General features: G+C 41.2%; 17 protein-coding genes across 17 annotated transcripts; 7 read left to right on the top strand and 10 right to left on the bottom strand.

Moving 5' to 3' along the window:
• Positions 1 to 2,509: 2,509 nt before the first annotated feature.
• MELLADRAFT_86303 (uncharacterized protein) lies at positions 2,510 to 3,277 on the bottom strand (the record flags this gene model as incomplete). The annotated part of the gene is made up of 4 exons (XM_007409767.1): positions 2,510 to 2,531; positions 2,595 to 2,620; positions 2,665 to 2,677; positions 2,739 to 3,277. 4 exons carry the CDS (start codon positions 3,275 to 3,277, stop codon positions 2,510 to 2,512), a joined length of 600 nt encoding a protein of 199 aa, XP_007409829.1.
• A 5,384-nt stretch (positions 3,278 to 8,661) lies between these two features.
• Positions 8,662 to 10,955, bottom strand: MELLADRAFT_86302 (uncharacterized protein; the record flags this gene model as incomplete). Its single annotated transcript, XM_007409766.1, has 4 exons — positions 8,662 to 8,672; positions 8,773 to 9,228; positions 9,290 to 10,286; positions 10,353 to 10,955. The coding sequence occupies 4 exons, from the start codon at positions 10,953 to 10,955 to the stop codon at positions 8,662 to 8,664; spliced, it is 2,067 nt and encodes a 688-aa protein (XP_007409828.1).
• Positions 10,956 to 12,832: 1,877 nt separating this feature from the next.
• MELLADRAFT_86301 (uncharacterized protein) lies at positions 12,833 to 13,833 on the top strand (the record flags this gene model as incomplete). The annotated part of the gene is made up of 2 exons (XM_007409808.1): positions 12,833 to 13,588; positions 13,660 to 13,833. 2 exons carry the CDS (start codon positions 12,833 to 12,835, stop codon positions 13,831 to 13,833), a joined length of 930 nt encoding a protein of 309 aa, XP_007409870.1.
• A 949-nt stretch (positions 13,834 to 14,782) lies between these two features.
• Positions 14,783 to 16,629, bottom strand: MELLADRAFT_63088 (uncharacterized protein; the record flags this gene model as incomplete). Its single annotated transcript, XM_007409765.1, has 3 exons — positions 14,783 to 15,463; positions 15,908 to 16,288; positions 16,366 to 16,629. The coding sequence occupies 3 exons, from the start codon at positions 16,627 to 16,629 to the stop codon at positions 14,783 to 14,785; spliced, it is 1,326 nt and encodes a 441-aa protein (XP_007409827.1).
• Positions 16,630 to 28,437: 11,808 nt separating this feature from the next.
• Positions 28,438 to 29,282, top strand: MELLADRAFT_74800 (uncharacterized protein; the record flags this gene model as incomplete). The annotated part of the gene is made up of 4 exons (XM_007409809.1): positions 28,438 to 28,556; positions 28,633 to 28,669; positions 28,743 to 28,805; positions 28,895 to 29,282. 4 exons carry the CDS (start codon positions 28,514 to 28,516, stop codon positions 28,989 to 28,991), a joined length of 240 nt encoding a protein of 79 aa, XP_007409871.1.
• A 2,509-nt stretch (positions 29,283 to 31,791) lies between these two features.
• Positions 31,792 to 32,522, bottom strand: MELLADRAFT_35888 (uncharacterized protein; the record flags this gene model as incomplete). Its single annotated transcript, XM_007409764.1, has 3 exons — positions 31,792 to 32,009; positions 32,100 to 32,396; positions 32,480 to 32,522. Coding segments are annotated over 3 exons (558 nt in total), but the record flags the coding sequence as incomplete, so codon positions are not given.
• Positions 32,523 to 33,059: 537 nt separating this feature from the next.
• On the top strand, positions 33,060 to 34,538 carry MELLADRAFT_106395 (uncharacterized protein; the record flags this gene model as incomplete). The annotated part of the gene is made up of 7 exons (XM_007409810.1): positions 33,060 to 33,084; positions 33,190 to 33,318; positions 33,419 to 33,500; positions 33,630 to 33,795; positions 33,898 to 34,182; positions 34,269 to 34,396; positions 34,484 to 34,538. The coding sequence occupies 7 exons, from the start codon at positions 33,060 to 33,062 to the stop codon at positions 34,536 to 34,538; spliced, it is 870 nt and encodes a 289-aa protein (XP_007409872.1).
• Positions 34,539 to 35,288: 750 nt separating this feature from the next.
• On the bottom strand, positions 35,289 to 38,791 carry MELLADRAFT_86297 (uncharacterized protein; the record flags this gene model as incomplete). Its single annotated transcript, XM_007409763.1, has 5 exons — positions 35,289 to 35,679; positions 35,788 to 35,917; positions 35,994 to 36,312; positions 36,403 to 38,602; positions 38,673 to 38,791. The coding sequence occupies 5 exons, from the start codon at positions 38,789 to 38,791 to the stop codon at positions 35,289 to 35,291; spliced, it is 3,159 nt and encodes a 1,052-aa protein (XP_007409825.1).
• Positions 38,792 to 39,832: 1,041 nt separating this feature from the next.
• Positions 39,833 to 41,541, top strand: MELLADRAFT_86296 (uncharacterized protein; the record flags this gene model as incomplete). The annotated part of the gene is made up of 5 exons (XM_007409811.1): positions 39,833 to 39,889; positions 39,963 to 40,560; positions 40,609 to 41,223; positions 41,306 to 41,472; positions 41,527 to 41,541. 5 exons carry the CDS (start codon positions 39,833 to 39,835, stop codon positions 41,539 to 41,541), a joined length of 1,452 nt encoding a protein of 483 aa, XP_007409873.1.
• Positions 41,542 to 42,286: 745 nt separating this feature from the next.
• Positions 42,287 to 48,628, bottom strand: MELLADRAFT_86295 (uncharacterized protein; the record flags this gene model as incomplete). The annotated part of the gene is made up of 15 exons (XM_007409762.1): positions 42,287 to 42,358; positions 42,436 to 42,450; positions 42,543 to 42,590; positions 42,665 to 42,734; positions 42,824 to 42,935; positions 43,010 to 43,295; positions 43,365 to 43,800; positions 43,880 to 43,938; positions 44,000 to 44,221; positions 44,288 to 44,476; positions 44,552 to 45,841; positions 45,925 to 48,015; positions 48,087 to 48,105; positions 48,178 to 48,217; positions 48,328 to 48,628. The coding sequence occupies 15 exons, from the start codon at positions 48,626 to 48,628 to the stop codon at positions 42,287 to 42,289; spliced, it is 5,250 nt and encodes a 1,749-aa protein (XP_007409824.1).
• Positions 48,629 to 51,612: 2,984 nt separating this feature from the next.
• On the bottom strand, positions 51,613 to 52,003 carry MELLADRAFT_124416 (uncharacterized protein; the record flags this gene model as incomplete). The annotated part of the gene is made up of 2 exons (XM_007409761.1): positions 51,613 to 51,903; positions 52,001 to 52,003. The coding sequence occupies 2 exons, from the start codon at positions 52,001 to 52,003 to the stop codon at positions 51,613 to 51,615; spliced, it is 294 nt and encodes a 97-aa protein (XP_007409823.1).
• Positions 52,004 to 53,686: 1,683 nt separating this feature from the next.
• Positions 53,687 to 55,140, top strand: MELLADRAFT_43398 (uncharacterized protein; the record flags this gene model as incomplete). The annotated part of the gene is made up of 6 exons (XM_007409812.1): positions 53,687 to 53,771; positions 53,834 to 53,937; positions 54,009 to 54,089; positions 54,152 to 54,226; positions 54,300 to 54,703; positions 54,766 to 55,140. The coding sequence occupies 5 exons, from the start codon at positions 53,856 to 53,858 to the stop codon at positions 54,895 to 54,897; spliced, it is 774 nt and encodes a 257-aa protein (XP_007409874.1).
• Positions 55,141 to 59,718: 4,578 nt separating this feature from the next.
• Positions 59,719 to 60,543, bottom strand: MELLADRAFT_106390 (uncharacterized protein; the record flags this gene model as incomplete). Its single annotated transcript, XM_007409760.1, has 3 exons — positions 59,719 to 59,823; positions 59,921 to 60,017; positions 60,140 to 60,543. 3 exons carry the CDS (start codon positions 60,541 to 60,543, stop codon positions 59,719 to 59,721), a joined length of 606 nt encoding a protein of 201 aa, XP_007409822.1.
• A 10,156-nt stretch (positions 60,544 to 70,699) lies between these two features.
• On the bottom strand, positions 70,700 to 72,897 carry MELLADRAFT_48318 (uncharacterized protein; the record flags this gene model as incomplete). Its single annotated transcript, XM_007409759.1, has 8 exons — positions 70,700 to 70,889; positions 70,971 to 71,433; positions 71,520 to 71,859; positions 71,941 to 72,035; positions 72,116 to 72,284; positions 72,367 to 72,611; positions 72,689 to 72,740; positions 72,829 to 72,897. The coding sequence occupies 8 exons, from the start codon at positions 72,845 to 72,847 to the stop codon at positions 70,845 to 70,847; spliced, it is 1,428 nt and encodes a 475-aa protein (XP_007409821.1).
• A 5,152-nt stretch (positions 72,898 to 78,049) lies between these two features.
• MELLADRAFT_63079 (uncharacterized protein) lies at positions 78,050 to 78,911 on the bottom strand (the record flags this gene model as incomplete). The annotated part of the gene is made up of 3 exons (XM_007409758.1): positions 78,050 to 78,196; positions 78,278 to 78,792; positions 78,872 to 78,911. 3 exons carry the CDS (start codon positions 78,909 to 78,911, stop codon positions 78,050 to 78,052), a joined length of 702 nt encoding a protein of 233 aa, XP_007409820.1.
• A 4,101-nt stretch (positions 78,912 to 83,012) lies between these two features.
• Positions 83,013 to 86,180, top strand: MELLADRAFT_63078 (uncharacterized protein; the record flags this gene model as incomplete). The annotated part of the gene is made up of 7 exons (XM_007409813.1): positions 83,013 to 83,288; positions 83,378 to 83,545; positions 83,618 to 83,802; positions 83,863 to 85,191; positions 85,269 to 85,284; positions 85,518 to 85,601; positions 85,671 to 86,180. 7 exons carry the CDS (start codon positions 83,013 to 83,015, stop codon positions 86,178 to 86,180), a joined length of 2,568 nt encoding a protein of 855 aa, XP_007409875.1.
• An 895-nt stretch (positions 86,181 to 87,075) lies between these two features.
• On the top strand, positions 87,076 to 90,682 carry MELLADRAFT_86289 (uncharacterized protein; the record flags this gene model as incomplete). The annotated part of the gene is made up of 11 exons (XM_007409814.1): positions 87,076 to 87,132; positions 87,194 to 87,204; positions 87,269 to 87,293; positions 87,359 to 87,577; positions 87,638 to 87,698; positions 87,765 to 87,829; positions 87,890 to 88,160; positions 88,230 to 88,270; positions 88,350 to 88,556; positions 88,638 to 89,009; positions 89,069 to 90,682. The coding sequence occupies 11 exons, from the start codon at positions 87,076 to 87,078 to the stop codon at positions 90,680 to 90,682; spliced, it is 2,943 nt and encodes a 980-aa protein (XP_007409876.1).
• Positions 90,683 to 103,921: the final 13,239 nt, after the last annotated feature.

Raw genomic sequence — 103,921 nt, 5'->3', positions numbered from 1 at the left:
CACCCTTGTGAACCATGGGCTGTGGATGCGGATACTCAAGAAGGTATTCAAGCATACATGATAAGGAGTCGCTGCAAAGAAGAGTTACGCAGGTTGACCAAGGAGGCAAGACAAACTGTCAAGTGGGCTCTTGAATATCAGGGACGCCTGGACAACTTGGCAAAAGAGATTGGAGAAGGAAGTAAGATAGGCTTCTTTGAGTAAATCATATATCACGTGCCTGAACTGACCAACCTCTGCAAATCAGATCTTGCTTCTTGGGCCAGGAATATGGAGATGATGCGTGCTTTGCATCATTCCCTGCTTAGGCAGGCTTGTAGACTATGGTTACTTTGGAACCCTCACATAAGGATCCTTATAGCACGAACATCTACCCCTGAAGGATTTGAACAGCGTAAAGAGGATGATGAGCTGCTTTTTGCACAGTGGCAAGACATGATGGCAAGTTGTATAAGGAGTTGGGAGGAGCATGTAGGTAGGACTTTGGTGGCGGTGGATGAGGATGGGGCCTTGGGAGATGCTGAGGCAGTTGGAGATGTGATGGAGGTACCTGAAATGGATGATGATGATGATGAGGAGGAGGAGGAGGAGGAAGCTGAAGAAGAAAATTGGTGATACATGTTGTTTACAGCTTTGATATGTATGCCTTGCAATGACACATCTGTTTTCTGGTGTGTCACAACTATGTGTCACACTGCACAACTATCTGTCACTGTGACACACCATTGTGGCATTGTGACACAGCATTGTGACATTGTGACACATAGTGTTGTTGTGTGACACAAGATTGTGTCATTGTGACACATAGTCGTGCCGTGTGACACAAGATTGTGTCATTGTGACACATAGTCGTGCCGTGTGACACAAGATTGTGTCATTGTGACACACAGTTGTGCCGTGTGACACAAGATTGTGTCATTGTGACACATAGCTGTGCGGTGTGACACAAGATTGTGCCTAGCCGTGACACTAGATTGCATTTCCATGCCACACTAGGACCATTTAATCACATGTAGGTAGCCATGTGCCACATAGGTTGCTTGTATTATACACAAGCACACATATGTGTCATACAGCTCTGCTTGCGTGTCACCCAAGCACACATGTGTGTTTGTGTGACACACATGTGTGTTTGTGTGACACACATGTGTGTTTGTGTGACACAAATGTGTGTTTGTGTGACACACATGTGTGCTCACGTGACACACCTGAACACCTGATGCGGATTTCTTGTATATTTGCACATCAGTTTTTTCTTACGTGCTACCACCAGTTGAACATATACCCTTGTAGGCCCAGCTAGACAAATGGGGCTTTATGTAGCTCGCCAAAATACTCAAGAATGAAATGTAAATAACACAGAATCTTCATTCACATAACAATATACTTTGCAAAATAAAATGAAAAATACAAGACAAGATATTCATTATCAACGTCTGTCTTAATATTTAGCCTTCCTCCTCACCCTCTTCTCCTAGGCCAGATTGATCCTCCGGAGTAGATTCAGAGGGAGAGGTAGGTTCTTCTGACTCAGCTTTGACTACTTTGACTACTTTGTAATTTCCATCCAGTATATCTTGGGTCCAAAGTTTGTATGTGGCAAGTGACATCTTCTCAAAAGGTTTCTTGAGAATATCATCAGTCATTTTGCTCTCAAGGGTCCTCTCTACTTTGAGTCTTACATCACCTGAGAATGAACGTGCAGCAATAGTTAGGTGTGAATTTGAAGTCTTTGGATGACAATCCCGCATTGTCAAGGGAGGCTTCAGGTGAGCAGCTTGAGGTGATGGATGCAGCTTTAGTATCATGCATTGAAAGAGGGATATCAATTATAAAATACTTACTAACAAGGCCATTTAGGGTAGAAGTCAGGCGCATCTTGATGAGGTCACTAGATTGTGGGGTCTTCTTTTCAATTACTGTAGGTTTCTCGGCCTTGATTGTCTCCCGAACAAAAATTTCAAGAAGGTGTTTTTGACCGGAAATATGAAGCCAATCTTCACATGATGAGGTTTCATTCTCCCAGTGGGCCTTGTCATTGCGGGTTTGAGGGTTCCATGAGCAAGCCATGAGGTGGTACTGAACTCCATAGCGTATGTTGATAGTTTGTAACTTGAAAAGTTGAGAAATTGATGTTGATTAGCAAAGAATTGAAGTTTATCGTCTGAATAGGAATGAATAGAATGAAATACAAGGACTTACATCATTGTCAATGCGGTCAATCTCCTTGATGCCTTTGTTTTGATTTTTAGTTGGAAGATCAGGCCCAAACTTTCCCTTTCCCAAGTCTTTTGCAACCCGGTCAAGATTGATATTCTCCTTGCAGATTGGTAAGTATTTAGTGATCTCTTCACCGGTCAGTGTAGCTGAGCCTGCCTCTTCAGGAAGTGGGTTTCCGCAGGCAAGGTTTCCAAGTTTATAGAAGATATCTTCGTTGTAGATATCCTTGCAGTTGGATGATAAATTAGTCCAAAAATATCCAAGGTGCTGGTTACGGTCACCAAAACCCTCAGATTGGTTTCGGGGTGGCACTTAGGAGGAAGAGTGGATTAGTTAGTTGTGTGGCACGTGAGTCTGAATGAGTAATGACTTACTTTTTGTACAAGTCGTACTCTCCAGGCTGTACTTCAGGAAAGTTTGATATATTGATCTTTTTGTACGTACACTTGCTTCATGCCTAGGAAAAAGAGCTTGCATTAGTTGTATGATCAAATGATGTTCAAGGATACCTCACCCACAGGAACTCGTTGACTGTGTTCTCACTACAGTGTGCCATCAATGCAAACAATTTTTTCATACGTCGGTACCACATTTGAACATTTTTGAGCTCGGTTTGGATGTTAGTTGGGATCCAATTTGAAGTTTTGCGGTCTTTGTCTGCAAGCAATTCATCAATGGCAGCTTCATCGAGATCACACTCTTTGTAGTTCTGCAGAGTGACACGGTGGGGATCAATATCAGAAGGATTCTGGGGTTTGTCAAAGCGGCTGGGTTTGATAGGTAGGTCGATTTGTTTTTTCCGAGTGATTCGAGTACGTTTGATGGGAGGGGTTTTGGGTTGTTTGTCTTCCTCATCGTCCTCCTGATCGACTTCATCTTCATCTTCATCATCTTCCTCTTCATCAGCATCAGAGTCATCACTGGAAAGCCTTGAAATGGCTGGGCCTGTGGTTTTCTTTTGGGTTAATCGTTTGGAAGTGCGGTGTTGAGTCGGTTTGGGTTGAGTTTTGGCAGCAGGAGATGCTAAAGTGCGTTTGCGGGTCCCACGAGTTGGCATTTTATAGGATGAATGTTTGGTGAGAGTCTGTAAGGACGATGAGTGATGTTGATGGGATCGATCGAGGGTTTTTAGTGTTTGAAAGTTAAGAGAAAGTTAAGTTTTGGGTTGTGTGGGGGTTCGACTTGTTTGAGTGAACTGAAACACACGTAGATGTTATTGTACACATGTAGATAGATGTTGTACTTAGGTTGGAATTAGGCTTTGGTGGCCGACGTAACAGTGTCAGTCATGTATGTAGCTGGCCCATGGTGTGCGGTTGTGTATAGATGCTGTGAGAGGTGTGTGTGGTTGGTGTGAGGTGTGTGTGGTTGATGTGTATGATGTCATGAAGATGAAGTGTAGACCGGTACACTACACCAAATGTAATCTTTACCGGGCGGTAAAGAAAACTACTGACGTAGAAAAGTCCTGAGGCAACAGGAAGCGAGCTAAAATTCTGAAAAAATATGCACCTTGTTCCTAGATGTTGGGGCGTCATGATGAGTATTTTTTTGTATTTTACACGCAGATATTGGTTTATGTACTAACAATAAACGCTGAAAATCATCAAAAACTCACATGTAACAATACCTGAAATTTGGGTCATGAGTATGAAGACAATATTTTGTGGTCTAAAAACTTCAATAACTTTTGCAATTCTGCTCCAAATATCTCGATTTTTGGTTCATTCAAAAGCTGAACTATTCTCCTTCACACTTCATAATCTTAGTAAGGTGCTATCTAGTCATTTAAACACTCTACATATGTTCAAACAGTTCTGCATGAATAGCTCTGTAGGATCTTTTTTAGACCAGCTACAGATGTGATGTCTCAATGAAAAATGTAGAGGAAAGGCTCACCTTTTTAATGCACTTCAAATCGAGTGATTTGATTCAGAACTGCAAAAGTTATTGATGTTTGAAGATTCCAAAATCCTGTCTTCAAAGTCAAGGGCCAAATTTCAGGTATTGTTACAGGTGGGTTTTTGAGGATTCTCAGCCTTTATTGTTAGTACATGAACCAATATCTGTGTGTAAAATACAAATAAATACTCGTCATGACGCCCCAACATCTAGGAACAAGGTGCATATTTTTTCAGATTTTTAGCTCTCTTCCTGTTGCCTCAGGACTTTTCTATGTCAGTAGTTTTCTTTACCGCCCGGTAAATATGACATTTTGTGTAGTGGTATCTTGGGCCAAAGTAGCAAATGTGTCACATTTGTGTCACAGTGCTATGAGAAAGTGTGGCACACGTGTGTGCCATGTGTGGTATGTGTGAGCAGTGATCCTTGTGTCCCTTTGGGGTTTATGACATTTTTATGTGGCACAGTTGGGTGGAAACACAACAATAGGCCTCTTGGTATGTGTAGTTCCAGTGTGCGTTTAAGTTCTGAGCCTTGTTCAGCAAGGAGGATTGAACTTGTACCGCTGCGAGGGTGGCTTCAGATGCATCTGAGACATCTCAAATGCATCTGCCGCTTGTATACGGAGCCGCTCCGAGGATACGGTACACGTTTTCCTCGGTACGGGTCCGAAGTACCGAGGTTTACGAGGTGGAAGATACCACGCTTCTCAAGCTTTGTCAGCCAAGCAGCCGCATTTTCAGTTCCGCTGCCGTCTCTGGATTTTTTGAGCTGCGCTCCTGCGCATAGCGCTGCGATTGCCCGTCTCGCAGCTCAAGTGCCAGATTTGGGTGAAGCGAGGTTCGGCAGCGCAGCCCGCTGAAGCGCCTGCAGCGCGACGAAGCGCTGCTGTACCAGTGTTGCTTAGGAGAATGGACGTGGTGAAAAAAAACAAAAAGAAACACGATCAATTTTGTATTCTCACAGCTAGTGAAAGCATTTACGGTACTCAAAGCTGTGCATAGTTTCGTGTGTATAGTTTTTTTGGCCCGAATATACTTTTTTTCGCAACTATACACGACCTGGGCAAAGTATATTTTGGCAAACTTAACCAAGTCCCTCGCCAAAGGCCCGAGCCCCAGCGAGGGACTTACCACTTATAACGGAATCCTCGCGTGAGAAGTGAGCTGTATTTGCTCCAAATTCTCTACATCTCTTTATTTATTTTTCCTCTCAACAAACATGCCTTGAGACAAAAGAAAAGAATGACGGCAAGGGTCCATTACATATGTTCCAATTGCAACCTCCTCCGTATCTCTGCTGGAACTTGATATGGAAGACGTTGACTGGATCTGATGTCCTAAAGTCAGATTTAACCGCTGCGGCGGCAGAATGAGGCAATTTGAAAAACAAATCTACGAACCACAAAGCCAAACAAAAAGCCAAACTGCAGTTTGACGCGCCCAAAATTTTCACAAAGTACCACTCACCAAAGTATTCACAAAGTACCACTTCACTTATTTGTCAGGTCTCTCTTCAGCCTCTCCCTTCATTGTTTGTCGTTGTCGTCAAAACTTCCATCAGCTATATCAAAATGCTTACTCGAACTCGCAGCCAGACTAAGGCCCTTCAAGCCATCAAGGACTCTCCCACCTCAGGGGTGTCTCACAATACTGTGACCCCGGCCCCTATTGGCCAGCTTGGTACTGCTAGTGTCACGGAACAAGCACTGGAGGCTCGTAGGGTCTTCCAAGAAAAATTCAAGTGCCCTGCGCGGCCACTCCAGATTGATGTGGTGGTTAGCCTCTTGAATAAGAAGACAACTTTCCTGATTGCCGGCACTGGTTATGGAAAGAGCCGCATACCCGAACTTTATTGCAAATTGTATACTGATGGCATAGTAGTTATAATCTGCCCTTTGGAGTCCCTCGGTGACGACCAGGTCAGTGATCATGATGTGTCCGCTCTTTGATTGGACAAGTGCTGAAATCAATGCGGCTCAATTATAGGTTCTTGAAAAGAATCTTGTCCAGGAGTCAGCAATCAACTTGACCTCGAAATCTATTTCAAAGGAAGCTATAAGTGACATATTGAAAGGAAAATATCGCTACATTTATGTTGTCAGTATAATAAAGGCATATGTTTCCCAATATTACAAGTAACTGACATCTCAATCTCATTTCAGAGTCCCGAGATACTCCTCACAAGCCAACTATTCGAGCAGTTATGGCAGAATCCGGTATTCCAGAGGAGATTGATCCTGAAGGTGGTCGATAAGGCCCACATGATCTACTCATGGGGCTTGGTTGAATCGGGAAAGGCAAAGACCACTGTCAGTCATCTGAAGGTACAGGACAAAGGAGCTTTTCGACCTCACTATGGCAAACTTGCCCGCCGATTCTTGGCGACAGACGACGTTCCTTTGCTCTTAATGACCGCCACATGTCCCCCGCAGCAAGTCGATGCAATTATGGAAAATCTGAAGTATAAAAAGGAGGACGTACAATTTTATTACGGGGAACTAGTCCGACCTGAACTCCGACTCATTCGACGAACATTCAAGCGGCCGCTTAATCCCTCGCTTTGAGGACTCTTTGCCAATGAATCACTTGTACCCACTGCTTCCATACCTCCAACGCTGATCTACGCTGGTACACAAAATGCAACACTGGAATATCTTCGAATCATTTCTGCACCGCGTGGCCGGTTAGCCCTTGCGTCTGATGGCTTAAATTCATTTGGTCGCCGTTACCATGCTTCCACAGGTGCTTTTGATAAGGTCCAAACTGTCAAAGACTTCCTTGAAGAAAGTCTAGCAGTCATCTGCTGTACCCTCGCGTTGGGACTGGGCCAGAATTGGCATCGTGTGCGCCGGGTTGTGGTTGTTGGCCGTCAGGATCCTGCAAATTTGATACAAATGATTGGACGGGCTGGACGTGATCGCCGACGAGGTCTTGGCCTCATGTTAGTTGAGTCTCGCAGGACACGAGCAAAAAATACTCCGTCAGACTAGGACCCTGGAAAGCCCCGATATACCCTCCTAATGGAAATCCCGAAATTTTCCCCTCCTACCTACACAAATTTCGCCGGTTTTCACAAAAAAAACTCGGATTCCTACCTGTTGACAAAGGACCATTTTTTTTTTCGGAGAAAGGTCCCAATATTCCTTCCATCTGCATAAGGACCCTCAAAATCTGTGTTTTTGGGCGTTTCAGAGCAATTAGACATCTTGATTTTTTTTCCGGAAAAACTTGTATATTTTTTTGGGAATTTGGTAGAAGAATCACAAGAGTTGAAGTCGTTGAGAGAGAAATAGACTAGTGAGTAGTATAGCTATGTAGTGTTATGTAGTTGAGTTTTAAAAAAAACGAGTAATTCAATTCCTGGCCAGCCACTGGAGGGACTGTGTTTCCAGTTCCTGGCCAGCCACTGCAGTCGGTCCACTGCTGTAACAGGTAAAAACATCAAAGTGAATCTCTACACATGAGGGAGATCAGGGTCTGAGAATTCAATATCAAGAAGTAGAAAAAGAGCAGTCAAACGTTTCAGAAAAGGGACTAAAGAGACTGGTATTTTTTTGAATTTGGGAGAGATGAAGCGAAACAACTTGAAGAAATAACACAAAATCAAATCTCTAGATAAGGTGGAGAGAAATAAAAACCAAGTTAGATATTACAATTCAAGTATAGCTTATTTTTTTCTAGCTTTAGCGTGTTCAACAGCAAGTTGTTCGAGAATTGCCTTGATGTACTGTTTCTGGCTCATAGCCTTTAACATAGCACGATAAGCTTGAGGAATCCATATGGTGTTAGCCTCGGGTTCAGTAATATTCATTGATGAGGTGGGGGGAAACACATAGTGAATATCTGCTATATCAAGATGCGAGAATATGAGGCGATTTGGAAAGTTTTCTTCAAAACTACACGCTCCAGGATTCCCTTTATACATGTAAAGCTGGGTAGATGCATATGAGAGCTTAGATCGAGTGGACGATTTGGTGATCCACTCGTGCTTACCATTCTGGTAAATGTAGAGAGCACAGATCTTACCCAAAAAAAGCATCTAAAACGAATCAAGAGTACATTAAATGATCAGAGTCGGCAGCTTCATATTTGAAACAGGGGATGACATACATTGTTTTTTATAACCACAACAAACTTGTTTACTTCAAGTGGATTGTCTTCTGATACATTGCCACTTGTATAAAGTGTTTGTGTTGCGATGTCGAGAGTTGTTGATGTATTTTTTGCAATCCAATTGAGGTCAAGCTTTACATGAATGTTCCATCGATGTAAGCGATCCAGAGCCTTGTCCATCTGCTCAGAGTTTTTCAGCATGATGGCTACCAATTTACTACATGTCCGAGGGTCCAATTTGGTGGCTCCATTTGCATCGGCGTGATCAGAAGCCACAGGATCCTGGTGGTTGTTTTTTTTCTTTTGTTCATTACCTTTTCCTTTTGCTGCTTCACTATCATGACGCTCGCGGATTGATACAAGCACATCGGGGTCCAAAGCTTCTGATTCATTGAGCAGGCTCACAGCTTTTTCAGTTGTCCAATCAGATTGGGTCTTCGAGACACATGGATTTGATACTTTTGATGTAGATTCCGAACAAATGATACAAGAGATATTAGACCCAAGTTGCTGACTTATATGTAAAAAAACCCACCATCTTTATTCAAGAGGTTTGCAATCAAGATCCGAGTTGCTGAAAATTCACGTCTCTCAGTGCCTTCATAGTTCAATTCCAAAGCCGCCAGTTCTGATTTGAGTCGCTGGTGATCCTCAACACTGTGAGCTGCCTCCGAGATTGAATCTCGGATAGCAGTTTCATCCAATGGTACTTCATAGGTTACCTCATACCTCTTGGTGACACTGATCGAGGTATCAGTTTCTTCAGCTTGTGATTCTGAAGAGTCATCGAGTTGAGGTGAAGGTGGTATATCGATTACATCAGGAAGGTTGACATTACACTTCTCAATCCCAACAAATTTAATTAGGCTTGCAGCCCGTGTTTTTGCAATATCTATGAGTGATCGTAACTGAAGGTCATTTGGAAAACACTTCAAACCTGACACAACCTCGTCAGATTTGAGAAAGAAATCCTGAAACGCGTTCTGATAGCCTGAAAAGTTTAGAATCAAAGATAAGCCTATAGCATATTTATTGTGATAACTCGCACTTACCAGAATGTATGTGTTCAGACTTTGGCATCTTTACTTTTCCTTCTACAATATGCTTGGCAACTGTATGAATCTTTGGTGCGTTTTGATGCGCGTCTAAGACAGTGAAATTGGGCATAATAATCCTCATCCAACCAAATATATGTTCACACGCCTCGGTCCCGTGTTTCCAAAACATGAGAGGAACATCTGGGTAGTATTCCCTATGTGCGATGATCAATGCAAGAAGTGATGTAGCCATCTGCTTCATGATCTTGAAGCTTTGCCGTGAGATACCATTTTTATCGAGCAAAATGAATCCTTTAGTCTCAGATTGTCGATCCTCAAGATATTCATACCACGCTTCCAAGAAAAAAAAACTTGTGAACGCAGAGATGACTCGATCAGGGATATTAGCTGTTCGACTGAGCCATGAATCACATAGCTCGCCTAATACAAACAGGTATATTGAAAGGCCTGTACATTCCGGATGTTCAAGAGCCAATTGAAGTGTTTCCGAGGAGAAGACTCGATATGCTCGGCCATCATCCTGCTTGTCGGTGTTGAAGACATCTTTTATGTATAGCGTAGAATTGTCACTTTGAACGATTTTGGCAAGTTGAGGAATTCCAACATGATAGCAACCAAAGCTGATGAATCGGGCACCAGACAACAATTGATTGGCAGCAGTCTTTCGAGCGTGTTTTGGGTCCTGGACCATAACCACAGGGTGTAGTTTTTGGCCCAATAACGGGATCTGAATGTGAAGATTATGAGCTGGTGCTTTGAATTCAAGGTATTTGGTGGCGGAATCATGTAGCATCTTTTGAGCGGAAATCTCAGTAGCAGCACCATCAGACCCAATTGAGAGGACATTGAATCCTGCCTTCTGACTGAGCTCGATGAATTTCTTATGTAGATCTAATATATCGCTGGCTGTCTGCTTGTCTATACTTGCAATTAAAGCAACTACATATGTGGGTACACCAGGTAGAGGGACTTGGATGGTATATGCTCGTATCTATTGATTCAAAGACATGCTCAGTGAAGATGACAAAACTGGGACATAAAGTTACATATGACTAACCTTTGAACACATGCGGTTCTCTTTGATGATAGAACTCACTAACTCCTTGAGCTCATCAGTTGACTCAAAAGGAATGCTTCCTCCTTGAGCACCCACAAGCATTCCATTTGAAACACATAACGACTTGACACAAACAGTTTCATCGGTTCCAACAGCCACAGGTCCAGTATAGCCAAGTTTTTGAAGGTGATCAAAGACGTGATCAAAGTTCTCACTGGCGAGTCCATCAACAAGCTTCAGACCAAGCTTGGAGCGTATCATGCGTTGACTTCTTGTAGTCCTACCAGCATAAGTCTGCATGAAGAGTCTGTAACCTTGAGGGCTGATAGCAGCGAGTGTAGTGCTGAAATTATCGAATGCTGGTTCAATACATGTTCCGGTGAGGCCTTTCCCGTTGGATTCCCTCTCCATTCGAATACTGACAGCCTTGACAAGTCCCTTGAAAGCATCCATATCGTCGAAAGCACCATTTCGAGCATGAGCTGCAAATTTAGACCAGAACAATTGGTCGTCCTCTGCTTTTGAGGCCTTTTCTAGGGTGATTGTAACATCATCGACTTCAAAAAACCGACGGCGAGTGCTCTGAAATCCGTCGGCTTCCATGAAAGCCTTTCGTGTATACTTAATGTCGTCTCCTTGCGCATAATTTGTACTAATTGCCGCACGTAGTGAATTATCTTGGCGAACACTATCACATTCTTTACATACAACTAAATCAATGCCTTTCTGCTCAGGAACCTCACGTAAGCACGATGTGGAATGAATAGCTTCAACTCCTTCGTGGCGCTTGATCATCCAAGTAGCACTCGATTGTAAAGTACGTGCCAGTTGTGATTGCTGATTTTTATTGAGGTTTTGCTCAGATGCAGTACCAAACAGTTCTTCACAGACAACGTGACGAGGTGGACCACCATGATAGATGTTGGGACTAGAGCGGATGCAATCGATGATACGGTATTCAGAGTCTCGTGGCCAGCTATCATCGGTAAGACCAACACAAGGTACCATGATGGTTGGTCGCTTTTCAGGTCTAGGTGGTGGGGTCCAATCGGCCGGCCGTTTCGAAAAGAAGCTTGTTACCGGGAGTTGTGTTCTTTGCTTTTTGCTCAAGTCCTTACATCGGTCTGGAGTCAGATTAAAAGCTTCAGTGGAATCTCAAGATATCCTCAGCATAAGAGTGTATACGTACTTGAATTCCAGTGATCCACTGCACTCGCTTTACGCCGCTTAAGCATCACCACAGGTGGCGAACCACAGTGACATTTCAATAATACATCATCTCCACGTTCTTCAAATGTACATCCACTACATAAGACACTGCCAGTCTTGTTGGGGCAAAGACAGATCACCTCTTCAACTTTGAATGCTGACTTTTTTCGACCAACACTAATGCTGGTTGTTGGCTTTTCAGAATCTTCTTTCGATGAACCCGCACCCGTTTGCTTTGATGCATCCTTTGATTTAGTCTTGCCTTTTTTTTTGATCTCCTTGGATATGTTGGTACGATCACAGTTGGATGTTTCGTCCTCTAGATCGTTGGTCAAGTCGATCTCGATCCGTTTCGAGTTATCTAAAGGGCTTGTTTTATCCATATCTATACTTTAGACTTTGTTGTAGCTGAAAAATTGCGGAAAAGGTTGTTATAACGCGAGATATAGTAATTGTGTCTAATATCAACGAAAACTATCAAGATCAAACAAAAAAAATGTTGTGATCGAGCAGAATCAAGCTGTTTCAGCAACTTTCAGGCCATTTCAAATGTTTGGACTCGGTTGAAACTGGTTGAAACAACCTTCTTGCTGACCCATGCCAGACTGTCAGACATCTCGATTTCAATGACCATCAACTGTCATAATATGACATTTTTCCACACCCTTTTACATAAAAATGTGTAAAAAATTGTCTTACCTGAGCTTCGAACTCAATACTATCATGATTGGTATCTATACACAATAACATCGGGTTTCATTGTGACTCGATGATCATTGCTACTCACCTTATGTATTGAAGTGGGTAGGCTGGTGGCCCTGAGAACCCTCTCTCCTACCTAATGTGTAAGAAACCTAATTTTTTTTTCCACACTTTTTGACATATTCCTACATACAAAATAAGGCTCCTGTGTGACTTTTTTTTTCAAATTTTTAGAATTCCTACACAGAACATAAGGACCATTTTTACCCAAAAAGGCCAATTCCTACATACCCAATTAGGCGGGTATATAGGGGCTTTCCAGGGTCCTGTCAGACTTTCAGACTCGGAAAATCATGTCTGATGATGATCGCATGGATGCGATTTCGATCACTCCAGTCTGCCTTCGAGTGGCACTAGCGGTAGATCTCAAGTGAGTAACCCACTCTTTTTTGTCAGAAAGATTGGTAACTATTACTCACAATCACTCACTATCTAGGCACGGATGGATACCTTTGGATGAAGCTGAACCTGAGTTCAAGACCGAGTCAGCTCGTCAGCTGGCTGAGGGAATGCGTAGGTGCGACTGCTCGAACTGCTGTCCAGAGGAGGCAGAGGATCTTTGGCTTCTTCAGCCTCACATAACGAATGAAAACTATGACGAAGTCCTTGCAATGAACCTCACCGAGCTCACAAAGATGCTAGCCGAAGTTCCTCCGGTTCCAAATGGTCAAGGAAGTGTTACTTCATGGGTGCCAAAGCGTGTTGAGAAGAACGATCCAATTCTAACTCATCCACCTGCTTTAAAATTAGTGGACCTACAGAAAGCCTTGTCGGGTCTATTTTATCAAACGTTCACCGATACTTGTGATATAACACCCGATGATATCTTTCCTTCATCTTTGGCTTGGAAGATCGCTAAGAACATTGGGTCTTTAGATGAACCAAAGTTCTTTGAGCAAATTTTAAGTTCTGAAGTCATCAAAAATCAGTACCAAGTTTTACTCGACAGCATCAAGATTCATCAGGCAAACTCTTTACCTCGCGACTCTCAAGAAGGTGATCTCAGCGTCAAAGTCAAAAAAACTCGGCGCTCTAAACCCAAGCGATGGGTCCCTCAATCAGTTGAAGGCGCGAGATTGGAGAAAGAACGAGCGGCAGCGAAGAAGGTTGAAAAGGCCGCCATCAAAGCGCAGAAAGAGCATGACAAGGATGCCTCTCAAGCTAACCGCTCCAACAAACGCACACGAGGTAACAAATCCAATGGCAAAAAAGATGAAAAGGTGACCAAAAAGAAAAGAGCTAACCCCTCCAAAACTGGATTAGAGGTGAGTGTTGTTTTTATTGCTAGCATGTATATACATATTAACATGAATATGATTGGTCGGATTCACATCAGCACAACCTCAACTCTCAAGGTGATAGCTCTTCCCTTGGCCAGACTGTTACTCCTCAGATTCATCATCATCCTCCTCCCCATCTTCACCGTCCTCTTCATCACCTGCCAACACCAAGTTTGGACCGCCCCATCGAAATCGAGAACCTTGACCCACGGCTTTTTCAGCACGAGTGATGCGGATCATTGCTTTAACACCCTCGGCAAAGACATTTGAAACTGGGCGGGACTGCTGAGCATTAGAACTTTCAGCAAGTTTGTTTCGGGCATACCGTAAGAAATTTTTCATCGACTCGGTTGTGACTTTGTTTGGGTTGTTCTGGAATGATAGATTGTTTCCTGAACGAATCTTCAACTGCTGGATAAGTACTCGGAGCTGATAGTAAAAAGAATTCAAAGAAGTTGTAACATCCAATGCAAATCATTAATGCCTAGTCATTTTCTTTCACAATTTCTCATAAGAAAATATGACTCACCAGTGGGATATTTGAAGAGAATCTGTACATTAGTCGGTTTATATCTGTCCCATTCCCCTGAAGTACCCAAAAATTAGCCAATACACGCTGAGAAGTGTAAAAACAAAGAATACTTACTGTACTATTATATACGTGTTTGAGCCAGCAATTATTTATTTCTAAGAACTCATCCACAGCTAACCAGTGGTTTTGACGATTGTTTGAGGGGATCAATAACATGTGCTTCACTACATGAGCGAGTTTACTTGGTAGGTCATGTTCAAGCAACAGCACCATGCGAGGTAGATGGCGTGAATAATGTATCAATCCAGTGATGCCTTGTGACATTATTGACCACCGCTTCCACATCAGCATAAGACGACCTATATCTCCAGCCCGAGTTGCATTGTGAGCCTCCATCACGGTCGCGAAGTCTCGTAGGCGGTACAGTAGGTTGAGGCGATTGGTATCATTGTTATCGCGGGCTAATTTGAATGCCGAGGGAGAAAAGAATCTCTTCCAAACTTCTTCAAGGAAACTTGCACACTCGTCGCTGTTGGATAAGTCTATCGAGTCAATAGAACCCAACACTTCACTAGATTGGGACGATTTGTCAGTGTGAAAAAGGCCAAATGTGAAACTTGAGATATATGTAAGCAATAAAGAGATACTCACGTCAATGCAAATACAAGTGATGCATCATGCATCTTTTTGGTCATCATCATCAAGCTATTAAAGTCTTGTTGTGATGGATGTTTTGCACTTCCTCCCAAAGACTCAGCAGTGCGCCATGCGCCAGTATCTTGCCCGTTAGTCGAATCGCCCCAATGAACTGAGTTCAAAGCCTTGCACATGTTCCATGTGGCATGCGCAGGCCCAAAGACGGTGAGCAGCCAGCGCAGGGAGTCGGCTTGATTGCCGGAAGGAAATCGCTTGCGACGTAAGCTTTCAACCAGCTCATTAGATCCAACGTCTCCCTCAGCAACTAGCAGAGTTTCCGCAAACGACTTGGCATCAACACCGATCTGAGCAAGAACTTGTTCCAGTACACGAGAAACACCATCGGCCGACGAATCCGGTGCATCCATCAAGCGTAAGAAGAAGATGTTGGGTTGATACATTTCAATTGGATCAATAGGTGGAGGCTGAGTCTGCAAATTCGCGAGCTTCACAGTCTTACCCCCCGGAAGGTGTTCAGCATAGGTCTTCAATGCAGTCGCTAATTGGGCTAGGATGACAGACTTCCAATGCGATAGTTGTTCAGTGGTGGGAATGAACATTGAAATATCAACTGGTTTTCCTTCAGCATCACCCATGGCCTTCTCAAATGCCTTGAAATCGACATCCTCGGCCTCTACGCCTTCCAAGATAGCAGGAGGAGGAACATGAAAGAAACCCCAGGTCCCATGAAAAGTCTGACTCGCGGTTTCCATTCTAGTATTGTGGACGCGTAAATGGATATCAATGTTGTCGAAACAGAGAAAAGGTCGAATGACATGGTTTTTTTTGAATATCTCCATCATACGGTTTGATTGTAAGATGCGCAAATGCTCCATCAACCTGAGCGAAGTGTCTCGCGACACGGTAAGAGCCAGAGAGTGTAGAAAGTCATGGACGCGGCAGCTCACACCACCTGCAACAAAGGTGACTCCATTCAACACCTGCATTGCATTGCTGCGTCTATTACATGCAAAAGCCAGCATTGAACAGATGGCCAGCGGAATCTAGGAAAAATTCAAACACATGGTTAGTGTTTTGATATCAAAAGAAAAGTCAATACATGAATTGTAGCTTACCGCCCTCAGCTTGTGCTCTCTTAAGCCAGCAGCCCGCTTGGGGATATACACAAGGTTATCAAGTGATTGAATCACACCTTCATCTGCTGAGCTACCTAGGAGAGTAGAGTCAGAAGACACAGTGTTCGAGGAGATATCTTGGGTATCAACCTCCACCACGTTTTCCAAACCCTCGGCGGCGATATCTGGGATGTCCAATGCGACACGTAGCTTCCTTTGAATCAGCTCGTGCAAGAAGCTCATGGAGCTCCTGACTTGACGCTCGCGATGTTCTTCAGCCTCTTGACTAAAAAAATCTTCATTGATCGAGTTCGAGTTGACATACGCGCCCTGTGGGTAGGGGCCCACTCGCATGTTTTGGCCTTCAACAATGCTCGAAGCCTGTCAATCATGGAAATCAAAATCAACTATCTCATCAAACAATAATGGGATATATAGCCTGGTGAGGAAAAACAAACCTCATCTAGAATAAATTCTTTCCAGCCAGCTTCACCCTCTGGACTCCCAATGAGCACGTCCCGAAAACCCCGCAGTATATCTACCGTACCTGACAAGCCCACGCCGGCTCTGATGAGTCTGCAACGAAATACCAAGTCAGGATGCTTGGATGTAAAAAATCCGTGCATAAATTTCTTGGGTGTGAGGCCGAGCTCGTGGATTTGCTCGCAGATAGTAACAATCTGTGCGCCCACGTTAGCAGTAGGGATATTTTCTGGGTTCATATTCACACATGGATTTAAGTGAAGTTGATGTGATGCTGAGAATGTTGTGAGTATTCTACGTATGAATGGAATTATGATCTATAAGAGAATTTGGAACTATAAGGGAATTTAGATCTGAGAAGAGAATAGTTTATCTTTGAAGATATATGGATCTATGAAGGGGATAGGTATCCTATAATCAGAAAACAAATCTATGGTGTGAGGATGGAAATGTATCTGAGCTATAAGTACTCGCTCTGAAGACCACCCAAATCGAATTGGTGTTCTGCTGGTGTAAACAGATGGATATGACCTGTGATGATGAAACATTAATCTGACTCATACAAATCCAACCAAGCCTGGCTCGCAGCGTAACAAAGAACGCGCAGCGCGGCGAAGCGCTGCGCCAGGCGCTGCCGCTTAACTACCTGGATAGTCAAAGTCACGTGCGCAGCGTCTTTCGCTTCGGATTTGGGGTTGAGCTTTTTTTAACTACGCTCCCAGCTACTGGAGCCGGGTCAGCCAACTATCTTCAACCACACGCTATTTGCCAGCCACAAATAAATCAAATCACATAATCGTGATCAATCTACTCAATCCGACACCCTTCTAGACTACAACGGTCAACCCCCTTTTCTCTCTCACTTCATTCTACCGTGCAACAAACCGACAGCTTCAACCATTGAATGATGTTGATTTAAGATAGAGAAGTCTCATGATCATTGAGTTGATCGTAAAATCAAACACTTAGAGATACAGTCAGTTTCTTTACTTTCTCAAAAAAAGAATTGATTGAAAACCTCACTTGAACTGATTCCATCTCTTGATTTTCCAAATTAAACAAACTAAAGGGATATGAAGTGACTGAAGATCAGAATGCGGAAAAAATCAAGTGGAATAGTAGAGTAATAACCCTCTCCCCCTCACAAAATGAAGACCACAAAAAAAAGTTTCTTTAACTCAAACTGATCTCTGATCGACGTTTCTCTTCACCAAAACAAATGGATGATTCGACTTTAACAGTCGAACAGTTTTAACTTTTGTTGCACAACCACCTGATACAGATGAAAGGATCTATCTATTTTATACAGATGAAACAACATTGGGAATTAAAATCATGAGAAAGTAAGTAAATCGTTCACAACACCTCAGAAAACCCCCTTCAAGATGCACCTTCCAATAACAAACCCATTAACTAAATCTGCATGAATTCCTTTTGATTTCTTGTTTTTTATTCTATTCAAGTTTAATGCTGTATTAGACAAGCGAAAAATCGAAACTGTGATTTTGATCTATGCATCAGCAATGACCTCATCAGCCAATAAAGTGATAGTTTCAATGGCACAACGATTCACATCAGGAGCTTTCCAAGAAGCAGAGGTGTTGATCTTCACTTTTTCAATCACCTTGTTTTTAAGTTGATGAACAAGAAGCAGAGGTGTTGATCTTCACTTTTTCAATCACCTTGTTTTTAAGTTGATGAACAGTAACAATCTTAATCTTTATGATCATCGATACCAGCTATTGAATCATCTCGAATTTGATTAAGTGTTCAATCTTGTATTCATCTGAACTATTCAAGTGGATCGATAACATCTCTACAACCTTTTTAACCCAACTGCTTTCTTAATTGAACTTCTTGTAAAATACTTGCAGCTGAATTTGAACCTAAATCATGTAGTACACTTGTTATCTTTCTATTCAAGGCGACTTAATGTCATGCTAGTTCATTACAATATTTATACTTCAAACCACTTGTGCGCGACCATTTTTTCTTTTTTCTCAAAGTGATGGTGAAAAGGAAAAAATGTTTTTTTTGCCTGAAACGCTGCGAAACGGTGCGGAGGACAACTGCGCTTTCAGCTACTAAATCCGCAGAAAATCCTGCCCCCGCTTACGCTAAAGTTACCCATCTTGCCTCCCCTCAAATAAAGTTACGCTGCTAATTTAAGTGTTTTCAGCGCTGCGCAGCGCTGCGAGCCAGGCTTGATCCAACCCATCGATATTTGACACGCACTATGAACTTCCATCAACCCATCATCAAGCTATAGTGCATCTACTTGAAGAAGATGTTTTGTGATCATCAATGAAGTATTGGATCCAATCTTTGCGATCTGAAATCATTAAGCTCAAACAAAGTGTGATTATGAACTTCCATCGTGCTATTACAATTCAGACATATTCTTGGTAGTCATCAATCAACGTGATAAGTCTAGGATTGATTATTTCCAATCTGTCTCAGAAAACTCAAATATACACTTGCATCATTCTATCGTCGTGTGTTAGTGAGCAACATTCAAACAGATGTTTATGTTTTGTAGCCATTGACTTGGGATTGAAATCGTTCATTCCCAAACTCCGGGAGCAATTCCGGTAGTCTGGATTACTTCCTGGGTGGACGCGTTGGAAACTGCAGTTTTGCTAAAAACGTCTTTCCGACCATTTCCGACCACCTGCATTTTAGCCAAACGTGCCAAACCTATCGCTAGAACACGCAGCAAATACAGGTAGCATGTACAGGTTTCGAACGGAGAAAACATGGAGCAAGGATTAGAGGCTAGCTTCAGATAGACAATACATACGGAGGAGGTTGCAATTGGAACATATGTAATGGACCCTTGCCGTCATTCTTTTCTTTTGTCTCAAGGCATGTTTGTTGAGAGGAAAAATAAATAAAGAGATGTAGAGAATTTGGAGCAAATACAGCTCACTTCTCACGCGAGGATTCCGTTATAAGCGGTAAGTCCCTCGCTGGGGCTCGGGCCTTTGGCAAGGGACTTGGTTAAGTTTGATATTTTGGTTGACAGTTTAGCCACCAGAATCTGATCAACAAACGCAGATATACATATGGGGAGCTCAAAGCTATGTAGTTTTTTTGCCCAAATATACTTTTTTTTCCCCGCCAAAAAAAAAGTATATTTGGGCAAAAAAAACTATACACACAAAACTATACACAGCTTTGAGTACCGTAATTACTTACCAGTGACACAAGCTGTGACAGTAATGCCCAGCCGCACTGAAAGGTCTCTGGATTTTGTTTTCTCAAGTTTGGTCGGTATGAATAGCACTTAAAACAATTTTAAAGCACACATCAGCTAATCAACCTTCCCAAAAGCATTTAGCTTCTACTGGTTCACTACCTCCTTGTGAATCAGAAATTTGATACCAACTTCTAGAGAATTTGATGCGACTACTAGTTTGGGTTACTAATTTCCTTGGTCTTGGATTGGTCGTGCATATGAAGATTTTTAAGATTGGCATCATACTGTGGGTCTTCAAATGTATCACTTGAGTTCGGACCTCTTACTTCAGTAGGATTCTTTCAACATTAAATCATTGACAATCGAGAATAAATTTGTTCTTGGCCTGTTTACTTTGCTTTCTTTGATAGAAAAAATGTTCTTGAATTCATACAAACAGACAAAAGAAGCAATCAATATCGTATCTGTGATTGGAATGTTCGGCAAAGAATATCAATAAATTCATGTTTACGTACCTTCATCGGATGGCGAAGCAAAACCCTGAATGACCAAAAAGAAGCAAAGAGGCCAGTGAAGGTCCACAAGCTGTAACATTGTGTCTCTCACACTGTTCTCTCACAGCCCAACGGATAGGGGCGTGTGACTTGAACTGTCAGACAGCCAGTCAGACGTAAACTGCCCTGCGGTGCTGTGCTGTGCAAAACTCACGCCTCACCTTACATAGGAGAGTATTCGAAGGGCAGTGGACTTGGCGAGCATATGTGAGCGCGAGCAAAGGTGAGCTATCCCGGACTGCATCGCAGTCGGTACATCCCCGTACATCACAATTTCAATTACCTCTTTGGTCTGCATAAATCCATGACCTCCCATTCCGGATAATGAAACCCATCAAGTATCGCGTAACATCCACCTACGTACCGAAAGAGGATGTAAGCGTTCCAAAGGATCACATCACCACAGTTCATCCTCAATCACAAACTACACTGCTCGATCACATGGACGCCTTATTCCAAGATCAAAACATAACACACCCCATACGATATGATGATCCCTACAAATACAAACGATACGTTTTGATTTTGTCTTATATTCCAAGTGATATTAAGCAAATCTCAATGCCCAATAAACGAAGTGCGCCATACATTGATAGCAAATATCTACGACCTCTGTTCCCACTTCAACCATTACCTATTCGAATAGAAGCTCCCAATCCCACTGGATTGATCTGCCAATCTGAAAAGTGCCGATTCCGACCGGAACATTCAACCAAGTATTGGAACCCAACACGACAAACACCACAGAATCCGTTGATAGGTATAAGTGTGAGGAGCCTATTATGTTTATTTGCGGGGAATCAACAATATACTCATATTCTTCACACCTTTGCTCCAGTGTCAATTCGACAAGGGTTACTACCGATCATTTCCCAAGGACCTCTTCCGATCTAAGGTCGCTCTAATTAACCAAGCTCTTAGGACAAATCCACAGCAGTCAGCCATCCAACGACAAATATTCAAAGACCACCAACTTGCAATGCAGCTAAATCAGATCGACGGTCCTCCAGCCCCTCTTACACCTCCTGCGACTCAAAAACAGAAGAGTGACAAGTCTAAATCACCATGCAAAGGTGTTGATGGCCAATTTGCGCCATCACATAACCGACGCAAGAATAACAGCTGCAAAGCTGGGGCGTGCTCTGCGGTGAGTTCAATTGTTTTACATGATCGAAGCTATATTGCTGCTGACCAACGCATCGTTTAACTACTATTGTTTAGTGCTGTGATACGCTAAACCCACACCATTGTGTCGCACACACGGCCGCGCGCAAGAAGCGCAAGTCAAACGAGGAAGGACCCAGTATCAACAACGGCCAGGACCTCCTCACCAACACGGAAGATACTCATACTCAACACGCACCACTAGTCACTAGAGACATTTCCCGTCGAATCTGTGGTATTACTGAGAATCAAAAATTCATTGACCTTGAACTAGAGAAGCAAGCCAAGGATCGCGTCCGAGAACAACAAGACTTACAGGCCAACGGTAATGTGACTATTTACTTGTGGACCACCACCGTAAGGGCCTATCAAACTATCTACAATCCATGTGCTCGACTGACTTGCTGGTTATTTATTACCACAGGCCAAGCCTCTCATGATACGAACCAATGTGCCAGGATGGCCTGACTTTGCGATTGTAGACTCAGAAGAGATCAGAGAGTTGATTAAGGAGGTACTTGGTGAGGGTTGGAAAGGCCTATTAAAAGTATGGAATGAACAAGAAAATGATTGGGTATGACACCACCTTTCACCTCCTTTCACATTCTACATTCTGAGGCGCCAACTCCATCACTGATTATATGTTCTGGTTTTCAATTAGGCTAACATCACAATGTCATATAGGGAGCGGTATCCTCTCGACACTCGTAAATTGCTCGTCATATTGCCAGGTATTGAACCTGCCACTTGTTCTGATATGGAAACTCATTTAAAATCATTAGTCAAAGCCACAATATCGGACTTAATGGATACCCGACCCTTGCTGCCCTGGCTCGATCAGAAAAAAACTGCATCAAACACAACCACAAAGATTGTGGAAACGGGTCGTATGAGGCAGTCCAGAATGGCTGACGTGATCGAAGTTTTGACCTCCGACGAGGAAGATGACCTTGACGAAACCAGGACTCACGGTGACACCAATCCCAAAAACCCCAGTGGCCATCTCACACCAACCCCTAGGCCTACCAACGATACCAATATCCTTAATCATCTTCCCCAACAGCCACAACTACCCCTTGCCAAACTCAAACGACCCAGGGTCTCGTCGGTGGGCTCCGACGACGAAGCAGAGTCATGGCCGACCGGGGTTACCATGAAACTCATGGTAGATTTCCTACATGAGTCCAATAAGACTACCGTAACCGGTGGCTGGAAGAGAGTATTTGGGAAATCGCACGAGAACCAGTTCCATTACTCAACAGCAACTAAGTATCGACGTTGGCTGGAAGGCATTGACAGTGATGAGTTAGCTGAGTATGTCGAAATCAATAAAAATCACACCGTTAAACAAGGCAAGGAGCGATTCTCAAGTGAATGGAAATCAGGCGATCGGCGATTTGCAGAACGTGAAGCAGCTCAGGAGGCCAAGAAGCGCAACACTAAGATGATCAAATTATGATAATTTCCATCTACTTTCTTGTTATTATTTTGGGTGTTAAACCCACTATGTTTCTTTCTTTAACTGATATTGAATATAATTGTAAATATATGCACACTGTTTTTTTTACTTCCTATTAGTTCTTGTCTGCTTGCAATGATATCTACTGAGTATTTCTTATCTTCGACTTGCACCCAAATAAATCTGAGGGTCAAAATCTACAACCACAGATATATATGTCTTTGCTTACATATACAAAAAATGAATTCAACTGTCAAACAGGTTTGACGATATCTCATCTAACATGATTTACAAAAACCTCGTAATACAAAGAACGAGTTCTGCAAATAACAACATGGAAAAATATCTTTCAAATAAACTCTTGAGCAACCAAGTATGAAATCATTCCTCTCGCAAAATGGAGACATCTGAGGATGTGAGTAGTTCACAGATGTAGTTACACTCGTGGTCCCAACCAAAGTGGAAAAACGCCATTTCAGTCGTGGTGTCACCTGCTTTATCACTGTCCATGTGTAAACAACCCATCAGATGAAGTGACATCACAATGAATGCAAAAGATAGATGATTCACCTTTTGTTACAGCACGTAACGTTTGAGATGGTACCTTCGATGTCACAGTCGATTTGGCTGACTAATGTTTTACCAAGACTGGCATCATATGCGTAATGAATCAAAGCATGGATCAAGTCTTTCCACAGGTCGGATTTTGGGGCTTGCATTATGAATTTGTATTCAAATACATAGCGCTCATTATGTGGGTCAGTTGGCTTTCCACAGAATAACCACACCGGTTCGCCTTCACGCAACGGACCTATTCTTTGCAAAAGTGTTGCTTCTTGAACCTGAGTTGCAAAAACTGATAATACTTAGTTTGAATGACACACAACAGGAAAGGTGTTTAATAAATAGATCATACCTTGAGACCTCTAGCTTTTGAATACAACTCTCCTAAGTTTTTGGCGTCATCATTCTCAGCTTCAAGATGAAATAGCCATAAGTCACGAAGCTGATCTTGGAACATTTGCAAACTGCTAGCTACAAAAACATTGGCCTGGGCCAGGCTTAGTACTTGCGAGCGGCCAGAACTATTACTTAGGTGCCAGTTGGCATGAAATTTGGACGTTAGGTATTTAGACATGTCGCCCACTTCCAATTCCAACTTCCTAGCTACCCATTGATGATCTCTGTGACCCGCACTGACTGGGTCTCCAAACTTATATAAAACCAGCGAGCTAGAGTAACCAGTAAAGTCTTGCGGGTCATATATGACTGGCTTGAGAGGGGAAAAACTTGGCAAGGCGTAGATGAATGCCGCTTCTTTCTTCCAAAGATCCTCCCTCAAAAAGTTCTTATCACGATCTGGTGACATATAGATAAGCATATCTGAATTGAGCTGGGTCTGTCGTGAAATATACAAGTGAATACAAAAAGGAACTTAACTATGATTGGCATGAAGACAGTGATTTATGTGATCGGATTTTTTTCTATGTTCAGTGGAAACTACGCACTCACACATTCAACATGTTATAACAGCGCAAGCATGTCAGCGAGTTGCAGGACGTGGTGACAACGTAAGAGGCCACTTGAACCAAATCTAACTCAACTTGTCTCGTTGTGACTGGGATTATTGGTGTGAACGTCCTGTATTCCATGTTTGGTGGCAACTATTTACATTGATCACAAATTTCAGAACCATGTCAGTTAAGAGTGAAAAATTAGTAAAGTGCAAAAGAAGGACGATGGAGAGGATGTCAGTACAACAGTTAAAATTACTAAACTGATCGATTTCAACAGGTGAGTAGTATTCTTTTCTTTGATCGTGAAATCAGTGTTGGGGGTGGGAGTAGACATATGTGTATGTGTCTCGGTAGCCGATGAAGACTCAGGGTCTTTGGGTCTTATCACGTCGTCTTCGCTTGAGACGAAGGCCCGATCAAATGTACGAGCCAATAAATCTTCTGCCCCTTCCACGGTTTCCGATACATGGGTGATATCAGTCAGCACTCCACCTAGTACACTAGTTGGTGGAGTGGAAGGTTCAGGTTTTTTTGAAGATTGTGTGCGAATGGGCATAGCGATTAAGGTGATCTATTCAAACAATAAGAGGAGTTATCATAAAATGCTGTCAGCAAGATTCAATTTTTTTCAACGTGTGGTTTGAAAATGAAACAGCGGTAAAGAATGTAAAATGACCTGGGCTAGTCGAGGTACGTGGGTGGAAATGATTTGTTTATTTGGTATTAGTCATATTCTTATTGGCCATACGAGTATGTCCAAGAATAAGACCAATACCCGATTGCGTGGCACACTCATTCGGGTCTATAATGATATCATGATGATATCATTATTTACAATGATAATGGACCCTTGGTATATTGCACGCAATTGGTGGATGGTCAAATTATAAATCTGAGTCGCCTGCCGGGTGTGTTTTGAGTCGCCTGCCGGGTGTGTTTGCGAATGTGTGGCGAGTAAATCATTTGACCTGGTTCATATTGTTAGTTTCGCTAAATATATAGATGTACCTGAAGTGGTGAAGCGCACTTGGTTTAAGAGAGAATATAACTTATTACTTGGTTTGTTCAATAATTTTTTTGAAAATTAATTGAACTTTGAGAATTTTGATCAAAGTAAAGTAATCAAAAATTAAATTAGCTATGATGTTATTATATTATTATGAGAGAAACGAGCATACAAGAGGTTTAAGTAATAGTTAAAGTATTATGGAAATTTATATTATATGATTTATAAATTGTAAATTTAATCGTTAAAAATTCATGTAGATGAGGGCCAGACACAATCATCAAAGGCAATTAAATTCATTGGCTTACAATGCCTCTGTTTTGAACAGTATATTACCAAAAAAGCTCACATTAGGGCGAGAAGATATCTTTGCACAAGTGCGGAGATTATGGAGCCTTATCATTTCCTCAATAAAAAAATTATACTTTACGGGATGCATATTGCGGCATATGGACGCAAATCGACCAAACCAAGCGTTCACTATTTCCGCAGCAGAAGAGTTGAATCTCCAGCTGCCATCGGGTCGCTTGAGTTGAGGGAAAAGAGAGGGGTCGTTGTTGGCACGGCACATTGCATGTGTTGTTTTGTGTGACTTCATATGAAATGCGTCCACAGGTAGGATGGTATTTCGAAAGGCGTGAGTGTCTTCAACACTGGAACGGATATGAGAATGCAAGCCACAAGCGTTATCATAGAATATAACTTGTGGCATCTCATCGGGGAATACCTCTCTAATCCAGTCCTGTGACAAATGATGCAACCATATGAGGCCAAATTGGATTGAAAGTCTAAACAGAGACCTCACCAAACTCACTTTGACTTTGGTGACCGACTCAGATTTGAAAAATGTCTTTCGAGCCATGATTATACCACAAGTTGAAACCATCAACTGTTCGTTGTGGGTTTTGCACCGAGAGATCATGATTGTTGGTATTTTACCTTCTCCGCCATCGCGAGCGCCTTCATGTTCTCGCTCCTCCACTTCTGCGTACATCAAATCTTCTTGTGTCATCTTAATCTCTCCTGTCTCGGCAGAAAGCATAACACTTGGATCGAGGGCAATTCGAGTATTGGTTCTATTATAACGCCTTGGTAGACCAAAAAATGTGGTGTTTCGTTCTTTAAAAGCTTCGTGTGCTTCTGCATGTTCTGGTAGGTGACATGTATCTTTTCCTTTTGCTTTGGGTAAGATACAAGGCTGACAGCAGCACACATTGCCAAGAGAGCGCTTGTGTGCTGGGCAGAATCTATCATTAACCTTGTCGAGCGGTTGATCACAATAGTTTAACAAACTATTCGGATTAAGTAAATTCAATTGTGTTTCTGATGCGCTGCAACACCAGTGACCCACTGTAACGCCATCAGTCACCACCGATCGTATTACTGAATGTAGAATTCAGAGATGATCAGCATGAAAGTCGTTCTCATTACTGGTGTGTTGAAACATCAAATGTCTTACTTTTCGCGTCTGGTGTTCCTGGTATTGGTTTGTAATCAGTACATAGTGAGCAAATGTGAGCTTTATATATTGTACCCTCCTCTTGTACCCAACGCTTGTGTCGCTTCATGGCTTCATGAAATCGCCGGTCATCAGAACCCTCGGCATCACTCTTCAAACGGACACCACGTTTGTTGGTCATTCTCAACAATCGGTCTATATCTAATCCTAAAGAGCATACGGTCTCGCTGAGGCTTCGTTTGTATCGACTTTTTTGAAAGTCGTTTGCGTAGGTGGTGTTGGATTTCGCGTTTGTGTCGTTGTAGGAGATCGTCAGATTATGTACTGACACCCTGGTAGACGCAAACATCAAATTCGGTATCATGGTATGATGAGATGTGGAGGTGAGAAGTACTTACACTGCCGAGCTTTGAATATTACTGAAATAGTCACATAGCTTGTGGCTCATGAAAAAATGTTGAGTGACTTGGAAGTACTCTACTGGCTGGCCTTCGGCTGGTGTGTAGTATTCTCTTTGCTTTTTGCGTCAAACATAACATGGCGTATAAGTGGAGTTGCATTCTGAAAAGGCTATCATCAGCAAACATTCAACATATTATGTTAAATGCATCTATGCTTACTATGGCAGTAACTTGAAAATGATTGGACGGTTTCAATCCCATTTATGTCGAATAGATATCCATACACTTGGCGACGCATCTGTAGTTGAATTGCGTTGCCAGCTTTAGTTTTGCACGAAAAGCAATTCTTGGTCGGTGGTTGAAATGTGCGTTCAGGTATTACCAGCGCTCCTTTGGGTCTTTTTGGCGAAGGAATCCCGTGCGAAGAGAATTGAGAGGCATCATACAGGCATGAGGGCAGGCTATTGAGTGTGAAATACCACAATGATGCCCATGTATCACTGGGCTGAGCTGAGTCGAGACAGGTCTTCAGGAATTCAATCGGCACTTGCGTCGGTCCAGTGCCATATACGCCACCCGTCCTCTTTAGGAAATCGGCAGACAGGTTCGTGAATGCCACAAGTTGACTTAGTGTTAGTGTCGAGTATGTCCTGGGGTCTAAGGTTGTTAGGCGGTCAACCAACTCGCGAAGAAGCATGTGATTGTTGGTAAGTATTCAATGTGATGAAGTATAGGTTGTTGGTGTTGCAAAATGAAAAAATTTGCTACATAGAACTCTCCTGCTGAGGTCATATTGCATAGAACGTCACATTTTTGGGTTCTGCTGATGCGCACGCACGGGGAGCGTTCACGGTCGCGAACCCATTTACGGGTGGATTCAGCAGTAGTTTCATCATACATGCATTAATCGAATACGGGTGCCTCCAGACCTCGTACGTCTGATTATGAGTCTGAGGGTAAATGTGGATTTCATGGGTGGAGAGTTATGGATGTAGATGGGTCAGACTTTAGATCGTGTGATTTGCATTTGTCGTACAGCTGTCCCAATACGCTATTGCAATTTCACACGTTTACAGTCTAGGTGACGTGTGACTTTGTGAAAGATGAGCGTTTTCCAAAAGTAGTGCTCGCCTGTGCTCTGCTATACTACGCTCGCGCGGTTTCTTTACCCTTCGAATTCTCTGTTACATAGAGGCTCTCGGATTCCATGAAGCACTGGATTCTCTGCCTTGAGTCAAGAAACTCATAAGAACCCCGGCCAACTTGCCTTTCATCCTCCGCATCACCCATCTCAACAATCAGATCTCACCAATAAAATTTCATCTTTAAAAACAAGTTTTCTTATTACGCTTCATAGCAATACTATGCGATTCATACAATTACTCATGATTGCTTGTGCCCTAACTGGTCAGTTGACTCATGATTCCTGATATGTAATTTACTTCTTCCTTCATACCTACCTCTCTCCCCATCTACTTGACAGGCACCGTCCTCACCTCGCCAGCCCAAAAGGACACAATGTGAGTGAACTCTTGGCATATATAACTGTTTCTATATGCTCAATTGTGTCATATTGGGCTATACAATTGACAGTAGTACCGGCAACACCATCCTGCAATCAAGAGCAACGGCGGTCCTAGGACTCGGAAAGAGAACGTAAGTCGAGGTTGTATGACTATTCATGAGTTTAACATTGCCTCTAAATTCTTTGACTGATGTGAACATTGTTTCCCATCTACATATAGGGACGACGAGAGCGACAACTGCGCCGACTGTGATCCAGCTGCATGTGTAACTGCCGCTTTCAAGGCCTATTGTGCTAGTAAAGGTTGTGGTTGCTAATTGACGTGGATGAACTGAGACCACAGCGTATTTATAACATTGCCCAGAGATCTTGTGAAGGTACACCTGCCTTTTGTTCCCATGCTTTCTGCACCAGAAGCTTTTTCCAATATCCATCTCGCGCATCTGTTTGTTTTTGGTTTCTTGGATCTTGCTCTCGTACTTTTACAGTCTGGTCTTCCTCAGAGCTCGATATGATCCCGTCCAATTGCTCTTGTTGTTTTGATCTCTTTGCTTCCTGTTTGCTTGACTCTGGTCGCTGTTCCTATGATCTCATATACTTGTGGACATCTTCTGAAACTTCAAGAATTTCATGAAACATCAAGAACTTTTGTTCGATTTTTTTGTCCATACTTTTGATTAGCCAAAAGATCAAAAATCTGTGACGGATTTGTGGTGGAATTTCGATGCTGTGAGAAAAAATCAAAGTTGCGTGACAGAATAGTGACGGCATTTAATTTATAGGCTTTATTATTCTAAGAAATTGATTTTGAGAAGCTGTGGATTGAGGTATGTATCTCAAAAGTCCTCTTAGCACCTCATCAAGTCAAGAACTGTACGATCACGTGGATTTCAAAGTTCCTTGAACCGATCTTTGTCTTTGATGTTGCGCACCATTGAGCATCAGATTGTGGCATCAAATGAGATGTTCCCCGTACGGGAAACCCCGTCTCTACCGCGCACTTCGAGAATAAAACGCGGCCATACTAACCGATATACTATATGAGGACTGTGTCAATTGAATCTCTAATCATTATTAAGTACCACTTTTCACAAATCCAAATTGAAACACATAAATCCTCACCGCAACAGGAAACTCCTACCTACAATCGTATTGTTATTGTTCTCAAAAAGACCAACATTTAAGGATCTGGATATATGAGTCCTTTTCAATAGTTCATCACGATCATAGGTGTCTAGTCTGCTGAAAGAGTAGAGCAGAAAACTTCAATTGATGCTCAAGCTAAATAGATAGAGTTGCAAACCTTTATAGGACCAACTCCATGATGAATTTCATATCCAATCACTCTACGTTCAAGTCATGTTAAGCTTATATATAATAGGTTATGTTTGAGTAGAGGAGTCCTTATACACGAGCCAGTCGCCAACCCCCGTGGAGTATCACATGATTCTGAGTTATACTTTCAGATCACCTTCTCTGATCTTTGATATCAGAGAAGCTCATAACAAATCAGATGAAAAAAAACTTGAAGAAACAGAAGATTCACTAAGCTATGAACATATCTTCAAACCATCAAACTATACAAAGATGAAAAACTTACCAACAAGCTGAGAAAGGTAAAAAGATACAGAAATGTAATTGTAAGGTAGATATGATCAAAAGATTATTGTAAACAAAGAACACTGGAATTCACTTAATGCTCCACTGGATCATGTTTCATACTTTTTTTCATATGATCATAACAGTTTTGTATACTAGCTCATGGGAATCTCTTGCTTCAAACTACTAGAACATGCATTGATTGAGAAATGAACCTTATAAATCCAATAAAATATTGTCACTCTCCATAGAAGAAATTGCAAGATGAAAGAAAAGTAAAGACCAATCGTACGAATTTTTCAAATGTAAACAAAACTGACTCTTTATGCATAACTTGAACTTTTTCATATTTTTTAAATCCCTTGAACCTCTTAAAAAGAATCGAACTACATAATTAATCATCAAAAAACAAAAAAACAAAAACAAACAAACCAACCGAAATATCATTCCGAATTTTCTTTTCTTTTTTATATTTTTTTTATACCTTTCTCCTAAATATGTACACATCTGTATCATAGATTTTGTTTTCATCAAACTTTTCAACTTGTTCATCTTCTCAAGCTCTACACAACTGTTCCATAAAAGACAAGATCAGATTTACAAATGAAACATATATATAGTCTTTTCCATATCATCTTCCGACAGATCGAACCAAAAGATTTTAGTCTCATCACAACAACAAAAATGATAAATCATTTAAACCATACTAAAAGAGATTCATGATCAATCAGATGCATCACTCATATCCATTGATCCTTCTCGATCACTCTCAATAGATTTAGACCGACGAGACCTTAAAGGAATTGAAGAAGACCGACTTCTAATCCTAGACCGATCCCGACTTTCTACCGAATCAGATCGACTTTTAACTCTAGACGATCGACGATTCTTTTCGACCGGTGAATCACTTCTTTCTCTAGACCTTCGACGCGATTCGTTGACATTGACTGATGAAGGAGGACTGTTAACTCTAGATGTAGTTCGAGTAGGTTCTGATTGATGAATGGCACGGAAACCAGGTGGTGGTGGTGTATTAGAGGAATGTTTGGATTTTTTTCTAGGTGATTGTCGGTCAGAATCGATGGATCGAGATCGAGAGATCGATCGAGCTCGAGCTTCACGTCTTGGAGGAGGTGATCTTGAGTCTTGACGTCTGCGCGGTGGTGAACGAGAGAGTGATCGACTAGGTCGTCTTCGACGAGGTGGTGAACGTGAACGTGATCGTGATCGTGATACACTACGTCTTCGCGAAGGTCGATACACATCTGGTTCATTGCCACGATACCGATGATGACGAGGTGGTGGTGGTGGAGGTGAACCAGAAGGAGTTCGACTACGAGGCCGTCTTCTATCATCATCCGAATTTCTTCTTCCACGATGATGACCACCCCCACCCAAAACAGGTTGAATCCGATCCACCAAAGGATGAACAGGCCGACGATTAGTTTTCTCTTGATCTAAAAGTGATCGACGTCTCTCTGCTTCTTCACGTCTAGCTTTCATTTCTTTTTGAATAGCTTCTTGATGTTTTTCACGTTCTTGACGTGATTCTTTTTGTGCTGAGATTCGGATGGCTCTTTCTTGATCTCTCTTTTCTCTTTCTTCTATTGCTTGTTGTTTTTTTTGTAATTGGATCTCTTTATTAAACGCTTCTCCTTCTACATAATTCGATTTTACTCCCATTGCTAATCGAAATTTATCATTCTCTTTAGCTTTCAATGCTGCTAATTCGTGTGCTGATTTTCAAACAAAAACAAAAACAATCATATTAGAAAACCTACCAAAAATTCAAAGAAGATCATAAGAAAAAAAACCCGAGAACAAACTTTGATGAGGTTTTAAAGTTAATTTTTCTTTAGTTTGATCTTCAGATAATAATTTATTTCTTAATTCATTAACTTGAATTTCAATTAAACTTTCATCTAATCCATCTTCTTCAAGTGTGATTTGTAATTCTACACATTTATTTTCGATTCGACGTTTTCGATCATGTTCCAAGATCGAATCATCTGGTTTTCGATGTTTAAATGATGAATCTTGATCATACTTTGGTCTAGATTGGATAGAATGTGAATCTCTTGATTGGATATTTGATAAATTTCTTTGTACATGACCAGAGGTTCCTGATCATTAAGGAATCGTATTGTGAGATCAGTTGGATGGGTCTTGATCGATATAAAGGATCGTTTTGGTGTAAATTACTAACCTGAACCACGAGGAGTAGTAAGTCCGATATTGTTATAAGACATCTTGAGGTTCTATTGAGAGTTGGTTCGTTATCAGTTGGAGTGAGATTGGTTGATGTTGAATTGGCAAATCGAACACTCAAATGTCAGAATCACCTAAATTAAAACACCTTGGCTTAAAATTTAGAGCTTAAGCTTAAGCACTCCATTAATTCTTCACAACTGTTGGCATTTTCTTTTGCATCTTGGATCAAGCATCAAGTTAATATTGATGCATGATAGCCTTCATCAAAAGATACTTTTCATCCACTTTCTATATATCAATACCTCTTGAATTCTGTTTCTGAATAATTTGACCAAAATGCATGCTTTGAAGCCAGCCCTTGGACCGGGACCGGGGGACCCAGACCCGGTCCGAGGTTTCTCCAGGCACCGCATATCATCGGGTTATCAATCCATAAAATCCAAATTTTGATTTCCCAAAAAATACCAAACCTTGCACTCAAAAGTTACCCTCAAACGCTCCAAAGAAGAAAAAAGAAAAACCAACAAATTTCACTCAAGAACCCATCATCACAAAAGAAATATCAAATCAACCTAATGCGTTATGCAGTGTTAGTTTGTGGTAAGTCAACATTCACTCAAAACTTACCAAAAAGAAAATTCAATCAAAAAATCCAACAATAATTATGATTTTATTTTATTTTTGATTGGATTTGGATGAATATAGGACCAGCAGGATCAGGAAAATCAACTTTCACATCTTCATTAATCACACATGCTCAAACCCTCGGCCGAACTTTACATTTATTTAACCTAGATCCAGCTGCTGAAGAATTCGAATATGAACCATCGATTGGTAAGAAAAACGAAAAAAACTAAACAAATCTTCTTTGTATAAATAAAACTGATTTTTCTTTTTTTTTTCTTTCTTTTTGGGGGGGGTGGGGGTTTTGAAGATATTCGAGATTTGATTTCTTTAGAAGATGTTATGGAAGAACTTGAGTTTGGTCCGAATGGTGGATTAGTTTATTGTTTTGAGTAAGTCAAAAAAAATCTCTCTATCTTCTTTTTTTTCATTCATCACTAATTCTTTCAATCATCACTAATTCTCTTTGTTTTTTTTCCATTTTTTTGGTTTTTTCTTCCATTTTTTTTTGGTTCTTTTAGGTATCTTTTAAACAATTTAGATTGGTTACAAGAAAACTTAAATAGTTATGACGAAGATTACCTAATCATCGATTGTCCAGGTCAAATCGAACTCTACACCCACTTTAATCTTATACAAAAAATCGTTCAAGTCTTAATGGGTCAATTCGATTTTAGATTATGTGCAGTTAAGCAAAACGAAAATCTCAAACTTCAAAAAAAACAATTTTTCAATGTACTTACGAATGTTTTTGTTTTGTTTTTGTTTTGATGGTTCGGTTTTCCTTAGACATATTTACTAGAATCAAACTTCATCTCAGACCGACCTAAATTCTTCTCAGGTGTACTATCCGCAACCTCAGCCATGATAAACCTAGAAATCCCTCACATCAACTTGTTATCGAAAATGGATTTAATCAAATCAGGTAGATCATCCGGTTCTGGTAGTATAGACCAAATCGGTCCCAAAGAATTACAAAGATATCTTGATCCTGATCCTGATTTACTAATCAATGAACTTAATTCGAAAACTAATCCAAAGTTTCATACACTTAATCAAGCCATTAGTCAACTAGTAAGTCTTTCCCAGTTTCCCTTTCAAAAACCCATACTTTTTTGGCTCATGGTTTTGGATTTCGAATTCGGGTCGTTTGATAATAGATTCAAGACTTTAATATGGTCTCTTTTCTTCCATTAGACGTAACAGATGAAGAAAGTTTAAGTACGATCTTAAGTCATATAGATAATTCAATGCAATATGGTGAACATGAAGAACCAAAAGAACCAAAGTACAAACCCCTTTCATCATTCGTTCTTTTCCTGGATCTTAAATCTAACGACTTTCTTTGTTTTTTTGTCTTTTTTCTTCTTCTTAGGGATCTTGAAGGTGATGGATGTGAAGTTGAAGTTGAAGAAGTAGATTCAAATTAATCAATCTATCATCAAACTTTATACCTTACTTAAATCTTGCACAGAAAAAGTTTTTAGGTCTTGTTTCCACTTTTGCTTTGGCTTTTTTTTTCAATGATACATTTGGAGGTGGTGTAATACCATCTTACTTTCAATCACCTTTTCTTTCCTTCTGCTCATTTCTTTTTTCCTTTACCATACTTTTTCGTTTTACATATGTAATACATGTATCCTTCAATCTAATATGCCCAAACTTTACGGATTATAATCTCACTGCAGCTTAATGAGTCGTAAGAAAATCAAGAGTCAGACTGTAAGCTCAACATGATATCATGCTTGGTGCCGTACGAAACAAGTACCATAAATGAGGTCACAAGTATGATATGAAAATTTCAACACCTTGCATTTGACTTTTTCAAATCACAATGACCTTATTCAGCCCCAACACAAGGTGGATTTTATGATTGCGACGTAGGAAGTCTATTCCATCTCACCTATTCCAACAATTCCTCATTACCTGGGTTTGATTATGCTCAACTTCAATTACAACATTTCAAATTCACCAACAGCTCAAGGACATAGCTTTTTCTGATCAAGTTTGAATTTAATGTTTGTTTTACATCACCAAAACCATTGCTATACATACCAATCTCAACCCTTTAAAATAAACACACACACACCAACTTTACACAAAACACTGAACCAAACAAAAATAACAACAGACCATCAACAAACCTTAAAAATCTAAAAAACCCCACGATTATCCAAGTTTTAATAAACCTCCAAAACATATCTTTCCTGATCCTTTAACCTTTCCAAAACGTCCATCCCAAGAATCCTCAACCCCTCTACCTCTTCCTCTTCCCTTTCCCTTTCCCTTTCCCTTTCCTCCCTTTCTTTCTTCAATTCCGTAACGATCCCATTCAATAAAACTTGATAAACTTCTCCAACTGGCCAAACCGGACCACACAAATAAAAATGTCCATTAGATTTCATCAAGTATTGGATAATCAAATCTTGATCTAATCTCATTAAATCTTGAATATATTCTTTTTTTCGTAAAACTTTGGGTTCTTTCGATAGATCTGGTTCGAGATCACGTGTGAATGAGAGTCTTGAATGAGTAATGATTCCTTGTGATAAATATTCTTCAATTTCATCACTAAACATCCAAAACGCCAAAACCAAAATCACTAAATTAATTCAATCACAAGAAACTTGGTCTTTTTTTTATGGTCATATAAAGTAAAGAAAACAAAAACACACTTACCCATAAAGAAATTCCGAAACCTTTGAACGTGAACCAAAGTAATACAAAACCGGACCAATCTCAAGTCCAAGCACATGACGTTGAAAAGCTCTTTCTTGAAGAAAAGCTCTAAAAGGTGCCATTCCAGTACCTACAAAAAAACCACTCTTCCATCATCAAATTCATTCGAACAAAATCAAAGAATTCAAATCAAAACAAAAACTAACCTAAACCTGCTAAAATAATAGGTTGACAAACTTCTTTAGGTAATCTCATAACCGATTCCTTCAAACAAACCAACACCGAATCCCCAATTTTCAACTGATTCAAATACCCAGTACATAACCCAATCCTTTCAACCTCTTCATGACCCCCACCACTACCACGAAAAGAAGTTTTCCAATTAACTTCCACAATACATAAATCAAGAATCTCAGGTTGATAATGATACGAACTAGCAATCGAATAATGTCTAGGCCTAATCCTCGGGACCATGTCCACCAAATCATCAAACCCAAACAACGGATCCAAACTCTTTGCATATTTCTTCATCACATCAATATAATTTAATTTATTCAACTCAGTTAATTTCTTGTAAGTCGATTGTCCCAAAGAAGAACCAATAAACTTACAAACCTTTTGTTCATCTTTGTTCGTAAGTTTTTTAGATAACTTATCAAAAAACAATTGATTAGGTTTTCCAAACAAATCTAATACTTGTTGAAACGATTTAAAGATCGTCATATACTGATTCCTTTGTGGTTCAGATTCATTTCCAAACCTCATTTCAATCACTTGATCTTCTGAAAACTTTAACCATTTAATAAACGATCTAATTTCAATTTCATCAATATTCCAAGCATAAATCCCAACCGCATCTCCAACTGAGTATCGTAACTCACTGCTTTGAAGACTTAATGATAAATGAAATACGTTTCGATCATACTCTTGTGGGGTTAATCTTTTGTTTTCAATCACTTTTAGTAAGTATGTTGGGTCGGTTAGGTCTGATCTGGTGACGAAATTCGTTTGATAAAATTCGGGAAACATGATTTGTTTCTTTAGGAGGTTGGACGTCATGGGGTTTGGCAATAAGGGGTTTTGGGGGCGGGATGTGATGGGTTGGGTTGAGGGGTTTAAGATCTCTTCTGGTTTGTTAGGAAGTTTTTTGAGGCTGGGAAGCTCATTCGAGTCTTCTGGTTGCCAAAGATCTGGGATTTGAATAATTCGGATCTGGCTTCGTACTTTAGCAACCAATTCTTGAGTGATCATCTTGTTGGTTTCTTCTTTTCCATGTTGGGTTCGGATTCTTTGAAAGATTTCTTCATCATTCAATTCATTAAATAATAAAACCATCACCCCAATTTCAACCACAACATCTTTTCCACAACCTAAACTTTCAACCCATTTCAATTCACATACTTTTCCATTTCCTATATCTTGATGATTCGAATACGTTTTCCATAACTTATACCGTGTTTGAAGATCAAGTTTGGTTTTTTTAAAATCGGTTGAATGGCTTGATATAAATAAAATGTTTGTGGTCGGTTCGATTTTCGTAAATAAGTCATACGTTTTGTTGATCTGTTTGAAATTCTCAATAACTAATAAAGTAGGTGAACAAGTTTGAATGATCGATTTCATACTTATATCATCCTGATTATTTGAAATATATAACGAATGACGTCTGATCGAGTTCGAATCAGAAGAATTATCGTATTCATTTAAGATTAGATTAGATTGAGTACTTGAAGCAATTCGGTTCGAAAGATGAGGTGGGTTGTGAGTGGTTGAAGGAAGAAGATCCCAAAAAATGATAAGTTTTTCAGCTTGATCGAGCCTTCTTGGAAACCCTTTAATCTTTGACCCATGAATGTTTAAATCGGTTTGGATTTGTTCAATCCATTTTAACGAATCAAGTTGATCCGTCTTCAAAAAAGGTAAAATATCAACTCCTTCAAGTCTTTTATGATCCGATTTTCCTTTAGAAATTAAATTGAATAACAAATCAGAAGAAGTTGAAAAGATTCTAATAGTTTGAGTACTTGGTGGTAAAGCTTTCAAAAACCAATCGAATGACCATGGTTTGAAAACTTTGATTTCGATTAATCCAAGTTTTTGTTTGATTTCTTGGGGTAGTAATCTTTGGATCGTATGTTTTAGTTGGGATGAAGTAAAAGAGTTGAAGAGGATGTATAGATCTGTGGGGGATTCTGAACCAGTGTATCGGAAGTAAGGATTGAATGATTCATTAGAGGAATGGGTTTCGGGTGAGAATATAAAAAGTGATTTATCCAAGATCTCTTTGATTGAGTGTGGATTAGATTTATGAATGTTTATCCATTGTTCAAGTTCATCAGTCAAAGCTGAAGTGGAACCACTTGATTGGATGGTTTGATTTTGATTTTGATTTTGATTTGGTTTAATAGATTGAATACTTTCAGTTTGATCATAAACATGTAAAAGATGACATCCTAATTTACCCAAGACATAAGAAAACTTGATAAGATTAGATTTATTTAATTGATGACCTGAAAAATAAATAACACATGAGTTTCCAAGATTTAGATGATTGATTGATTGATAAAAGTTGAGGATAGCAATCGAATGTTCTTGAGATTGGGTTTGAGAATTTAATGGAAGATGAAGATGGATTGGAATCGGATGAATGGTGTTAGAATTGATGATTAGATCTATAAAATCAGATTGTAAGTATTCAAATTCAATTAAGGATGAGAAATGAATCGAAATCGGTTTATATCCAATATCACTTCCAGCATTTGGTTGGCAAGATTGTAAATAGGAACTAAGAAGACTAGAAATTGATTCTGTTTGACTAATAGTAAGATATCAAGCATTAGCAAAGTAGTCTTCTGATCAGATTGATTTATTAAGGAATTACTTACTAATCTAAATACCAAAGTTGATGTTCTGGATCAGATTCAGTTGTTCTTGATTGAGAATCAGAACCCAAAATAAAACTAGTCAAACTGTTTTCATGAATCTGTTTAATAAATTCCATCATCAATCTAATGTTAATGTGCTTAATGATATCTAATCAAGGTAGAATTGTAGAAACAACAATCCAAAGTCATCGAGTGCAGAGTGCAGACTCTAGAAACCATGTTGAGATTGAAGGTTTTTAAAAAGTGAAGATGATTTGTCATCATCCATCACATCATCCTAATCCAGAATGACTAAAGACAACTTTCATCTGACTGATTTCGAATCGATGACGCAATTTGGTAAAAATAGCTTCTAATCACCGACTCCAATCGGTACCCCCCCGGATTCCATCACGGACTAAACCCCGTCACGCTCACAACACGCAGAGGCAACTTCAGATCAATTATTCAACAAAATGGTCAGCAGCCAGTAAAATCAGAATACGCTCTTAGCCACTCTGAGTCTCGTATGTACACGGAAATTGATGAGTTCAAATTGCAAAAAACCTTTAACGGTCTACATCATCGAGTCAGCTGTTCTTTCTTGACCTTAAAGGATTCCATACGCTTCACACCAATATGTCCATGCTTCATATTTATGATCTGTCAATCTGAAAGTAGAAAGCCTAAGGAATTAAACCCCAAGCTTCTGTAAGGGGCACTATCCACAGGGGCCAAAATCGATGCTCACAACTATGTGAGCGTTGTAGACTTTCCTGAAGTCTCCAAAAAAGATTCATTTTGTTTCAGAATCATTCAATTCATGAGTTTGTTTGTGTTCAGGCAATCAAGCTGTTTTGCTCAGATTTTGCTTGGTATTGCTGGAGAATGCTCATTTTCTTCTTGGATGAGCATTCTTTGGGCTCAGTCTCTGAGATGAGTATTCAGGATCCGCTCATGAGGCATACTCAGATTTTTAGGTTCTATCTACATTCATTAGCTCCTTTCAGCAACAAGCCATCCGACATTCCGAAGTACCACATGTCTACCACCAGATTTCGGAGATTTTAAAGTTTACATGTCACCACTCGAGTAAGATCAGAGCGATTGCGCTACGATATTGTCAGGATCTCATTATTGCATTTCCCACTTTGTTGTGTAAATTCGAAACTGTTCGTGACATGTTGGAGATGTTAACCTTATTGCGATTATCTTGCGAAGGGGAATATGAACATGAGGTGAGTTTTCTAAGATTAACATCATTGTGTAATTATGAAGTGACCAATGTACTGAACCATTTTGACCTATTAGTATACGTCGGTTTATACTTTTCATTCAGCAAGCGCAAACTTGACGATCGAGCTCACAGATGATTATGCGGTACGACATGACACGTTGAATGATTTGAACAAAGCCATCATGTATTGGCTTTTGATAGTAATTGCTCAAGCGCCTCTTGAGATGCAGAGCATCTTTCAAAGATATTTAGATGCAGTTTCTTCTAATGATGCATTAAGATCGATTGGACAGGTGGAAATGGGAAAATCGGTAGCACTGGAGTTAGCCAAAACGCTTCCACCTACCTCAACCGTTTCACATTTCCCATCATGGGGTAATTGTAAAGCGGATTTAGCCAACGATCTTGCTAGATCTTTCTCAAGTCGAATGCTTTACAATGGTGAAGCTACACATCTGTCTTCTTTGCCTGAGGTAGAGTTTAAGTCTAGTCTTGCTGAAATCAAGAAGAATTTACATGAAATCAATGATCAAATCAATTCTGGATTGAAAAAAATGACGATTGAAGATTTGAGTAGTGTTCTTTATAAAGCTGGATCTCATGTTCTAGCCGATTCGAGACCTGATTTAGATTTACTTTTCCATATCGTTTCAATCCCGATCAAAGTTTTCAGTCCTTTATCAATCTCACTTGGACTTGAGCTTTGGACTTGATTAATAGATGTTAAACCTGAGGTAGAAATCAAACTGATGACTGAAGTGATCAATATGTGGGCTTGGACCTTACGTAGACGCAAGGGACTCTTCTCTAGTGCTTGTGATTTGATTAATCCACTCAATCAATCGATCCAATTCACCCCAACTGATCGAGAAGAGATGAAACCTCGACATAATACTGTTAAAAGGATGTTAAAACCACATCACATCCTTTTAGATTTTGTTTTAAGTCGATTTCAAGCTGCAAGATATCAAAATCGAACCTTGGTTTTAATTACAAGCAGACTTTTGAAAAATACGCTTTCGAATGTGAAGCATTGGTCAACTCATCCACTTTCAAGAGAATTGCGGATTAGATTGATAATCTTTGGATTTAGTCTTTGTCAAGGTAGTAGAATGGAAGATAATGTTGAATGCAATTTAAGAGAAGTTTGTTATCTTGCTGGATTGGATTGGTTTAAATTAACACCTAGTTTTAATTTCGGTTCCAATCGATTACAACATGAATCTGAATTAAGATTGTTACAGGATTTATTGGCTATGGTGATTGTTGATAAACCTGTGAATGCTCATCATCTTAGTAGTCTTGATCCTGGTACTAAATTAAATCGATTACCAGGTTGATATGAAGTTTCTCATTTATGACTTTTGAATAGGGTTTTTTGTTGGATATTGAATATGTTTTCTTTGGTTTGATGTAGGTCAAACTAGTGCTACGGTGGCTTCTTTATGTCATTCCGATCGAAATCATTTATTTCAACTTTTATTAGAGAATGAAATTATTCGATTAATGGCTTGGCAAAACCCATTAAGTGATGTGAAAAGAGGCAAAAATGTAGAATCTATAATTTCTAAAGCAACAGGAGAGGTAAAGCAAAGCCTGACTTCATACGATTTTTTTCGCTTTTATCTGTTTTCAAAGGGACAAAGCTGCTAAATCAATTGATTTGATTTTTCTTTATCATAGATTAGATGGAGACAAATTGTACAAACAGCTTGGTCAATTGATCCAGAATTGATGATTAGATTAATGGAAAGATTCAAGTATCCTTATAAGTCAGCACTGTCGGGACGTCCCAGGTGCCCTTATTCTCAAAACAGTTTAGGGTTGGTGTTATAAAACCCAACACGGGGCTAGCTTGACAAAAGCCCAGCCTGCCTGCATGCATCAAGGGATGCCGCTGAGGATGAGCTGAGGGGCTTAGATTAAGTGAGCAGATGGGCCAGCCCTCCCTCAGGCTTCTTTGCTAAGGACTGTTGCCTGAGGGAGGGCTGGCCCATCTCCTCAGTTTCTGTTGATCACATAATGAGCCGAAAAGCAGAAAGAAAAGGGAAACAAATGGAAAACAAATGGAAAACAAATGGGAACAAAACAGGAAAATTTCAACGCTCACATAGTTGTGAGCATCAAGTTTTGCCCCTGTGATCTCAAGTGTTAATGTTAAGCTATTTCCAAAAAAAGGGAAAATCGTCTTAAACCAAGCCATAGAGACTCAAACAGATCCAATCCAAAAGTTCAATAGTAAAATACACACTAATTTTTCAACTACCTATAATATCCATGATGATTATAATAAAACTAAATGTACAAACAAACAAACTGTAAAAATATCATACACTCGCAAAGAAAAAAAAACCAATAATCAAGTAAGAGCTTCCCACTTCTTTTCACTCAACATCATCTACTCTGTTGAAGGCACTGGTACAACAGAAGCAATATACGCTGCAATCCTTAAAAAGTATTGTTCGATAAACTGCGGAAGTTCAGAGTAGGCCATGATCAGTTTTTTTCGTAGAGACGAGATCATAATTATAAGGGATTCAAACTCACTGAGCTCATCCACCACTATCAAACACACAAACAAAAGTTTAAACACATCAGCTAATATCCTTCATCTCTTACCCTGATGATCAATGAAAAAAAAATTGAACCCTTACCTCATGTTCCGAATTATGATCAGTAACAAGATTATGAGCTAATTCGTGCTACAAGTTCAAAATCAAAGGTCAATGAAACTTTCCTACATCCTTTCAAGTATCTCATGGATATTGAAACTTACTGCAAAACTTGAGAATGTTCCAATCAATGCATCTGCAAGAATTCCCTTTTTCACGTGATCATCATACCATCTAAAAGATTCAATAAGAAATATCATGTTAAGATATGATCGTCTCGTGTGCTTTGACTTGTTTCAATTCATGGAAGTCAAACAACTTACGCTAAGTAATATCGAAGGTTGAAAAACAAGCTTCCATTCTTATTGAATGCAATCACCGGTCCTTCGAGATCATAAAAGACATGTAAACTACGAGGATCGATATCGAAAACCTCTACAGAGAGACGTACAGATTCGATAGATCAGCCTATAGACTCAAAAGATCAGTCTGATCACACCACAACATACCTCCTACAGGTTTGATGACCTTTTCTACATAACGTGTCAAAGCATCTCCATACTCCATCATCACCATCTCACCACTACTCACTTGTCTTGATACATAAAATCGTAATCCACCAACGGTTGTCAAGAAAGATAAATCTTCTCTTGCTCCACTCGGATCACAATAAGATTGTTCAGATTCTTTAACAGGTTTGGTGTCTGGTTTACTTCGAATGTCATTGTTCGTATCCGGTCGAGAAACATTGATGGCTTTGATCAAATTAGATCGAATGTCTGACATGGGTGTGGCCTGTGGAGATGTAAAGTTTGATGTCAAGCAGACTGCTTTGGATGTTTAAACTTGATATAGGGGACAAACCTGTGATGGGGGTGGAAGTAAAGATTTCGGCCGGGGTCCTTCGAGAGAGGGCGGATGAGGGGAAGATTCGCCAGCCAGCGGACTATTTGGTTTAGAGCTCGTTGTTTCATTATTGAGAAGTTTTCGTCTTAATGAACTGAACAAACCACTATGTTGAGGTGATATCTCAGGTACAGGAGGTGCAACAGGCTTTTTCTTATATGCGCCATGTTGGAATTTCTCAGATACTCGTTTGAGATGATCCTCCTTTTCTGATAGTAAAGCTTGTCTAATAAAATCTGGATCTGCATCCGGAAACTTTCTTTCAAGTTCTTGAGATTGAGTCTCAAGTTTATCGGGAGTTAGTTCATTCGCACTATCCAATTGCATTTGTAACTTTTGCTCTCGTAATCTTTGTTGATTAGCTTCACGTTCGGCCTTTCGAGCGTTGATGATACTAAACCAAGAGATCAGCATGATGTAAGTTTTTCAGAAAGTGTGTGGCGTCGGCGAGAATGTATATCTGTGAAACGTACCGATCCACATTCACTCCTCGCCTTTTTAAATTCTTCAGACTAGTCTGCAATATGGTCATCTGGCGAAAGACACTCAAATTTAGCTACATAGATATGTAAAGTAAGCCAAGACAAACGTACGAAGAACAAAGAGTCGCTAAGCTTTTGGTGAGCTAATATATGCTTGCAGACAGTGCTCGCAAGCTCGAACCAGTCGATTTCAGTCTTCCGAGCAAGGTAAATGACCATACTGTTTCTGTTTTCCATTGAAGCTGTAGCAGTAGCTTGTAAAACACTCGAGTGTTTGGTGCCAAGATAAATGAGGTCTCTCTGAAGAGCGAGGTGTTCGACTTGTTTGACCACCTATATCGACTAAAGTCAGCATCGAAGTGTGATGATAACAATGAGATCACGAAAGAGACAAATTACCAGATTCCGTTTCATCCACTCTGCGTCCCTAATCACATCATTACGAACTCCTTGACGCTCATACAGGAATAAATGACATCGCTCAATGATCAACTGACGCATCTCTCGGGTACGTTCATTCTCTGGATTGACACCCTCTATGTGAAACTTTTCCTTCAAGATCTTGGTCAGACGTGAGGCACCAAGAGACTGTTCAAAATCAATTGTCAACAAAGCTTGTCAATATAATTCTACCGGAGAATGATACACATCTCATCGGCTTACTTCGGCTAGATGTTCAAAGACCTCTTCTTGCGGGCATGCGATAATGATACTCGTAAATTGTGAGTAAGAATGTGAATCATCAATGATAACCACATCTCTGGGTAACGCAAGGACGTGAACGAAAGGCTGTCCAGCTTCGATCTCATCATCATCATCATCGTACACTAGTGCCTTCTCTCCCGCCGTTCCGCTCGGCGAGACTCTACGCGAACCTAGGATAAACGCAGACTTTTGCATGGCCTGTTTGAGACCATGACCGAGTAGATGTGCATTAGCTGCGATGTTCCGCAAGACCTGTAAATATTCCTCGGCAGAACCAGCCAACGCGTAGAACTTAGCAGGATCTGCGATCAACATTTCAGTGATCTCTTGGACGGTAGGTTCGTTTTTGACACCACAAGCTAGTAAGAAAGGCTTCGATGCCAGTCCAAAGTCAATGTATGTAAATAAGCTCTTGAATGGGCCACTTTTCACAGAATTTTGAGGTTGGAAGAAACATGTACTGGGCGATGCGTGAGAGCCTTTAGCGACAGGAATGATCGAAGCATTCTTCAAGCTTGACAGCTCTGATTGTGAGAAATCTGCTACTCTGGTTGATAGATATTCATAGATTAGCTTAGCCTTTGTTGTATCGCTAGGAGGTTGTTCGATGAGCCTTTTCATAAGTTGAGCTGATGAAGGATTCTGTTTCATTCCAAATTTTTGATAGTCGACCATGTATTTGTCTTGGAGCACTGGAAATCCCATGACAGAAGCATCTGGGTTCGAATAACATTCAAGAGGATTGACCAAACCAGTCGTACAAGGGACATAAGCTGGAGTTTGGGAGTTTGGTCGATACAAAGATCGATAATCTGCAAAGTGTTCAAGGAAGAAAGCCAAGGCTTTCTCGCGTAAGGAACCGTCTTGGGAGTTGGCAGCAATCTTCAAAAGGACATCGATGGGTGGGATCTTATTCAGTCCTAGGAAGAATAGTAATTTGGCTTCTTCTGATGTTGATCTCCACTTCACGGGCCATTCGACAAGGGGGAGTTGAAGTTCACGATTGGCCGGTGTAGGCTCATACAATTGACTAGCCGCATGTCGGATAGTTTTTGGCTTCCTGACTTTGCCATCTGGTCCAGGGATGGGTTGGACTTTGGGTTCGCCATCTTTTGGAAGCCAATTTGTGTGTTTCAAACGATCGACCTCGACATCAGTGAGGATGTCTCGTACACTCACTAGGTATTTAACCAAATCTGCATGATTCCACTCCCCACTTCCCAGGAGTCTTGAGAACACCATTTGTAACTGACAGATTGGATGTAAGGTACAGTCAGTCTTGACATAGTCATCAGGGTATCAAGGAAGGGGCGTGAAGCGGCAGTCCATACCTCGACATGTTTTCGAACCCCAATTGCAGTTAAAACTTTCTCCATCGCACCTTTTACAGGCGTACCACTGGGAAGACATACCACAGCCAGATCCTGGAATAATGTTACATTTGAATGATATGCCTCAGATGATTTACGCATTCCATGTCGCGTAGGAATGAAGACTTTCTCCTGAAGATAAGACGAGATCTCGCGTTGAAGTTCGGCTGACAGACTAGACCACGCCTTTGCCAAGATATTGAGGAATTTTTCTGCAAATATAGGAGATTCGCTGATACTGTCGACTCCCTTGAACTCGGCAGAGAAAAGATGAGTCGTAAAATCCAAGAGGTTGAGTTCATTGAAGCCAAAGACTCTTTTCAGTGAATCGCTTGACATCGATTTAGTTAAAGCAAAGGGTAGACAATGAGGCGGGGTAGGTACGTCGGCAGGGATGAGCTTGACATTGACAAAAGTCTTGACAGAACTCATAGGCATGATTACCTCGGCGACCTCGGGAGCAGTCTTGGTAGCAGGAAGAGAATCCGGTGTGGAACTAGGCGAAGGTGGAGAATATTGGAACACCGCAGATCTCAAAAACCGTTGAACTATTGAGCGATCGTAACCTTGAAGTCCTGTTAGCCCTATCCACCAGGTCATACATTCTCGCATCTCATCTACGGTAAATACTCTGTTTTCCAACTCTTTGAACACATCTTCGAGGGAAATCTCCGATATCAGACGCCGTTCACGTAATTTGGTGATCATCAGCTGAGCATTTTTGGTGACCTCAATAGGTATGACAGGGATGTTTTTGAGAAATGTGGCCAATTCCGGATTGGGTAGCCGAACATTGATGGCGGACTGTGGACCTGATGATGATGGTACAGTAATAGTACGGTTCCGATCACATTGAAAAAAGCTTTGTTCGGTATCAAAAGAAACCGTTCCAGCTGGTGTCGATGAATGAAAGGTAAAGAATTGCATAGCATGAAGTGCTCGACTAATAAGCCATGTTCGTGTGGAATCAGGAATATTCTTCGTCCAAAGTGTTGCAATCTCCTTCATTTCGCCCTCATAAATCATTCTAGCTAATATTCCTCCAATTGCCAAAAGTTCCTTGTTCCAATCAGCGACATATTTGGCTTGAAGGTCGAGAGATTCACGCTCGACTGTGGGTATAAAGCGCGCAGCGATCGAACCGGCAAACCCAGTAGTCTGATGGGTAGGAAAGCCTATGAAAACTCGACCTTGCACTTCCAGGTCTGAGATGAGCCCGTCAAAAACAGCTCTTGCCCGTTTGTCCCCGATTAGTCGCTTAGAGTCGCTATCCTCAGCACTGCTCTCTTTACCCGCGTCGAATTCGTCCTTGTTGGTCCATACCAATTGATATTGAGTTTTTTTAGGCGGCGGTTTTTTTGTGGCACGTTCGAGCTCAGAGCTGAAAGCAGCTGGGACGCTGACATTGACGTTTCCTGTGACAACACGCAAGAACAAACTTGCTTTCAAGCTTATCAGGGGCTCGGCGTTGATGGGAGTTTCAGTGGGCGCGGGGAAATGTGATGGGGATACCGAAGGAGTTGACTTTGAGGTAAATGCGGAGAGCATTCTGGATGCAAAAGAAGAGGTGGTGGCAGCAGCTCCAGCAGGACTGAAAGATGACGCTTTGCTTTTGGTGTTGAGTCCCTGAAGTGTCAATCGAAGCACAGTAGCGTCGATTTGAACACTGGTTTGATCCACAGCAACAATTTTCATCATCTGCATCGGAGCGAGAGCACTGAGATTAGATGGTGGAGTGAGAGTCTGAGGTGGTGCAAGTTTCTTTTCCAATTTGCATAAGAGATGATTATCGAAATACAAGCTCAAGACTTTGATCTGAGTAGTAAAAGCCAAACTCGTGGCGAGAAATCGACTGAATTCAAAGGGAGGTGGAATTGGTGAAGGACTTCGAACATCCATCACAAATGTTGTCCAGGATGAAGGACTTGGATTCGTTCCTTTACGGGTCACTAGTTGATCTGGATTCTTTGTACTCCAGCTAAAGCCCATGATAGAATTGCCAGACATGACTATAGGGGAGTCACAAATCGACCACAGAGCGTAGAATCCAACCTATGATGATGGATGTACACAACGCAAGGTTGAGCAGGCGATATATACATCAGTAGAATCTAAGGACGTACACCAAAAGCTCCGATTTTGCTATTGAAACACCATCATAGTCAGCGCATATATCAGGCAAAACCTGAAGTTGAAGGTACACATGAAACGTACGATTCATCTGGGTTTCCTTCAGCGATTTTCCGTAATCTTGCTGGTAGAGAGACGCAGAAATAACAAGGCGGTGTTGAGGATATTGAGAAAAAGATGATCGAAATCAGCTCCCCGTCTAATTGTGAGTCAGTTCAGCCATCAGCAACTGACACCAATCTTGTTCCCTGAATGGAATCCCATTGTTTCTCGCCACAACCCTAGCAATCTTGTGAGTCTTGAGGTCAGGAAGTGGTTCGTTTGAAGGTGCTGGGCTTGAGATATCAGATTCAGTTGAAGATAAAAACTTGATCTCGACCTCAGTTGCTGAAGCATCGTCGGCGTTTTGTAAAAGTTCCCTAAAGACCGTATTCTCTCCCGAATAACGCGCTAAGACCTTATCGATTAAAGCCCTTTGATTCACTTCAACGGCTTCATCCGGTAAACCCTGCAAGGCTTGAGCAAAGTCTGCCATGAGCTTTGGATGGTAAGATTATCGAGTAGGAACCGCTCCAATGTCAGTGTGAAGACCGATGATTGGCGATAATGGTAGGTGTAAGGTAAACTGAAAAGTATGGATTGATTGTTGAAAGGAAGTTCCGAAGAAAGGAAAACAAAGAAAGAAAGGTAGATTAGACCTTGGGTGAGAGCCGTTGCTGTTGGTCATCTTTGCAACTTTCATTCACCTCGTAACGATTTTCACCACATGTAGACACAACGTCCTCAGAGCATCCCGCTGACGGGCTGAAAGGACACTTCGCCAGGTCGGGTCGGGTCACTCCAAGAATTTTGATGGGCCTGTTGTCTTGATCAACTCACAGAATGTGTGGCAACTGGTCTTGAACACCCATCACCTAATTAGAATGATTAAAGGGAATGAAGGTCGGAAATTTTGAGCAGTGTCTCGCTAGACTTATAATCATAATGGGACCAGAACAATCAATATGAACATTGTGTAGAAGTGAGATTGTGATGTGACACACGAAATGTATGGATAGAAATAAATTACAGAGGTCTGAGACTGGTGGATTCACTTTATCTGATTAGCCAGTGATTATTCTGAGGCTCCTGTCACATCTCTTAAGCTTTGAAAGTTATCAATCAGCAACAGATTGGGAGGTGCCTCAAAGTATGCTTTGAAAGAGTGGGATTCACCTGAAATATCTGTTATGAGATGGAGTTCAAAGATTGATTTATCAAGTTGGATAAGAGCCAAGGATCTCTTAATGATCTTCAAATGTGATTTCTTCAGGGACAGCCTGATAGTCAGAAGGAAGTTGAATTTGTGGATGTGATATTTGCTGTGCTCTTGCAGTGTGAAACTTTTACAGGATTCTGATATCTGTAATTATGTTGAGTTGAGAGATTGGTTTATTGAATCAGGATAAAGAGTATAGTGGGAACCATCAAGAGGCAAGAAGCCATGGACCAGGTAATTTGTAATTACAACAAACAATCTTATTTTCATCTGGTGCACCCTTGACCGTCAGAGATAAAAAAACAAGACCTTTGAAGATTGGTCTCCTGAGGATATTTTGAATAGCCCTGAACAAGAGGACCCCAAAAATATCTTGATTTTTGAATTGAGTGATATTTGTGACTACAGCAATCTTTTTTTGAAAAATTATCAGATCAAGTGGCTCTTGATGGTTCCCACTATACATCATGACATAATTTTCAGTTTTGATTCAAAGATGGCCCGCTGGTCAGAAAGCTTCAGAAAGACTTGTTTGATATATGCCTATGGTGTGTGCTGTGTTCTTCAATGTTTCAACATTACCTACCCTAGTCACAGATGCATCATAATCCGATTGTCCCTTTAATGTTGGCACATCTTAATATTGAGTTGTATACATATATGATTTCATATCTACTTCTGTAGGCTTTTGATCCTTCTTCACTTGAAGTTGTAATTGTGCTTACCTCAACTTGGTTAGTTTACCAGCATAAAAGAAGTCATAAGAGTATTGTGAGAAGGCAGGAGTGATCAATGGTATGATCAGAAGTATGATCAAAACACTATCTGCCCAAGACCTGTGACTGAGGGTGCAACCTCTTGTTCATTTAGTATGTGTGATTGCACAAATACTCTTTTAACTTGAAGCATGACTCCACCTTGGTTTTAGGGTGTTGACAAGTTTTGGTTCCTTGATTTTTCTAGAAGCTAGTTATGATATAAATCATCCCTCCTTAGGATACAAATCACACTGAGGAGATCCACACGGCCTGTCAAGTTAATGAGATCAATCTAGATCCATCTGAATCCACACAATCCTTGAGTGCATCTTGAGACAACAAATGAAACTTTTGTGAATCATCACCCAGTGATGATGGTTCTCAAGGGAGTGAACTCCCACAAATTCCTTTTGATTGCAGAACAGAACGTTCTCAAGTTTAGACCAATGTACTAATACATTGCAAGGCTAGATTCTTGCCAGACTTTATCAATTATGTTCCTGCTACCCATTAGAGCATGATTTTCTGGTGCATATCTTTTTGAATAATTTTGTTAGTGTAAACATTTACGGTACTCAAAGTTGTGTATACTTTGCCGTGTATAGTTTTTTTTTGTTTTTTTGAAGCTAGACACAACCTGGAAAAAGTATGTCTTTTGTTTGCAGCTCAAAAATATGTACCTCTGAGCCAGAAACATAGTTTTTCCTGGCCGTGTGTAGTTGTGAAAAAGAAAAGAAAAACTATGTACGGCAAAGTATACACAACTTTGAGTACCGCTATTATTTAACCCCATTTAACATCATGCTGCCACCAAAACCTGAATCCTCAGGCTCGTGGTAAGCTTAGCAAAGCCCTCTCTGCGCGACCATCACAGAGAGGCTTGCGACTGATCTTGAAATTCAGTCAGGAGCACACTGCAAATCAAGTGTTATCAAGTAGTTGTTTGATTTTTGTTGCTTTCCTCCATGATACGGCCACGCAGTAGGCACTTTGTTAAGGTAAGGCCTGTTAGTCTGCCACTTTCTTGCCCAAATCACCTTCCTTCATAAATGCCAGCTCATTACAAAATCAGACTCGCAGGACATTGCCAGGCAGCCAAAAATCACTAGAAAACCAGTAGATATTGCAACTTGTGGTCAATTGCACTCTCCAGATGGTACGATGTAGAAAGAAGCTTGTACTATTGGCAAAGGTAAGTCAAGAGTGAAATTGACATGCTGTTTTTTTCTGGATAATCTCTACCGGGTCCACATGTGGTAGGGTTCTTACAAGGATGATAAAGGATCAAAGAAACATGGACCTAAATAAAAAGAGCACTATTTGTAAAGAACATGTATGACCGGGAGAAACGAAGACGAAATGCTGGTACAAGGGTGTAAAGTTTGTGTGGAAATCGCCAAGAACGGCTGGAAAAGGGATTAAAATCAATCGAAATCGATCTTTGTCAGATTGATAGAAAAGTGAGTTGAAGATGGAAATACTCTTGACAAACCCAATTCTTCCCTATTCATCATCATCTTCCACAGGCAACTCGCATGCAGGTGCGCCATATCTGCAAGTCTGATTGAAAAAGACATCGTTCGGACATAGAGGAGTTTGGTGTATCCTCTCGCATATGTAGGGTATGGAAGTCCCATCAGGGTTTGTTCCACAGTCAGAGTCTTCGATGTTCTCTGAGGCTGAGCAGTAGTTGGCGCGGTCACAGCATCGCACAACCAATTCCTCTGCTCTGCTGAAGGTGCTGAATAAGGTGAGAAGCATGAAGCATAGAATCGCAAGATTGATGCATTTTTTGAGAGAGTGGGCGCTCTGGAGAAGAGACAGAAAGAGGCCGAAACTGTGTTAAATTGTGAAAGGGTGGGCTGGATCTTTGAAAGTGAATGTAACAGACCATTTTTTTGTAAAGTTTGTTGGTTAAAGAAGAACTGAAAGTGTTTTGAGGTGAGATATTTGTGTATGTATCTTTTTTATGGAGAGAGTCGTGAGGAGATCATCGCAAGGGTCCTTTATATAGTCAACAAAATTCAGTCAAGGCCGAATTTTGAACTCCCTCATTAGACCTCATTAGACATGGTTAAATTGAATTGCTGTGAGTATGCAAGTAGCTGTGATTCGAATTTGAGGATGATGACGAGTTCTGCTGTGATGGAGAATGCATATCATGATGCATTCAACCTTGAAAGACAAACATTGAAAATTGAAAGAGCTGTGTTGCGCAATTCGAATTTGGTTATTGATGGTCCATGAAGCAGCTGGATATCATTTTTTCAATAATCTTCATGTTCCGGCCCAAGAGCATCAGTAGATTATCGGCTTGGACCTCTCAACCTTGTCGCACTGACCCCTTTAGCCCTCACCAAGTCCTCTTACTGGGCACTAGGAGCGAGCTTCTAGATACGAGAATAGGTCACAGTGCCGACTGTCACGTAGCCACGACGAAAGATAGTAAGCCATTCACGTCGTCATCATTGCTCTGCTGTGATACTTTTTATCACACCGCTGTGCTTCTTTACCATCTCCGATTCTATCACTCCTTACCTTTACCTTTGAGGTGGCTCTTTACCCTCTGGTAAATCATATAGGACGTGGAGGCTTTCGAACTCCGGTTCTGCCCACTTTATTATGAATTCTCTTAGGAAAATATAAAAAGAATCTTCCTATTTAGTATTTTCATTATCCAAGAATTATATTCATCTCCGTGATCAGAATATAATTTCTTCGACCCACCCTTCTCTCCCTCTTATGACTGTAATACTTCTTAGGCCGCCCCACGCAGACCTCTTTTTATGCCTTTGAGTCTTTTGCTTATGTACTTAAACCTATCCCGATAGCTTTACATTTATGCAAAAAGGGCTCCATGCCCCGATTCTAGCTAAAACCATCTCTCGTGAGTTTTAGCGTAGATCACCCACGAGCACCCAGACCTATTCTCCTCTTGCCATTGATGGATTCATCTGATGAGTGATTCCTTGCTGAATTGGATCTCAACCTAAATCCGCTGCTGCCAAGGACTGTCTCATATGATACAGAGATTATCTATAGGCTACAATTTCAGTTGTCTTGTTTTGCAACATTTGCATTCACAAGTTAGATGGAAATCGATGTAAAAGGAGCTCGCCTGTCGAAGAATAGCCACGAAAAAATACCACAATGCTGAATTCAGCTCGTCGCGAATAACCCGGGTGTCATCCGTACGCTCCGCTCATACAACATGCAAACAACGCGATTGGCACAGCAGAAACTTTACCACTACCTAATTTTACCCTCCCGTACCGGCAATCATAAAATGACCCTGACTTATTGAAGAATTAGAGGTGATTGATCTCAACGTAGCCATATCATAGAAGCAGACTGGGATCGCTTTGACTTCATGAGGTATGGTCTTGTGGCCGGCTCAGCATGTCGGGTGTAGTGGTGCGGAGGTTGTGTGGGAGGTGCGCGCACATGATGTAGACTTGCGAGCCGTCAGCCGCTGTTTGATGACAAAACCAACAAATTACACTGGTTAACCTAACATTAACCTAACAACCGATTCGATTGGATTGGCCCGCCGCCGTTCTTACCCTAACTCTAGGCTGTCGACACGCTCACGAGATGAACTCCACCCTCTGAATCGGCCACCCTTCCTGTAATACTTATCTTTTTCTCTTCGGTTCGAATCTGTGAGTCGACCTATTCCAACAATCCTACTTCCTACGTCTGATCAGGTTCCTCTCGGTCTCAGCTTTAGGTAAATCGAAATCAAAATGGCTGTCGGTAAAAACAAACGTCTATCAAAAGGAAAGAAGGGTATCAAGAAGAAAGTAGCTGACCCATTTACCCGAAAAGGTCTGTTCGATCATTGATCCGGCTTCAACTCAATTTACGAACATGACTGACTTGATGGTGTATCCAAACAGACTGGTATGATGTCAAAGCCCCTTCAATGTTTGAAAACCGCAACGCAGGCAAGACCTTCACCAACCGATCCTCTGGAATGAGTCAGTCAACTTCCCATGGCCAATCATTCGACACTGCACTGACACTATATCTGCACCTTCAGAGAACGCCAACGATGCTCTCAAAGGCCGTATCATTGAACTCTCCCTCGCCGATCTCAACAAGGATGAGGAGCAAGGTCAGATTGTTTTGCCTGCGGTGTATTGTCCAGATCTTTCGACTCAATTTTTATCCTCTGCTATTCTCGCTAGCCTTCCGAAAAATCAAGCTCCGTGTGGACGAGGTTCAGGGCAAGAACTGCTTGACCAACTTCCACGGTATGGACTTCACCTCCGACAAGCTTCGATCCCTCGTCCGAAAATGGCAAACTCTCATTGAGGCCCACATGGACATCCGAACAACCGATGGTTACCTCATCCGACTCTTCACCATTGCCTTCACTAAACGTCGACCCAATCAGATCAAGAAGACCACTTACGCCAAGAGCTCTCAGATCCGAGAAATCCGACAGAAGATGTTTGAGATCATCAGCCGGGAATGTACTAGCTGTGACTTGAAGGAGCTTGTCAGCAAATTTGTCCCTGAGGTTATTGGTCGTGAAATCGAGAAGGCTTGTCAAGGTATCTACCCTCTCCAGAACGTTTACGTTCGCAAGGTACGCTTTTCATATCTGATCTGTCCAGCAATGACCGCGTCTAATGTCTTCTTGCTATGTAGGCCAAGATCCTCAAAGCGCCTAAATACGACCAAAACAAATTATTCGAGCTCCACGGCGAGTCTGGATCTGATGAGGCTGGCAAGAAGGTTGTCGGTGAATTCAAGGAGCCAGCACCTTTAGCTTCAGTTTAAGTGATTGATGCAATGTCACTGCGAGCCCCTCTCGTAATTTCGCGCCCTTGCGCACCCCAAAACCATGCGTTCAAATCGCGCTCTCTACCTGATGTGTATCGAGTACCTCATCACATAGATTGTTTTCTTATTATGCTGCCAGTCTTTATGATTTGATGTATGCCCTATCCTTCACAACCTTACTTGATACAATACCTATTTGAGTTAGTCCCGATGTCTCTGCTTGACTAGCACGCTAGCATTCACGCATGAACTGCAGTTTTCTTGTGGAATGAAACATAACTATTTCATCGCCGTACATGCCTTGTTTGCCTTCCACTCACGTGGTGAAGCCGTGACCGCAAAATGATTCTCGAAGGTCAAAAGCCTTTGCCGCCTCTTGCCTCTGTTTCTAGGCGTGACGGTGTTGAGGAAGCTGGGTAATCATCTCTCCCTTCATGTCAACATGTCTGTATGACCTTTTGGCACATCACCCCGGTGCCCAAGACTGTCTTCCCCGGCATTGCTCACTTGACACATCACCCAGGAGCCTAAGACCGTTTTCCCCAGTATTGCTCACCTGGTGTGGAGAGATTCATGTGCAAGAGCGTGCCCTTGTTACTGCAACACCCAATGTGAAATGTGTCATTTTCAGTCATCTTGTCTTGCAAATTCCCCTTCCTCATCTACTTTTACTTTATGTCTTGTGGCTCTTCTCTCCCTTTGCTAGGAATTTCTTGACTTTTGTCTCAAGACTTGTCACTTGTATGGTGTCTCTACTCATGTACTTCAATCAACACTTTGTTTAATATGTCTTCATACATCAACCCAATTGAAACCAAGGCCTCACTTGAAAACAGAAGCAGAACACATGAGGCAAAATTCAAGAACATTTTGGAGATGATTTTGGAAATGTGATTGTGTGTGCTTGTCAAAAAGTGTTGTACTATAGTAAGTCATGGGTCATATGTTTGACATCAATTCAACTATTTTTGAACACTTGTGGGATCTCAATTTATGCATGGCTCATGCAGGTCTTGTGAATTCTTCCAATTCTTCCTTGATATTTGGCAAGTTTATTTCCTTTCCTCTTGGCTGTGCTTTAAATCCTGTTTCTGTAACAGAGGTGATTATCAAACCTATGTAGTTTCTTCCAGGGATCAGGTCAATGTTTTGAAGAAGATTCTTCAATGTTGTTGTCTGTCAGAGAGTTTTTGGTTATGTTGTGGTTTTCCCTGACCAGCAATCCAGGTGATCTAAATATGCACTTATCTTAGACAAATTGGTTTCAAGGGTGTTGATTGATGAAGTCAAATCAAGAGTATGAGTAGATAGGACTCCAGAAAGTTCCCCCTAAAACAACCAATGTAGTTATGATTCAAATGGTCCAGATTTTGTCATGTTACCAACAAAACCAGTATGAAAATGGCTAGTTGGTATATCAACTTACAGAAATGCCTGGTTTGATTCTTGGGAGCCTTTTGGGAATTACCACATACCAATGTGCTTGGTACCAAATGTTATAGAAGCATAGCTTTGTAGAGTAAGCCAATATCTATAAACTTTCCTTCTGCTTCTGATTCTGCAAAGTGTTGAAGATTGTAATAATATATCTTGAGCATAGATGGCAACAATGTGGTCTCACCATATGCAAGAGCACACACCATTCAATCAAGTCAACAAGCCATGCCATCCTGACAGGCCATTGTGAGGCATATCCTTCAAATCTTGTGATCCGTGCAATTATTGCCCTTTGGGTGTTACCAATGTGATTGGAATGAACATAAGGGGCTCCTTTTCTGATCTCAATGACAATTTTGAAAATCCGGGTTTTACATTGGTTGGTTCCGGGGGAGCTTTCTAGGGTCCTGGGTAGATCTATCAAGTTGAGTGGTGAACTTGTGGAATTCCTTATATACACCCTTCTGAGTTCACCCTTGCCCACCTTTTTGACACTAAACACATAAGTGATAATTTTGTCTGAGGCTCTCACTAGATCCCCATAGACTAGGTTCAAGGTGCTTGCCCTGGTTAACCTTTATGTGGATCTCTTCCTCTCTGATACCTGCTGGGACTTCTTGACAACAAGGCAATTTTGAAGCTGGTGTAGCTTTTCTGAGTGAGTGGTTTCAGGATCAACAAATCATGATAAAAGTTTTGATCACCCAGCAACTTGCAACAAATGGTAAAGTGTGCAACTTCGTGCTGTATCAACTTTTCTCATTATTATTGTTACATGTTCTTTCTTGGATTTTTGTGTATGTATGTTTAGACTATCTGTATCAAGTCATTCACATTGACTGGGTTTATAGGGCATCATGATGAGCCAGTAAAGAATATCCAGGTTTCATGTGACCTGATTAACAATTCAAAAAGGTAATTCAAATGATCTAAAGCTCAAATCAAACACAAAAACTCAACCTCCAGCTTACACAGCCTGTCTAGCTCTTGATGTACAGCAATGTGCTGCCTTTTTACAGAAACAAATTGTGAGGGTACCTTCTACAGCGTCAGAGGGCCATTGATAAATGGGTTCAAATGGCTAGAGAGTTTTCTTAGCAATATGCATGTGATTCCTGATATGAACCCTTTCAAGATCAAGAGAACCAAGGGACCTGATTTGTGACCTGTTGCGGCAGAAAATCAACCACCTTAGTCTGAGGATGTCAAAGAAGTTGTCACCACACCAAAAGTGACAAAGAAACCAGGACAGTGCAAAGAATTTATGTCATCCAAAACATCACCTTGAGCCGATGTAAGTGATTTTTGTTAATCTAAACATAAAACTTTGAATGAAATCCAGTCTGAGGATGTTGGGGAATTCTTCACCACATCAGTCCCAAATACAATACCTGGTCAGTGCAACAAAATGATCTATTCTAAAAATTACCTTTATCCAATGGAAGCTCTTGACTTTTGTCAAGCTAAATGCAAGCCTGTGAAACAAGCTACCATCAAAAGTCCTACAGTACCAATGGGTGAGTCCAGCAACAACAATGTAGTTCTAAAGAATAATTTGGTATACACTTCTCCTCTCCTTGCTATCCAAAATTTTATATTTGATACATGGTTTCTTTTATCATTTTTTCCACATATTTTATCAAGTTTGTCTTTTCTTGATTTGCCTTGATGTCCTCCTGATACACTCATAACGGCTTTTACTGCTTTTATTTCTTTGTTTTTTCAGGTTTGCTCAGTCATCAATAATAACAATATCTGTGAAGAGTGCAAGCATGGCAACTCGTTGGTTTGTCAAAAGCCAGGGTAAAAGTCATTGATTTTTGGCATAAAATTGCATTTTACCTTGTTGATTTGTGATTTTGCACTATGTATTTCTTTTACACTGACTCTTTTGAAATTGCATTTTTTGTGACAAATCTATATTTTTACACTGGGTTTTTTTACACCAGGTGTTGTTGGTGTAAAACCCTCATTGTACAAATATAGACCACCCCATGGCTCCACATCTTTACACAACAATTCCTGCACTGGATTCCTTTACACAGAACAAAAAATGAAACAAGTATAAATTTCTGAATTGAGGCCTTTTTTCAACTTTTACACCAGGGAATTCTGTGTAAAATCACCCCTCCCCTTAATTAATCGGTACAGGGTTATATGATAGAACAAAGAATTGGGATGTCTGGCCTTCCCACAGACACAAAATGGGTTGCACAAAGGGACAAATGATCACCAGTGTCTCCACTTTTTCCAATCTTCTGGGAAAGTAAACACACATGCCTTCCTTCTTGTCAACTAGCCTTTGTCTCAGGCACCCAATTGGGACCTATCATGAAAATAACAGTGGTGATGGTTCAAGTTGTGCTCACATGCCATCCTGCAAGCTTCTCTTCTAAATTTGATGTTGGCCTCTGTTTTCCAATCCATGACACAGCATGAGCAGACAAAGGGTGACTTTGTTTTGGAAAACCAACTGCATTCAAAACATATTGTATTTTCAAACATCCATGGGTTTTTTTCATTCCTTCTGATTCTTTTTCAAACCCCATGAAACTTGCATAATAAAAAATATGAAAATGTGACCACATTGCAGCTGTTGGATCATAGGCAACGCAACATGCAAAAGAAATTGTGGGCGGCCGGAATCGAACCGACATTTCCACGGAATTGTGATGTGACCACAACGAGGTTTCCTAACCATTAGAAGACGCCCACGATGACATTTGATGACGTGTTGCCAGTTCGACACGCTGGAAACCTGATATCCCGCGCGTCGCATGGATGAGCGCAGCCACGATATGTGTGGTGCAGGCTCGGCTACCGATTTTGATGTAGGGTATGTACTAGTGATCACTCAACACATACCACAATATCTAAAATTCGAGAGCATGGTTGCTTCAGGTAGAATATAGGCCATGAAACCCAATCATTCATAAGACATCCTGTTATTCATTGGTAGGGGAGGCAGAGCATACACCAAATGAAAAAGACATAGAATGAACCCAACAACATCTAGAAAAAGAACAAGACTAAATCAGGGTAAGGTAAAGAGAAGTGGGAAACACAAAAAAACACAACAACAGCGATGGTAAGAAAAGATAGATCTAAAAAAAAAGACGAAAAAGGCTTGTATTGTGTGGGTGAGTGTGTTGTACAACTTTTTTTTTATCTTTGGTTTTGCTCTGATTTTTGTGATTTATACATTTCGTCAAAAGTTTATTTCTTGTTAAGGTTCTTGTTTGAGTTGGCGGGCGCGGGTAATGAGGGATTGCTAAGTGCAAATCCAAAGCATTGACAGGAAAAACAAGGTATAGACATGATATCCGACCGATCGGAGATAGGATTCGATTGAGTGGGTAGGGCTGTCGGCACAGGAGTTGATCATGTCGCTGCTGAGACTGGTTCTGGTGCCGGGTTTGCGTTGGCAGGCGCGGTGACTCCTGAAGCTTCTGTCTGGTCTGCCTGTCCATTTGCGTCACTGGTACCCTGTAACGTCCAGTTGGAGGACGAAAGATAGATAACGATAATGACAAAAACATAAGCATGGGGTTTGTCCGATCGAGTAAAGACAATTTAAGCTTACTAGTGGCTCTTTCTTTGCCTCCTCAACTGGGGCATTTAAACCACTACCAAGGGATGATTGGTTAAGGTTTGATTTTCCAAAAACGGTGGGCTTAACCCTAATGTAACCGAGAAAAGCGCGTTGATAAGATTGTTCAAGGTCAGTTCATTGATCCGAGTAAGAAATATTTGAGTGGAGATGCCGAAAGGAGGTCGTAAGGAAGACAAGCTCTCAACTGACTTTGCGTTGGCCCATCGCTTTCCCTTTTGAGAACTAAGTTTTTGAGTGCAAGGAGAGACAAGAGCATCGGATGGCGAGTAAAAGGCGCTGTTGAGAAGTGAAAGATAAGGAGGTGAAGAGGTTATTTTGTCAGCTGAAGTAAGTTGATTAAATCGATCAAGATTGATAAGAAATACCAACCCATTCGCTGCCATTTTCTTAGCCAAGAGTGATTTGCCTGTCATTGAGCTTACGCCTTGAGGAATATTCTCAACATTGTGAGGTACTTCTACATGTGCCATTTCTTGTGGATGATGAAGTGGTTCGACATCGACCTGGGATGATGAGTTGGTAGCAATAGAATCGGTTGACTTGGGTGGGGGAACTGTCTCGGTTTGGGTTGGTTGGGTTTCTTCAGTAGACATGATTAAGTATCGTTCTTTGATAGCTGATGATATCTAGAATGGATTTCTTAATGATAACTTGTAGAAACTTGGAAGTTCTGTTGGGTTTTGTTTCTGTTTCTCTGAGGAGTTGAACTATTTAAAATCAAATCGACTTTATTACTCATCACTCATCGGTTGAAAGTTGAAACTTCAATTTACATACACCCTTTCACTATCACGCGCTGTCAAGTCCGCATCACGCGTTTGACACCAGTCTCCTGTCTCGACTTAAAAGCACGTGATTTACTTAAAAGTAAACCCTCAATTGCGAATCCGCTTCCCTCGTCTCAACAAAAGCCGGGTTTCCCCCTAGCGTTAAGTAATTAGGCTTTCCTGTTGGAGTATCGCCATCCAAACTCAACAAAGTCCCTTGCTGCTTCTCGCGCCCTTCGAGAGCAGCGATGGACTTATGACAACGGACCTACTTTTGACCTGTGAGGGGAATGAATTTTTGCAGAAGAAATCTGGCTCTCATGTAATTTTTCTTTGCCCCAGTTGGGGATTTTGTGGAGGCAAAGAAGTCTTTTGTTTGCCTCTGAAAATTCCTTGGTTTTCTCAAGATTATTTTGAAATATCTGTGCATCTTCAAGAGGCAAACAAAAATTTCTTAAATCCACAAACAGGCGGAAAGGATTTGTCAGGACAGCAACTTTCTCCGGCCAAATCTCATTCCCCTCACAGACCAAAACATGGTCCATCAGTTAGGGTGTGTGCCCAAATATGCCTGGGGCTGTGTTTTGTTGCGGAAATGTTCGTCAATAATTGAGTCATTCACAAGCAAATGTGAAATAAAACATCAGTTTGGAGTGACTGAAAAGCCCCTTGGAAGCCAAGGAGCAATAGATTTCACAATCCTAAACAGCCTAACACACGCTCCGACCCACCTAATGGAAAAGCATACAATCAGAGTGGTGAAGTAAGGAGTAGCTGCAAAAAAATATCATAACCAAAATGATTGGTGTCTACAAGAAACTAATGATAGGTAATTTTTCATATAAAGAGAGGCCAAAAGCTCAAACAGCCCACCTATCAATATAGGAAACTTACTAAACAAAATTGACATTTGCGCCCACGTAAGACTCATGCCCAATTGTAAGGTGCTGGACTTGAGGAAGCCAAAGACTGCATGTCCAAAAATGTAAATAAGAAATGCTACTGACGGCCAGTGTCCTGCACTTTTAGGATAGTCAAGCAAAAACCCGTTTTGAGCTGAAGTGGTTGCACCGCCAGAGTGTAATGAATGACCCAAAAAAGATTTGTCAAAAAAACTTGTGGAAACACTCAAGAAACCATGAGTGCGTAGGAACACAACCCTGGGAAGTCAGAGACAAACTCAGAAGAGGCACAAATAAACTGTCCCTATAACAGAGATATGGTTTTAACAACCTAACAGGACATGCTATCAAGGTATAAAAATGCTTGATAATCACTGATGCTCCTAAAAACGCTGTGTCGCCTTATGATTAAGGTAAATAGTATTGAAAGAATTTATCACATATTGACAATTTGAGAGAAGAATGCATAATAATTTTTCTTGTGTTGAGTAATTTTCTTGAATCCGGGATTTTTAGTTCACCTAAACAATGTAACCCAGCAAACCCCACTGCTAATGATTCCATAGATAGACAATCATCATGACCAGAAGTTGATCTTTAAACCACCAATTCAATTTGAGCTACTGTTAATGGAGCCTTTGTTATGATGTGATATTATGGATGTTGTGCGTTACAAGGTTATGCCATCATTGTGTTATGCTAATACATGTTTATCTATTATAATATGTTTATAACCAAATTGTTGTTAGTTATATATATTATAGATTGGTTGTCAAGATGGATTGATTTCTTCTTTACCTTCCCTATTCATTCTAATCTTTCTATTCTAGGTAAGTTTATCACTACAATGATATATTACCTTTCCTATTCATTCTAATCTATCTATTCTAGACTGTGATCCATCTTATCAGCTTTCCTCTTCACTGGTTTCAAAAAATCCTTGATGCAACCCTTCATGACTTGTTTTATTAAATCAGAATTGGTTTCACAGATCATATTTGGAAATTTCAATTTGAAATCATATTTGATGCTTATTAAATAAATCCTGACGGAACACAGAGATATCCCCCAGCTGAAGTAAAAGATAAACCAAGTCAATGTTTTTTAATTGGCGTAAAAAGGGGTACAAAAACAAGAATGGAAAAAACTTCCAAAACCACACATGTACTTAGGGCACGTTCACTTAAGCAATTTCTGGTGAGAAATCACATTCTGCAAAATTTAAAGTGTTTATTTGGTGGTATATGTTTCATTTTTGCATTAGAAAATTTACAGAATGTGATTTCTGGTCAAGAATTCCTCAAGTGAACGCACCCTCAATGGTTGTTTCAGCCAAGAAACAAAGTCAGTAATCTTTTCAATCATCTTATCCTTCTGGTCATGCGCAAGATAGATCATCATCTTCTCAGAGTCTACCACATGACTGATGACTTCCAGTGCTGAACTGTGTAACTGTTTCTTTCAAACCCATGGAACTCCCAGAATACCAAACACCATTATAAGCTCAGCTTGTACAGACAGAATCCTATGCTCCTTAAAGGTAACAAAATCATCTGTCGGAGCTACTCTGCACACATTGTCCATCATACAACTCAAATTCTTGATGTTAAAGATCTCTTTATCTATCCATAGCACTAATGAAAAGACGCCACATCAAATGTGTGGTGAAGCTGACAAACCAAAAGCTAGGTTGTGGTTGACTCAACATTTTGTTTTTATCTGGATGATTTGACAAATCCGGTTATGCAAATGAAGAGGAATAGTTTTAAAAGCTCCGTCCACATCTGATTTGAAAATTACCACCTTCTTATGTGTCTTCATTCACGTGGTGGGCGCGGCGCGAAAGGCAGGCCTTTAGGGCCTGCCCCATGGACAGGCCTTTTAATACCAAAACTATGGTAGGCATTGTCAACTATAAGAGGTTCTGCGGAGCAGAACCTCTATTAATTTAACAAATACATAACCAAATGGGTGAACCATTTTAGAGAACAAAACATACATAGTAAATAAAAACCCACATCGCTATCACTCAGTGTCAAAGTGTAAAACAAAATACTTTTAATAGTTATATAAAAAGGATCCCGGTATCCCCACCACCCCCCCTTGGTAGCCCCACCACCCCCTCCCTTTCACAGCTAGTGAAAGCCTTACTTACCAGTGACACAAGCTGTGACAGTAATGTCCAGTCGCACTGAAGGATCTCTGGATTTTGTTTTCTCAAGTTTGCTCACAAAAGATCCTCTTGGCTCAGCGATTCCATCATTCAATTAGAATCAAGTATTGAATATGAATAACTGGATGACTTGAATCAATATTACTCCGACCAATTGAAAAAGACAACCAATTGAAAACCAAGATTGAAGATCAGTGAGTCAGACCAATTCAAAATCAATGTACCATAACGATCGATTTTTTTTAGAGTGTCATCAACTGTGCCAGCTAAAAAGAGCTATCAGAGACAAAGGACTGAGAGTTGTAAACAAAGTTAAAAGAATCCTACTGAAGTAAGAGGCCGAACTCAAGTGATACATTTGAAGACCCACAGCATGATGCAAATCTTAAAAATCTTCATATGCACTACCAATCCAAGACCAAGGAAATTAGTAACCCAAACTAGTAGTCGCATCAAATTCTCTAGAAGTTGGTATCAAATTTTTTGATTCATGAGGAGGTAGTGAACCAGTAGAAGCTAAATGCTTTTGGGAAGGTTGATTAGCTGGTGTGTGCTTTAAAATTGTTCTAAGTGCTATTTATACCGAGCAAACTTGAGAAAACAAAATCCAGAGACCTTTCAGTGCGGCTAGACAATACTGTCACAGCTTGTGTCACTGGTAAGTAAGGCTTTCACTAGCTGTGAAAGGGAGGGGGTGGTGGGGCTACCAAGGGGGGGTGGTGGGGATACCGGGATCCTATAAAAATACCTAAGTCGAGTTAACCGAAAACTCAAGATAGATTTAAAAGAAAGGGTCTGGTCTGACAAACAGACCCTGACCAGTTGAACCCTTAAATACCAACCCCTATCATAGCATTCGACTAGACCAGGCAAAATCAACCAATGACCTAATCAAACCCTGAAGGGAATCACTCGTCAAATCAATGAAGACCGACATATAAAATGTGAGGTACCTTTTCAATGCAGAAAGAAAAATCATCTTTTTACTTAATACAAACCTTTTTACACAAATTCATTTTTAACAATCCCCTGTTTTAAATAAGATCAAACTCGCATTCTCATTTCTTCTTTCATCTGATCCAAATCACAGTTATACTCTGGAATCTTATTCCCTAGTTTCTTATTGTATCAAACTCGTGTTCCAGACAGATCTTTCTTTTTTTCCTTTTCTTCATCCTTATCATTTCCAACCCCCTCAGGACGTTAAAGATTGTGATAGCATAATCTATTTTTGACTAAAGTTCCTAATTTCTACTACCCATTTTTGATAAAGAATTGTTTTATCAAACTAACGCTGAAGCATCATCCTAAGGCACTGCTTACGATTAAAACTCGTATTCTCCTTGGAAGGTAGTTAAAAGTGAGTGCACTTTTTTCTTCAAAACTGGCAGCGGTTTCATTCCGCACCTAAGACAGTTATAACTAACATCCATAACTACTATCAATTACTCACAAAGAATCTGAAAAATAATCTCCCTCTAGTTTTGAGAAATTCTTGTCTAAAACTAGATAGAATACATTTTGTGAGTACATTTCAACTTTGAACTAGCTAGTTTTCCGCCGAATCATAGTCTCAAGTTGACATGCATGCCCAAATTAGGTTTAGGTATATTCCTGAGCTCAAATTGTTTGCCATCAAGCTCTTAGAGATTGTACCCCACACTGCGGGTGTTGAAAGCCTCTTTTTGCGGATGGATTCTCAAAAGACAAAGTCGCACCCTCATAATAATATGAACGTCTTGACATTGTAGATGATGTCTCAAATTGAGATGCACCTTGAATCTGAGCAGCCAGATTGTGTGTCCAGACCAACCAATAATACACCATGTAAATATCCGTGTAGCACGTCGACGTGCACACACGGAGAGTTTTGAAATAAATCTCAAAGTCTTTTGGTCGGATTGAGACTGAGATTTTTGCTGAGCACCCTTTGTGCTTTGTGATTTGTTTGAAGGATTTGCAGAATCCTTTGTTGTCAGTGGGGGCCAACTGACTTTCAACCTCCCAGGTGATAAGGGGAAGATGTACTTGTTGTGGAACCTCTTTGATGGGTCGTTAAAGGGTCCAAGGAAAGTCTTTTGTGTGTGCACGTCGACGTGCTACACGGATATTTACACGGTGATACCAATCAAACTGCTGCTACCAATGAATGACAAGATTTAGATCCTCAATTTGAAGATCTTGAACAAGTTCAAGAGTTTGAAAATGTAATTCATGGCAAAGATGAGGTGGATCAGGGAGAAGGACAAGAGTATACTACTGAAAGTTGTTTTATAGACACCCTCTTTGATTCAACATTATTCAATATTAAAGTTGAAGTAGAATAACCTGTTACAATTAAGGGGGCTCAAGTCCAAATATTTGCGGCCTTTTCTTAAAAATTGGGGAAAAATTTTTACGGTACCGTGCTGTAAAAACTTTTCCCAATTTGTAGAAAAGGACCGTAAAAATTTCTTTCGGATCTCCTTCTGAGCAGTAAATTTACACAAATTTGCGTAAATTTTCTGCCCAAAAAAATTTGGGATCTTGTAAAACTTTTCCCAAAATTAAATTCATAAAATTTTGTGTAAATTTTATGAAGTTGGGAAAAGTTTTTTACGGGAAAAGTAGTAAAAAACTTTGACCTGAGTTCCCCTATTGTTTTAGATGAGGGATCTGAGAATGAAGATTGGGATGAGGAAGATCTTTTTGATGATTTACTTCAATGCCTGTTCATGAGATGTGCAGAAGCACCATTATAAAATACAAAAGATATGATTTTTGATGTTGTTGAGTGATTTTTTATGTTTTTTTATCTTTGGGGAGACTTTGACACCTCAGAGGCACGCCTCTGCGCAGGACCCTGGAATGCGCCTACAGAGGGTAGTGACGTAAATTCCGACCTTTTTGTAACGGATTTGTAGGGTACATAATCACGCATTTCTGTTGCTACAGGAGCGCAGAAGAAGCGCAAGAAGCAGAGATTTCATATGCACTAACTTTTAACCCTATAGCACCAATATGTCCCAAGATATTCAAGTGTAAAGCCCAAAAAAAGGCCAAAAATCAAAGGTCGGAATTGGGCCTCGGGGGCCTAAAAGTTTTTTGTGCCTTTGCGATTTACGCCGAAGTGAGCCAAGCTACAGGGGTCAGGACAAGCTCATCTGATAGCCCTATTCCATGCGCATCTTTTGCAGTGCTTGGGATTGTGGTAGAATGAGTGGTGTGTAGTGTAGAGCCCAAAAACTGAAAATCAGGCTTTGTCACTACCCTCTGTAGGCGCATTCCAGGGTCCTCTCTGCGCCCCCACTATAGGTGTGCCTTTGGAACGGTCAAAATCCGCGCCCCGGCCTGCCCTAAATTCAAAGCCCGCGCCCACCATGTGACTCTTCATCATCTCAATCAGATAAGGTGCAAAAGATCTCAGAGAATTGTAAGAAACTGCTATGTCGTGCTTGTCTATTAAATCATTAGCACCGTGCCCGTTGAGAGGGCCCCCAACGTTGGGGGCCCAATGATTTGCGAGTTTTGGTCAAGTTTTGTTCGAGTTTGATTCTGGTATGTTTCCAACGCATTACAAAGGCTTAGGCGCCTGCACACCTTAACCTCAGCAACTTGAAGCTTGCTAGGACTGTGCCACTGCTTAGATTGATCAGTACTCAGGAGCGGTTCAAATACTGTTCCACCTCAGCTTCACTTATTATATTCCCCTTCAAAACTTCATGGCAAATTAAGGCTTATGAATAATATCAGACATTGAGCACAATATTCAAATCATGTAGAACATGGAAATCAATTGACTTACCTCTATCCTTCTGTTTACATTATTCCAAAGGATCAATTTCTTGTAGTTTACAAAGTCAATACCAGTATAACGTACAGGATGTGGTTTTGGATATTTTCAAGTGAAAGACTGAAGTTTTTTGAATCTTGAGATCAAATTTCAATATTGCTTGACCTGATTGCTCAAAACCACAACTTGTGAATCCTGATATTGGTACAACTTTGATGGCGAAATGGATAAATTCTCCATCTTTCCAAATGAAAATGGAAACCAATGCTTAACACAACCAACTGGTACATATACATTTCAATCATTATCAGTGATCTAAAGAGATATTAAGAAGTAGCAAAACAAAAAGACGTTGATCCAGGTTTTCAGAAAATGGACTCTCTTCAAACTCCAAAGAACGGAGTTGAATTGTTCTATGTAACCCATCTATTGTCTGAGGCCGTTCAGCATATTTTCAGTGGTTTTTGCACAACCTCAGGTCAACACGCTCAGTTCCTACTCTGATTGGATTTCAGCTGAGTGTCATGTTGTGCTTGTTCTTTGCACAAACAAAACACAATCTAAAGGATCCAGAAAAACTCAAAGACCCTCTCAATGGGAACAGTGTAGGTGAGGGTCTACCAAAACTCATATTGGAACAGACCCTCATCTTGTCAGAGTCTTTCTTTGACGTCATCAAGAGTGGAATAACTTTCATTCCCAGAAGTAGAACCAAAAATTCCTCTGAAATCTTTCCATTCTCAATTTCCTCCGTGTACTGCTTCTTGGAGTCCAATATAGCTTTATTTTTGAAACACGTGATGTGGTTAGGAACATCAATAATCTCTGGAAAAGGCAGTGAGAATGACGGCCAAAACCCTTGCCTTAACCCTTTCAACACTGATTTCACAAATGTCTGATTTGGATGTTGTAATAAAAGAGATTCCATTTTGTTGAACTTGAATGGAGTCAAAATTTTAAACAAAAAATGATATTGTTCCAAAATGAATTTTGTGTCTTGATCCTCTTCTAAAGATGGTGCATTGGGAAATGGAGTCGCAGCTCTACTCGATTCAATTGCTGCATAGAGACCTGAAACAGAACTCCCATCCCACTCATACCCCCTAAGAAATTTTGCGGAAGCGTATTCTTCAGGGATGCTTGCATCCTCTGTGCGCCACACAACATTTGTGAACATTCTGAAAAGTAAGGTTGAAACAAAAGCCACATAAAAGACCATGTGCCAAGAACAATGTCTTAGGACAAGAATCAGATAATAAAGGAACAGGACCAACACATTTATGCATCTGAGGGCATGAATCTCCTGCTTTACAATTGTTAACCAAGTTCCACGCCAAACAAAATTGCACTTCAATCTTAAGACCTTTTGCGTATTCAATTCCATATAAGTCCTTATGCATGTAATAAGATTGGTAAGGCGGGTCCTTCGGGTCTCTTGAATGGTCTCTAGATCTTGAAGGCCCCGCTGATGGCCCTTGCTGAAAATTTTGTTGATAGTTTGAACATTGTGGTGCCGGTAATTGAGTGTCCTTCTCAGGGTAAGATGAAACTGAAGGGTGATTATGCTGCACAAAAGTGTTTGATGTGAATCTACTGTTAATTCTTCATTATCACCCATGATCCTGCTGTGTTATTTTGTTGAAATGGCTCTGATTGCATTTCTCAAAATCTATGGAGAAATCAACATCCTTGAATGTGGTTGGTGATATGCATTCAAATCTGGAATACAATCTGTTGATTTTGAAGTACAGCATATATGATATTTCTCCAATCCAGCCTCCATCACAATTACTATCAGTTGAATACAATTATGATTCCCATCTATCTTCTAGTACAAAATTTCATTTGACTTGTGCTTACTTTGAATCCCATTCCAAAAAACCTCCAAAGCTTATAAAATTCAGATATGTCTTTTCTATGAAAATTGAACTAAGTGCGTGTTTACCTTTCACCAGCGTTGGAAGGTCCTCTCATGACAACTTCAAAGTGTGGTGTTGTGTGGCACAGTGTATCAGGTCATGCGCTTGAGATGAAAGCTTAGATTGACAGAAGATAGTGTTTTGAGGCCCATTGTCAATTTCAAGCAGGAGACACTACCACCACTTTGAAAAAATTGTTCCGGCAGTCTCCATCTTTGAGGAGTTTCACTTAAAAAAACTGGGTGTTCTGAACCAACAACGCCAATTCCAATTTCCAAATGGAGAGAAAGGATTGAAAAGTAATTAGTGAGTAAATTTGGTTGAATCAACAAAGTCCATTGAAATTGCAAGTATCTGACTGAAATTCAAAGTACAAATATGCTCCTAATATACAAAGATAGTTTCTTCATTTGTGAAAATAAGTAAATCTTGAGAGCTGATGAACTAAATCAGATCAAAAAGATTTGAAACACACCTATAATGTATTCATTTTACAAAATGATACTTTTTGGGGTATCAAGATATCTTGATCAACTGGTACAAATGCTTGTTATAATGTATGATATGGAAGAGATAAACTAGCTGGTTGAAGAAGGAACGTACCACAGTGTTTTCACTTGTTATACAGCTTGTATGATCTCTTCAATCAGAGAAACCAAATTGTTTGACCCAAAGAAGGAAAGTCTATATTGAAGCAAATCAGCAATTGTGACCACTTTGGCAAAACATTGCTTGATAGTGATGTGTAAGTATAGTCAGGAAAAATTGTGATGCATGCTCATTCTATTCACGTGGATATTAAGGTCTTCCAGAGCCTTGTCACTCAAAAAATTACTGATCTGTTTGATTCCGGAGTGCATCGGCCATTGGGATTCATGAGGTGGCCCGAGTAAGTTTAACCCAAAATGAAGATGTGTATGACAGTGGAACGGCGTTGTGATGTGTAGTATGGTGTCTAACATCCATAGAGGCTCTTCAAAGTTATCGCCTGGGATGGGGTCTCTCACCTTTATATAAACCGGAATATATCAGGTCTTCTTTCAAGAGCTCGAATATTTTCACCTTGATAGATTCGGGTGATCTCAAGTTATGTTAATCCAGAGTGTGCTAATTTAAAGCACTACTGAACTCCAAGGTAAAAGGCAGTCACACTTACATGAAAGTCGATCAAATAACACCTATCTTTGTACTAAGGTTTCTGTCAAGAGATGTGGTGACCTGTTATATCGGTGCGTTGTGGCGTACAATCCGACGCATGATTTATTGATACATTACATACATGTCAATTTGGCGAGAAGCTTTACAAAAGATATTTTGGAGGTTGCCTTTATTCTGCTCTCGATTTTCAAATTCAGGTCATTCTACTTGCACCTACGATGGATCACTGATCGTCCCTGTTCTTTATACTATAAAACAAAAAGATATCAACATCCCATGGTAGCCCGATGAAGATTTTTGGTCCAAGATAGCCAAGTGATTGCACTTACTTCATCTTTGCCCACCCATAGTTGATGGAATGATCCCAGGCTAGTCAAGATACTACCTCCCAACCAACTTCCAAAACGTCGTTCAGATATGTTTCCAGCCGCTGTGATCTTGAACTTGACCCCAGGCATTTGAGCTTTGAGTTCCCAATCCAATCGATCCAATAAACCCGGTAACAAACTACAACCGCCTGTAATAACTATATTAGTGCTGAGAATCGCTTGAACATCTGTATCACAACTTGTGATAGATTTTAAAATCATCTTCGGTAATGAGATGGCTGCTGATAAATCAGGTGTTGGAATGGTAGATGCTGAATTTTTTGCTTTGGTTTGTGAAGTAAACTCTGGTGGTATAAAGGTTGGGTTGAAGAAAACTTCAGGTATTGTGCAACGCATTCTACTAAATGATCGAAGTTGTCCGGTAGGAAGCTCGAATGATCTGGTTGGAAGTGTGGCTACAATTCTACCGAGAGAGAACAATGGAGTCAATTGTCAATCTGAAAGATTAAAGGCTGGCGGTCGATCATATAAAAAATATAGATAACTAACTCTTCGTCCCATGATCGAGGTAAGACTTCACATATGGATTCCTTGAGGTCGTGCATGATACGTAATTCCTGATATTTGGCATATGTTGGAGTAGTGGTCGAGTCTGGTTTGCCTGGCATACGTTCTTCACGCAAGATAACACCGGCTGGGGTTTGATCAGGATTGGCATTTGCCTGAGCTTCGGATCCATCCTCGTTAGAGACCACAATGGGTGCAGATGGCAGCGAAGGTTTTGAAGCGATAAGATATTGTGGTAAGATTGGGGTAGTTGACTCGGCTTGCATTGTTGACAGTAGAAGTGATGAGAGTAAGCCTCCGGCGATGGGCGATTTCTGAATGCCTGAACACATTTAAACCATTCAGATGAGCGTGATGGTAGCGGTGATTTCAAGATGGTAAGCTTCGAAGTCGATGAAATTACCTTTGCGAAGCACAAATCCATCGCAAACTGGAGTGACAGTCGTTAGCTCCTCCCCAATATCTACTACAAGAGCTGAACCTTTCCCAGCAGCAAATCTGAGGAGAGGAGTTTGATAAGTTGCTTAGAGTACTGTAGGATGTGGTCTATCATAACTTGTTGAAGGTTTGGTACGTACGCGCACATGACCGAACGATCAACGGAGTAATATGCTGGCGTGTCGAATTCTTCAAAAGCTAATTCGATCATACGTTCTCGATTCTCTTTCGAGTTCCATGATGCCTCCGTAACCAATAAGGGATGTTCAGTCAAAATTCCGCGTCTCTCATCCGGTTCTAGCTCAGCACCTTTTTGTTCGCGTTCCCGAAATATACATGAGCGTGATTGTGATAGATCTGAGAGTTTTGATTTCCATTTAAGACTACATACCTGGCAGTGATAATCGCATTTCGCGATCGAGGACAAAATACATCAACTTTTCGGCTACATTCCAATCTTCTACAATTGAATCTTTCATCGGGTTCAAGACTTCCATTCCAGCTCTCCAGACCGTAGGACCGAAATCACCGAAGAAGTATTTGGGATCTCGCTGAACTGGTTCGCCCTCAGCGGATCCTGCTCGAAAGCCATAAGAAGTGGGTATCACAACCTTGGGTGTGTCTTCGCCTGCGTAGCTACATTTCAAGGCTTGGGTCAGTTGAAGTGGTTGTCTTGGCGCGTTCGCTGTGCTCAAATCGATTGTCAGACTTACCCAGCTCGCGTGGTGCTGCTGCCCATGTCTAAGACCACGGCCGATACTTCGTCTGATCCATCCGGCGCCAATCGAAGTCGAATGCGAGGTATGTTCAGAACCAGATTTAATCGAGCTTCAGAAGATGGTAAGAAACTGACCTCCACCATACGTTGGCATCTTGAATGGATGATCGTTTGTTGGAAGCCTTCAATGAGACTTGAGTGTGGTGAAAATTGTGGTACAGTGTACGTTGTAGGAAAGCCGCGAGAGTCAAACTTCGAGTGTCTGGCATACATGATACAACCCGGCGGCGGCTTAACACCGTGCCTGTACACGTCCCCAATCTCTCATCCCGACGTTAGTAACATCAACATCAAGTGCTTGAACTTCACATGAAAATTGGAATAATGGCAGATGGCTGCACAAGTTTCCTCCTTGTCGTGGGACCGACGAATTCCTCATTGCCCGTCCCATATGCCCCTTTGCACTTTGGTTTTATAGAAGTCCCGTCTGACTAGAACCAACGGTGAACCAGCTGCGTTTTTTCACGCTTCAACGCCAAATGTTGGCTTTGCAGCGCGCTGCAAAGGCCAGACTTTAAAAAAAATGAAAACAATATTTTCTCAGTCCAAAGGGGCATATGAAAGAAGATAAGCATATAAATGAAACACAATCAAGACTAAGAGATAAACAGAAAAGGTGGCATAGAGAGCAGAAGAAACAAATAAACAAAACTATTTCTTTGATACATGGTTATTATTGACAGACTCCTGATACCCAGCTTTACCACAAGCCTCCATCACCTTTATAAAGTCTTGCCCTAACGGTACCCCCTCAGGCAGCCAAAGCTGAACCAAAACTTGCCTTTCAATTGTGATAACCTGCAAACTTCCCCTGCTTGCAACACACACATTGGCTGCTGTTGAGAACATCCTTTCAGGTTTGCAGGAAGAACCTGAGCAGGATAAGTAATCCTTTGCCATTGCCGCAACCACAGGGTATCTGTTGCAATTAGCCTAATAAACACAAACAATATCAATGGCCATTTCTTCAAGTCGTATTAATGCTGAAATGCAGTAGGAAAGACACTTACTGCCCACCAATCAAGCACCACATTTGGATTGGAAATATTGTAATTGGTCTCTTTCATGCGATTGCAACCACGTAGATAGTCTGAGAGTTGATTGTCATTACCCATATCTTCACCTTTGTCGCTATAGAGTTTGAAAATAGATGCTTTTGCGCTGAGATCTTGTTGATTTTTGGATGTATCATGTGATTGGCCTTGTCCCTTGGAGTTCTTCAGTTGATGGAGCTTAAAGATTGAATTAAATGTAGCTTTGTCTTCAATCGATGTTGATTAGTTCTTGTCAAAAAAAGTATGGAAAAAACAAGCCCGAAAAGCAGGATGCAACATAGTTGCCATGACCAAAGCATCACATGAAAGCACCTCGTCGAGATATATTTGAGTTTTTGCTAACATAGCCACCAAAATTGGGTAGAGAGCAGCAGCAGACACGTGGGATAGTTCAGCAACCACGTGCGCTGCTATGCTCATAAACTGAACCTTACCATTGGTCACGGACTCAAGATGCTTGGTCAGAAGGTTACTATTACAAAACTGAAAAATCCTCATGGCATACCTTTTCCAATTCCGACTCTTGAGGTTAATGATGGCAACAATGGTCTTGAAATGGATGAATCAGATGAAGATGAAGGTAATGATGAAGGCTTACCTGAAAAACCTGACGGTGTGGATGATGAGGATGGAATCCAAGATCAAACTGAGGATCCTGATTGTGACAAGGACAATCTTGTTTGTATCACACTCACAAAGGTATGTGCTTTTCATTTCCTACACGTTCTTCTTGATAACATCTCAAGTTCACCTTATTTTGATTGCAGATTGATATTGTTAGTGGCCAGATTGCTAGCAGCGCTGCCAGGCAATGTCATTTCAAGACACAATTGGCTTGGATGGGTTACAAGGGAAGGATGCTCATGCATCCTTGCAAGACACTGTGGAATAGCCACTACCAGAGCCAAAATGTGGTGTGTCAGGCACACCAGGTGAGGTTCTTAGCATTATTCTTTTCCTTCATTTTGAATATTCAACATATGTGCTGATAATCTACACCTTCAGGTTATTGACTCAATGCTTGCTGCTGATTGCAAGGCATGTTTTTTCAAGGGGATAACAATCTCTCCTGCGGAATGGAATGCAGTTGAATTGGTCAATAAGGTATTGAAGGTAAGCACATTCATCTTCCTACTGGACTACGTGAAATACTTACTAACTTTTCATACATGCTGGTAGACTTTTGTAGATGCTACCGCTGGAGTCAAGGGTAATGGACCCACTGGTTGTATAGCGCACAACCCTGAGAGAAAAAAAACATGTGCCATTGTGGTCCTATTGCGCAGACGCACACCGCAATGGCATATAGTCAAAAATGATTGTGTTGCACAGCGGTTGCAATATTGGTTCCTACACACTTTTACTACAAGGATGAAGTTCTATATGCAAAGTACTTGAGGCCTCAACTGAAGATTTTCTCCAACATGACATATGAGATCTATGTTGGGCCAGAGGAACCATTTCATCAGCTGCCTTTGGTATGCTTGGATCCATTTGTAGTACCATTCACCAAGATTCATATCAGACCTAAAAAGACTGTGATAAATTATTGTGGCAAGCATCTCTACCGTAAGTAGATAAGCCTCACCCACTTCATAAGCCATAAGAGTTGACAATAGTAATATGCAGAAAAGAGAAGTGGCTTCACATACAAATCCATCACCTTACCAAACCCATGGAGAAAAAAGTCTAATGGCAGGATTGTTTGCCATATACCTTTGACCATATGTTGTGATGATATGTCTGAAAATGTCAGCAAAAGGTGAAACAAGCATATGTCTTTCTACTTCAACCTAATTTTAGGCTTGATGTCTTCATCTTCCTTATCATCACCTTCTTCACCTTCCTCACCTTCTTTGCCTTCATTGCCTTCATCAATGTCTTCTTCACCTTCATTGCCTTCATTGCCTTCATTGCCTTCTTCACCTTCTTCACCTTCTTTGCCTTCATTGCCTTCATCTTCACCGTCAATCAAACCACTGTCCATAATACCAAAAGGGTTCAAATTCCCCTTGTCCTTGAATAGCTCATGCATCTTTGAATACAGCGGGCAAACCATTTCCAATTTATCTTCAACTAAAAGTCCACACTCCCTTTCTGCATCGGTTAACCCAAAACCAGTAGGCAAACTTTTACAATTGGTTTACATATATTTGCGTTTGTATTGGATCAATAGCAACTGGATTTGACATCCAGTGAGACGCATATTAGTGGTATTATGGCGCCGGTGGAAGTCGGTGTTGATCTGACTTGCTATTTGCTTGCACAGTTCCTTTGCTACCTGTCCGGAGACTTTAGCTTTATTACCCCACCAACAAGAGCACTCCAGAAGCTTGGATGACTGAAGTTCGCAATGATTTCCTCATAGTCAACCATGTCAAAATATGGGCTAACATGAGGGGTTGACTTAGGTGCTCCTGAAGCCGGCAGCAGCTTGGATTGGGTGGTTTGAAGAGTTTTATGAGTTTTCTTAGAATTATAAGCAGGTCTTGATCCTGAACTACTTGCTTGGGATGGTCCTCTGAGTTTGCTTGTGAGGAGTGAACAACGGACATTGGCAGTTGTAGGATGAGTGTGGTGCACTCACCAGCCAGACGTAGAAAGGGATTGAACATATGTTCACCATGTTGATCCTCCAATCTTTGACAATGAGCAATGATTTCCTGTTGGGACATCTGATGTTCTTTTGGCTTGTGCTTGTTTGCGCGGTAGAGCTGCTGAGCATCCTTTGCAAACAGGAGATTCAAAGAGTTGCAAGTTCCATAAGATTTTGAAAGATCATCAAACTGCCTAATGCTTTTTGGGTTTTGTGTCAACTCCCACCTCTGTTTGGTCTGCTCTCGAGTGCGCGCCCAGTTACGCAAAGGAAGAGATGCCTAAGGCAAACATGACAGAGTTAGTATACGCTGGTATATTTGCGGCAGACATTCATCAATAAACACAATCTCACGGGGTTGCAATCTTGATCAATTCCAACAAACTGCTGAACGTAGGTCTCTGTTTGCTTATCAGCTCGGGACTCAACAGTCAAGTTGCATATCCGGCAAGGCGATAGAGTTCCAGAGGGGTTGGTGGTATTTGTAATCTCAGCATGCATTGGAGAATCACCCATATGGCATAGGATGAATGGTAGAACAAGCATGTGTTACCAAATGCTACAATCGTAAGCACAAAACCCAGTCAAAGCCACTTGACTAAAGCAAAAAAACTCTCATCAATTTAAACCAGTTAAAAGTACATCAATTGCTGTGAAATGAAACTAATGACATACTTCAATTCATCTACTATCTGGTCTCCTTGCTCCAAAGCACTTGCAATGTTTGATGTGCACAGGGAGTGAATGTGATACTCCTGATTTGTGAATTTAGGTGCCAAGCAGCCCAATGAGAAGTAGAAAGACATATGTTTGTTCCCTTTCTTGGAGATATTTCCTGAAGTATCATCCAAGTAAAGAACTATTGGTACACTTCAAATGATCATGTTGTTTGCCTTAGAAGACCAACAGTTTGGGAGATTTACGACTGTCACTCCTTCGTTCAAGCGCTCTACCAGAGGGGTCATGTTCAGTAAAACCAGCGTTAAAATGAACAGCAAACACAATTTACTCACGCAGTAATCAAGTGGTTAGTGATTCTGACCATTTCTGCCCATTCCACAATTTTATTCGCGGGAACAATGTTGCAAATGTTTTGACGTTTATGTCTAAAAATTGGTCGGAGTCAAATTTGGGCTCTGCAGGAATCAAGAAATCCCAAGCGCCTTGTACCCCCTCTAACTCTAAGCACTTTGCACGGATCACCGACTTGTCTTTATAAAAAAAATGGGAACAACCACACGCGAGTCTGCCAGCTGGGTGGGTTCATATATGTAAAAGTGCTCCCCTTCCACATCAACCATTGGCACTTGAGGGCTGGGCGGCAGCTCTTCACGCCACTTCTTTGATTGAGAATATTGGTCCACAGTGACCCCTTTGTCTTTCTTGAGGAAAAATTCTATATGTGAGCCAACCTTGGGGTTACTCAGCTCCTACCCATACCAAACCATATCAGTTCAACCACAAGTGAAATGATAAACAAGTGACATACTCACTTGGGATATGATATCACAAACAAAGAGAGTGAAACATGGGTTTCCAAGCGGGCTGATTCTTTCTAACACCCGCAGGCCGAGGCAAGCCTTGAGATCGGTGCAAACATTCGTGATGTGGCCTGAAATTGGTAGCATTTCAGTCTTGTCTTTGGTCATTGAACTGTAATAGCAAAATAGTACGGACCCAGGTCAGGCAAATCCACTTCAAGAGTTCTTTTCAAGATAGTGCGGATGTGGTTGTATTCAGCAGTAGACATAAGGTTGGGCCCGGTGCCCAACATCAGCAGAGCAGTGGCGTGCTGGGCAAACAAAAATATAATGTTCCTCAATGTCAGTACTTATCAAGACCTAAACCAGGCAGACTGGTTACGAAATCCCACCTCTGGCTTTCGTAAAGGGTACCACGGAAGCCATTGGTCGGTGGCAGCCAGTTTGGCATCAAGGGTCACCGTTGGACGTGGATTGATTTTGGAGTTGGAGGTGTTGTCAAGGAAAGAGTCTATGTCCACACTGGACTCTCTGGACTCTTGAGACCAAACCTTGAATACATTCGGTGTGGATGGATCATATAACAATACCAGCTCATCAGAGCTTTTGGCCAGGCCATCATCAGAGAGGTCCATGTCGTGATGGCTTTCTGGCATATCTGGCATGTTTTGCTCCTCAGGAATCATTGAACCTGACAACGTTGAAATGTTTCCAACTGCTGTGCGAGAGCTTAAACCCGGAGGTGCCGTGGCGGCCTGAGCGGCTGAGACTCTGTCAAGCTCGAGTTGTACTCGGTCAATATGAGTTTTTAATTTGCTATGTTTGATTTTGTCTTTGAAGGTTCTTCCCGTACACAATCTACAAGTCCACTGTCCCTTGTTTGGACCAGACATGCATTGCACAAAGACTAAGGCACAGAATAATCAATCATGATCAAAACTTGCAAATCAAGACACAGAGGTCACTGCGAGTGAAGAAATCCTCACGTTCATTTGAAGTGGCTTGAGCCGACGATACAAATTGCATGGTGGAGTATCTTATTGTGATGAGTGGAAACAAGACAATGGCAAAGACTTTAACGATTGTAAGATATGATAATGAAGACTTTCGGCAGTGTCAGTCCAACGCAAAAGTGAAGAGATCTTCACCGTCTGGGAAATCAAACATGTCTTCTGACATGTTCAAGTCGCCCTCCGTATGCTTCTCATGAATTGGAGAAATAGTGTTTGATAGCCTAACAGCTTCAAAAACACTTTAAGAAATGTAAAAAAAATGATCGGAGAAACTTTTGAAGGGCATGCGTGTGATAACTGTCTCAGCTCTGTGTTAGTTATTGCAATATTGGGTGTCTCAGACGCGTGTTTGGGGTGCATATCTGCTGCGTGGGACCAGCGGCTGATTGCCATGCGCTTTATTTACGGATACAACCCCTGTCAGCTCCGTGTTGTGGCAATGGAACGGCGTCCAGCACTGTGGGCTATCCGTGGAGCTCGCAACATTGAGACGATTGGATGTTCAGATGTGAATTAGACAAGACAGTGGTTGTGCAGGGGTCGGGTTTCAAGAGAATAGCCGTATCAGTCTTCACGTGAGAGGACATGAGACAATGTGAGCCTACAGACCGTACAGCTCTGTATGTATACATCCATTTGGGTTGATCAAGACGCAGATGCATGCATCTTCTCCCGCATACTTCCTTTTGCTGCCCAATGTTGCCGATTTGATGACTCTCAATAGCTCTCAATCTCTCTCAATATCATTTATTTTTGTTGTTTCATTTTGTTTTTTGTTTTGTTGGATCAATCATCATCATGCTCTTTAAAAAAACTGCCCACAGACTCAAGTCGATCCTCGAAATTTGGGGCAATCTGGACTCTGAAGACTAACCTGAACAGACTCTAATAACAATTTAAATGTGAGCCGATTGTTAGTGTTTTAAATGTGTGCGACCAAATTCAAAGGTGTACATATCAAGATGTGAGGCCGAGATTGGTGATAGGATGATAACCTCTCTAAGATTGACAAATGGTGAGACCAAGATTTGTGAGTCGCAACAGAACGATAATCTGATTCTCTCTAAGATCAATTCAAATACGCACTCATTGTTATGTATTTCAAGTAAAACTTGTACGTTCTAAATTTCATGATAGATTGTATCAATCAAGGATAATAGCAATGAGAGGGAACAACAACTAAACATGAATCAATAAAAGATAAAGATTGATTGACTTTCCAAATTGAAGATCGACTGTCCAAATGAAAATCGATGTGACTTTACAGACAAAAATCAACATTACAAATGAGTGTTTGCTCATCCCCAAAGTTGAGTGTTTTTGATGGGGTGATGAGGAAAAGAGCAATACAAAACCACAGACACAGAAGGTCATTGTGATCCCTTGATTCAAAGATGCCAAGATTGTGGAAATCAGAAGTCCCATCTGTTGGAAGTTGGCTCGAGGAGTTGACTGAGGGGAATGGGAGAGTTGAGGGTACACACAAGCAAGAAGAGCAGGTAGCTCCAAGGCGGGAAAGCGGAAAAGTCAAGCAATTACAAAAGATCATCAATACAATTCAAACTGCGGATCTTGTTACCAACCTTTTTCATCTTCCTACTCTCGACCCCTTTCCGTTTGTCCCAGAAAAGATTTTCAAAAATTTCTAAAAATATTTTCAATCTAGTTGTTCCTTTTCAGTTCAATACTTCCGCTAGATACAGTCTTCTATTGAATCCAATTCATCTTCTTTCTTCTTCTGTTATCTCAATGTGGTACTAGTTGAACTTCTAATTTTGTTTGCCCGCCCACCTGCTCCCTCTTAAAACAAAATGTAGAAATAGTTAGACCTCCCACATGTTCCGGTCTCTTTTCTCTATTTTTTCTAGGCAATTGATAAACCACGCCAACTTCAAAGCTGGTTTGACACCGGTTTTTTCAAACCGGATTCCTTCAGAAGATGTACAGCTGCTATACTGAGGTACAGACTGGTACAGAGCTGTACCACTTCTACTGCCTTCAGAGTTTTTCTAGGTTTTTCTGCAGCCGGGGTTTTGTTTTGCTTCTGACGCCGGCTTTTGATTCAGATAAAGATGTTTGAAGTTTGGACAAAAATAACTGAAGCCGCTGCCTACCTTTAAGAATTAGGAGCCGCGAGTAGATAGAAACAATCATGAGGTTTGCAATTGGTTTGCTTCTTCACAATGGAAACCTCAAAACAGAGCATGCTATCACAATAATTGGTGATTTCTAGTAGTGTCAAAGAAGTCGATGAACGATGAGTCAAAGACAGAGATATGCACTGTAAACATCATTCAACTTCCCCAATTTGGCAGAGGAAAATGATTAATAGTACAGTTTTTCATAAAAGAATCTAATACTGCACACCTGGGCCATTTCACCCACACTACATATGTGCAGCAAGCTAAGTCAATAGTTGTCTATCATGTACATACAGGTCTGCTCAGTTTTTTGCCCATCAGAATAAATAAATCACATGTTATACCACATGTAACTTTTTCGACTTTGAAATTTTTTTCCCAAAAATTCACTACATATAATTCTGTAGCTGCTCAGGCAATATTGTTGAAGCTATGTCTTAGTAACAGAAAGTGTGTTACATGCAGTTGAGTTGATGAGATCACACCAAAACATTGAGTCAGTGTATGTAGTCAATCTTTTGGAAGCTTTTTTCAATCTGAAAGAAGTTACAGCATGTATTACATATGAATAACTTGTCCTGATGAGCAGATAACTGAGCAGAACTGTATGTACATGATAACCACATATTCACTGAGCCTGCTACACATATGTAGTGTGGGTGTTATGGCTCAGGTGTGGAGTGATAGACCATTTTATGACAAATCATACTCCCAATCATTTTTCCCTGCCCACTTGGGGAACCCGAATAATGTCTGCAGTGATGCCGCATTTTGACGCAGTACATGTAACCCACTGCACTTGCTGTTGAAGTGTTTTGCAGAGTAGTTCAGGAGGGCAATGACTGAGCCAGTACTCTACTCTGCGTCTCTGTGGGTCTATCAAGTGAGAATCCCCTTCTACCCAGCAAGTATTCATCACATAATGTTTCTATCTACATGTTCTTTGGAACACAATGATAGAGAACCAGTCTGACAATTCAGACTCTTGCTTTTGCATTGCAAACAAGCGTTTGCAAACTTCCTCCAATATTTGGTCGAACAAAAGTGAGGTAGGACGGGCCATTGGTGATTTACTATCAATCAGATCCAGCATTAGTATTGGTAATCCTTGAACTCTTGGTGATGCTTGAGTTCTTGAGGCCCTCCCAAGAGGATTGCTCTCCTGGTGCGATTGAGCCGAGCAAATGGAGCCAAAAGTATATCATGTTTCTTGTGATTGGTCCAAGCTTTGTTCAATCGTCCAACATCGCAAATGGAAACATTTTCAATAGCCCTTCATCTCAGACAAGTAGAAACTCTCAATGTTTACTACAGCTACCGAAATTGAGTATGTAGAACATGAATTTCTCTAGTCACCTTCTCAGAAACAAGAATTAGGATTGATCAGCGGTGAAAACAATCCAAAAACTTTCAAAAGGAATAACGCCGAGTCTGTCAAAACCCGGCGTCAGAAATAGTTCGAAGAGGTTTGAAGGCTGTAGAAGTGGTACAGCTCTGTACCAGTCTGTACTTACCTCAGTATAGCAGCTGTACATCTTCTGAAGGAATCCGGTTTGAAAAAACCGGTGTCAAACCAGCTTTGAAGTCGGCGTGGTTTATCAATCGCCTTTTTCTATGTTGTCCTTGTGTTCATGGGGGGAAATAAAATTCGGGCCCAAGCCCACGTCGGTAGCCAACACTGCTCCTTGCGAGAACCGAGACAAACCCATTCCTTGGGCATATCAGGCTATCCATCCCTGGGATGCATCTCATATTTGTAACGTGTAGTCTCATGATCGTCTCACCGTTGTCTCAAGTCTCACGCGGGGACTGATGCGGCTAAAAACCCCTGGGCCCACAAAAGTTTGCCTAAAAACCCTTTAGCGGTGTAAGCGTGGCTGGTAATTTGAGATGTGATAACTACATCGAGCTCACGAACTCTGATTATATAGAACATCATTGTCACTTCAGCCACTTCCCCATCAACCCGAATCATGCGCAGGCGAGGTGGAAGAGTTTATCACAAGCCAGCTGCAAGGCAGGCAGACCCGGTAACAAATAAAGCTGACACGATTCAACCAGAGAAAGCTCTCTGTGGAAATCATCAATTTTCTGACTCTCTCGTACAAATACCCAATAAATCTAATCACGGCGAGCTTTGGAGGAAGATCAAACAATGGACAACTGCACCATATCAACCTCAATTGGTGATGAGGGGACTCAAGGACTTCGCCGTGACTCTTCAAGTTGCAATGATCGCACCCGGCATGGTAGACTCCTTCACATCCTCATCAGTTGACTGTTGTTCTAGAGAAAGTGATGATGATCTTGGCTCGCTGATTGGTTCTGTTTTGAAAAGTCTTACAAAGATCAGGCCGATCTTCTGCTCCTTGTGCTAAGCGAAGACGCGTCACAAGGCTCTAAGCTCCCTCCCTTCGAACTATTGATCCGATACATTGGCGATATTCTGAGGCATAATCGAAGAAATGAATACTTCATCTACCAGGGTTGGCTGCCTACGCTGACTGTGAGTTGGCGATACCATGTAGTTCATCATCATCTAGCAGATAAGAAATTCACTGATCCCTTTTGATTGAAGTTTTTGACTTCGGAAGTGCTTCTGACTTGGCTTGACCAAGGCGTGATCAACAGATTGTATGATACAGTCAACCAGAACGTCGAGATGATATGTGAAACAATCGAATCATTTTCTTGGCCTGATGATCCTGGCAATGGATTGATCACATATCGCGCTTTCACGACCTTTTACCTAATATTAAGACAGTAAGTTTCGATTCCCAATCTTCTTGAAAAACAGAATTTGAAACGAGCTTTTTTGAGCAGGTATACTATTCGCTTCCATACTCGATTACGCGCGGTCGACAAGATTCGGTTAACATTGGGTAAACTCATAAGGGAGGTGGATGATCGAAAGATCTTACAGGCTTCCAACCCTCAGTCTAGCTTGGAAACATCACAACAAGACTTATTCTCATCATTATCCTCCAACGAGCGTGAATACCTTTTACTTAACTTGGCCAACAATTTGAAAGATTTGCACAGAAAGCTAGCTCAATGGGATACAACAGTCGAAGCTTTGTCAACACAACCGCAAACGCCATCGCAAAGCAAAATTTCTAGGGTGACAGCGACCTGTGAAAACGACAAAGCATTGCATATCCTTCAACAAAGATGGGTCCCACCAGGAGGTCGACACTCGAATGATCATCATTCGATAAGCAAAATAAAATGCTTTCCTACTATCGATGAACTTCTCTGCGACACAGAACCATGCTTTCCAGCCAACTTCCCGCTTGCGCCACATCACATTGTCACAAACGGTGTTGAAAGACAGCTTGATACATGTTTCCGACTTATGCGTGAAGATTTCGTTTCTCCGATTCGAGATGTACTCAAAGCTTTTCGCAAAGAGAGTAAATCAAAGGGCTCAAAAATCTTTTGCACTAATGGTCGCGTCAAACTGAATCACGAAGGATCGGATATAGTGTGTGGGATATTTCAAGGCGCATGTGTTGAAAATATGGAGGTTTGTCCTCAGAAAGAAAGCCTTTGTTTGGTCATCACGGCTACATGGACAAAGTCTCAAAAAGTTTTAGAAGATACTGGGAACTTAAGAAACAAAAATTTAGTCGGTATATTTGACGGTAATCAATTTCATCTTGGACTTCTCAAATCCGATGCTACTGCAACAGTAAACAATAAATTAGAAGTTCTCGTCAAGCCTTTACATCAACAAACGTACAATTGGGGATTCGCTCAATCCAGAAAAGTTTCAAATAACCACTCATCTAAATTTATACTGTTCGAAATCCCAAACCTTGTTGCCGAGGTACAACTACAATATCTTGAAGTCATTCGTCAAAAACACTATTATGAGGTACCATTCAAACCCTATTTGGGGGTACCCATGCTTGATGAAAATCAAAAGATAGATTTATCAGTACCGATGTATCCGCGAAACCCTGGATTCGCTTGGAACTTATCTTGCTTGCTTGGCAGACCTCTGGGTGACAGAAATACGCCTGTCCGACTTTCTGATCCCGGAAGTAAAGCAGCTACAGTTGAGCAAATTGTAGAAAGTGGAAAGCTCGATCAGTCTCAAGCAGAGGCCTTGATTCACTGCCTATCCAGTGAAGTAGCTCTGATCAAAGGGTACGTACTTATCAAATACACTCATCCCTCTAACACAATATTGATATGTTGCCCTTTTTTCTGATTTAGTCCACCAGGTACAGGAAAGAGCCAGTAAGTGACCATCACAAGCTGCCCTGCTGTTTAAAGAATATTACTAACCCATTCCTTCTTTATAAGCGTGGGTGTGAAAGTCGTTGAGACATTGTTAAAGAATGGTATTAAGCCAATCCATATTGTCTGCGTAACAAATCATGCATTAGACCAGGTGAATCTTCCAGTCCAATCAATGAGTATGTCAAGACATGACACGTAGGCTCAACTTCCGCCGAAAATGACCTGCACAGTTTTTAGAAAAGCTCTACGAAAGCAACGTTACGGGAAGATTTACTCGTATAGGTGTGGGATCAAAATCCGAATTAATACAACCTGTAAGCTTTGTGAATCATTTGGTCCAATAAATTCCAAAGCCAATCATCACCTGACAATATTATCTACAGTTTAATCTGAACTGTCAAAGAAACCCCCTGAGTCGAGTCGCAAGAGAAGCAGTCAGAAAGCAACGTGGGCTCATCGAAGAGATAACAGCAGAAATTGATGATAGGTGCAATATGGCTTTCAAAGGAAAAGATCACGTCATACCAGTGCACCGTTTGGAGAGTCTAAGGTCCAAAGCATGTGACGGCATACTTGATCCACCAAGTTTCATACGCGATGCCTTATCCTTATTTCATCAGGAAGGATGGACGGTCGTCAATTCTACTTCGAAAAGCACATCTGCCCAGGACCCCCGAATGAAGGACTGGCTCGAATGTAACGACTTTGCTGCGCGTGTTGATTCCCGAAAGGTCATTGAAGCACAGAAGGCGAATCAATCTTTGATTCAACCAAGTCAAGTGGGTGGTAATAGTATAGATCCGTTTGAAATTTATGCCTTCAACTCATCTTTGTGTGACATGATTCAGAGATCGAGCAGTGAAATTGCTACTACCTTCTATGCGTTGGAATAAACGAAAGCGGTTCTAACAATAGATTATACAGGAAGTGGTTGGAGAGAAAAGATCTTCATACCACACGAAATGTTGAAGAGCTTCATGATTCTGATCCTTGGGAGATGTCTCGAGTTGAAAGGAAGAACCTTTATCAGCATTGGCAAAGTATTGTGTACCGCGAACTTGATACTAATCTATTCTTCTTGAGAAGGAGACTCCAAAACGCGAAAGTGAAGCTGAACGCGATCTACGAATCACTCAAGTGTGATTATCTCAGATCCATGGATGTGATTGCTTGCACGACTAGTGGAGCGGCGATGTATCTTGACCTAATGCGCTCAGCGCAACCCAAAGTCTTGCTAATTGAAGAGGCGGGTGAAATACTTGAGGGGCAAGTCTGGGCGTCACTGAATCCGAGTATCCAGCATTTGATCATGATCGGAGGTACGTTTCTTTGGTAGCCTCATGTGCAGCGAAATTGAGTTGTTATCATGATTGATCCACTCGTCACATTCTTCTCTACAGATCATCAACAGCTAAGACCTCATATCAACTCGTACAGTAAGCATATGTTCGAAAATAGATCCTCGCGTGTTCATGGACTCATTTAGTGCACTCCTTAAGACCTTTCCGTGGACAGTTCAATTGGAAAGCTTTACCGTGCTGATCAAAGCCTGTTCGAGAGACTTGTTAGGTAGAGCTCAGTTTCTCTTGCCATATTTATGAATGTTTTCCAATAATGCTGGACGTTTTACTGAAACCTAGTCTGTATCTCAGATCCGAAATTGACTTTGCTTGCCTCAGAACTCAAAGAAGAATGAGACCTGCAATATCAAGTTTGATAAGGTCGGTTTCTTTATTATCATATAATCTGGTTGGCAGATCATACGCACTCATTCCAGCTCAAAATACAATGCAGCAAAATTTACCCGAACTTGGAAAATCATCCATCAACGTTAACCTTTCCAAAGTCAGTGATATTCGAGGTTTGCATTCCTCAACCACGAGCTAATCACATCACCACGATCGAGCAGAATTCAAGGTATATCTTCAAATGTCGTGTTTATGAACCACAGCTTTCCCGAAGATTCGAAGACCTCAGTGAGCACCTCACAGACCAATGGAGGCGAGGTAAATACCAACCTACAATTTTGACCACAGAAAATTATGGCTGATGATACCATGTTCATATCAAGGCCTCATTCGTGGTTGGTTTGACCAAATACCTTTTTAAACAAGGATATGAAGGCCGTGTAAGCATCATAACCCCCTATGTGGGGCAGGTCGTGATCCTTAGGAATTTATTCAAGGATGCGGGGGTCCGGGTCAAATCAAATTCAGAGGACCTGACACAGCAAAAGAAACTCGATGATTGTTTTGGTGGGGAAATTCAGGAAGATAAACTTGGAGCTCAAGTCAGTATTCATCTAATTGAACGATTATCGCATATAACTAATCAAAAATGCATCCATCAGGTAAGAATCACAAGTGTAGATAATTTCCAAGGGGAGGAAGATGATATCATCATCCTGAGCTGTGAGTCCATTTTATCACAACATCCTCTGGTAGTCTGTATATTGACAAGAGAATTTCAACTATCAGTGGTCCGGAATTCCCAAAAAAATAGCGTCATCAAATACCAGAATGATTCTATTGGATTCTTGAAGGTATGAATGTGATTTGATATCTTTAGTGTGTCTCTGTTACCAATCACTTTCGTTCTGTAGTCCGAAAATCGCGCAAACGTAGCTTTGTCACGAGCAAGGCATGGTTTATTCATTTTAGGAGACTGTGATCTACTTCAAAGAGCTACGCCCTATTGGGACTTCGTGATCTCCTCTCTTAAAGCCGAAGAGTCTTTGATGGACGGTATCCCGATCATATGTGAAAGGTATCCACTTACCTCGAAAAACTTGGTCCAGTGCTCCCGTCAATTCTCAGAACTGTCACCGGAGGGTGGATGTAGGCTGGTCTGTGGTGACCAATTAGAGCCATGTGGTAAGAGTTTATTGGTGTACTTTCACGGGTAATAAGCTTGATAGCGTACTGAAGCTGATTGCTCTTTAGGACACTTGTGTAAACGCCGCTGTCATCCGGATGATCGTGAAGTAAGTTTCTCTTCATTCTGAACTTGTTGACAGAATCTAACCACGTTTGAAGCAGCATACAATTTCGCAATGCACCGAGCTGTGTGATAAAATTCTGGGATGTGGGCACCCGTGCCCCTCGTTATGTCATCGAGATCTTTGTTTAGCGTGCCGCGTCCCCATACGAGACGTGGAATTGCCTTGTGGACATGTTGCGCCGCGTATCTTATGTTCTGAACTTTCTCGCCTTGAGAATGTGGTGTGCCATGAAGCCGTACCTTGGAAGATGGACTGTGGACATGAAAAAGTTTGTACTTTGAGCTCACATATCATGAGGTGATCTATCTAATATGTTTTTTTCGCAGATGTCTCCTTGTACCCAAGTTAGAACAGAGACGTTCCCGATGACTGCATAGAACCTTGCGGTGGTGAAATGCTTTGCTGTGACCAGAAATGCTGGAATCCTTGTTCTGGCGGTCGAAGCCTCAATAAAGGAACTTCGACTGGAACACCAATTGCTGCCGATGCAGCGGTCCAGGTACACAAGCACGTCCCTCATGCGTGTGATAAGCAGCTTAGCTGTGGACATAGATGCTCTTCGCCATGCCCGCATGACTTTTGTCCACCCTGCTCCAAGTCATGCGATATGAGTTGCGAACATCGTCCCTGTCCAAAGCGTTGCAGTGAAATGTGTATCCCGTGCAAACACAAGTGCGAATGGAGCTGTAAGCACCACACTTGTGAATTGCCCTGCATTGTGGTCAGCATCTTTTTCTGATTCCCTCACACATGCAAAGCCGTCTAAGAATTTCTTTTTAGCCCTGTGCCCGTCCATTCTGCCAGGAGGCATGTCCATTACAACTTAGCTGTGGTCATCCGTGTCCATCACTCTGCGGGGAAAATTGCAGCCATCAGAATTGTGTGCGTTGTAGCCCTGCCTCAACGATGGAACAGGTCGTTGATATATTCGAGTCGAAGACTCTCAATGAAATGAATCCGGAACAAAATTGGGACGACAGGATCATCACACTTGCTTGCGGCCACTCTTGGACGGTCGAAACTCTCGATGGACATATGGAGCTCCATCAATATTACAATTCAGATGGGCGGCCAATATTTCCTACCGAACATCGCGTCACTCCGAAATCGTGTCCGTCGTGTCGTGGTGCGATCACTCCCAAATTTGCACGAAGATATACACGTCCGATCATGTTTGCTAAACTACAACTCTTGGAAGAAGAGAATTATCGACGATCCGAATATACTGTGAAAGAAATCTGTGATCAGTTGAAGGAGTTCAAATTTGTACTGGATGAACGTACTTGGTTCGAAATCAGCCACATCAATCCACGGGTTCAGCTCAAGGAAGTACTCGAATACCAGACTTCGTGCTGCAAAGCTGAAGAAACTATATTACTCTCTCCGGCAGACATTTTTGACTTGAAGCAACATGGCTTCTCGAACAGTTTTCTAGATACTTGGAAGAAGGCTACCGATCCTCTCAGACTCACATACAAGACCCTTTTTGATTTGGTCACCACGAAGCAACCCATGTGCGCCGCGTACGACGTAGGATTAAGTAAAGTTTATCAATCATTAGTTCATCAGGCAGCAAAAAACAATGAACAAGATGGTGACATCGATGCTTTGATGGCGCGGGCTCGTCGAGAAATGGGATCCTGTCCACCTCCGTCTATCAATACCATCATCACGGATGTTGGTGCATTGGAGGATCAAATCTTCGTTATCATTATCCGGGCTTTAGAGAACTCCATCCCATCATTCTACGACAGTAGTGAAGGTGCAGATATCATAATCTTCCAGTGGAAGCTATATTTGAATTTCCTACGCCGATCGCGTGTCAGGAGCAAAAAACTTATTGCGACAGAAGCTTTTGAACTTGGTTTGACCATTCAAACTGTGCATGCTTGGGATTTTCACGCCCGCGCGCTCTTAGACGAAATGAAATCGATTGTGAAGGAAGAGCTACGTAAAGATGATAAGGATCTAGATCTTATCAAATCATTAACAGAAGACTCAAACGAAGCGATAAATAAGCTAAACAATGCGATAGTCATTTGGGAGAAGATGTGCTTGGAAAGTTCGGGAAGTCATGATAATGATGAAATAGATTCTGCAAAGGAAAATCGTGATCTTTTAGAGAGCTCATTCGATCAGGTCCTATCGTCCCTTGTGTCGCGAACGTGGGAGGAGCCTGTCACTCTCGAAGAAAAGACTATGATCGCTCGAGCCATGGGGGTTCAATTTGGATCCCATTGGTGTGCACAGGCTCTTTTTAAATTTGATGATGAGATGCTAATTGACATGAAAACACACAGGTACCGCTGTATAGAGGGCCATACTTTTTACATCTCGGAATGCGGGCAGGCTATGCAAGTAAGACTCTCCATGCTTCAATCAAGGATTGTATGACATTGCTGATGTTCGTCCTTTCCAGCAATCGAGGTGTCCCACGTGCGGGTGTCCGATCGGAGGCTCACAGCACAGATTACTGGCTGAAAACTCGATCGACCAGGAGATGGACAGACTGGGTATCCAACTTGTCTAACATCGCTTTGAGCGCAACACAAGACCGGCCAAAAGTATTACCCTATCAGTATTTGTTGTCAATTTAAAAACGTCTTCCATAAATCACCAACACAAATGTACAGTATCAAATATTGGGATCTATACCGTTGGTTTAGTCACCTGTCCAGATGAATATCAGAGAACCTTCATATCTTTTCTGTTAGATGAAACAGTCTGATTGAATTCTTTTTTGGCTGAGGTTTCCTTTTTGACTACATGATAGTAGACTTGCACTATACCAGGTCAAAAACGCACAGCTTGAATAACAACTTTGAGTTTCTGCTGTTTAACAACATCTCAATTTCATCTTATCATACGTATAAGGGGGAAGAACCCCAAGAATTCCTCACATTGTCCACCCTTGCACTATCTCCCAAGACTCCCAAATTCACCCTTCAGTCTGCTACGCTTGATGGACATTGGCACACTCATAGATATTTTTTTAAATTCGTACACCAAAACCAAGGGTAATGTTTACAGTGATCAGAATCCAAGTTGCACTCAATGGTATATCTTCTTATTCAAAGCTTGAATGAGGAAATCTCTACGAAATCCACATCATCTCAAGTTCTGCTATAAGAAGCTTCTAGAAGCATTCAGCTCTGCTTTTTATAGTCCCAAATCCAACAAACCTACTACATATTGATGACTAGTCTTATCCACTTACTTCATTTGAGTTCAAAGCTGCAATCTAACCTTATTTTTGGGGATATATGATGCTGAAGCTCCAAAGAATCTACATCACAAAATTGGATAATTTTCTGAATTATTTGACAGCCGAGGCAGGAGTGAAAGAAAGTCAAGCACAATTAAAAAAGGATCCCACTATATACACCCCCCTTCTTTGGTCCACACACCCCCTTAACAGCCTAAGCTGTTTTGGTCAAGCCTTAGGCCACATAACTCAATCTGTCTTGATCCAGTACCTGGCCCTTAGCTTAACAAAGCCCTGTCTGCGCAGCCGCGTCCAGGCCCCGGAAGAGGGGCTTATGAACAATTGTGAAACTCTGATGTGAACACTCCAAGAATTAAGTGTGACTAGCAAATCATTGGCGGGCGCCGCGGCTAGAGGGATAGTAATTTCCAGGTGGGCACAATGACTGAACATTGGCCTGTGGCAGCAAATTACAAACACCTGATCTGACCTGTGTTTCATAAACTGTATATCACTCATAGAGTCTGTCCAAAAATATGTTAGATGTTTAATAGGTTAACTTCAGGCAGTGATCTCATTTGTACAATAGTTTTCTTCAAAGAAGTGCACCACACAAGCTGTTGGTGTTGTGGTAAAAGGCTACATCTGGTCAAGTACATCACAAAAATTACGGATATTTTGAGGAGGAGGTAGTGGTGCAGGTTCTCAATCAAGAAATATCAAGACAAGGAGGATTCAGTGGGCATGTGGACGTGGTAGTGTAATTTCAGGGGTTAATACTCACACAAGAACTCAGCTTATTCTCAAACCAGGTGGTCTTCCAATTTCTAATTGATTTCTTGTAGAGGCTTATCCCAATCCGTACTTCCTCTTACTATGTTTCTTGTGTGCGCAATGTGTGCTCCCTTTTGGGATAGGTTGTTGAAATTTTTTGTCTCAACATCTTTCTCTTATACTCTGCTTCTCTAGAGATCCGGTTTCCTCCCTCATTGTGTGGAAACTGAAGCTTGAGAGTAAGCACCTTTTTTCTCTTTTTACTCTGTGTGTGTGATCTTCACCTGGACTGTACTCATCTTTCTCAACAGACCTTCCTACCACTCTGTCGTGATATCCTGCTGCTTGCAGGTAAGGCGTTGATTCCCTCCGCCCTAGTGTAAGGCTCTATGATCTAGAGCCTTCACTGAGTCAAGGAGGATCTGGAGCGGTTGCTCCCAAGCGTAATCTAAAACCCAACTAGATTTCCAAAAGACAAAAACACACAACTAGCTCCAACCAAAGGTATTTGGTCAATCAGCTTCAACGCTCTACAACAGAACTGAGAAAGAGGAAGATGAGAGAATAGAGAAAATGTAGTGAAATGATAATCTCACCTAGCTCCAACCAAAGGTATTCGGTGAAGAAGAGGTTCTTTGTGGAGCTAGGCTTGCTGACAACTACAACTGTGACCTGTCTACTTCCATACACCAATAGCCATTATGTAACCCCTTACACCTTGCAAGAACTCATTTCATGGTAGCAAGAGTTACTAAGATCCATCAACAAACTCTGTCAGACGTCTCCATCATCTGTGAATGTCATCACTGTCTCCTAGCTTAACCAACTCCAAATACCAGGACATTTTCTCTGACTCACTCTCAGAAACTCGTTCCAACACCAACACTGAGAAACCACCTCCAACTGCTGAATCACTCAATCCAATCTCCAAACTACCTTGTCCCACTATGGCTGAAAAGGAGGACTCCAAAGCCTTTGGAACTCCCCTTCAGCAGTTTGTTCAGAAACTCAATTCAGTGTTAGCTAAGTAAAATGTAGACACAAAACTCACAGACAGAAACTTTCCGAACTGGTCTATCAAAATCAGACAAGTGCTGAAGGCTATTGATTACCACAAGTACCTGTCTAAACCTGAATTCAAGTACCCCGGACTAACAGATGAGCAACACCTCAAGTTGAAGCTTGTCTTATCAATTTGGATGATGGGACTCATGGATAGTCATAACAAGAACCAATGCCAGACAATGCTGAAACTCTGATCATGCATTGACATTGACAATGACAATGAAGACCATGATGATGACTCTGACAATGACAATGATCTTACCTATGAACCTTCCCTGATCTGGTCCAGCCTCAAGAATCACCACCAGAAGATTTCTGAGGCTGGTCTTTGAACTATTGAAGATGCTTTAAATGATATGAAAATTCTGCCCAGTGACTCGTCCAAAACTCACTGCAATAAGCTTAACAATCTTATTGCCAACTATGTCAAGTTCAAAGGAAAGAGCTCCTCCTCTGGAGCAGCTAGGAAGCTTATCAAAACTGTGAAGACCAGGATCAATGACAACATTTCCAAAAACATTTACGCCAATGTCTCCCCTCTCACTCTTCATGTGGTGTTCAATACCTGATTGATTACAAAGCACACAATGGTGGCTTTTCCACTCCCGCTCTCATCGAAGCAAGCCAAGCCAGTTTCTCAACAGCTACTGCATACTCAGGGGGTGGAAACCACCGTGATCAATGTAACAGGCCTAAATGCACTAAAGACATATGCATATTGACCACTGACTCTGTTGACAAATGCTTTGCTAAGACTCTGAATCACGCTGCTTGGGACAAATGAATAGCGCAAATGGAGGCCAAATGGAATGGTATTCAGCCTCAATGATCTCGGTGTTGGAATAGTATCTGGTTACATGTTATGTCTTTATAACCCAAAGATTTCCTAGGCGTACTGAAGGACTAAAGGAAAACAATTCAAGCAGCATATGCAAACAAAAAAGTGATTATTATATTTTAAAAGGAGGCGATGAAAGTGAGCTGCTTGGAAACAATTCCTAGGTGTACTGAAGTGCTAAAGGAAAACAGTTCAAGCAGTGCGTGCAAACAAAAAAAGTGACTATTTCTTTTGACACATGAGTGATTAACAGATTGTTTTGGCAAAGCGGTAGGACAACTAGATGCAAGCGTTTATACAAATAGAAAATGAGAAAAATGAAATTTACCAATTTGGATGGCCTAGCTAATTGATAAAACAATTGATTCATTGAGAAATGGTCTGAAACCAGGGGCCACAAGATTAAATGTCTTGTGACTCGGGAGATTTCTGAGGAAAAGATAACCCTGCCATTTTCAGGTTTTCATGCCTGCAGTTCCAACAGGTCAGATGTATCCTTGGCAAAAAAAGCCCTGCCGTTGGTGTTTTTTTTACATTGGCTGAATATTTTGTAAATAAAACTGTGTGTCTATCTGCATGTGATCAGGGTTCTTGTTTCAATGTTCCCTAAACCAATTGGCTATCCTGGAATCAAAATGGATAGATCTAGACCAGCTGTTTGTTAATCAGATGGCTTGGTACAAAGTCTTCTTGAATCCAGCAAGATCAAGTGAAAAAAAGAGAAGCACAAAAGAGCATCAAGTGGCTTAGTGTGATGCCATGTGGGTTGTGGTAGGTTGTGGTGCGAGGTCCGAGTTGAAAACAAGCTTGCAATTCAAAATTCTGAAATCTCAAAACAGAGAACTCAGAATTCAAGACGAGTGGCGGAGATCTCACGTCTTGTCTTTGGTATGTAGAGGATGAATGAAGAAATTATCAATCTATGATTATAATTTTTTGTAGCACAGTGGGAATTAGGGAATTGATGTTTCCTATTCATCCAAGTCTTCTATGATGACATTGCACAGGGGCCAAAATTGATGCTCACATGTATGTGAGCGTTGTAGACTTTTTTGAAGTCTCCAAAAAAGATTCATTTTCTTTCAGATTCATTCAATTCAAAATTTTGGTTGTGTTCAGGTGATCAGGCTGTTTTTCTCATATTTTGCTTGACATTTCTTGAGAAGGCTCATTTCCATCTTGGATGAGCAATAACTGAGTCCAGATGAGTACTCAGATCAGCTCATGAGTCACTGAATACTCAGCAATTTGGTCAAAATGAAAATGAGCACATGAACTAAACCTTCCTCAGGCTTCATTTCTTAGTGAAGAAGCCTGCACAGGGGCCATCCCATTTGAGCTGCTCAGGAAATACTCAGTAGCATCCCCTGGCTGGGTCACTGATGGGCCAGACTTTCCTCAGACTTCCTTGCTAAGGGATGAAGCCTCATAACAGAGCCATCCCCCTGCTCAGTTTATCTCAGCCGCTCAGCTAATCCTAAGTGATGTCCCCTGGATAAAGCTGCTCACACTGAGGGGCTGAGATGAACTGAGCAGCCCCTTGGCCAATACTCAGTGACATCCTTTGGATCCTTCTGGTCCCAGGAATGCCCCTGAGGACTAGCTGAGCAGCCCCTCAGCCAATGAGCAGTGAACTCCTTTGGATCCTTCTGATCCCAGGAATTTCACTGAGGGATAGCTGAGCAGCATTGGTCAACTGAGCAGATGGGCATCAGGCTTCATTCCGGAGCCATGAAGCCTGAGGCAAGGCTGGCCCTATGTGATCAATGCAAGGGATGCTGCACAGAATTAGCTAAGAGTTTACTCAGCTCAGCTCAGCCCCTAAGCTAATCATAAATGGTGTCCCTTGGAGCCTACTGAACCAGGGAATGTCGCTCAGGATCAGTTGAGCAGATGGATCAGCCCTTCCTCAGACTTCTTTGCTAAGGAATAAAGCCTGAGTGAGGCTTAGTTTTTCTGCTCAGTTCCGGTTGATTGCCTAATCAGCTGAGGAGTAGAAAGAAATAGGAAAGAAAAGGGAAGTAAAATTGAACAAACATTGAAACAAACACAAAAATTTCAACGCTCACACCTATGTGAGCATCTATTTTTGCCCCTGTGTTGAGAATTCTTCTATGAGATTTATAAGAATTGTTGCAAATTGTCTGAGAAGGATGGAGGTAGGTTGAGTCAAGTCTGGCTCGCCAAGCAGAAAGAAGCGCGGAGCGCTGCGTTTCAACAGGACGCCTTGCCACCCGGGTAGCGGGGCGCCCGGGGCGCCCCGTTTCCCGTTACCAAATTCAGCCTGGGGTTGGGTTGAGTTACGCTGACCGCCTATAATCCCGGTCCACCATCCATTCCACTACGCTTCCCATAGCTTCCCACCAATGGACTTCGATCGTACTACGCCGTGGTTCCACCTTATATTTCCGCCTTTTCGATTGTTAATTCCAATGAAATCAGCCTCCAGATCAGTCACATCAACATACAATCTATTCCCATTTCTTTCGAATCTTTTGAATATTCGACCAGAGCCCTCTGACCAACTATCACAGGGCACAGACAATCAGATCCTCATGTTGTGGACGAACAAAAGAGGCCAAGGTACCCTCTTTTTGAGGTATAAAGGTAAGTAAAATCAACTCGTTCTCACTGCGTCCACGAGAGACGTTCTCGACGTCGAGATCGTTAGAACGTGTCAACTTTGTTCTTTGAGATTTGAAATTTGAAATTTCGTTCTTCTCCTTAGTCGTAACCTAAGCTCTCTGAGCTATCTGGTGCTCAGCCGTCTTTGAACACTAAGTTAATCAAGTGTATGATCAAAGTTGAGCTGAACAAGTGCAGCTCAGCACATTACCTGAGACTACAATCGCTCACTATTGGTTTCCACAATCCCTTTCCACTCGGCTTACATCCCTTCCCATCGCTCGCTCTACCTAAGTAGAGCCAATCACGTTTTTTATGTGCGGGGCGTGAGGATGTCCCGGACACCCGTTTCCGAACCATCATGCTCGGAAGTCCTGATGTTCAGACAAAGTTTTCGCGGGGAAATCTTTATCTTTAAATTACAGCCACCCTGTCAAATACTAATTTACTCTCCAAAAAGTTCCTCACACGCGAAAAGAAGAAACCCTTTTGCAATTTCAAGTAACCCGATTTTCAAGGATTTGCTTGATCAATAACCAAACTTCAATTATCTTCACTTGATTTCAAATCACAACATGAATCCAACGACAACTACCCCACCTCACCTCTCCATGCCAAACAACCGTAGTTGAGAGTTGAGAATGATGATTAGGAGTTGCATAGGTAAGTATTCATCCAATCCATCTCCATCGTAACTTAATTGTGATATTGATTATTCGCCTTTATCATCTAATCTTCCAATTCATCAAGAAGCTCATCTCAAACAAACTCACCACCAAATCATCCTTCACCTACCTCTTCACTCCCTACCGATTCATCTTCATCTTCAGATCATCTATCTTCCTCCAACCTTTCAAGTTCAATCGATCATTTACATCATCATTATTTACATCATCATCACTGACATCTCTCTCAAAACCAATCGAATGAATACCTAATCATGGATAGATCCTAATTCCTCTGTTGCTCTATCTACTTCAATCAACTAATCACATTCACATTGTAATCATTTGCTCGACACATTCGTTTTTGTAGCTTACAATCATCACCCATTTGATATTTTGTTTAGTTAATCGTTTGATTGTTGAAATTTCATACTTGTTCGGATCTATTACGTTAACTTTTGCACACCTACACATTCATGAGATTAATTTCAATCCACATCGATAGCAATTGTTCCATAGAGGAAAAAGAGGGTCTCGACTTGAGCTGTTTGTAGAACAGTAAACTAGCTATAGCTACGAGACATTTCAAATCGAAATGATCTTCATCTATCTATCTAGGAATGAAACCTTTGTGATAAACAAGAGCTTTAGCTACAGCGGCACCATTTGTAGCAGACATAGACTCAACTCAATTTCTAGCAATAGATTTAGTCAAATAAACAAATTTGATATCAACAATCTCTCCAACTGATCTTTTGAATAAAGCTACATGATAGATCTGTCATGAGATCAAAGGATATTCCATCAACTGTTATATATCCTTTTGGGATAAACAACGAAGTGTTTGGTAAGCATTTGCGTTATGTTCCTAATGTAGATTGCATTCATACCAAGTCTCCATATATTTCCATTGGTTCTGTTTCTGCGGTGAAAACGAGGTTTTTTAAAGTGTCAGTCTGTCATTTTTTGAGATGAGATACAATTAGAATCCCGAAACCCCACGGATCCATGAATCACCCACATTTGATTGAATGAATTTTTAATTATTAAAAGTATAACATTTTTGGTGGTAGAGGATCAATGATTGATTTAGAGGGAACATGAATGTCAGATCAAATAGGGAACATGAATTTCAGATCAAATACATTTCAAGTATAACAAGCCAAATGAAACCTATTCACGAAGAATAATTTTATGAAATGAAAATGTAAACGATTTTATGAAATGAAAATGTAACCAGGCGGAGGATGCGTGCACCCTCATAAACTTGACCACTGTCAACTGCTTTCATCGACAAATGAGCTCTGTGAACAAAGGCATCAGCCAAAGGATTGCAGTTAACGTAGTTAACAACAATGATAGGACTCACATAATTTTTCAAGCTCACCATAGAGTATGTGCTGCTTTGAATATGAAAGCTTCCTGCCGGGTTCTTGAGCGCAGCAACATGCCCTATGAGATCACAATAGTCAACAACCACGTGATTGCTTGTCATTTCATATACAATAGTCGCCTTGAGAAGTGGATGATGCAAGTACAGATTTTTTACGGAATCTTCGGTATCTAGAGGTGTGAATGGCTCTACCAATAGGAATGTTGCTTCTGGGATAGCTTTGCTACGGAATAAACCCTTGATCTTACCATATGCTATCTTTCCTATGTAATGATAAGAAATCAAGCTATTACCTTTTGTGAGGGAATCACTCGAGTAAGTTTTCCTTGAAACTCTGAGCCGATTTGTGATTTGTACGAGAGCCGGCAGCTTGTTGGATATATTTGGCGTATGAGAATCATTGTTGATTGAACTGGAAAATCGGCCGTATCTTTGATTAATATCATTGTTTATATAGCTCAGCCAGATTTGATAATTATCGTGATCAAGTTCCTGATCCTTCCACTTTGGTAATGAAGTACCTGTGAGTGACTCAATGGCTGACTCCCTGATGCGTTCTTCTGCTTGACTAAGGAATGTTGGGGCTTGATTCAAGACAGCAAGAAGATAGCCTTCACGGGAGAAAGCTTTACAGAATATTTTGTCCAATTCATCTGTGAAACCGATCATCAGAAAAACCACAAGGATATAAAGAAAAGCAGAGAAAGACGTACCTGGGTGACGATTGTTTTGAATGTCCGATAGAGCTCCATTGATACGTTCACCAAAATAACCAGCCGTGGAAGCTGGAGGACCAAAGAGAAGTGCAATATCGGGTAAGTGTTGGCAAATGTGCATGTTTTTTTTTATGCTGACATGCGGCCAATGGGTGCCTATGTGTTCACGAAAGACTCAAATTCGAGACTGTAGCTCTAGTCCATCTTCCTTAGTAAAAGTTTGAGATACAGTGACATTGGCTATCTCTACAAGCTTGATGATACTCTGGCACATGATCTGGCGCTGGGGGTCTTCGGAATGATACAAATCAGGGATGGTTGCAAGAACCATATACACTGTATAGAAAACGAGCCATTCAGAAGCCTTAATATAACCTAAACTTACTGTCCCAATTTTTGTAGGGACTCGAGTCATCCAAGAGGGGGTTTGAGTGTTTCTCATGACCTGATGCAGGCGATATAGATCTGCAGGCTTGAATGTTATTGGATTTGATGGAACTTCAAGCGGCTGAGCAACGTCAAGCGGCTGAGCAACTTCAAGCGGCTGAGCATTCGCAGTTCGTACTCGTTTTCGGACTTGTGTAATTCTTTTGCGCGGTCGAGCCAGAGAGTCGCGTATAGTGGAGTGGCTGCTGTGTTCAGAGTCGCTGTCACTGATGTTTCCAGGCCTCTTTCGCTTCCTACTATGAGCTGTGCGGATTGGATAGTGAGAAGATGATCCTTCTTGCACATCAGAGATTCCAGAGGTAGAATTCTGAGATGAGGGGGGGTTATTTCGAACAGCTTTGACCCTGCGAGGTAAGATCTTGCGCGTGGGGAGGCTAGGTTGTTTGGCGGAATTCTCGCTGTTGGATTCTAGATCAGCAAGGTGTGAATCGGTTTCGGTGCTCTCTAAAGCAGTAAGGTTGTTGTTGCTGGATTCAGTTGAACTATCATAGACTTCTGACAGATCGGGATTGCGAGATGAGTCATTATGGGTATTTTCAGTTGGATTGTTTTCATTTGTTTCACATTCAGGAGCATCTAAAGACTCTCGGACCCCGATTAGCCCTAATGGGGGATCAAACTAAATTTTTGAATAAGCCATCATTGAATGATCCAGGTACGGACAGAAGAATACTGTGACTCACATGGAAGTCTTCATAAACTCCTCTGTCCGCGTTCGATTCTTCTAGTGCCTTTAATGACTTCCCTGCGGCTTCAATATTTAATACTGAGATCGCATGATCTTTCATAATTCCAAGGAGTAAACAGTGCATGATGTCTATAGTAACAAAGTTATGGGGTTGCCAGTAAGGGAGCTCCGAAAAAACGCTGTATCGTACGCCGTACTTATCGAAGATCGTATCTTGTTCCTCCAGGTTTGGAGCGTCTTGCCATGCTTGAGCATGGATCTGATGATTGCACCTTTTCGGCCACTTGCTCATATCAATTTTGTCAATGTCATTGATTGTGAGATCGCAATGAACACAAAAGTGAGTGGCAGAATGTGCTGCAAAGCCAGAAATTTTCCTCATTGCGACCAAGTCAGCAATGAGTGGCCACAGAGCAACTCGAATAAGGCGGCCATTAGGATATTTGTGCGTTGATGTAAAGTGGACACCTTTCCAAAAGTCTTGAAGCTCTGTCACCAATGGTCGCAAGACGTGATTGATTTGATCCTTTTTGGGTTCACGTGGGCCGGGAACCGTAGCGTAGAGAAACAAATATTCTCGTTTGTATCGGATTGCGGGAGGCAGATTGAAGCAGACAAGAAGGATGTTTCCAGTCGAGATTTGCCGTCGAGATCCACCGCCATGAGGGTTAAACCAGTCACAGTAAAGTCCAAACACCAAATGGCCACTTCTTTGAGTGTAGACGCTTCCAGAAATTCGGAATGTATTCCACATCGTCCCGTCCCATATATCTGACATTGATGAAGGATCATTCCTGGTATGGCGTAATGAAGCATCTAGATCATACTCAAACTGAGGTAGCATCATCATTTTGGCCAACCATACCTTCAAGGAAAGGTGATAAAAAATGCGATGAGCTTTCAAGGAAGGCGTGTAGAGGGCAGAATTGCATCGACGACGAATAATTTCTTTCTTCTTCTGTCTCTTCTTAGCTGGATCCTTTAGGAATCGCATGTTATCACAATTCAGCTTATAGTCAGCTTTGTTAGTTGGATAGGGTGTACCGTTCAGTCCAAAGCAGGTAGGACAGCAGAGTTCAGAATTGAGTTCGATGTTCAAATTCAGGCGGTCAAATACTGTAGCAAGACTGGTTGGTATCGTGTCCCAGAATGAAACTCCAGTGTACTTTGTTTCGACAGCTGCTTGTTCGATCTGAAACTTGGAGAAATGAAGCATCCTCCGACATTGCTCGTGACTAGTCTTGGAGATGAGGTTGCTGTGAGCCGCAATGAGCATAGCGATCATACACGACGGATGGCGAAGATATACCTCCCGGATACGATGTGCGGAAGTGTTGACCCATCGTGATGATGTTTGGGATCTCTGATTGGGCCCAATTGGAGATGTCTCATTCGGAAGTTCATTGTAATGTCCATCGTCTTCCAAAGGAGTCCGCTCTCGTTGCGTACATAGTGGCCTCTGCTGCACACGATCTGGCATGTCTCCAGTGCTCAAAGATCTTCGTCGCCTCTAAATATCACACGTCAAGAGAGACAAAGGTCCATCAGAAGCAGATAATTATATACAACAAATGTTTCACGTACCACGTTGGGTACCGTTCTTCTCATTTCCCGGGATGACTGACCACCATCTTGATCGTTTTGGACTTGCGGTGGGGGGCTATTCACCGAGTGCTGATTTGATTTCCGATTTGCTTCTAGCTTTTGTGCATGTGCTGCCGCATTTTTCTTGCTTCGGTTGACTCCGCGATATGAAACTCCGCCGAGCTCGAAGCTTTGACTTGCACATCCTAGTTCTGTGCACTCACAACGGTAGATCTTGGGCAAAGACGACATCTGCAAATGAAAGATCTTGAGTTAAGTCCGATATCAGTTGGACAAGATTGCCTGGTGCTGAAAGGAATTCTGATCACCCTAGCTGTAAACAGTTACACGTGTGTGTAACCATACATTCTCCGCTCTTCTTCTCCAAACACAACTTGTCTTCTGATAAATGGAAGACCTCTTCTACATATGCCTCTTGATCCCTCACTCCATACAACAATAGCTGGATCACTTGTTTCATTACACGTCATCACCGTGGTAAGCTTTCTTGCTTTCAGGGACTCAGCAAATTCCACTCATGAAAAAACAGTGGAAGTGTGGCTTCTCAGCAACAAGATAGAGACGATGAACGCCTTTGTATGCACATCATGTATGTAAACAATGAGTATAAGCTTGATGCATTAAGTTGTAGAGTTGCCTGATAGATCAGACTTCACCATATGATAAATCTGATATGAAACCGCCTTGGCTGGATTCCAAGAATTTTGACTGATTAAACTACATATATGAAACAAATACAAGGATGAAGCGAAAAGATTGTCAGCAATTTGATCACTTCTTCACTCCTTTCGATCTCTTCATCTTTTCTTTGCACTTTTGACCTGTTCCTAAAAATCAAGAAAATTAGACTACAAACCAACCAAAAAAGAAACCAGATACGGAGAGGTAGACTTACAAGGAACAATGAAGAAAATCGTAAGCCCAAACGAATCAATAAACAAACATAAGGATCAGCTATTCAGACATCATTACTGGAGAGTTTGTCTCGCACATACCAAAGTTGCTATTCGAAGGAGTGAAGAAGCCATACATTTTAATTCATCAATAGATTCATATGCTTCATGGTAAATCGAGGTGACACAAAATGAATGAGAAAAACTCACTTGACTTGAAGCAGCTGGATCGAAAAGATTTGAATCTGGATTGAAGTTTTGACAAGTTCAATTATTGGAAGCCACTAAAAGTAATAAACAAAGTTCAACCATATGCTATATGAGGATCTGAGAAATACTTTTGACCGACACTGAATAGTCGACCCGTCATACATTTTCTTGAAGCTGATAGCTATATTTTTAGGAGAAATAGATGTGAACAGATGTTATCTATAGAAATGAGCAAAAAAAGTCAAGAGTGAAATTGAACAAACCCATATAAAGAGGTTGCCATCGTCGGATTAAGATGACAGGATATCTTGAAGTACAAAGAAGTTCACAAACTGGAAGTTACTGTTTCTGTGAAAAACAGAAACTGGCAGAAACCAAAGGCAGAAACATGTGCTGTATGTGATTGAAATTTACACCCATCGTGTAAAATACCCGAGGGAGCTCAGCTCGAAAGGATCCTGTCCCGTGATTGCCCTGTATTGGGGCACTGCGGGGTCCTCTCAGGAAGT

This window comes from Melampsora larici-populina (assembly GCF_000204055.1).
Source record: "Melampsora larici-populina 98AG31 unplaced genomic scaffold MELLAscaffold_17, whole genome shotgun sequence".
NCBI classification, from domain to species: Eukaryota; Fungi; Basidiomycota; class Pucciniomycetes; order Pucciniales; family Melampsoraceae; genus Melampsora; species Melampsora laricis-populina.
The sequence above is the reverse complement of the archived record's forward strand: the minus strand, read 5'-3'. Positions and strand labels throughout refer to the sequence as shown.